The 117,515-nt window shown below is 42.2% G+C and overlaps 9 protein-coding genes across 11 annotated transcripts; 4 read left to right on the forward strand and 5 right to left on the reverse strand.

Annotated features, from left to right (window-relative positions):
- Positions 1–4,169: 4,169 nt before the first annotated feature.
- LOC121300708 (protein-lysine 6-oxidase-like) lies at positions 4,170–10,015 on the forward strand. 2 transcript variants are annotated; one of them, XM_041229421.1, is made up of 7 exons: positions 4,170–5,456; positions 6,035–6,143; positions 7,006–7,143; positions 7,407–7,563; positions 7,672–7,767; positions 8,910–9,025; positions 9,301–10,015. In XM_041229421.1, exons 1-7 carry the CDS (start codon positions 4,430–4,432, stop codon positions 9,305–9,307), a joined length of 1,650 nt encoding a protein of 549 aa, XP_041085355.1. In that variant the 5' UTR covers positions 4,170–4,429; the 3' UTR covers positions 9,308–10,015. The 2 variants fall into 2 exon arrangements, with proteins under 2 accessions (XP_041085355.1, XP_041085357.1); XM_041229423.1 differs by having other exon boundaries at positions 4,178–4,940.
- Positions 10,016–17,073: 7,058 nt separating this feature from the next.
- Positions 17,074–22,439, forward strand: LOC121300673 (myeloid-derived growth factor-like). The gene is made up of 6 exons (XM_041229331.1): positions 17,074–17,264; positions 19,423–19,473; positions 20,223–20,284; positions 20,386–20,467; positions 21,188–21,260; positions 22,083–22,439. Exons 1-6 carry the CDS (start codon positions 17,094–17,096, stop codon positions 22,160–22,162), a joined length of 519 nt encoding a protein of 172 aa, XP_041085265.1. The 5' UTR covers positions 17,074–17,093; the 3' UTR covers positions 22,163–22,439.
- An 858-nt stretch (positions 22,440–23,297) lies between these two features.
- On the reverse strand, positions 23,298–29,042 carry LOC121300669. The gene is made up of 2 exons (XM_041229328.1): positions 26,045–29,042; positions 23,298–25,285 (listed from the first exon to the last, which is right to left on the reverse strand). Exons 1-2 carry the CDS (start codon positions 26,420–26,422, stop codon positions 24,695–24,697), a joined length of 969 nt encoding a protein of 322 aa, XP_041085262.1. The 5' UTR covers positions 26,423–29,042; the 3' UTR covers positions 23,298–24,694.
- A 99-nt stretch (positions 29,043–29,141) lies between these two features.
- LOC121300672 (tumor necrosis factor alpha-induced protein 8-like protein 1) lies at positions 29,142–38,008 on the reverse strand. Its single transcript, XM_041229330.1, has 2 exons — positions 37,698–38,008; positions 29,142–31,357 (listed from the first exon to the last, which is right to left on the reverse strand). Exon 2 carries the CDS (start codon positions 31,350–31,352, stop codon positions 30,792–30,794), a length of 561 nt encoding a protein of 186 aa, XP_041085264.1. The 5' UTR covers positions 31,353–31,357; positions 37,698–38,008; the 3' UTR covers positions 29,142–30,791.
- Positions 38,009–39,082: 1,074 nt separating this feature from the next.
- LOC121300670 (coatomer subunit epsilon-like) lies at positions 39,083–43,984 on the forward strand. Its single transcript, XM_041229329.1, has 10 exons — positions 39,083–39,238; positions 39,799–39,861; positions 40,204–40,304; positions 40,604–40,756; positions 41,046–41,099; positions 41,442–41,523; positions 42,074–42,229; positions 42,514–42,582; positions 42,783–42,857; positions 43,561–43,984. The coding sequence occupies exons 1-10, from the start codon at positions 39,134–39,136 to the stop codon at positions 43,606–43,608; spliced, it is 906 nt and encodes a 301-aa protein (XP_041085263.1). The 5' UTR covers positions 39,083–39,133; the 3' UTR covers positions 43,609–43,984.
- A 600-nt stretch (positions 43,985–44,584) lies between these two features.
- On the forward strand, positions 44,585–55,545 carry LOC121300765 (ceramide synthase 1-like). The gene is made up of 7 exons (XM_041229598.1): positions 44,585–45,413; positions 47,782–47,941; positions 48,531–48,712; positions 50,189–50,358; positions 50,927–51,074; positions 51,756–51,901; positions 52,170–55,545. Exons 1-7 carry the CDS (start codon positions 45,156–45,158, stop codon positions 52,300–52,302), a joined length of 1,197 nt encoding a protein of 398 aa, XP_041085532.1. The 5' UTR covers positions 44,585–45,155; the 3' UTR covers positions 52,303–55,545.
- Positions 55,546–55,631: 86 nt separating this feature from the next.
- On the reverse strand, positions 55,632–66,929 carry LOC121300764 (nicalin-1). Of its 2 annotated transcripts, none has more exons than XM_041229596.1 (15): positions 66,545–66,929; positions 65,282–65,472; positions 64,206–64,350; positions 62,960–63,054; positions 62,019–62,099; positions 61,567–61,670; positions 60,355–60,443; positions 59,554–59,693; positions 58,947–59,125; positions 58,634–58,721; positions 58,342–58,380; positions 57,733–57,896; positions 57,571–57,624; positions 57,359–57,437; positions 55,632–57,224 (listed from the first exon to the last, which is right to left on the reverse strand). In XM_041229596.1, the coding sequence occupies exons 1-15, from the start codon at positions 66,717–66,719 to the stop codon at positions 57,162–57,164; spliced, it is 1,686 nt and encodes a 561-aa protein (XP_041085530.1). In that variant the 5' UTR covers positions 66,720–66,929; the 3' UTR covers positions 55,632–57,161. The 2 variants fall into 2 exon arrangements, with proteins under 2 accessions (XP_041085530.1, XP_041085531.1); XM_041229597.1 differs by lacking the exon at positions 66,545–66,929 and adding an exon at positions 66,348–66,419.
- A 25,515-nt stretch (positions 66,930–92,444) lies between these two features.
- Positions 92,445–95,287, reverse strand: LOC121300857 (sphingosine 1-phosphate receptor 4-like). Its single transcript, XM_041229799.1, has 2 exons — positions 95,182–95,287; positions 92,445–94,101 (listed from the first exon to the last, which is right to left on the reverse strand). The coding sequence occupies exon 2, from the start codon at positions 94,015–94,017 to the stop codon at positions 92,854–92,856; it is 1,164 nt and encodes a 387-aa protein (XP_041085733.1). The 5' UTR covers positions 94,018–94,101; positions 95,182–95,287; the 3' UTR covers positions 92,445–92,853.
- A 12,499-nt stretch (positions 95,288–107,786) lies between these two features.
- Positions 107,787–115,921, reverse strand: LOC121300556 (hippocampus abundant transcript 1 protein-like). Its single transcript, XM_041229127.1, has 11 exons — positions 115,832–115,921; positions 114,798–114,860; positions 113,807–113,934; positions 113,260–113,374; positions 112,736–112,954; positions 112,280–112,393; positions 110,694–110,765; positions 110,166–110,278; positions 109,699–109,796; positions 108,976–109,142; positions 107,787–108,576 (listed from the first exon to the last, which is right to left on the reverse strand). Exons 1-11 carry the CDS (start codon positions 115,838–115,840, stop codon positions 108,364–108,366), a joined length of 1,311 nt encoding a protein of 436 aa, XP_041085061.1. The 5' UTR covers positions 115,841–115,921; the 3' UTR covers positions 107,787–108,363.
- Positions 115,922–117,515: the final 1,594 nt, after the last annotated feature.

Raw genomic sequence — 117,515 nt, forward strand, 5'->3', positions numbered from 1 at the left:
CACACATGAAGCAAAGGCCAGAGCGAAGCACAGAACCTGGATTTGCGAAATGAAATATATATTGTTTTTAAAAACATCACAGTACAGGAGACTTTGTACAACATCTTTGGATTGTTTATTTTCTAATTATAACAAGCACACGCCGCTTAAGTCGTTTTATTGTTTGGGTTTTGTTTGTTTTTGTTTGTTTGTTTTGGGTTTTTGTCAATGTGAATCCAAACACATTTTCTTGTGTTATTAAATAGTTTTTATTAAAACAACAAAACACAATCACTAATACTGTACCAAATGCAACAGGCGTCATTGGGAAGTTTCGCTTTGTCAATATTATAAAGAAAGCATTTCCCTGATAGCAGGCTATATTAGGAATACTTACTATTTTGGGGTATTTTTTGTATTAATCGTTCAGGTTGACGCAGAAAGTCTTGTGCCGGGCAGCAGTCGCAGCCTCTACCCCAGTTATAGACTTGATGACGGGGGGGTGGGGAGGGTAGAGCTCCAGTCACGAGTGTCCGTGTTATTAATAGCGCCCCGCAGCCTCGACATGTGTACCTATTTGGCCATGGAATAAGCTTAGTGTCCCACTTGAAACGTCGGGAGAACACGAGTTATCCAATTCAGCCACGCTGCAATTCCGCCTATATACTAATACCAGGGAAGGTCACACTCCCCGGGGGGGTTTCTGCGCAATTCATTTAAATGTTACCTTAATCGCTGGGTTGCTGCCAGTAATGCCCAGACAGTTTAACATGTTCAAAATCGACCTAACAGGGAATTGATACAGCGGCGCCTACAGTACACGAGGCGTACTCTACACTGCACAGTGCTGTGGAATACAATAAACACATCGATAAATACTGCAAAGCCTGCGGGTTTAAATAGGCAAACCATGCTAAAGCATAGGAAAGCTTTGTAAAGATTAGCGAGGTGAAGCATATTAATACACATGGCAAACCAGGGTATGGCAAATGCATAATATAACCATGGGAAAAGCGTATTCAAACTGCAAAAACACCGTGCTAGACTTTCAGAAGCGATATAAACCCTAAAGGACAATATTGTTGCAGCAAAAAAAGTAGCCGGCAATGGCAGGTAAACACTATAACTGGCTAAACAAAACACAGCCACACCTGAAAGAACTGTTATTATAGAAGAACCCATTACATATGTGGGTTGTCTCTAAACAATTATGTTTGCACAAAAACACAGCAAGACGTGAGCGGGGAGGGTCTTGTGTGTGAGAACACGAGGTTTTCATTGTGTTTGCATTCGTGTATCGGGGCCATGCATCGAGCACAGCTGCTGCATGTGCCGTCCTGCACGTACTCAACCCGGCTGGTGAGAGTAAAGGCCGGTATACGTCACACTTGCAATCACGGTGCTCTTCAGTTCTGTACGCCGGATTCTAGACAGCCCGAGGCGAGCGCGCTGCAAGTTCTTGAAGCATCACAGGTTTTGCAGTTTCGTGTCAGCTGACCTGGTTTGGAGTTGCAGCGGCTGGCACGTAGCCTCCCACCGCCCTCGCAGAACGGGTACCTACTTTGCCCTCACGCATCGGAACACAGTCACGGGACTAACTGTACCTGGCGACGACACTACCATGCGTGGAAAATTACTCGTCGCTGTGGGACCCCCCCCTTATCTGACGCTGTAGTTTACGCTATAACATTGATAGCGTGCTGTAAGCAATACTAATTCATTTACAATGTGCAAAACAGATTTTGTAACATACAAAAACAAAACAAAAAATTTTGATGGCCCTCACATACTCCTATCCTTTTTCTGCATAATATTTGTATATTTAATAATTATAACAAGAACGATAATAGCCGTAACTATAATAATAATAATAATAATAATAATAATAATAATAATAATAATAATAATAATAATAACGTACATCAAAGTCACATTAAGAACATAACACATGTTGACAGGACTCAGATGGCACTCCATCTACTAATAACAACTATACACATATTATGAGGCTTCACAGTATTTGTTCTTATGCGCAATTGACGATATCATGGTTCTTTCTATAGCGATGCTTTATTTTTAAGCATAGAGCCAGTTTAGCGATAGCGACACACTGCCCCCGTGTGGCCATTAATTATAATAGCTTTGTTCGATCTTGACCCAAGCCAGAAATCTAGATCTCATGAATCAGTGAAGTTCCTGGCTGCTGAGATTTTAAAAGCAAGTTGGTGGATTCAAGGAGAAATTGTACAGTACATTCCTAAGCACGGACACTTTTGTGTTACATTTGGGCTTAGGAAACGTTTAGATAGAGAACAAAAAGAAAACTGAACTCCCCCCCTCCCTCCTTCCCCCTTCCTCTTACCTCCCTTTCACCCACTACCCCCTTCCCCCTTCCCTTCCTCCCTTCCCTCCCCCTGTTTTATAACCGACATCGCTGCACTTTCGTAACTTCCCGATGTGAGCGAAGCTCTTTCAAAGCTGACAGCAGCCTCAACACTGCCCCAGTGTGTTGCTTTCCTGCAAGGTATTTGCCATTAAGGTAAACCACACCTCGGCTCTTTTCAAAGCAGCGGCCCATTTTTAGAACATTCTTCAGCAGAAAATGTGCATCTAATGGGCGTATTTCATACCGAGAAGCTTCTGTTTATAGGAGATAGCGACTTATATATTAAAAAAAAAAAAAAATTCAAAACCGGTAAGGAACAGATGAGAGTGTTCTAAAGAACTATTAGAATCCTATTTAGGGGTTCCAAATATAAAGGATCTATTCTGGAGCCTTATGGTTCAATTTGGAAACTAGCCAGCAATAGTCTCATGGGTCAGTGTGGCCTGCAACCCCAATACAATGTATCTTTTCCTACAGAAATATGATATATTTAAAATATTTTAAAAAGTAAGACAAGTTCAATGAAATATGATCTGTACTGTTTTATATTTATACCTGCCTCCTCATTGCTCTCTCCAGAAGAGGGCGCTGTGGGGGTAGCAGGGAGGAAAGTGTGGGAGTTGAGGTTGAAGCAGCCTGCACACAATATAAACATAACAATGTTCTCCGAGCTCTCCATCTAAAACAAACACAGCAAAGCGACCCACTCCGCAAATTACAAAGTTCTCAGAGTCACTTGAGACGAACAAAACAAAGCTACAAGTCCTTTTAAAACAACGCTCTTCGGAAATACGAAAGCCCTGCTTTGCCCCTGGTCGGAGTGGCTGTTCTGCCAGTATTAATAGAAGTGTATTCCAAGCTAAATAAACAGGATCTCTTTCCCAGCACAGACAGCTCAGAAATAGCTGTCCTGAATCCAGTTCTCTGACACAATGCTGTCACAGGTTCTTCAGGGGTGATGCGCTCCAGAGGAATTATCTCAAAATGGTTTAGCTTAGCACTAGGCCTGAAAAACAGGGCTGAATAAAATAGTTAAGTGTCTTATATTGAAATTTAAATACAGATTGGGCATAGCATATTGGTATATTAGCTGAGTTTAGCGGCCTGCAGTTTTGGGTGGAGTTACATTTCCTGTAGTACTCTTCTGCAGTTTTGAATGGAGAGTTGATTAGCCCAGAGCTTTGCTTCTACCAGGGCCTGAATCAACTGAAACCGCCCAACCCGTTTGACGTTTGGACGCAGGCTCAGATGTCCAATTGAATACTAGACTGTAAAGGGTGTTTGATGAAGTAGTTCTGGTCTGGGCTGGAACCAGGTGAAAAAGCCAGCATTATTTTATTTGTCACTTATTAGCATGACTTGAATATACATTCTTAAACATAAAATTGCATACTAATTTTCAATTCATGATCTGTCTATGCCCTCCAATGTTTGGTTTTCATACATGATAAAGTCGATTTTCCAGACGCAATTGGCTTTACTTCATGCGGAGAGCAATCCACACCAAGGCTATGTGTGTGTATGTGAATTTCACTCTATAAATGACACCATGAAGCCCTACGGGTATCTGAATCACATCTTAAAGACATTATTCATCTGCATTTTTTACAGGTTAAATATTTGAAATACATTCAAATTAAACAATTTATCCTTAAGTCAAAATAAAACCGGAGTTATCGTTTGTTACATGGAACGGTGTAGTGTAGCAGTTTCCTCAAATAACACCTGTGTTTCTATGGTAATTACTGCGTCTCTTCCATTATACAAACACAGTTGTGTAACACGTCTCCACGGCAGCTACAGCGTTAAACACTTAAAAGCACCGTGCCTCTGTGCATGCGTAGGCAAACTCAGCCAGTTTAAGAAAGTTACACTTTTCCACCTCCTCCCTCCTCCTTCTTTCCTCCTCAAAGCGAGACCGTGCTGCAGAGCTGCGGATCTGGTACAGCTTAGACTTCTAATCACTTCGGACTAACGCCATATAACCTAACCGGCCGCCGCCTCAAACAGCTTCCAAAAAGGGGAGAAGCAGCATTTCTGTGTATTTTACAAACTTGATTTATCATGGTGAAGCTCACGGTTTTATTCTTTTACCTGTTGCACGGCGGGTTCAATTTCATAGCAGGACAGCAGCAGCCACAACGGGGTCGCTTACGGACCGGGATGCCGTGGAGACAGAAGATCCAGTGGGAAAATAACGGGCAGATGTACAGCTTGCTAAGTACCGGGTCCGAGTACCACCCGCCGGCAGTATCTCCAGACAGAAGGACTGGGTCCCACAGCGTCTTACTGAGCACCAACCGGGAGGGGAGCAGCCGCCGAGCAGCGGGCGCATCTTTTGATGTGGATAATGGACCCAGGGCGCCAGTACTGAGCCTCTCGGACCCGGGACCGTCCCAGCAGCAGACGCTCAGCTCCGGGTCGACCATGTTAGACGCTGATTCTAGAGCTTATATGACGGTCAACCGTGGGTCGGGTGCCAGGCGTTCACCGCAGTCTGGCGCGTCACGCTCGTCCTCGGCTAGATCCGCGGGCAGCCCAGGCGCACGCAGATATCAATCGGGGTCCAGTTCAGGTGGGAATAACGTCACGGCTGCGGGGGTTCTTCCAGAATTCTCAGGCAGCGGGGCTCCCAGAGGCGGGAGGAATCCCCCTCGCGGTGACGTCAGTGTGGCTGGTGCTGGGGTTGGGAGTTCTAACACAAACGCTGGCCGTTATGTGCAATCACCGCACCAGCAGGGAAGCAGGGTGCAACAAGAGAGAACTAGTGCCGGGAGTGACAGCAGGTGGGGTCAGTCGGTCGACACGGTGACCATTACCGGCGACGACGCTGTGCCTAATCTATCCCCCACAACGTCAATCGCTGGCTCCAATGCGGACCGGCGAGACGTGGCGGTGTCAGAGTCTGACGACGAGCCCCAGGCTGTGGGGGGCATGGCGGGGGACGACCCCCAGAACCCGTACAAGAACAGCAGGAACACGGTGTTCTATAATGTCTACCCCTCGCCCTCGGGGGCCGGGCGGACTCGCATGACGGCTCGCACTCGGAGGCCCCCGGGGACGGGTTACGGTACCAGGTACTTTCAGAACGGTAGGTCAATTACTGCGCGCTGACCACTGGCCAGCTCTGCTAGCGTGCACTATTGCAAACGCTAACGTGCCCATGGATTTTCAAATATGCGTGAGCCGTTGCGTAGTTAATAATAATGATAAACCGGCTAAAAATAACTAAACTCATATAAACGCAACAGCAGAGGAGATGCAATAAGCTGATAACAGAGGCTGTTAGACTGCAGGTCTTTTTAAACGGGATATCATATTATTAGTATTGCCATAGCGGCGCATTCGAGCTGCTCTGCAGAGAGGTAACCCCTACACTGATTCAGGTTGAGTCTGCTTCGTTAAAAAGTTCCTCTGCCTTATATAACCCATATATCAAGTGGTTGCATTCATTTCATAATAAAATGATTATTCTTCCAGGGTAGGATAAAAATGTTTGGCTTTGAAAGTCAACAACTGCTGTCAATGATCGCACGTGTCAGACGGAGCGATCTTGCTTTGCGTCAAAGCCACAGGACGCTGTACCCATCGCTGCCGTGCCCTGCATGTCCTTAGCAATGGCGACCTGCTTTCGGTAACTGTGGTTTACGGTCTGTGTTTCCCATGCAGGTCTCCCCGATCTTATCCCTGACGCCTACTTCATCCAGGCAGGTACCTACATCCAAAGAGTGCAGATGTATGCTCTCAGGTGTGCTGCCGAGGAGAACTGCTTAGCCAGGTACGTGCAGCACAAAGGTGCAGGTGGAAAGGGTCGTCTCCAGGTTACTGGTGTACTGTAGCTAAGCTGCTTTAAGAGCAGCACAATAGCAGTCTAACTGTTCAGTGATGCATCACTGGGAAGTGGTCACAGGACAGCACAAATTCCTGGATCTGGATAGCCAGGGAAAATAATCTTTAAACAGTACATTCTGTTTGCAGAATGGATGCCGTTAGCATTCCACAGATTGACGTGTGTTTGAGGACTGCTTGTTTATCTCATGTGAAATTGTTGGACTGTTCAGAGTTCAGAACGCAATGGAGCGTTCCCTGCGGCGAGGTTTAGTTTGGCTTGTGTTTTGCTGGAGAATTGTACACAGAGGGAGGATGCCAACCCCTGTGCCAGTCCCAGATCATTCATCATCACTGTGTGGATCGGTGTGTGTGGGGGTGCCAACCCTGCCTGGCAGTGACACAGTCAGCCATGAAGAGAATGCATTTTGTGTTAACCCTTTGGAGGCGGTTCTTTTTCTTCACCTATCCAGGACTGTCAAAAAGAATATGGCCGGAACTTTTGCAATTAACTTTCTTAAGGTCCTAAATAGAATTTATCCAGTAAGAAATTGGGAGTTTAGTTATAACTCTGTGTTCTATACAGGCATGGAAATAAGACTCCCATTGCATAGCAGTTTGAGCCATCTTTGGTTTTACTTGGAGTCTAATAATACACATCTGAGGTTGTCGCCAATACACCGTGGCTAATCAAGCTCATAGCAAAACCTGGAATGGATGAATCTTCTATGAGTCTATTTCCATTCTGAACTATGACTGACCATTCCAGTAAATTAATGAGTCTAGATCTTGTGTTTGTTTGTACGTTTCAGGTCAGCTTATAGGCCTGGTGTGTCTGACATCCAGTACAGGGTGCTGCTACGGTTCCCCCAGAGGGTCAAAAACCAAGGAACAGGAGATTTCCTACCCGTCAAGCCAAGGCACCAATGGGAGTGGCACAGCTGCCATCAGTAAGACTTCAAATCATTATGTTCAATATATTAACATTAGTACCCCGGTTTATTTCTGTCCAAGTTACCAGCATGCAGTTAACCATACATGTGGGGTTCCCATATTTTTGGGATTTGAATAACATGCAACACAATAACACTGTTTAGAATTTAACAAGAACCATCCCCTCGCCCCTGTCCACAGTTGCCCCCAGTCCTTGCCCGCTGCCCATCTCTTTCACACACTAACCCCCTCCTCCCCTCCCCTTCTCTCTCATTCCCAGGCACTATCACAGTATGGACGCCTTCAGTAACTATGACCTGCTTGAAGTGTCTTCTGGCCGTAGAATGGCCGAGGGTCACAAGGCCAGCTTCTGCCTGGAAGACACGTCCTGTGACCCGGGATTCAGGCGTCGCTACGCCTGTACAGCGCACACGCAGGTGGGAGGGCGAACTGCAGCCAAGCCCTGGCCGTCGAATTCTTCAGGAAACTTCAGTTCAATTTGAAACTCCACATGCTTCTCTAACTGCTGGTTCGTCTCTCAACAGGGTTTGGGTCCTGGTTGCTACGACACCTACAACGCTAACATTGACTGTCAGTGGATTGACATCACAGACGTGCAGCCAGGAAATTACATCCTCAAGGTAACGCCCCCCCCCCCCCCTTTCCTGTGCTCTGATTGGTTCAGGAGTTGAACCATTTTTGTTTTGCGATTAAGAATTCTCTTTCAGTAACTAATCAAAGATGTGGTGTGAACTAGTGCTCAGGATAACTAGGAACATCCATTAATAGCCACTATCATACTTAAGTATTCACGTTTTCTCAGTTTAGCTTTTATAAGGACAGGGCTGGTGCTGCTACAATATTATTTTTTCATGTGGTGTGTTAGCAGCGACCATAACCTGGGTCCTATTTACAAACTTGGAGAATTAGTTGGGCAAACTTTTTTTTTTAATGAATAAAAACAGTTTTCTATTGATGAAACTGTGCCAGACTGCTGTCTAGGAAAGTTTTATAAATATCAAGCTCGTCATTTCAAAACACACAAATCGAGCGTGTTTATTTATAGTAAAAGGAGAAACAAGAAACAGGTTTCATTGGATAAAGAAAAACAGAGACTCGCACCGGGACCAATCCAAGTGTTTATCACCCTCACAGGGACAGGAGCAGAGCAAAGAGCTCTCTTTAGAAAGCGCTTTTATTAGTGTGGTCTGGTCATCTTATTTCCTTTAACAGCTATAAACGAGAGGAGGAGAGAGCGCCCCTTTCACACAGTGTCCCAGACAGACAGTGCAGCAGTGCTGGAGGAAGTCTCTATAGAGCAGAGAAAGAAGAGTAAATATTGACAAGCTGTTCTATAAAGTCTGGAGCTACATGGGAGCTAGCGGTGGTCTATATAGCTGTGTGTAAGGATATGGGTCGGGGGGGGGGGGGGGGGGGGGGGGCAGGGCTGTCTGCACTAGCCTCCCACCTCAGGAGGCCTGGCTTCGAATCGGGCTGTGATCGCATTACTACTTTTGTAGTAATCCATGCCTAACAACAGAAAGCGAATTACGCTACCTGGCACTGTGTTAGACAGGCTGGGGATGGGATGCTTGTCGCAGTGCTTGGAGAAGATGCTGGAATGCAATAGCAGTGCGCTGGGGAGACGACAGTGTTTTTTTGGGTTTTTTTTTTTTTCTCGCTAGTGATTAAGGCGCTGGTTCCAGGCAGCACTGGAAAGCTGAGAAAGGAGGGTGTTGGAAGTGTTTTATTGACCCGTCCTGTCTCTCTGCTTTTCTCCCAGGTGACTGTGAACCCCAATTTCCAGGTGCAGGAGTCAGACTTCTCCAACAACATAGTGAGGTGTGACATCTCATACAGTGGCAGCTATGTGTCGACACGCAACTGCAGGGTCTCCAGGTGAGTGTGTTATAGAGTGGGGGGGGGGGGGGGGGGTGAAAGGGATCCAAGTTTGAAGCTATCCAAGTGGATTCAGCCCCGTAATAAAGCATAGGTAAGCATGGTAAAGCATTTTAAACCGTATGGCAAACCAGGGTAAACTATGGTAAATGCATAGTATAACCATGGGAAAAGTGCCGGAATACTGTGGCAAACTTGTAGAGGGAATTGGATGGCAGTTCTGTCACACTGTGTTAATATCGCTCTCCTCTCTTCTTCTCCCCGTCTCTCAACAGCTACTGAACTGAAACAAGAACAAAAATTGAAGAGACTTCAGTACTGTCTTATTTTTTTTAACCGCAATTTCTAAAGTGCGTGCAAGTCCTCTTTTGTGTCTTAGTAGGACTAACTGGATGCGTTTTCTCACGTTTAATTACTTTCCTCAAACACTCGTGGAAAACACTTGCATGGAGGCATGTGTAGCTTCGGTTTTATTTTGTTCTTCCTATTAAAGTTTTTTTTTTTTAATTGATCTTTGCAACATTGCATTAGTGTTGAAGAACACTGTGCTCATTTTATAGTATGACTTATTTTCACTTTATCTTGATAACTGCCCATCTAGCTGTGATTAAACTTGGTATGAACATTCCACAGCTCTAGTTATTGAGGGTATTGATCTGTGTTTTATATCACTGACAGAGGGGGGTATGTATTCCACTTTCCATGCATCCTCCGCCTCACTTATTGATCAGATTATTATTATTTTTTTTTATAATCAGTGCAGTATTGAGCAGCTGAGAGCAGCAATAATTAATCACGACCAAGTCAGGTTTGTTTCAGACTGGTGATAGGTGAAAAGCTGTGGAGTACTTGATTTGGAACCCTGTCTGTCCTTCAAGAAGTAAGCAAACCCCTGTAGGCAGGGTCCTTGGAATAACCCAGCTCAGAAACACTGGTTTACTGGTGCATCTGTCCCTGTTGTGTGCTCAGTGAAGCCTTTGCACAAAGCCATAGTATTGCTAGATATGTCCATGGTCCACAATGCAAGGGGTACCCCTGCTCTATATTGAAGCTGAAGGCTTTCTCTGCTCATGTCTTGTGTAAATGTCACTGATGCCCGTGTCTGTTGTCATGTTTAAAAGGGTATTTAATCAACGGTGCTGTGTAAACCATTGTGTTTCTTTAGATCTGTGTTTTTAATAATGTATTTACAATAAACTTTGTCTATTGGGAAAAATATATAAACTTGTCATTATGTACACAGACATGCACACACACACGCACACACCACCGTCTGTAAGGTTGTGGTTCAATTTCTTACAATTACAACATTAGCTGTTATTGTCATTATCAATGATTATCAGTAAAGTGTAATTAAGACTCAAATGACCCATAATTTAAACTTAACCTGCTTAAATTTGATTCCAAAGCACAAACTTGCACGTCTTAAAAAAATGCCTGTGTTTTCATCTCCAGCAACAATATGCATAGGAATGTACAACTAACTCTGTCCAGCCAGGGAATATTTCATTAAAAACACAACCATATCCTGTAGAAAATTAAATAAACACGAAAGTAGACTTCACAGCACTCTGCTTTATAAAATAAATATTCAAGGCTGTTTTTTTTTTTTCTTCTTCACATTCTTCCTAAAATGACGACCCACTGGATCCAGGAACCAGCCTGCAATGCAAAAGACACAACGTCAAATAAAAGGCTGCAGCTATCATGACAATCCTATAAGTGTCACCCCTTGTGTATTTCCATTAGCTGAATAGGTCATTACTCATAACTGGTCAAATCTGGGCTGAAGAAAATGCTTTACTTTCTCGGTCCCCTTCAGTTCTTTCCAACTGCTTCTGAAGTTCTAGACTAGACTCTAGACTTCCCACTAGACTCCCCAATTCACAACCAATGATACTGTGACCCCGAAGACAGTACTGGTGACCTAGGAAGCGGAACGGTTTCAGACAACCTGAAAATGAATGAAGGAATGCAAACTGACAGTTTCCTTCAACCCAGTAGGTCCCCCCAAACGTTTTTTGTTTGTTTGTTTGTTTGGTTTTGTTTTAATGATAAATCTGTGTTCGCTGTGACACGTGATTCTTCCAGCTGTGCACAAGAGCTGACCAGGAAATCGAAGTGCTAACACATTATTTAAATAACTCCAGAGCGCAGAGCGCAGAGCGCACAGCCCACTCTCCTCTCCCCAAGCGTCCACCACAGCTGGACCGCTAAGCTGTGCCTCGAACTCCACCGCGGCTTTTCAGACCGGCGTGTTTACTGACGAGGCGGTGAGAGCGCAGAGTTTTAAGGATATAAAGCTGTCATGTTATATTTATCTAGTCGCTAGCCACGCAAAGGGAATGAATGATTCATTTTCTTTCTGTCGTAAACGAGAGTACGTAGGCTCATCCTTGACCTCACTGCAGCTCTCCCCTCTGCGCTGTAAAAAACCCAATAATCTTAACCTGAGGGAACACGAAGACACTGTGGCTTGGAACTGGGTTTCAGGAAACTATGTCTCAGGCCACTGCACAGCACACCAGGAGAGACTTGGGGTTTGATACAGCAAAGCTGCCTCAAACTAGGTCTGCCAGTCTCTTGTAAACAGATTTCTGACAGAAAAATAGCGACCTCGTTCTTGAAAACAAGCCCAAAGAAGAGCGACCCGTGTTAGAGTATGGGCGTTTATGCAAATTCCAACCCGCGTCTCTCAAAAAAACAAGCCCACTCCCGTTTATTACAAGCTGATTTGGCAACTCTGATAGTAACTGAGAACATTGTTTAAACATCACAGCAGCATCAGCACTGTACAAAATGGTAACCTAGAAGTACCATATGTCATGCACAATGCTCAATATAACCCTTTTAAGTTCTCACTCAGTCAATCTTGGACACAGGTTGCTGTTTGCCAGCTTTGCAGAGTGTGTTTATGGATCGTCTGACAGGGTACTCCAGACTTCATTCCGACCCGTCTCGGAATTCCAGACCCGCAATGACCCGCAATGACACTCTGCACGTAGTCTCGGCAGGGCTGAGTTCAGTTTAAATTTAGTCTGGTGAGGTTGCCTGCTTGAGTCAACCTGAAGAATGATTGATAAAAAGGGACCAGACATTTAAAGACGCAGGGCTCTTTTGTTCCCCCTAAGGATGTGTTTTACCTTTGCTTGGAGTTATGGATGAATAATTCGTTTTTAGCATTAAAGGAATGCCAACCCTGTGTTTACAATCCATCTGTGTACCTCTTATTAACACTGGCAGCGATCTTCTCTTGCTTGTATTTTACACGCTATAAATTTGCGGCTTCCTGGTGCTGTGGCTCAGTTTTACTCCAATCGTCGAGCTTAAATCAGGCCATGTGATCTATCACAATTTGTGAGATAGTGCACCATACAGAAGAATAGCGCAAAATACATGGCTAGACAGATTCAATACTGTGACCCCAGAGGGTTTAAATAGAAAGGAATAGCAGATCGTTACAACTATGAAGTAAATGACAGAACAAGCACATCAACACATTTAAACAGAAATAAGTGAGTGTAGTTACCAGGGCATCAAAAGACTAGATGTACCTGCTCTGTTCAAACACACTTTCCCTTGACAAAGGCATGTTCAACAGGCCGAAATATTGGCAAGCTGGCTCTTCTGACCAAACACACACACACACACACACACACACACACACACACACACACATTATATTATAATCTATATGATATATATTATAATATATTATATATTATATATATATATATATATATATATATATATATATATATACAGTGCTCACCCTTTATAACCCTGTAATGGGGAGCCATAGTTACAAGACCGTGCTATTTGTGTTCCGCCTTATAACGAGTATGGAAGGGCTACTGCAATGACATTATGGAGCAAATGGTAGCCACAACCCTACCGTGTTATCATCGATTCTGCACTGTAACGAGGTGCGTTATAACGGGTGAGCACTGTGTATATGTCTATCTAGCTATCTATCTATATGTATATTTTCACTTATAACACATTTGAATGCACGACTGGGGAGTCTTTTATAACCCTGAATTTGAGGCAGCTCTGCATTCAAGGAAGGATTGCAGTGTCAGCTGGGTGGAGCCTGACAGTTTAATGTGCCGGCAAGCGGCTGCAGGATGTAGAAGACGGGCTGTCTGGCTGTATAACCCTAATGGCACGGAGTAGAGAAATTCCACATGCCCTGTGTCATTGCAATGAATGAGCAGAGACCTGCTGAGCTCAGCAGTGTTCTCCCACCAGCCACGACACAAGTGCACCGCTGTAGATCTGCAGGGTGCCGTGTCCAGTGCTCCTGTAATGCATTTATATCTATCAGATTAATACAATTATATCCTGCTTACCCATGAGTTCTATAATACCTACAAGCTCCTAGGATCTATCGTGTGTGCGTGTGTGCTGTAGCATGCTTTCACTGTGCTTTACTACACTAGGCTAATGCTTTCACTGCAGTACATATTTCTAAGGGACAGCACAGCCATCATACTAGACTCAGCAGTCATCTGTGCAGAAACAGTTTTTTGCAGTGGGGGAGTTATTGCTGGTAATAAATGATATACAGTGTATTTGAAGTAGAAGATTATGACAAGTCAAGCAGACACATCTTTTGGCTCTTGAAGAACGCACTTGCTGAAACATGGCTCTACTTGACTTAGTTCCCAATAGTTTAACCTTTGAATTTTGATTGAGAGTTTTGAAGCTGCATCAGAATATGATTCTTCGTTCTGATCATTGCGAGGGACCCGATCCCTATCCAGAATCATGCTTAAATCTGTAATCAGGTGTCTCTCGATGCCTGTGGTCTCTGCTGTTTGAATTCCCTGAGATATTCTGACAGGACGGTGAAGATTAAACACTCCCGCTGGGGAGGAGAAGACATTGGGGGCCCTTTCACACCTCCCTGTTTGCACTGGCGAACATTTAAATGGTGAGGACAGAGCCTATTCCTTTGCTTTGCAGTCAATGGAATTCCCAGGCAAAGAAAAATGACTGGGCTCTTTCACAGCTTCCCCCCATCTGCCCATCTATCTATCTGAGCAAACATTTACCCTTCCAGCATTGAGCATTCTTCCCCAAGCTTTCACCATGCTTCTCTAGCCTTCCACCATAGCATACTGCCCTGCACAATAATGTGTGTCTCTGTGCATCATATTTAAGACTACATTCCACCTTTATTTTCAGCCTCCTTAAATTTTTATAACAGTTGCATTTATAAGCCAAATAATTATCAGTGCAATATAAGAGCGTTAGCTAGAAAGACGCTCATCAGAGGAAAGCAAAGGCAGTAAGTCTGTTACGCCATTTAGAGAAAAGCACAGCCTCCCCAGCCCCTGCTAGTTTGTTGGCAAGCTGTCTGAAGAGTTAGAACGCGCTCCTGAAGTTTTTGCAGTTCTATCGAGAACAGATTCTGAAAACTGAGCTGCCAGCAGAACAGCTGCATCTCACATTCCTGTTTCTTCGGGACACAGAGCCCAGAGACTGGATCCTGTTATTTTATTGTTTTATTATTTTTGGTACAAACACCGGACCAAATACCGACGCTGTTTCAGGGTTTCTGTGTGTGAGGGAAAGCTACCCAAGTCTGTTCTGAGCACTGCCTTACACACTGTGCTGAATATCAGATGGGTAGACTTGTCAGTGAGCAACACTGAAATATTCCCTCAGAGCCAGCATGGGCTGGTAGTGGCTATTCTCACAGTGTACTGCCCTGTATCACTTAAAATATATGCCTAAGAAGGTTGGTACCTAGTGCTGAAACTCAAGTACAACTACTTGGAATTGCCTTTAAGAAGTATTTCTCAGCAGGTGTTCAGTAAATCCATTCGTCCCCGTGTTGATTTCCAAGCGAGAGGAGCTGTCCTTCCCTCAAGTTTACAACCAAGTACCAATGAATGGCAACGAACTTCTGCACTGTTTTAAAAGCCAATGGGCAGATTATTGTCCTGCCATCTGGGGCGCATACTTTGACTTCATTATATTTTGCATGATTGCACTATTAAGATACTGTGCATGATCCGGTGCAGGAGAGACTCTGTGCTGGTTAGCAGAATGCCAAGCACGTTAGTGAACGTTAGCACGTGACTTGACCAATGACCCCGAGGGTTCGCTGGTGATTAATAGACCTCACCTAGGGAGAACATTCCTTCACACACACACACACACACACACACACACATATCTGTCAACATTGCTGTTGGAAATCGCAGCTCAAAGGGAGGGGACAGAAAGTCTTCCAACACGTGTGTTGCTCAAGTATGTTCCAAACGCATTGTTATGAGTTTTGGGGTTTCTGCTGGAGCCACAGGGGTAACCACTTGCTGTGAAAGTGCCTGACCTGGTCTGAATATCTTTTTCTTATCCGATTATTAATTTGTAATGTTCCTGCCTTGTCAACTTCAACAAGTAATGAATTGAAAAGGGAGAGGGGGATAAAGATATACAGGGAGTGCAGACAGAACAGGGGAGAGGAGGGCAAACACTTCAGAAGAAATGGTTTGTTGAAAGATGAATTTGCCTGCACTTAATTTCTCATAGCATAGCTACAGATAGACAGACAGAGAGAGAGAGAGAGAGAGAGAGAGAGAGAGAGAGAGAGAGAGAGAGGCACATGATGAAGTGCTCAGACAAGCAAACAGGAAAGTAGACACTGCAGTCTAACTGCTGCTGCTGTGAAACTACACTGAAAATAAAAGCAGATGTTTGGAGAGTGATCTGCAAACACAACCAAGCAGTGTGATGTTTGCAATCCTTTTTATTGTGCTTACCCATACCATGCCATACCAATATCACTTATATAGCGTCCTTCGTGTGCAAGCATGCCAGGGCACTTTACAAAAACCAACAGCAAGCCAGAAGAGCTGCAAACTCCTCGCTAGTGAAAGACCGAATCAAAGAGAAATATAGGCTCAGCATTCCGGATGCAGTCTGGAAGCACGCTCCCGAGCGAGGGAGCTCGAACACTAAAAACCCTACTTTGGGTTTGGGCTCGAGTTCTTGGAATTACCAAGAGGTCATGATCTCAAAGCAGGAGCCGGCTTACAGGGAATAAGGAGCACACGTGAACAGGCAGATCCCTGAATATCCTTGTAAAGAGAGGAGCGGCGTTTTGAAATCAATGTGCTGCTTCACGGGGGAAATATGGCAAGTGTGCGTAAGTATTCTTGCTTCAGCATTTTGTAAGCTGCAACTTATACAAAGAGGCACCAGAAAATACTCAGTGATTACTGAAATATTCTTGGTTTTTAATTTGTATTTACTTTGATAATTCCGAGTTAATGTGCTTTGACAAGTGGTTCTTGAGTTCCAGTTGCCTGCCAAAGACAACAGCGCCGTCTAGTGCTGCCAGAAACACTTCAGGTAAATATCTATAGCCCTCAATTTGTACTGCAAAGCTCCCCCTGGTGGCCATGTGGAAAGTAGTTTGTCATACCACAAGATACTTATTATATACATAAGGTGCAAGGCAAAACAAAGGAAAATAAATATTTGTAACTTCTTTATATATATATATATTTATATTATATATATATATAATATATATATATCTATATATATATACCGCCCTTCTCCCATCCCAAATGTAAGCTCAGTAGAATTTTATAATCAGTACAGTACTTGTCTGCCAATAACCCTGCATGCAGTGTTCTGGTAGAGATTGGGCGCCATCTAGTGGTTAAGGCTAAAATTACAACTTCCAAACAGAAGACATGAATGCTGCTGCATTCACATTCTTAAAGCAGCCTACAGTATGGATATAAAGATAAACAGACGGCTAGTTGTATTACATCTTCAGCTATTTTAAATATACATTTTCACATTGACATGCCTTTGTCAAGTGAACACGTATTTGAAAAATGTATATAGATTCATACATTTACAACGCAAAACTTTCATTTTACGAAAGTTCTAATGATGACACAACAAACAAACATCTGTCCTGAACAATCACAGTGTTTAATATTTGCTCTGTCATTCAAACGCAAAGTACCTTTGGTATAGTACCGAGTTTTTAACCAGAGAAGTTTGTACCCCATGGGTCGCTGTACTTCCGGACTATAAAATGGCTTCTGCAAGCGGGTGCAAGTTCTGTGCCCCTCCGGTTCTGTTTGTGTTAAATTTAATATTATTGTTAATAACTGCAAAATCCGCATCGGCTTCCCAGGAGAGAACTAAGACCGAGGAGTTTAATGTCAGACCCGGGGGAGTGGTGCATTCATTCTCCCAGAAAATGGTAAGATACACCGAACCGTCCCGGAGCCAGAGCGCAGAAGATACATGAATTGAGGCTTGACCTCAATCATACAATAATAATAATAATAATAATAATAATAATAATAATAATAATAATAATACTAAAAATCAATAAACAATGTTAAAATGTGTATTATTAAATGGTACCATGTGAAAACTGTCAAGTTATAATATATATAGATATATATAATATAATATATATATCTATATATAATATATATATATATTATATATACTAGATATATATTATATGAAGTCATCGTACAATACAGAGTGTAATGAGGACCAACGTTTTAAGTTTTTTGTTTTAAGATCAGGACAAAATAATTGTACTTCACAGTAATTTTATCAAGTGGCAGCTTTGCTTGTTGTAAATCGAGTTTAGCTAAGCGCTGTTTTCGGTGGATTGGTTTGCACTTCATATAACGAACTCAAACATGTAGTAGCGCTTTCCTGAGTGACACGTCAGTGTTGAAGACACGCAATGGCCCCATTGATCGGACTGGTGCGCTGCTTAAGATACAGCGCCACTTCAGAATACAATAAGTAACGTTTTCTTTTTTTAAATCAGTTTAGATTTAATAATGTAATAATCGCATCAGCGAAAACACCTCATTTGATTAGCAAAATATTGTCTTATATAGGCTAGCTTTAAACACCGAACAAAAATATAAACGCAACATGTAAAGTGTTGCTCCCATGTTTCATGAGCTGAAATGAAAGATCCCAGAAATTTTCCATATGCACAAAAAGCTTATTTCGCTCAAATTTTGTGCACAAATTTGTTTACATCCCTGTTAGTGAGCATTTCTCCTTTGCCAAGATAATCCATCCACCTGACAGGTGGGCATATCAAGAAGCTGATTAAACAGCATGATCATTACACAGGTGCACCTTGTGCTGGGGACAATAAAAAGGCCACTCTAAAATGTGCAGTTTTGTCACACAACACAATGCCACAGATGTCTCAAGTTTTGAGGGAGCGTGCAACTGGCATGCTGATTGCAGGAATGTCCACCAGAGCTGTTGCCAGAGAATTGAATGTTCATTTCTCTACCATAAGCCGCCTCCAACATCGTTTTAGTGAATTTGGCAGTACGTCCAACCAGCCTCACAACCGCAGACCACGTGTGACCACGCCAGCCCAGGACCTCCACATCCGGCTTCCTCACCTGCGGGATCGTCTGAGACCAGCCACCCGGACAGCTGATGAAACTGTGGGTTTGCACAACTGAAGAATTTCTGCACAAACTGTCAGAAACCGTCTCAGGGAAGCTCATCTGCGTGCTCGTTGTCAGCTGAAAATGTCCCAGTTCTTCCATGGCCTGCATACTCACCAGACATGTCACCCAGTGAGCATGTTTGGGATGCTCTGGATCGACGTGTACGAAGCGTGTTCCAGTTCCCGCCAATATCCAGCAAGTTCGCACAGCCATTGAAGAGGAGTGGGACAAAATTCCACAAGCCACAATCAACAGTCTGATCAACTGTATGCAAAGGAGATGCGTCGCACTGCATGAGGCAAATGGTGGTCACACCAGATACCGACTGGTTATCTGGTCCACGCCCCTACCTTTTTTTTTAAGGTAGCTGTGACCAACAAATGCATATCTGTATTCCCAGTCATGTGAAATCCATAGATTAGGGGATAATGAATTTATTTCAATTGACTGATTTTCTTATATGAACTGTAACTCAGTAAAATCTTTGAAATTGTTGCATGATGCATTTATATTTTTGTTCAGTGTAGTTGTGACTGAGCCCTGGAACTGAAGTGCTGTACTCTGCACCAGTCCTGCAGCTTCTACCACTAGTTTGTGACAACGTTGCTGTATCGAACCCTGAGTCTCCCCTGGTGTGCTGTGCAGTGGCCTGAAACCAAGTTTCAAGCCAGAAAGTGTGTTCCCTCGACAAAAGACTCCCCCCGGATAGCTAATTGAATAGATTCAGTGCCTTGGCACCATCTCTAGTTCACGGCCCTGTGCTGCAGCAAAACAAAACTCTTGATCCAAAGTGTCAGATCACTAGATAGGGCTGGCTTTTAAACACACCTGCTTTGTGATGTTTTGGCTGTTGGAGTGCATGGTGTTGTTCAGATGAAGCAGCCCTGCCTAACTCTGCTGTGTTGTTTTGCTCAGGGGGAATACAGCTGTAGCTTCACCTATGCTTCCCAGGGTGGCACTAACGAGGTGAGTACCCCAACGTCTCTGTATCCAAGCAATCACTAATATAACAAAACCTAAAAAAAAAAAAAACCCAAACAAAACCTCCCTGCGTACAGCTATGGCCAAAAGTCACCCTATAGAATGAACTCATTTTGTTTCAGAAAGTCAAGTGAAACCTGCTGAATAATGTTAACACATTTCATGACAAAAATGGAAAAATGTGACATTAAGAAATCTAACATGAAATACTGTACTACTATTATGACTTTTGCGATATCATTTTGTAGTTTCTGTGATTACATGATGTTAAATAAAAGCACAATCGGATATTATAGCTATAGATAGATAGATCAATATATATAATATTATATATCGCGCCTATATATAATATATATATTTATATATTCTATAAATATATATACTTATAAAGTTAGGATTTCCCAAGTCAGGATAAAATTCTAGGCGATGCAGAACTTTTGGCCAGAGCTGTACATTGTAATCCTGTTCCTGTGTGTTTTTTATAAACAGGTTTGTCAGCTGGAACTCATGCGTGCTGCAGTGCTTATAACTGTATTGGAATTCCTTTGCCGTGAAAAGAAATACAGCCTTACTAATCAGTCATACCTGAGCCTGTGTCCTCCGGGATATAGCAAGTTAATCTAGGGTGAGATTGATTTCACAGAAACCCCTGAAGCGTTCCCAGACTGCACTGCGATGGGAGTCTGCTCTGTTGCAGTGAGAAGCTATACTAACTCCTGCACTGTTCTCTCCAGCAATGGCAGATGAGTGTGGGTGTGAGTGAGGACGACAGGCTCTTCTCCTGCTCCGTGTGGAGGTGAGAGGCTGGAACTCGGCTCATTATTGTAATTGACCTCATCGCCCTCTCCGAGGCTGCGCTCTCACCCCCCCCCCCCTCTCCCCCCCTCTCATTGTCAGACCCCAGGGGAAGTCCTACCTGTTCTTCACTCAGTTCAAAGCCGAGGTGACTGGTGCTAAGATTGAATACGGCAGTGCGTTCGTAAGTACACCAATAACGAAGCATAGCCTGTTTTTTATTTTGTGTGGCATGTGTTTTTTAATGAAATATTCCCCTGTTGCAACAGACTATCCCTCAGACCTAGAAAACACCAGCTACAGCATGTGAAGCATGAAGGTAAAGTTTTAAAGACGATAGGTCAAGCAGACGAATGTTATGTAAAGGAATCGCTGCTATATAGAAAGCTGTAGGTAGTTTATCATGCAAAATGCACACTGTAAAAACGAGTATCCAGGGAGAATAAACTGTACTGTTTGCTATAGAACAGAATTATAAATGCACTCAATTGCCCACAAAAATACATCTTTAGTGCAGTCATCACATTGCCAGGAAGGCTGAAAACAATGCTGGTACTGTGAAATATGAAGATTCGTTAGTTATGGATTCATTTAGAATATCAAAATACTTTTAAGGGAAGCCTTGCTTTACAAAAAAAGATATTGAAAGTACATTGTGTTTTGCATGGCTTGTTTTAAACTCTAAATGCATTCATTCAGGCTGGTTTTCGTGTTCTGCAGCCCTGGCATGGGTGAGGCATTCAGTTTGAATGCAAGCAGTCTTGGCAGAGCATGCGTTGTGACTCTTGAACAGGGAGCCCTGGGAGCAGTGCGCCTCTGTTGGTTTGGATCCGCTCCTCTAGGTGTCCCGCTGTCTCTCTCTCTCTTTCTCACAACTCCTCTCTCGTTCCTTCTCTCTCTGCAGTCCCAGGCTGCAGTCGGAGGACACAAAGACGTGGCACTGAAAGCAGAGGAGTACACAGTGGGAGAAAGCACAGGTGAGCCAGACTCCATCTTCCCAATCTGTATGAAAGTATGAAAACCTCTCTCCTAGTCTTTTATAGGGGGCATATTGAAGACGCCAATGTGTGATCGCCTCATATCACCCTTCAGTCACTGTGTGTATAACTGTACCATGTTCAGTTCCCTATCTATATCTATTTTATAATGCAAATATCTTTAATAGCAGGGCAGCTTCATAGAGTCTGCACAAACTGTTTTAAAATGTCTAACAATTTATTTAAAGTTTTGTGACCAAAGGGTTTCTAAATATTCTTTATTTGAGGTGAGTAGTGGCCTGGCGCCTAGTTAAAGGTTTCATAACTACGTCGTTTCAGAGCTTCTTATTAAAAAAAGAAAAAAATTTAAAGCAAGGGTGCAAATTGCAAGTTGGGGCAGTCGGGCGCGTGTAAAATCATCTCAGAGCTGGGAGTGTAAATGATAATTCCTCTACAGCTGCCCGAACAATTCTTACTGACTGTGAATCATTTGATCAGTCCTTGAATTTCCATTGAAGTGACGTTCCTATAAGGGTAGTTCTCAAAGCCAGGGCTGGGCGCTGGGCTACTGCTAGTTTCTATATCATGAAACACTGTGATAAAAATCACTGATCTGGTAAGGGTTGTGGGTGTAGATTTCTACATGTGTGAATGTTTGTTACACATTGAAGAATATGCTTGTGTTATAAGATTGCATGTATGTTGTTTAAAAACATAACGCAATGATTTCTATCAAATAAATAAAGCCGTGCCAGGCTGCTTAGCCCAGTGCTTCCACTTGGCTTGTTCCTAGTGTTCATGGTTCCCTCTTCATGTTTTCAGTGACACACAATGAAGGCAAGTTTCATGCTGAGCTGTCAAAGCTCACCATCATTGCGAGAACACGCCACGACGAGTTCTGATTGGCCTAAAACTGCAGGGAGGGCGGGATCAGCTCGGATTTGCTTGGGACCGTGTGACGGATTCAATGAATCACCGTGTGAATAATCTCCACTTCTAGAGAAACCCTGGGAGTGAGACAAGGATCCCCCAACCCCGTCTAACGATTCTGTATATATATATTTTTACAGTCGAGCAAAGGAAGCGAAGGCCCGTTCTCTGTGCACACCCTGTATATTGTAGACTCGCAGATATTCTAAACAGTCAAATAGTTTCAGTACAAATGAAACTTACAGTACGAGCATTCCCCGCCCCTCAGCCAATCAGTGCCTGGCATCTGCAGAGGTTGCTGCCTCAGACATCAGTACTGTGCAGTGGCTGCATTCTAGCTCCGCAGGCAGTCACTGTAGAGAGAAAAGTAAAGTATAACACACAATTGAGGACAGGGCTACTGAATAATGGATTTTTTTTTTATTTTACATGATCACCAGTTATTGTTTTTTGGTGAGAATTTCTGATTTACTATAAGCAGCTGATAAAAAATTAAAAAACAATAAAATGAGCTTGGTGTATAATATGATCTCTAATGAGCTTGGTGTATAATACGAGCTCTAATGATCTTGGTGTATAACATGATCTCTCATGATTTTGGTGTATAATATGGTATCTCATGTCTTGTTTCATGACCTGGGGGGAGAGGGCAGAAGATAGTTAGGGCAGGGGAATTTAACCAGGCCATCTCTTGGAATGCGGCTGGGACCTGCTCTTCTAAAATAGTCTCAATGGGTCTTTAATGTCCTCAGCTTGTCCATCCCAAAGACTGCACCGTACCCCAATATACTGACCTTCCATGCAGCCAGAGCGCTTCTTCAAGCTGCGTTCGCCCCCTGGTGGCTGTTGGTGGAAGGTCTCCTTACTGCTGACTGCTGCTGCTGTACACTGACCCTATACCCGTCACAGGTTTAACATGTAAGAGCTAAATGATTATGGCTGTAATTGGAGGACAGTCTTTTCATTCCAATGTTTTAACATGCCTTTGCCAAGGGAAAGTGTAGAGTAATTGCCATGGCATCAAAAGCCTGCACTTCTATTTAAATCTATTGATGCGTTTGCGATGTCATTTACTTCATAATCAGAACGATCTGCTGTTCCTTTCTACTTAAACCTTCAGGCATCGTGGTTTGCCTTTATTCTTCTGTACATTATCAGATTTTAAAAATACACATTGTTATGTTGATTAGTTGTACTTTACCAGCTGCAGCAGCCTGTCTACTAATTCAGAACCAATTATATTTTTGTAAGTTGCTCTGCACAGTTCACTCAGTTCCACTCTGCCTTTTATGGTGCCAGACACTAAGTGGTTTAAGTGGAGACGGGAAAACAACAGCATAACTTTCCCTGTGTTAAAAGCCCTAGTACTTCAGCTACCTATAAAATTACTTTTCATCTTTTATTTCATTCTTCAATAGCAGTCTTCTGTTCTGAGCTTTAGCTAATCTTGCCCAGTCCATTTATAGACTCATTTAAAAGGCTGCTACAACACTACAGACGAAATGACTTATTAACTTTGGGTTGGGGGTCGGTTTTTCCAATTTGTCTGCGTTCATTCAAACCCATCTCCGGAATGAGAGCGGATTCCAGCTTTTCAAATTACAGCTTGGGTTTAAACGTGCTTTTCTATACAATGCGCTCCCGCTGCACAAACAGAACACTCCATTGACTAGCTTTGTTTATTTCACTCGAGGATGGCTGTAAAAAACACCGTTCTACCAAGCTGATTGTCCTCTTGAGTATCCTCTATATATTCATCGCTAATATTTATAGCAGCAAAAAAAACCCACTTGGTTTTCATGGTATCTGTAATCACACATTATAGTAAAATAATTACCTGAATAAATTCAATCTTGAGAACCTGTATTTCTAAATAGGGAAAGCTAATTCATGCACTGTGCATTTCTTTGCTCAGTTCTGTGTGGCGAGTGGGTGTCTAGATTGTCTCACTCAGCCTGTCTCCCAGAATATTTATAGAAACCAGCTGGGGGTCAAATGCAGCAGATGAGCGATGCTCCACTTCATGAAAAGCAACAAGCAACACAAAATGAATAGTCCTGATGATAATAACAACAGCAGCGAGCCAATGGTTAACCCTATTGCATCTAGAGAATCAAATTGTGTACAATTGTAATACTTTTTTTACCCCACACAATCTGTTGGATGCATTCCCCTCCCATCACAGTAGATGGCAGCAACGAGCTTCTCTGCTTAGTGCTGCACAGGTAAATGGAATCCCCATAGCAGAGAGCAGGTTTTACAGAGCTTGTGGTTTCTTTACAGTAGATAATTAATAAAGCTTGTGGTGAAATCGAGAACGGGCTATCCACTCCTATCCCTGACTCACCCCTTTACCTGTTCACTTCAGCTGACGTCAGCGTCTATCTCCTGAGGTGACTGCAGCTGTCCTTCCTCGCCTGGGTGTTAGTCGACAGTCTCTTATCTCGTTTCCACTAGAGCGGAGCCAAGCGCGGCTGGCTTAGTTTCCACTGTGGTTCACCCCCTCACACTGCAGTTGAGGTGATCCTGCGTGGGGTGGGGCAGTGTTGATTTGTGAGAGAGCTGGGAGGCTGGTAGCGGCTGGCTGGGGCACTGGTTAGCCTGACAAGTTCTCTGCTTGGAGGACAGAATGGTGGCTTTTGCCTCCCAGAGCAGCCCTCAGGATAGACAGTAACACTGGACCTGAAGCCTGGCCGCTCCTGCAAGGGAGGATGGGAGCCCCTCGCCTTCCCCTGTCGCCTCGGCAGCCAGACTGGTTCTTCCAGCTGCGTTCGCCCCCTGGTGGCTGTTGGCGGAAGGTTGATCCCGACCACTGGCCCCATCTCGGGTACGGGGGGCCTGTCTGCTCTACAGTTGTTTGACATTCTGACTACTGGAAAGGGTGCAGGTGGAGGCTTTGCTTGATGTCGTTTTATTGTCGAAAAGGCAGCTGCCACCTTTGGCTTTGGATGCTGCTGATGACCGCCGGCCTTATTGAACACTACGACCCCACTTGAGCTGCTGGTGCTGGTCACAGTGTCGCTACGGTAACCGTTGCCGGACTCAACCCCTGTCAGGTCAAGCTTGGAGGTCAGCTGGTCTATTTGCTGGACGAGCTGTATGACGGCAGAAAGAAACAGGATCTAGATTCAACATCGTTAACATCGTTTCATTGTGTGGATGTGAAAATAAAATGACAATTAACTCATGGTCTCGCTGGAAATATGTCCCTTGTTTAGTACAGCTCCTGTGATACAGCTGTACCCCTATACCAAGGCTCGCCCATCCTGGTCCTGGGGACCCCCTGTGTCTTCCGGTTTCCATTCCAACTGAGCTCTCAATCGCTGAACCCTTAATTGAACCAATCATTTGCTTAATTAGACCTTTTTTAATTATTCTCAGCTCCGAAAAAGATGCAGATTTTAAATGTTACAGCTAACTTGAAATCAGCCACCGTTTAGTAACTAGTAAAAAGGTCTAATTAACAAATTATTAGTTAAATTAATGGTTCAGTTAATTGATTGAGATCTCAGTTGGAATGAAAACCAGAAGACACAGAGGTCCTCACAACCAGGATTGTGAACCTGTCCTATACAGCTCCAGCTGCTGGTATAGACAGTACAGTGTCAGGACACCAGCACTAAGGACGATTGTGTAGTCATGTGCAAATCCAGATGCAATGCCAAAAGGGACTCCACTAAGAGCCTTGGCGCTGTCCAAAGAATAAGGTGCTGAAGTTACAACAGCAGCAAACCTGTGTGTGTGTGTGTGTGTGTGTGTGTGTGTGTGTGTGTGTGTGTGTGTCCGTTACAATGCATGTCCGTCCACACATCGTCCCTACATGTGAGAATTCAACTCCAGCCGGAAGCTCTTACCTCCTTCATCTCCTGATGGACCTGCTTCAGCCCCCCCAGAACTGTCTCCAAATCCAAAACCACCCGGCTGATCTGATCCCGGACTGAATAATTCTGGCACTTCGGCCCAGTGAAGCCCGGTTCTGTCTGAACGCTCTGTCCATTAAAGTTCAGGTGTGTCTGACCCTTCCGTCTTGGAAATCCTTGCTCTTTGTGACGGTGTGGTCCAATAAATCCTGGTTCTGTCTGATGCCTCTGTCCGGTAACGCCTGCTTCTCTAGGCCTATTCGGCCCAATAAAGGGTTGGTCTCTATGAAGGCTCTGCCCCATAAGGTCCAGTTGTTTCTGGTGGCTCTGTTCTAAAAAGCCCGGTTCTGATTGTCTGGGCTGAGAAGACATGGTCCAGATAGCAAAACTGCTAGACTGGAATCAACTGTATCTTTTCTCCTCCCTCCATCTCATTCTCTCTTTTTCTTTCTCCCTCTCTCACCTTTCACTGTGCGCCCCTTTTCTCTCTCCCCTTCTTTTGCACCCTTATTTCATTCAATTGCCCCGCTCTCTCACCCTCCTTACCTGTCTCTACTAAATTCAGTTTATCACCATGACTCACCTAGCATTTACAAAGCTGCAGGATGCAGCACTAGGTTTTTTTTAAAAAAAAATGAGAAATTACATTTTCAACAAAGGATCTAAATGAATATTTCCTTTTTCATTCATTTTCTCAGTCTCCTCTTGCTCTGTGCCCCTCTCCTATCTCTTTCTCATTCAGTTTCTCCAGTTTCCTTCCGTCCTCTCCCTGTGTCCACTCTTCTCTCACTCATGTACCTCACTGTTTTCCGTTCTCTCCCTCCCACACTTTGCCTGTGCTGTCTCTCTCGCTCGCTCGCTCTCCCTGCGTGCACCTTCAATCAAGTCCCTGCTTTAATTCAGCATCGACGCTGTGTCCTCCACGTGATTGAGCTGAAGCACTGATCTGATTACTGCTGTGCTGGATGAGAGCTCCCCAGTGTATCTGAGCTCAGGGGTCCAGCTTGTGGTCTCAACAAGGTTCACCAGCCCTTCATTAGAGATTGTCACTGCTCCCCACATTGTTCTGTCAAACAAGTATCTTTTTTTTTTGTCTTTTGCATTGCTATTTTTCTCAGATTTGTTTTTGTGACCGATTGTTTTTTAATGCCTGGGCAACACTTGAGGTTAGAACACAAAAATAAAACCCCGCCGGCAATAGGGCTCTTGCTCGAAAGCTGAAGGACTAGTTTTTTGCAAAAACAACTTGATGCTTGGTGAGGGTTTATACATGCAACCTGTTTCACGAGCACACGAATGCTGAAGCTGTGCGTCGTGAGGTTTAACAGTCTTGTAAGAATTCCTGGGCCACCTTGTCGTGGCCCTTTTAGCCACAACGGTTGCTCGGCTCAAGAGTTCAGACACTGAATCTGCACCTTCCAGGTACCTCGTCACGTCCTGTGCACGAGTTCTGGCTGCCCATTGGTTGGGCTCAAATCCGATAACAAGAGGTTAATACAAAAACGCATCAGATGTTTACTAAAGATTTTCAGAGAGCGACAGTCCTATCCTTTTAGAGCCCATCGTTGAAAGAGTGGCACCTGATTCCTATACCCAGTGAGCGGCAACGTGTGCAATGAAATAAACCCGCACACTCCACCTCGCCTTGTACAAACACAGATGCCATATAATGGAGCAATTATCTTAAACGTTTTAAAATTCCACAGCGACACCCTGTTAGCAGTGCTGTAAAAAGTGCATTCCTCCACCAAGGGCTGATCTAACTGCTTGAGTTGTTTATTTGCCAATGATTCCATTAAGGCTTGTGGGATTCCAAATTGGCCACACAGCTGCTTGGTCATCTGCTTTAATGTGGCCATTTACAGCAGGCAGGATAAATCTATGTACCTCACGTTGCAGGTGTTCAGTGGAACAGTCAGTGTTGTGTGATGCACTGCCGTTATGGATTCTAATCCTCGTCAGCTGAGACGAGACTCTATAACCACCCCTGCACATGAGCCTGGCTTTGCATAGCGGTTAAGGCAATGCAGTGTGGGCGGTGCCCAAATCCCAACCAGCCTCTGCCCTGTGACATCAGCATTCTAAAAGCAGGTCACTATGCCCTAGATCCAGAGCATCTGGGAAATAATCGGATAGAAAAAACATGTATGGGCAGGGTCATCAAAACTGGACAAACTGGTTCAGGAAGAACTCAAGAGATCAGGTGTCGATAACGCTGAAAAGTTTGATAGAAGCATCTATATCTAGTTTCCAATGTGTGCTGCATAAAATGTGAGGCTAAGAGGTGGTCCTATTAGTGAACTTATAATAGCTTGGATAATTAGGTGTTAATAATGAGAGCAGTGATTCTGCTGGCTGATATGCGTGCCCCTTATTTCCTGTCCTGTACGCAGTTCGTTATTCCTCTGTAATTCCAGTCTCAATTAAATATCCCCTCCACACACACACCTGATTGACACAAGCAATTACACAAATCCCACTGCTTACAAGGGCTTGGAAAGCTAATCATGTTTCTATGACAACCAGTTCTTTAAAAGACTATAAAATGGAACACAATAGCTTGATTTTAATCAGGTGTGCTGAAGTATTTTTCATTCTTTTATGCCACATGGTTTCTTGCTTGCTTCGCCAGCTCGGTCGGCACGCTCGGACTGAAACACTGACGGTGGCGCCTTGCCCCCTTTGGAAACCTTCCTGTCTCTTGAGGTTCAGAGTGACCCAGGCAGTAGGTCTGCAGTTTGCTGTTGTAGAGAAATAAAGAACAAATGTGTTTCTTTCAAAATTGCACACTGGAGACCGATGTAGCGGATGGAAAAGCACGACAGGTTTGATTAAATTATTGTGCTAGCGACAATCACTTGACGTGCTTTACTTTTATATAACATAGCACCCAGCCGGGATAAGCCGCAGCTGGATTTATTTCTAGCGCATCGTATGCTGCCGTGGCGATGGTGCATGTGGGTTATTTACTTCAGAATACAGACAGACAATCAAGAGCACGCAATCAAAGAACAAAGACCTGGACTGAAGTTTTTGAGCAATAAAAAGAACATACAAAAACACGTTTTTAAAAAAAAAGAGGAGCACTTATATATATATAATTATATATTTTAAAGTAAGCACACAACAAATTATATTAACATCATTGTTGCCTTCATCATAAACATTTTAAAACAACGATAACAAATATAACAGCAATGAGAATAATTCAAACCTGGTGCAAACGTACTTCTGAAAGACAAGACGGCATCAGTACAGCTGAACCTCATTAATATTTACAAACACAAAACAATAACCCCATAACCAGACTGTCACTTTTCTTTATGTGTGGAGCATAAAGGCGTCTAAAACCGTTATGCAGCAGACAGTTTGTTTTACCTCTGCCCTACCCCGAATATTTCCAGAGATGCACATGCATGTTAATCAGGGCGAGGCAAAAGGTCTAAGCTTTCTAACCCCCCCCCCCTCCTTCAGGTGGGATGAATTACTCACACCAAATGGAATTCTTAAATTTAAGAAGGAATATATCATATTACGTAGGCACCAAACCCCCATTGTACAAGGAAACGGGTTTCTTTATGCCTGAATTTTGTAAAAAGATAACACCTTAAAGGGGAGTAGAAAAATCCTGCCCAACTCAGCCTCCCCTTTTTCTACCCTATATAAAGGTTTGATTATGAAGGGCCATCGCGTGGTGCGATGTGCGCAAACAGCGTATTGTTTAGGTGGTGTGGATTGGGGGGTACAATAGTGGGGAGGTGACACGGATCCCCAGCAGCTTCCCCTTTTTATTGTGAGAATGCCGATAGATCAATGCGTCCGAGTGATACTGTCTTCTCTTTTTCACACTGGTTGAAAGGCTTGGCTTGGAGGTTGTTCTTTGCCCAGAGGTTCTGCCGTACGCCTTGAAGTGGAGGCAAAGGAGAACTGATTTGAACACAGAAGAGAGACAGCAATGATCGGCAGCATTAAGCAGCACAAGTCCTTGTTTCCCTGGGGTGCCTGTTTGGGGAAGCACAAGCCCTGTACACATCACCATGTTCAGGTGTCGCCACACAGCTGTGTATACCTGTACAAGGTGCCTCGACTTGTTAACGTCAGGCTATAAACAGCCTTGGTAATCCTCAATGAATCCAGGTGCTGGGCAGAGCACTGCCACTCAGTCCTATATATATATATATCTTATATTGCCACAACAGCCTTCCCCTGCCTCCTGCATTAACTGCATTCACAAGTTAGTTTTCCTGAATGGCAGATCTGTAATTTTCAAAGCATAAATATAAATGAACATGACTTATTTCGATCCAGTCCCGTTTCTTTGGTCGAGAGAATGTTACAATTGTCGGGGGTTGCTCTGTTCTGTTCAGTTTAATGCAAATGACTTTGTTTGGTAGGTCAGTCTTTGGGACTTACAATAAAAACCAGCCCTCCCCAAAGTGGAAAACAAATATCACATCTTCATTTAATTTCTTCTTTGAATGACATTCTGCAATAAGTCTTAATTTATCACTTGCACAAAAAACTCAGTATCAGCCCCTATGTCAGGGATGGAAATAAGACTCTCATTGCACAGCAGTTTGATCCATTCCCCGACTTTCATAAGACACACCTGTTACCTCCACGCTGTGGCTAATCAAGCTCATCGTCGAACCTGGAATGGGTGAAACTGCTACGCAATAGGAGTCTCACTTCCACCCTGTCCTGATCAGGGAGCGGGTTGAGATAACGGACATTGAGAAGGTCAGAGGTTACCATCGTCCAGCATTTTGTTGATGCCCTCGCAGATCTTCTGCAGGTGCGGCCGGTAGACCTCAGAGGGCCCGTAGAGGGCAGCCAGGAAGTCGCAGTCCGCGAAGAGGTTGAAGACGTGGTTGATCCTGGCGTGGGACTTGCCCGTCAGGTGGCGGTTGACAGCTTGGTGCAGGAGCTCCCTGCAGTCGTTGAGCATGGTGGAGAGGACGCGCCGGTCAAAGGTGAACTCAATCTGGTGGAAGCTAACCACTGTCATGGCCAGGGTGTGGACCTTCCTGCGGAAGCGCTCCACCAGGGCCAGCTCCTCCCCGTTGAACTGGTTGTTGCGGTAGAGCACGCCCAGCTTCACCACCGTCTTGATGAGGTTCTTGATGACCTTCTGCGCTTCCTTGCGGTTCCGCGTGTACTCCTTGGCCACGCGGTACAGCTCGTCCAGGACCTCGCTGCTGGTGTCGTCGATGAACATGCTGGCCATCGACTTGGTTGCCATCTTGCTCATCAGCTTCTTCTGCGCCTGCAGAGCCAGGTTCTTTGTGCTGAAGGTATCCATGCTGTCTATAGGGGAAGGCAGAGATGAAGGAAGATGGTGAGACTGGGACAGAGTAGAGAGATACAGCAACACTGTGATATGAGAACACCAAATCATACTGTTGAGAGATCTATCACTTTTTTAACCCTAACCCTGGAGGGCCAGGTTCCTAGTGCTGAAGGAAGATGGCAAGCTTGGGAGAGCTCCGGCATAGAATAAATTTTTCATCTTGGTTACCATGCGGAGTGTTTTTGGTCTTATGCTAGATCACGTCAAGTACCCTGATTCATGGAACCACAGTGATTCATTACACCCCTAGCTTCCACTTGCAGCAAAGCACAACTAATGATCCAGTTATGCATATTTAAAACCAGCAGTCAGTTGCATTCAACACAGCGAGTTAAATTCCCTGACCTAGGTACCAGAGGTGAAGACTGCCAGCTCCATATTTTATTCTAGTATGAAAATGGCATTCCTGCTGTGTTGGCTGGGTTTAACTAGTTACTGGGCATGAAGGAGATCCATCAAGGCTTTTTTGGGCATGATTTACCTATACAAACATGCAAAACTGTGGCCGTTGTTTGTTTCACAAACCCACAAACTGCATTTGTGGCAGATGGGTACGTAAAGCCATCATTGTGACCAGCGGGGTGTGTGTGCGCGAGTGTGTGGACCTCATATCACTGTGAGGAACACAATGACCACTATACAGAGCAGGATCCGGTCTCTCTCTTATCTAAGAGCAGAAGTACAATGCCTCTCTGTCACTGCTAGCAATTCTCTGAACTGGACTGGGCTATTTTTCCATTTCCTCTTGTGCAGATCCTGGTCTCCGATTGGCCGTTAAGTTCCCAGCTCTAGAAGGGGAGGTGGGGGTTGAGGAGACGGCTGCGGACCTGCAGAGAAGGGGTCCTCTGTTCGAAGTCCCCTGGCGGGTTTAACCCTGCGTGTGCTGAGTCTGCAGGTCATTAGGCTGGTCACACTTTAGCTGAGCAGTTGCCTTTATAAAAAATTTCAAAATCTAACATGAAATACTGCACTACTATTATGGCTTCCGGTAGACTTTTGCAAAATCATTTTGTAGCGATGGAAAACGTTTGTCCATAACTGTACACAGACACACACAAACAGCCCAGTTTTCTGTCTGAATTCTCCCCATCAGATGCATATTGAAGATAGAGACTGCTGCAGTGGACCAGGTTTCTTCAGTTCTGACGTCACAGTTTTAAAACAGCTCAGCAAAGTAACAGTTTGCATTTTATAGCAGCGAGTTTGGGGTGATGAATATTCAAAATTCTAATGAAAGGGCACTTTATGCTCCTAGGATTTAAACAAACATCTTCTCCTCTTACATTGCATCTCTAAAGTGGCTGCAGTTTCAACAGCTTTTTCTTCATCTCCGCTCTTCCAGAGCTTCCTGTGCTCTGCCTGTACTTGAGGGGCTGGCTCCCTGCTTTCCCAGGAAAAGTCGAGGCTGGAATCTCCGGAATGCAATCCAGCACGCAGTGGCGAATGGGAGCCAGGGGCCAGTCCGAATTGTCAATATGTCTCTCAATCAAAACCTCTCAAATGTTTGCACCAGGTTGCCGGAGATTATTTCCTTGTAGACGTCTGCCATGGTGAATGTGCATGCTTTTCCCCCATGCAGTATTTGTTTTTTTAACAATGCATTACTACTTATTTGCTATGCTGTCCCATAACATGCTTTACTTATCTCTGCAAAGCTTTTGCTACAGTGCAAAAACTTTAATATAATAAAAAATCAGCACATATTTAATTTAATTTGAAAGGTACATTACTTAAAATCTTTTTAGCCAGTGCTGTACCCAGGATATGCCACACAGCTGTGCAACTGACTTCTATCTTGTTATAAAAAAAAAAAATACAAATTATAAAAAGACTCTGAAGACTGCAGAGAATGCATATTCAGAGATTTTCATTACAGCTTCCAAGCACGCGTTGCCGCTTGAGCCAGAGAGCTGCAGGCAAGCTCGCAGGCTTTATAACATGAAGGCTTAGAAGCTGCTGCCCTGCAGTCAAACAGAGACATCAAACTGCTCAGGACTAGCAGCTGCTACCTTTCAAAGCTAGACTCCTATTGAAACAGTGACCTTTTTAAATAGGGGCTGTCAAAGAACCAACAGAGAAAAGATGAACCTACCACCCACTCCCCCTCCCCCAGCGACCTTGTCGATCAGGAGCTCATTTGTTTTGTTTGGGATCCAGTGCAACCGGATTGCACTGGATCCCAAATTCCATACCTTTTTTTGTCTGACAGACAAGAATTAAACAAGACGAGAATTAAACCTGTAACGATATATTTTAGGAGGAGACATCTATGGAAATGTTTTACACCCCAAACAGCAAAACGCTCCGAGGTGGTCAGTCTGTCATTGTCCTACCCCACCCCACCTCAACTCAGCCAGACCTACACTACATATTCACAATGCTATACAAAGACAACCAGCAATTAGTCTCATAATCAAAATACTGCACTCTTCACAAAAACCTTCCAGTAGCAAATTATTACACACAGTATGCGTCAGTGTTCAGTGGCAACCGCTAATGAAATCGAGATTGAACTTCTTGTGGATTCATTGCTGTGACAGGCCTGCCATACAAAGCATGCAAGAGAAAGTACACTCAATGTGATTAGAGGAACACTTACAAATATAATCTAAATTCAGTACTTGGTCCTAATAATCTGGAACCGAAGTGAAGCATATTTACATACACGCTCACCCACACACATGCCTACACATGCCTACAGATGTGACAAGGGCATTTCTGAAACGTGTTTCCAATGGGTGTGCTGTACGCAAATAAGACAACTGCACATAAAGCAATTCTTGTAGATGTTTTAAGCACCTCCTGTTATTGCAACACAAGCACAGCTGTCTGTTTAATTATACTCTTTCACTGCTGAATTTGGCCATGCTGCTGTTGTCTTGTGCAATTATTTTTCACCTCCAGGAAGATTCATTATTAATGCAAAAGTACTGCACACTTTCTTTGAATACTAATAATTTATTATACTGTAACAATGAGAAACAAAACTTAGGCAGAATAATAAACAGACTTCACTCACAACTATAAACCTTGCGGATTGTCCCAGCCAATCTGTTTATAGTGCTCACTAGGCAAATCTGCAATTCAGAAACGTCAAATAAATTCAAAAGCATTAACTTAAAATATCTTGTAACAAGTAAACTACAGGTTCCCAAACTTCCTTGGCTTGAGGCCCCGCATCACCTTATGCATCCTGATTGAAGTTTGAGAAAGCGCTCCATAATTACTGTGCTCAGCTGTACACTGTGTCTGACTGCAAATGCAGCATTAACCTGCCTGTAAAGGAAGGCAGGAGCAGTATGGTTTATATTATTTATGCAAGGAAGAGAAGACATATCAAGAACTTCTACATGCATTGACAGAAATCCTGCTTTTATTTGTGCATTTTTTTTTTTTTTAAAGTTAAGCGCATTACTACATTGCAATTGTCTAATTTGTTCTCCTGACAGTCACACCCTTTTGTTGCATAATGGTACATACTGTTAGCGCAGGCACCAGCCAACGTCAATGTTACATTCAAAACAACCCCAGGCACCCACACTAACAGCAGCAAACTAACTGATCCCCAGGTCTGGGGAGCATCTCTTTGTCACGATCAATTAGGATAACGAGCATTTCTGTAGATGTTGCACCCCCTTGAAAACATCTCAAGGATCCCCAGGGGGGGTCCCCCAAAAATAAACCAAAATGGTTCTGATAAGGAGGCATGGTAAAACTCCAGGATCTGGCAAGAATGTAGCCTATAACTGCATTCAAAAGGTTGGGTTAGTGATACAGTATGATCCATAATCTATTGCTTTCAACTGCCCGGCACCACTGATCTGTCTGGTGCTACCTTGAATCTTCACTGGGAATGCACGCCACAATGCAAAATGATCTCCAGTGTGTTGTACTTCCTTACAATAAAAAGTATGTTTTAAGCATTGAATTGAAATCACTTAATTACTGGATGCAGTGTTTGAGCTTGGCCAACTTGAATTTGTTTCCTAAATAAATCTCCAGTCTGACTGATGCGTTAATCTCACAGTAAAATGCAGACTCACGTTGCCATGCAACTGTCAGCTGTGCACTATCAACAGAAGACACTGACAGGATAGCTACAGCCTGCCTGAGGGCAGCTCCCAGCCATAAAATAATGCTGGTGTCTCCAGCTGACACAGTGAAACATTCCAGGTCAATGTAACTGCTTATCTTACCGAGATAAGATGGTTGCTAATGAGACATTACAGAAACATTCGCTAAAAACAGCAGTATGTAGTCTGATCTTAGCTTCAGTTTGGATATCCTGTCTCAGAACTTATTATGGTATGTTTTTTTTTTGTTTTGTTTTTTTTAAGGCAGCAAGATTGTATCTCCCGAATAAAAGGGCTGCCAGGATACAGTAAACACTGAGTCACAGTTAAATATAGCGACTGCGGTTTTTTTTACCCTCCTCCAAAGGATTGGTTTTCAGGCTTCGACATTTATCACGGTGAATTAACTTCTGTCCGTTTAATCTGCTAACTAAAACAAATTAGAAAGGAGCATCGTCCCCAAACACTTTGCTCAAAAAAAAAAAAAGTTCTAACAAACAGCAATATTAATCGTGTCGATTTCTCACCAGTTTTAGTTATTTGTACGTTTATTTATTGTATTGATTTTATACAACCATTCTCGAACTCGACAAAAGTTTCACAACGCGTCTCACTTTTGTTAGCCGTTGCCAAGGCGACAGCCAGGCCAGCCCTACCCCGCCCATGTGAATTGTGCTGACTGGATCGTCAATCTGTCACTCACCGCACCTGTCAGGTAACAGCACACATTCACGTGTAAAATGCGTTCTTACCGGTATGATATGATTAGGGTCTGTTTATACAATTCTGGCTCATAATGTACAGTTGACCCGAAACCAACCTCAATTAAAACCATAATACTGTAAATAAACATATATAAATAGCCTATATAATAATTGGATGGAAATATGCTTAGTGAATTGTTTACGCATTCTTTGCGGTTTCAGTTATTTAAAAGATGTATTAACATGTACAATAAACACACTGTCTCATATATATCTCTCTCACACACACACACACAGTACCTATTCAGCCGATGTTATTTCTCAAAGACCTTGTTATCAGATGCTGTTGTAGTCACAGTCACGACTTTAAAACGTCGTTTGTCTGACTTTTCATCTGTTTTACGAGTTGGTTTGGACAACGCCTCTAGTTCCTGAATCAGGATGCTGGCAACTACATGTGTGTAATATAATGTATTGCACTACAGGTAAGGTATTAGTAAGCAACACCAGCCAAAGACATGGGCTTTTCAACTAAATGTCGAAAATGAATTATATACAAACATACATACATAACAAACACCATATACCAATGCGACTTTTCTCTTAAAAACAGCAATAGTAGACAGTGGTTCTTTGTAAAGCAGTACGCTGGGTGAATAACAAGACTGACACACACTAATACTACGCACCTGTACCAAATATTAAATGTAGCAAGATATTTAGAAAAAAATATTGCAGTTGATATCGTCATAAAAGGTGACTGATTTATATTTTATCACACAAAACAGGGATGGAAATAAGACTCCTATTGCATAGCAGTTTCAGCCATTCCAGATGTTAGTACTAGCTTCATTAGCCAGAGTCTATAAGTAACAAGCTCAGGTGTGTCTTATTAAACTCACAGCAAAACAAGAAATGGATCAAAACCTCTATGCAATTCGCCACGCGTAGGTGACTGTGATGGAATGACAGCTGTCATGTTAAAAACCCCGACTCCATCTATTAATACAGCCACGTATTTATTTATTTAGATGTGTTATTCATTGCTGTTTGATCAGAAATACATTTTTTTTTTTTTTTAAATGGAAAACAAGAAATATTTACCAGAATTTTTAGCCTAACCTTTTTATCACAAGCTTTCAGACCGCGAAAGGTTTCTTCGGGTGAAAGTAAGAAAGACCTTTGAGATCTTGAAAGCGTGTGATTGATTAGGGTTAGTTAGCGCAATAAAAAGGTATCACATCTCCTTCTCTTTGTCCATCATCGCTGGACTGATACGGCTACCATTTCATCTACGTTGTAAGACTAAACTTTGACTTTTTTTAATCTCTGGGAGCGGCTACGTCGCCTCCTGACGGGGCAAATATTATATTACTATTTTGTACAAGAACTAGTATTTGCTTATAATTCTTCAGACGTTTAAATCAGACGCTGCCATTTTCTTTCTTTTTTTCTGTTTTAAATTAACTTATACCAGTCCTAAATATTTCACTGTTTGTTTTAAGTGACTCATTTCTTACCTTTGTGTGTGTGCTTCCCTCTCAACCGGACACTGGCGTCTGCAAACAAAAAAAAAACACGCGTTTGTGAAACTTTTTCTTTTTTTTTTTCAAACTTTCTTCGATGCAAACTCCCGAATCCACATCGTGATCGGACGGGGGCAAGTATTCCAAATGAATCCCTCTTTGTCCCAAACAATTCCCTCTGTTAAAATGAAGCCGTGTCGTGCCCACTCTGCAGCTGCGTCAGGTAAACATCAGCGTAAATAATTGATGAAGGTTTTTCTTCACGGATCGGTTACAAGCGCTTGAAACTTGACTCCCAGAAAAAAAGTTTCAAATTTGAGGAGGGACTGGAAAGCGGGAAAGCTTGATTGACATCGAAGCTAGCCAATAAAAAACATCGGGTCAGCCTTGAAACCGGCCAATTGGTTGATCGGAACAAAGGTCAAGTGACACCTCCTTTTCCTTTACCTCGTCTCTCAATTTCCAGCAATTATCCTTCAAAACTCCCGAGTCTATTGTTTCCCAAAGGAAATGCACACTAGCAGAACAATGAGGGGCTGCGCACATGTAAAATAGAAATGAAAGGAATGTCAATTTGGCACCTGGAGCATTTCTAGAATCTCAGTAGGTCTTGTCAACGGGTTGCTTAGCAATAATCTTGGATCAGGTTTTAAATATTGAGAAGTAAGATACTTAGTTATTTGGAGACGCTTATAAGATACCTTTTTTTTTTTTTTTGGTCTATGCGTGTGAAGCGCTTTTGGGACCCTTCTGATGAAAGGCGCTATAGAAATGTGACTTGTCATTTTTCGATAATGACATAATAGGTGTTCCATCCGTTCAAGGAATACAAAGACCTTCGGGGAAGTGTTGCATTTCCTAGCAACGCCTTTCCAGACTGAATGTCGGTAGCAAGGTCTCTAAATGTGATAAGTTTTTCCACTGCGCCATTAAAACGACTTTAGCGGTGATAAATGTGTATTGACACAATTAGAGCTAATTCAGCGCAGATTTTCAGCAATACGTCGATAATCTGTAACTGTTAAACAGCTGAAAACAAGTATAAAGGTCTAATTAAGCAGAATATTAGTTCAATTAAGGGTATAGTTACGTAATTGACAGCTCGGTTGGAATGAAAACCAGCAGCCACAGGGGGGTCCCCAGGACCTTGGTTGAGAACCTCGGCATTTGGACATATATGCAAATGTAATGCTCTAATAGTCCAGCAGGTGGGAGTGATGTGCTTAATACCCCACAGGGAGCGCTTGACACTTGCCATGTGTGTCATTTATTATAAACAACCTAAACAAAAAAAATGACTCTTACAAGGACTTAAAAACTACATTGCCCAGAAGTCACAGCGCTCCGATAATCGAGTACCACGTGGCTTTGAGTATGGAGATGACGTGGATGTTTGCTACGTGTTCAGGAAGTTAGTGCATCCAGTCAACATGGCGTCCCAGCAACAGAGTGAAATTGATGAGCTGTTTGATGTGAAAAATTCCTTTTATATCGGCAGCTACCAACAATGCATCAACGAGGCACAGAAAATCAAGGTAAAACACCAACGGAAACAGCTAATATTTAGCGACCGGTGTTTCTTAGAGACTTGATTAAAAGCTACAGTCCCGTCCCTCATTACTCGGGAGCGATTGATTGTCTGTTAATGAAAAACACACGAAAATAAATAAATAAATAAATAAATTTCCTTCATTCCGTCGGGTGACTGATAATCTGGTATAACGTCAGTTTATTGAAGTGCGTGGTTAACGACGAAACATTGTGATGGATTCGCTTATTTTTTTTTTAATGAGTTGGGACTGCTGTATGTTTTTTGAGAACTACCGGTATCACTGTAGTATTAATATTAGTGTTATTATCACAGGGGTGGGAATTAAGACTTTGCACAGCAGTTTCGCCCGTTACAGGTTTTACTTGGAGCTTGATTAGCCTTATTGCTGCCCTTGTTATATCACTATCAGAACGACTAAGTGGATTGCAACTTCAAGCTATACTTCTAGATCAGAGGAAACAACGACCCCAGGTGAAGAAGCGTGCAGCTGTAGTGTTTCCACGATTGCTTCTGTTCTTACTGTAATAGTTTTGTTTTTTTCAGCCATCAAGCCCAGAGAAAGAAGTCGAGAGAGATGTGTTTTTGTACAGAGCTTACATTGCCCAGGTAGGTACTGTACAGCCTCTTCCACTACACTTCTGTATGGTAAACTACCAGATAGGGTTTTAAAAGTTGCACCTTCCCATATTGTTCAATGGCTTCTGGACCAGATATTATGTCTTTTAGAAATACTTACTTGGACAGAATAAACTAGAACCATGTATTATGTGATTGAGGGTAGTATTACATTTACTATTCTAGTGAACCTTTACTTAAAGAAAACGCTGTGGACATGCCAGGATAGACCAGTCAACTATTAAGGTTACTTGAAGTATTATTTCTCATTTAATGTGACAAGGAGTAAGTTGAGTGGCTTTATTAACTATGTTGGGTGTGAATTTTATGCAGAGAAAGTATGGTGTGGTGTTGGATGATATCAAACCCAGCTCTTCAGCAGAACTTCAGGCTGTCAGAATGTTTGCAGAATATCTTTCTAATGAGGCCAAAAGGTGAGACTTCTGTTCAGTGGTTTGTGTGCACGTACATTATAACTAATAAGAAACCAGTACAGGGTTGGAAATAAGACTCCCTTTGCACAGCAGTGTGATCCATTCCTGGTTTTACTATGCGTTTAAAGACACACCTGAGCTTGTTACCCCTACACTGTGACCAATCAAGCTCCTGTTAAAACCTGGACTGGGTGAAACTGCTGTGCGACAGGAGTCTTTATTTCCATCCATGGATTAACTGCACAGTAGTCAGCTTTATAACTTTCTGAAGAAATCTGCTGTAATTGTAATAATTCCAGAGACGCCATTGTGGCCGAGCTGGATAAGAGGATGGGGAAGAGCGTTGATGTTTCCAACACCTCTTTCTTGCTGATGGCGGCTTCCATTTACTTCCACGACTCCAACACCGACGCAGCCCTGCGCACGCTGCACCAGGGAGAGAGCATGGAATGGTAAGTGGCTGTGCTGGAAGTATATTGAACTCCTGTGCTCAGTAGAGGCTTCTGACAAGGGCAGCAAGCGTGTGTAGACGTTTTCATGAAATTATCTTGCTGTCCGTTGCACTCAAGCTGTGATCTGCAAAAGCCTGTGCAAGGATTGTCCCCCTGACGTTACTCTACTGCTCTATTCTTGCATCTACCTGCAGGTGTCGCTAGACAGTCACTGACGGGGAGGGCTGGGGGACAATGGGTCATGACTATTAAAGCTGTAAATTCTTTTGTTGTTCTTTTCTGCTTTCAGCATGGCGATGACGATACAGGTATTGCTGAAGCTCGACAGGCTTGATTTGGCACGGTAAGTTCGTTCTGGGTAAAGTTGGATGGTAGTTTGCCTGAACTGAAGTACAGAAAGTGCATTTAATAAAAGATATCTCCCAAAGAAATCTCAGTTTTCCGTTGAAGTGAAAGCATAACTGTAACACATCTTAAATAACTTTTTAAATGCATGCTTGCAGCGCTTGTTCATTTGCACAGTACGTTATGCAGCATTGTTACCAGACTTGTCGAAGTTTATAATTTCTGTTTGAAGAACAACCCTTCTACATGATCAAATGAATAAACTGAATTTGTGTTTTTAACTTGTAAATGGAAGTATGTAATATGATCTTTGTCATGGGATGTTTTTTTTTTTTTGCAGCAAGGAGCTGAAGAAGATGCAGGAGCAGGATGAAGATGCTACCCTCACTCAGCTTGCCACAGCCTGGGTGAACCTGGGGATGGTAAGGGTCTTTGCTAACTGTTACAGGTGACCCTTGGCACGTTACTTCAGAATTTGCATTGTCCAGTCAGGTGCTTGAAAGCTAAGGACTACAACGTGTTACTGAGATGACCGTTTGATTCAGCACTGACCGGACGTGAGCTTTCCCCCGTGTTAGTACTAATGCTAGGGTACATACCAGAGCTTGATCGCTCGTCTTGCACTGTGTAAGGTCTCTTGTGCTGATGGAAGTGGTGATTATTTCAGGGATGGGAAATAACTCCTGTTGCATAGCGGTTTGATCCATTCGTGGTTTTACTGTGAGTTGAAGGCACACATGAGCTTGTTACCTGTACACTGTGACTAATCAGCCTGGAGTGGGTAAAACTGCTCTGCAATAAGTCTAATTTCCATCCCTGATATTTATTAGTAAAGAACAAAAAACAGTGCATTCCAGAAGAATCCCTCTAATACGACTGTATTAGCTTCTGGGTACTTGCAGTAGAGGTGGTCTTAATGTAGGGCTGGTCTTCATATCAAGCAGGGCCCTTCAATAAGTCTTTGTTTGCCAGGGAGGTGAGAAGCTGCAGGATGCCTACTACATCTTCCAGGAGATGTCTGATAAGTACTCCCCGACTCTGCTGCTGCTGAACGGGCAGGCGGTCTGCCACATGGCACAGAACAAGTGGGAGGACGCAGAAGGGGTGCTGCAGGAGGCACTGGACAAGGTAGGGGTGCGTGGGTCTGTCCCGAACGCTGCTGTCGCAGCACCCAGCCGACACCCTGCACTGCATATATTATATACTTTTGCTGTATGTAAGGAACCACTTCTCTGATTTGTATTGAATCTGCACGTGGGCGTTGGTTGGGAGGTTGTGTTTCATGTACAGTGGATTCAGGGCAGGATGCAGGGCTCTTTCATTGTGCCTCTAATGTGTTTCTTTTACCCTAGCAGTGGGTTCCCTGTTTGCATATTGCAATGCAGTTGTATAATACCTTCTCTCTCTTGCAGGACAGCAGTCACCCTGAGACTCTCATAAACCTCGTTGTACTGACACAGCACCTCGGGAAGGCTACAGAGGTAAGACCTTACAAGCCGTGATAACCACAGTGATCTGAGACTGTATGGGGGTTTCCAAATTATTTATGGATGCCTCTTTCTGATGAACTTAGAGACACTTGTTCTGATTTCATCATAAACGTGCGCAGTACAAGTCTGCACGTCCTGTCTGCTGCCTTTATACCGCCGTCTCTCAATAACTTCTTCAATTTGCTGTCTAGGTAACAAACCGCTACCTTTCTCAGCTGAAAGATGGACACAAGGGGCACCCTTTTGTTAAAGAATACCTGGCAAAGGTAAGAAGATCGCTTTCATGTGCTGAGTGCTGCTGACGCTGCAGCAGTGGTAACAGTCTGCTCCATGTGGTTGTGGTTTTGGCCGAACGCTGCCTGGTTGCTTGGGGGGGGGGTCCTTGGCTCGTCGCGCAGCAGCGACCCCTGTAGGCTGGCTGGTTGTCCTCTGACGTGAGTCTGCAGTGTGAAAAGAAGTGGTCGGAGGTCAGCGTCTGTTCGTCTTCGCTGTCCTGAATCAGCGCGGGGGTGGTAGCGGTGAGCTGAGCCTAAAAATAATTGGATATTCTAAATTGGGAGAAAATAATTGCAGATTAGCAAATAAATAAAAAATAAAAAAAATACAAAAAAAACCCATTGTTTAGATGCACTTTGTATAATATGTTTTGTTTCCATCCTCAAATCCTGGGGACTTTTAATCAATTGGACGTTCAAAGCACCCCTGCTGCCTCTCAGAATCACATGTACTTAAATCCAGTACAGCAGAGTGTCACCAGTAGCCCCCTGTGGATTAAAGACAGACCGCATGTGTGTAATGCTGTATATTGTTACTGGTGTTCTTGTATCTGTTGCAGAGGTGTATTGCTCTTTAATACAGACAGCACAGTATAGATGAGGTGGAAATATTTGCTGACTGCAGTAAGAGTATGTATGCATACATATACCTAGCTCTTGTATGACAATCCTCTTGTTGTTTTGTGCCTAACAGGAGAACGAGTTTGACCGGCTGGCAATGCAGTACGCTCCCAGTGCGTGAGAATTCAGGGGTTACCCATCCTGAAGCTTGCAGCATTGGACCTTCCCAAATTCAACAGCAGGAAGTGTGCAAAACCCAGAGCTCTACGAAGGATTTCTTTTTCTTTTTTTTTTTATTCTTAACTCAAGAGCTGATTTTTGATTTGAGTAATAAAAATAAAAAAATACAGTGTTTGTCACATTTTAATATATTGGCTATTTCTACCTAAACACATACACCAGGAGAGAGCCTATACAGGGCACGGGCTGTGAGTATATATTGCTGGCCAATTGCACTGAGCGATATCATCATTACAGAGGACTGTATACTGTCTGAATACCTTAACGTAAGCATTCCATGTCTATTCTAATTACTAACAATAAAAACTCAACTTGGATTTGATGTTTTTGTGTTTTTTACCAGATTATGAAAAAAAAAAAAAAAAATTGCTATTGAAATGTTTATTAGTGAATGTCCACACCCTGGCCCTTTCAAACTCTGAGATATCTGCCTGCAGCACTGTGCTGTGGGGATGCTTCAGTTCTACCCAACAACATTGGGCCGTTCCATTCAACATTGGATACACTAATAAGTCATTAGGTTTGGTCTAATGTCAAACCCGAGATTCCTGTGGGGGTGGGGTGATGCGTATACACAGTTTGATCATCAAGTCTATGGAATGGTTCATTATCACTCAATTCAACTGAGTAATCCCACTCTATAGCCGTTTACCTTGCTCCTGTATTTGTATACAGTGATGCATTCTCTGATATTTTATTCAGACTATGTTTAGCAGTAGGTGCTCACCTGGCTGCCAGCCTGACTGCTATGTAGAAAAAAGCCATCAAGCACTGCCTACAGGTCTAAACGATCAATGCATGTTTGAAGGATGCAAAATGTTGACTAAGGCCCTTGGGATAAGACCAAACAAGCTGGCGTGGCTGCGGTTACATCAATCTGGTGCATTGCTTAACACGGGCTGGAGGCGGGGACCGGAGGCGGTGTGCCCTGCCACCCCCCTCCCACAAGTATTTTTCAGTCCTTTTGTCTCCAGCCAAAAAAAAAAAGTGACCAAATTGGTAATCTGGAGGTTTCATTGATTGTAATTTCATTTCATTGAATATTACAGATTGCTGCACCTTTTTTTTTTTAAATTGATTTATTTATCCCACACTCCTCGCATTATTTATCGGAAGAACCGCCGCACTGAAACGGATACAGTAAGCAATTGAAAAAAAAAAAAAAAAAAACACTGCATATTTATTTATAGCCTGAACGTAGCGCGTTAAGTGCACCTCAGAACAAAACGCTTTTTTTTTTTTTTTAAACGATTCAGCTACCTGCTGTCTTGAATCACACCAGTGCAGAACTGCATTAGGTGGGGAAGCCATACGGCTTGACTTGAGAAATGAGGCTGGGATACTGTGTCTCGCATTAGAAAACGGCTTAATAAGCAAAACCGACAACCTTGTTATGTCCTGAGAGACACGGAGCTGGATAGCTAATAGCGGCTAAAACGGACCGTCGCCTCTTGTTCGTCCTTTTCTTTTAATAACAGAGTTTCTAAAATGGGAAGACCACCTCAAGCGGACGGGAATATCAGCGTCATGGCTGTGGAGCCCATGCCCGGCTATGCGGATCTTATAACGCGGAGCTGTTCCGCTTTGCTCCGTGCCTTCAACGAGTGCAGGGGCTGCGGGTTTGAGCTGTCTAAAAGGACGCTGTTGGAAAACGCCATCTTAACGTGGAGCGACGTCCTGCTGTTTGTGGTTTGTGCCCTGGGGTGGACGGTCCTGCGACTGGCACTTTCTGCGTATATATTCCGGGTAAGCGAGTGCATACAGCAACGCTGCAAACAGTCGCGCAATTAACACACAGCAACGCAAGGAATGCACAGTCTGTGTTTAAAGTACAGTTTGTCTATTCAGTACTCCATCAGTGCCTTGAGTTATGCCAGTACTCAAAGGAAGACGGTGCATGTGATCTGCAGTGTTCTGAATTATGAAGACTACAGGTACACCTTAACCCTGTAATGCTGTGTCACATCTGATACAAGCCTTAGCCACTATACTGTCGTGTTTTTAAAACATTGGGCATTGCAAGGTTAGGTTAATTTGGCTATTTGTATCTTAGCATGTTTGTCATCATCTACCCCCAAACGGGAATGTTGCACTGCAGTTGTGTGTGGCAGAAGCCCTGCTGGTATAAATAGGGAAGGAGACATCCCTTGTTTGGTTGAGGGAGTTTGGATCTGTATTTTTTGGAGTCTGGAGCGAAGGTGAATGCCCAGCCTATAGGCACTTTTATTTTTATTTATTTGACCCCGTTTTTCTACCAATTTGAAATTAGATTTTAGGCTCAGCTCACCGCTACCACCCCTGCGCTGATTCGGGAGCGGCAAAGACGAACACACGCTGTCCTCCGAAGCGTGTACCGTCAGCCGCCCGCTTCTTTTCACACTGCAGGCCCGCCATGCAGCCAACCCAGAGCTACAGCGTTGGAGGACAATGCAGCTCTGGGCAGCTTACAGGCAAGCCCGCAGGCGCCCAGCAAGACTACAGGGGTCGCCGGTGAGCGGTGAGCCGAGGACACCCTGGCCGACCTAACCCGCATGTGCGTCGCTCGCCAAATTGTGCGCTGCACCCTGGTAGCTCCCGTCCAGGCTATAGGGCGCATCCTGCACCCCACGCAAATCAAAACCAAGTTGGAGATTATTGTTGTGTTCCCTGTTGCAGTGCACTAAACAGACTCTCCAGGGAGAGACAAGCATGTGGTTAGGTGGTTTTTAATCTTACCCAGGTGTCATCAGACAATACAGGATCCGACCTGCATTTGTTGTGGAATTAATGCCCAGTTCATGGCATATTTAGGATCAGTATTTCCTGACAGTTAAGAGCCTGATCACAGCTGACCCTAGCTGGGTACATTAATAGAGTGTTAATGATTGTGAGCAGCAGTGGGTAGATTCTCGTACCCAAGGTTGTTTGTCTGATCAAAACTGACAGAGGGGGAGGGGTCCCAGCCAGAGTCCTGTGGCTGAACAAAGCTGGTCTCGCCCATCCGTGCCTATCAGTCTGGCAGGAATTAGTTGAATGATTGGCAGCGGGCTGTGGAGACTCCAGACAGGGGAGTTTATTGAATGGATGGATCTCCCCATGAATATCCTATCCCGAGCTGTATTTATCTTGGTTACATAACCTGATGGGAACATTTCACTCTGGGGAGAGGGAGAGGGAGAGGGAGAACATTTCTTCTGCTGCATTGCAACAGTGACTGGCATTGTTCTACAGTTGCTGTGGAAACTGAGAGTTACTAGATGATCGCCCTGGTTACTTAAAAAAAAAAAAAAAAAAAAAAGCTAGCAGCCCTCCTGTCCTAAAACACCCCAGATTCTTTAAAATTCGCAGCAGGTCGAGCTGCTCAAGTTAGCATGAGGAAGGGGCACTTATGCAACCCATGCAGTCACATAGATAAACTCTGCAGTCTCTTTATGTCAAAGGACAGCGTACGGAGCACAAGCTATCCCCAGTATAACTCAGGCTGCCTGGAAGACCCCCGGAGTGGAGACTCAGTTCCACACTGATTGGCATTAAGAGGCTATAGCAGCTTCTGAAAGATGCAGATCAGCTGAGCCCTTTTCTTTCACCACTGGACCACCAGACCTGACGTTTCTATTGCTACCATGCTATCTGAAGAAGGCGGAAGCCAAAACATTGCAGCTAATTATTAAAATAGCGAGTCTTCATTAAGAATTTCTAGTGATTTGTGAGAATCCTGTTGGACCCTGATTCTCCTTGGATGGAGAGCTGTATATATATATAATGCCATACTTAATCTGCTGAATATATGTCCATTAGGTATGTAAGATAGTGCCCAAGCCAAGGAGGTCCTGCAACTCTCATTAAAGGATGCTGACAGCATTTATTTTATAGTGCTGTTTCCGTTCGCTAATGCATTATTGACAGCACTTGATGCTAAACCCTGGCAAGGTGGGTTTAGCACTGCCTTCTTAAAAGTTTACAATGTGTGGTAACCCACGGTAAAAGCCTGGCAAGTATATTAGTATCTGACCGAGCAAGATGCATGGTGAAGCACAGGTGAGCACAGGAGATGACAAATCCTGTTGCAGTCTGTAAAGTTCTGCCAGGAATCTGGAATGAAGCCGTCGGCTCTGTGTTTGAATTGTCGTTCCAGCCGCTGGGACACTGGTGCGCTCTGCAGCCCAAGGATGCGTCTAAAATGCCGGAGAGCGTGTGGAAACTGCTCTTCTACACGGCATCCTGGTCCTACAGCGTCTACCTGCTCTTCTTCACGCAGTACACCTTCTTCCATGACCCGCCCTCCGCCTTTTATGGTATGGTAAGCGCTAGGCTGAGCCTAGAACCGCGTGTTAGCCTTTAACCCTGTCATGCAAGACCAAAAAAGTCACGGCCTTATAGGATATGGGGATTCATTTTCGGAAGTGCATAGTGGAGTGGATCTATGTTTAAACTTCCTTTGGAACAAGAAGCGGAATGGATATTGAATTAGTGCTACATTACAGTTTAACATTCAAGTAACCTCTGCCTTGCCCTTGCAGTCACTGCTGACAAGCCTGGATCTATAATCACATTTTATGCTACTTGAAGAAATGCAGCAAAAAAAAAACCAAAACAGAACACCAAAGTTATAGAAAGACCCTTGTAAACATTCCCCTGAGCATCAGCATAGCAAAGTGTAATAAGGCATAGGTAAGTATTGTAAAGAACAGGAAGGTATAGTCAAGCATATTAGTCAAGATGGTAAACCATGGGAAAAGTGCACTATCACCGTGGTAAACTTTTATAAGGGGAGAGCCTTCCCGTGCTGCCAATCTATATTTTACAAGAACTGAAGTAATAACACCAAAATTAAAAAACACCAATAAAAGCAATTGCCTCGCCCCTGCGGCTCTCCTGTCCCAGGCTGGAAGCAGGGGATGGCGGTGCCCACTGACATCGCGGTGGCCTACCTGATCCAGGGCAGCTTCTACGGGCACGCGATCTATGCCACGCTGCACATGGACACCTGGAGGAAGGACTCGGCCGTCATGCTGCTCCACCACGTCATCACCCTGGCACTCATCGCCTTCTCCTACGCATTCAGGTGAGATTCACGAGACAGATACCACCCTGGTTCATCCTTAACCTACATGCCCTGTACTGTGTATATACAGGTGTGTGTGCATAGCTGTTTATACAGGTGTGTGTGTGTATAGCTGTTTATACAGGTGTGTGTATAGCTGTTTATACAGGTGTGTGTGCATAGCTGTTTATACAGGTGTGTGTGTGTATAGCTGTTTATACAGGTGTGTGTGTTTGTGTGTATAGCTGTTTATACAGGTGTGTGTGTGTATAGCTGTTTATACAGGTGTGTGTGTGTGTGTTTATAGCTGTTTATACAGGTGTGTGTGTGTATATCTGTTTATACAGGTGTGTGTGTATAGCTGTTTATACAGGTGTGTGTGTGTTTATAGCTGTTTATACAGGTGTATGTGTGTATAGCTGTTTATACAGGTGTGTGTGTGTATAGCTGTTTATACAGGTGTGTGTGTGTGTGTGTATAGCTGTTTATACAGGTGTGTGTGTGTTTATAGCTGTTTATACAGGTGTGTGTGTGTATAGCTGTTTATACAGGTGTGTGTGTGTATAGCTGTTTATACAGGTGTGTGTGTGTGTGTAGCTGTTTATACAGGTGTGTGTGTGTGTGTAGCTGTTTATACAGTGTGTGTGTGTGTATAGCTGTTTATACAGTGTGTGTGTGTGTAGCTGTTTATACAGGTGTGTGTGTGTGTGTGTGTGTGTTAGTGTTTATACAGGTGTGTGTGTGTGTGTGTGTGTGTGTGTATAGCTGTTTATACAGGTGTGTGTGTGTACAACTGTTTATACAGGTGTGTGTGTATAGCTGTTTATACAGGTGTGTGTGTGTTTATAGCTGTTTATACAGGTGTGTGTGTGTATAGCTGTTTATACAGGTGTGTGTGTGTGTATAACTGTTTATACAGGTGTGTGTGTGTGTGTGTGTGTGTGTGTATACTGTTTATACAGGTGTGTGTGTGTATAGCTGTTTATACAGGTGTGTGTGTACATGAAGATCTCACAGATGTTTTTTTTTTTCAATGTAGTTTTCATGGCAACATCGAATATGTCAGCTGATCTAGCCTGGGCTCTGTGTGTCTATTGCGGGCAACTAGACCTGAAGAGCTCATAGAACATAAACAGAAAATATCAATAAGTTTTAAAAAAAAAACATAAGGCAATTGAGTTAATTCAATTGCAAAAATCCTTTGTATCGTTCTCATTCTGGGCCACTTCCGAGGGTGTGTGCCGAGTTCCGAGTTCCGAGTTCCGAGTTCCGAGGACGGGGGTGATGATGGTGTGTGTGTGTGTGTGTGTGTGTGTGTGTGTGTGTGTGTGTGTGTGTGTGTGTGGTATCACAACGTGTGGTTCTCTTCCTGTGTGTGTGTTGGGTTGTCAGCTCCATCCTCCTTCGCTCAGGTATCAAACGAGGGAATCATGACGTAAACGACATCCAGCTGGAGTTCACCAAGCTCAACGTGTACTTGAAGAACCGGGCCGGAGTCTACCACCTCTTCACAAACGTGGGAATCCTGGTTCTCTTCCTGCATGACGTAAACGACATCCAGCTGGAGTTCACCAAGCTCAACGTGTACTTGAAGAACCGGGCCGGAGTCTACCACCTCTTCAACGACCTGGTCTCCAACCTGGGCTGTGTGAGCTTCGGCACCACCTGGTGAGTCTCCAACCTGGGCTGTGTGAGCTTCGGCACCACCTGGTGAGTCTCCAACCTGGGCTGTGTGAGCTTCGGCACCACCTGGTGAGTCTCCAACCTGGGCTGTGTGAGCTTCGGCACCACCTGGTGAGTCTCCAACCTGGGCTGTGTGAGCTTCGGCACCACCTGGTGAGTCTCCAACCTGGGCTGTGTGAGCTTCGGCACCACCTGGTGAGTCTCCAACCTGGGCTGTGTGAGCTTCGGCACCACCTGGTGAGTCTCCAACCTGGGCTGTGTGAGCTTCGGCACCACCTGGTGCAGGGTCCTCGGTTTACTCAGCAGTGCAACTTACCTTAGATAACCAGTAGGAGTCACTGTATTGCTATGATGGGTAAATGGAGCCTGGACAACTATAGAAATAATCACCAGAGACTTGAAAGAAAGCTGCTTCGTGTAACCGTTACATTAGAAAATTGACTTCATCTTTTCAGATTTAGACTTCTACACAGGGTTTGCTGGCCATTAAGGGTCTATGAGGGCCTCTCTCTCTCTCTCTGTCTGTATGACTCTGTCTGTGTTCCTGTCGTAGGTTCTGGTGTCGACTTTACTGGTTCCCTCTTAAAGTCCTCTATGCTACCTGTGTCTCCAGCCTGCAGTCTGTTCCCAATATCCCTTTCTACTTTTTCTTCAACACTCTGCTGTTTGCGCTCACCCTGATGAACATCTATTGGTTTCTGGTGAGTAGACCCGCTGGATTGCCCGCAGCCTCGCTCCCGACCCACTCAAACGAGCTGGAACGAGACACATTCATGCAGCTTTACCGCTTTACGCCTCTATTTTTTTCAACAAACTTTTTCTCTTTTCTTTTTCATCCTTTCTGTTTTACAAGCATTCATCTCTGAAACTAAGAATTGACAATTAATAAAGAATTTTTTTTTTTTTTTTTACTGTGGAGATAACTATAAGCTATAGTATACTGCGGTACACACTATTAGAATTCAAATCTATTTATTTAACCAGGATGTACTCCTTGAGATAGACATTTCCTTTGCAAGGGGGTCCTGGCAAGAAATAACCTTTTAAAATAATGGCAATAAGAAGAGAGAAATCGTTCAAACAGGACAAAAAACAAAAAACAAAACCTTAAAACAATCAAAAACAGTACAAAAAAAACTAAAGCATACCCATTAGAATCATTCTGGTTTTTTATGATCCTGTTCAGAGTCAGTATTTACAGGGTTTGCTTTCTGGTCAGGTTTGAAATACATATTTATCAGCAGTTTAAAAAGGAATTGTCAAGTTTTTATGTTTGAAGGAAATTAATTCCAAAGACGAGATGCCTGGTAGACAATGGCACGTTGGCCCGTATTCAAACCCTAGTGCCTCCCCTGTTTACTCTTGCTCCCCCCTCTCTCCAGTACATTGTGCTGTTCGTGGTAAAGGTGCTGACAGGGCAGATGACGGAAGTGAACGATGTCCGGGAGTACGATATTGAGGACAGCAAGGAGACAGCTCTGCACAAGAAGCAACCCGACCGACCGCATCACAACTCCTGGAAAGAACGGTAAAGGCCTTACGTTCCTTTAATCCGACGCACGCACTGTCGATTCCGCTCCCTGTTCCCCCACATGGGAATGAATACCTCCCTCACAAGGGAGTGACTCTAACAGGGTGGGGGCTGATAAAGGGGTAACAATGGCAAAGAGACTAAAGAGTCTTGGAAATGTTTTTTTTTTTTTTTTTTTTTTTTTTGGTAATAGCATTAGTAGTATTAGGAATAGTAATGTTCAGCAGTTGTTTGAATGTGTCGGTATGATTTTGTTTTATTTTAGGACGTGCTTGAAGAACGGCACTGCGAAGGACAAGCGCTTGAAGAACGGCATTGTGAAGGACAAGCGCTTGAAGAACGGCATTGTGAAGGACAAGCGCTTGAAGAACGGCATTATGAAGGACAAGTGCTTGTAACGGCCCCTGTAGCACCACCTTGTGGCAGGGAGCTGCACTGCAAGCCCAGAAGATCACCCTGCTCTGTATCCAAGTCAATGTAAATATGCTTTGCAGAAATTTTTTTTTCAAATTGCACTGTAAAAAGTCTTAGTTTGTTTGATTTGATTTTCTCATTTTCTCCTTCAAACCCGAGTGAAATTGAGTGCGGGATCAATCGGGGAAAAAAAAAACAAAAACATTTGGAAGCAGTAATGTCAATTCACCAGCCCTTTGTGCATGAATCGGGCTCAGGTCACAAGTGAATTGAGTTTGCTGGTCTCAGCCAAGCCCTGCGCTGGATGTTACAAAGCCACAGGCACAGTTCGGCACAGCTGGCAGCCTTTTCTAGTACTGAGAGACCCGGGACTTGACGTTAGGCAGGGTAGAGGCGCGCTAACTGGCAGAGCCGCGAGGAGACAGCCCTATAGCGCCTGCCTGCCGGCTCCATATACCTGGCTGAATCTAGTGCCACTGTCTCTGTCTTAATCCTACAAAAAGAATAAAGAAAACAGGGCTTACACTGCTTCTGTGTGTAAGTGAAGTGGGTGACACGTCTTAAGGTAACCCTGTTTAAGGAAGGGAGAGGGGTAATATGACGCTCTTCAGTGACATCACTTTCCCTCCACTGTACATGAAATCAAATATAGAATTCACAAAATCACATTAAAAAACACTTCTTAAATACTGTGTATCTTACTTGCAAACTCCAGATACCTTTTAGTAAAGCTACAGAGAGTACTGTACCTGTTTGAGATGGATCAGCTCTGCATAGATAGGAGTGGTAGGCATTCTGTATACTTTTTAATGGAACTGATCTTTGGAGCTTTCTGGTACCCAAAATTGGTGTGCGGAAGCCTCCTCTTTATTGGATTCAGAAGAGCCTGGGATCAGGTCTGGAGACGAGTGTGGAGACACAGCTCTTATTGTGAAGCTCAAGCAAGGCTTTAGCAAGCCCTGCTGTCTGTACTGGACATCCTGCAGGTGGAATTACAGCAAGCTGAACAACTGAGCTCAGCTGATGCCACAACCAGTAGGCTGTCTGGTCAAACAGCATCTTGGGAATCCACGCTTGACTGAACATTCCTCGATTCTTTTAAGAAAGACTTTTGCTCTCCGGCTTCTTCACAATGAATCCTCTTGAGATTTGAACTGAGCTGAACGTCGTGAAGTTAATGCAGATTTCTCCAGAGGCAGGACAGCTCTGAATGATCTCGCTGTTTTTAACCAACTACACAGTATTGCACGCAGCTGTTCATATCTTGCTGTTCGCTTGTCAGAGGATTCTATTCTTTTGCACGGTGAACATGTTTTTGAGCAAATGCCCGCAGCAATCCGACACCCGTGTTGAGCGTTTCTTGAGAGTGTTTTTGTGCCTCTTCAAAACCTTTCTCTGTTAATGTTAAAGTCCCCTCATTCCACAAACTGGGTTCAAATGCATTTTCTTGTTGCAATTAGTAAAGCGCTTAATTTATTTTAACTGTAGAGTTTCTGCAAATGTAAAACTCAAAGCTCTTTATTGATTTAGTTTTTTTTATGGTTAAATATAACTTATGATGGAAGTGATAAATTCTGCAGAAGTTAGAATACACACCAAGTTTCGCTGTACATTTCATAGCATGGGTTGCAGTGATGTAGGAATTATCTCCGAAATTGAACTTTGTTCTGGTGATCTAAGAAGTTTTGCTGTTAATCAGAAGTCCCTTCATAATGTATTAACTGGTCCATTACAATCAGTAACTGCCCACACACCATCTTGGTATTTAAAAAAAAGTGATACAATATTAGAGAGACACACTGCAATGCCCAAGGATGAATTAACATATATGTAACACCTTACAGTGCATGTGAATTATGTTAATTCTTTTATTTCACACTGATCAGAGTTGGGTTTGGAATATACGCGTAAAGTCTCTTTAGTATGTGTGGTTGTAGATTTTATGTAATCCTTTTTTGTCTTTTTGTTCTCTAACCTTTTATAAATATAGTATTTACTGTAGAGCTGGTTTTAAAACACAGATGAGAGCTGATCTGAGATTACGTAAAGTAACAGCTAGCTCAAGATTCGTGCCGATCGGGGTCAGAGAGCATACGGTTTAAGATCCTGTTGAAGTTCTTTTTTTTTAGCTTGAAAAATTAGCATTTTGGGGAAAATAGCAATAGCAAACGAGTAAATGATGGGTTGTTTTTTATGGTAGAATCTTTTATTCATGAGATTTGTATCCCACTCAGCACTGAATGTTTTTTTTTTTTTTTTTTTTTTGTTTGTTTGTCTGTGGAAAGCATGCACAATGGCTACAGTAACAGAGACCCGTCATTAGTAAATATACAGCTGTTTTCTTGTGACAAGCCTGCCAATGCAGTTTGAGCTAAAACTGTTAGCTTATGACAGCAAAAAAAGGACTAGGCAAATACACCTTGAGACCCCAAGAGGGCGCCGTAATGCTCGAGGCCATAATGGACATGTTTATTAATTAGTGTTCAGGGTGAAAAAAAAAACACAAATTTAATCTCAATGAATATTACTCCACATTTGCATCACCGACCAAAAGTATCAATATTTTCAACAAACATTTTTTTTTTTTTTTTTTTTTTCATTTCTTAGATTTTGTATTTAAAGTTTGTGGTTGGTGTCTGGACAGTGTTATCCCAGATCTAGTTTACATGCGAAACGTTTTGCAGCTATGTAGTTCTTAAGCTACCTGGGTACAATACTGTAACTGAGTTCCTGCAAGTCGTTGCGTGTGCCTGTCTGGTATACCAGGATCCTGTTTCTTGCTGGCATCGTCGTTTTCTTTCAGTGCTGTTGAACTGGTGGGGAACTCAACATTCGTGAGCCTGAAACAGTAGGGGTCTGATGCAGTGCGAGCGACTGACTTCAGCAGTGTCTATGCAGCCTAGATTGCATAAAAATATATATTTTTTAATCTGTTCTGTTTCCTAGTAGTATCAAATTTAATTGCAGAAAATGAATCTGCACATTTGCTGATTTTTTTTCTGGTACTTTTTGATCTGTAGTTTCCATTGGACCCCAAATCAAGTGTTTGCATATATCCAAACATAGATTTGAACCCATCACCCCTCTCCTCGTACCAGACGAGAAACGTTGAACCCCAATTCTTCTAATTCCGCATGCATGTTCAGTGGCTGTAAAAAACATGTCTAAGAAATGTGTATTTCTTTTGTAATAAAATGTAAATATTTAAACCACAGAAGTGTTATCTGTTCACAAGAATAAAAGCTTCTTTTTTAAAAATGTATTCTCACTGTTTACAGTATGTTGCATCAACTCAAGATCCAGGGCTACAGCGTTTCAACAAATAAATTTATTTCTTGTTCTCCCAACTTTCAAGGTTTTTTTTTTCTTCTGATCACCTATAACACAATGATTCAGAGTAGGGCGAGAGAGAGAGCGAGCCATGGAAAACCAAAATAATAATAAAAATAATAATTACAAGCTTCAATAAATAAAAGCAGCAAAGTACCAGCTCTTATTTCCCTGTAAGAGAATTCATTTCCTTTTCAAATGTCACGTTTTACTTAATTTCTAATTGAATCTCCTATTGGAAGTGGCACATCTTTTTAGTTTTGAGCACAGATGCACGTAGTGACCCAGGCTTCGCTTGTGTTGCATTACAGCTCATTTAACCCCCAATTAGCATTAAGCGCTCTAATTAGGCAAGACAGGCCTGGTCAGGGTCTGTGAAACTAAAAACAAGAATCCCAGTGAAAAACAGTGAGTTTGGAAAAATAATTATCAAGATATTAAAAACTATTAATAGAGTCTGGCATAACGCGTACGAAACACTTTCCTGACAAGTGCATGTAGTCTAAGTCTATTACTGGAACCATGTTTTATAGTGTGACTAGCACTATAATACCGTTGTGTTGTGACAATGCAAGGCATGTGAGCATTACAGCACCTCGCAAAGTAAAACAAACCCTCTGAGTGCTGGAACGGAGAGGCTTGCCATGTAACAGCACCATCAAGACGTTAGAAGCGTCTGTGGTTTTAGTTTCAGCACCATGCCAGCTCCTTGCTTTGACTTCCAGTACTGAAAGTGGTGTCCGGATGAGTTTAGCAATGTGTCCCTCCTGAAACACTGTTCTGGCTTTTGCAGACATCTCTGAACCATCAAAAACACACCAATATCGTTTCCTACACTTTTTATTGGCAGTTGTCATAAACCGTGTCATTTACCTGCCCATGAGTAAGTATACACAGAGATTCCAGTGCTTACTTACTGGTAGGGGTGTGGGAGTATTTGTTTTAATGTATGCTTGTATTTATAATTGTTTTCCTCCACTATCCTAAATCTCATTGGGACCATCGCCCATTCTCCCATTTTATCCAGATAAACTTTTCCAAAGCTCTGTGCTGAAAGAGGTGCAGCAGAATGCGTTGGGATGAGTGAATATTAACCCCACCAAACACAGAGCTTTGGTACGATCCTGTACCCGACGTACTGTTTTAACTGAAATCGGGATAGCTCATATAGCTAAACGGAAGGGGAAACCAGTAGGGCAAACAATGGCAAACAAACTTGGGGCACACCTGAGGTAATTGATTTACATGTATACCTTGAAAAATGAAACTCACACACACACTGTAGCTTCCATGCAGGGTGTGGATAACCTTGATAAAGGTATATTGACTTTGCAGAGAGAAAGACAGGGCTTGGTCTTTCAACCTACTGATCCTGCAAAGGGGTAGCGGCTTTAGGCTCAGTTGAAATTTTGTAGGGAGAATTCCAATATATATATTTTAGGGTTTGTTTTCTTTTTTGGTTGCTCATGATTTTTCCCAAAACACACAAGGAGTAAAAAGTCTTATAAAAAGTTTAATGCTGCTTAGTCTTGGGCTGAGTCACCTTCCGTACCAGACTGTAGAGAAGCCCAAAGTTCTGAAAAAGAATGCAGAGACGGGGAAATTAGAAAGGGACAGCCGTAACAAACAGAACATTTTCATTCCAACCCCAGGCCTGCCGTAACTCAACGTCACAATGACAAGCCCTCTCCCTCACGTTAAAAAACTTACCTGGATTGCTAAATACATCACCCCCAGATAGACTGCTATGCAAAGTGCAAGTAGCAGATCAAAGATAGCAGGCTTCACTCTAGAAAAATACAATAAAAACGTTTGTCAATGCAAGGCCGATCTGATGTTCGGGAAGTCTATTCTCTAAAAGCAGCTAGAGGTTCGTTTCAAGCGTATATAAAAGCATTCTTTTTAAATAGAAACCGATTTACCTGTATGCATTCATGGCCTGCTTCAGCTGATCATAGAAGACAAATTCTGGATCTCTGGAAGAAAGACGAAATAAACACTTAAAATCAGTTACACAACCACACCAGCATCAGCCTGCATGTAAATCCAGCAGCACAGACGCTGCGTAGAGTCCTGCGCGTTACCTCTTGTCCGCCTTGACGTAGTGGCGCTTGACATCCTTGAGGTATCGGTTCAGGTAGTACTCCAGCGTGCTGACCACAGGGCTCTCCTTGTCAACGAGCTGCGCTGCCCGGGGCTGACAGGTCAACCAGTCAAGCACAGAAGACAGCTGTTCTTCCTGCACTTGCTGAGGGGGACAGGGGACAGGGACGGGACAGCCTGTCAACACCATTACCACTACAGACCTGGCTTAAACATCACCCGGTCACGTGATTTTTATGGTATGAGGAAGGCAGTTCAGTCCTGGCAATTCGAATTCTATTGATTCTAAATTTTTTTAAAAAGAAAAAAGTTCAAAGCCAAGCAAAGCCGTTGTCTTGCTCTCATCTCTGGGACCCCTCTTCTCTTGATCAGATCTCCACCATCTCTTGGTCATTAAACTCCTGGAGGGAGTCTGCACTAGTTGTGTGTGTGTGCGTTTCCTCCTTTACCACAGGAAGGATGATAACTAATCTAATCAATAAACAGGAACGGGATGATAACTAATCTAATCAATAAACAGGAACGGGATGATAACTAATCTAATCAATAAACAGGAACGGGATGAGGTGAGCGTTACTGCAGATGCTTACCATTTGTTCGGTAAAGATCTGCAGGTCCCCTGGGGCACCCTGGGAAGAGAAGAACACAAGGCGGGGTTTTAAGGGATCCTGAACCTTTCAGGTTTGTGAATTAAAGTCTGTTCTACTTTGTTATACTTTAATTACCATTTTGCCACCCATTATACGCTGAAGCGCATTTTAACCGACTAAATTGCTAATTGCAATTTTAATCAATGATGTGCTGGAATGGATTAAAAGGGAATGGCATTTGGGGCCGGGGGAGGGGGGAGTTTAAAATGGAAATAGCATAAACAGGACAGACCTTTTCTGTGAGGCTATAGATGACTCTAGCCAGTGCCTCTGCTATGATTTTAGTATTACGGCTGAGAGTTTGCAGATCCACCTGGGTCCTGAATAAGAAAAAAAAAAGAGACACCTTTATTCGAATCAGTTAATAACAATAAAAATAAAGGAACAGTGGACGATAACAGGACGGAAATATCACCCCCCCCCCCCCCCCCCCCCCCCCCCCCCCTCCCCCCCCCCCCCCCCTCTCCCCCCCCCCCTCTCCCCCTCCACCCACGCCTTCCCAAAATATCCAAGTAAGAGACACATGCCCTCCGCCGGGCACTGACCGCACGTCCATGATGCTGCTGCGGAGTGCGCTGCGGTGGCTCTCCAGGTGGGACAGGGTGAAGGCGGGGAGCCGGCGAATGCCAAAGCGCTCGTGCTCCCAGGCCAGGGTGTCGTCCGCCAGGTTGATCTTCTTGTGCACCATGGAGAACTTCACCTCCGGGTGCTGGCTGGAAGACACCTGGGGAGGAAGGGAGAGAGAGCAGTGCTCAAATGTGACGCAGGCTTACTGGAGACAGAGTATCAAACCCTTATAGACTGCGTGCTTGGAACCTCACGCAGGTAGCTATAGTGAACATGGGCTTTCCTTGCAAGCTGCAAGACTGAAGCTCTTCCGTGAAGATTTTGCGATGAGAAATGTCAGGATCTAATGATAGAATCAAGACACAAATGGGGAAACTTCATACAAATACAGGCTGGATTTGTACAGATCCCTTTCAGCGACTGCATGCATAAATTTCCTATCTACAGTATATATATATATATTTTTTATAATGCATACATGTGCTTCTCAAACTCCACAGCGTTCATATGAACGGTTTCAAAATAAGAACTTGTGACCAAAGGGCCCCTTTGACGCGGCGCTGGCATTTCAGAGCTCAAACTCACAGTCTCCAGCTCTCTGAGGAGCGTGTGCTGGGGGCTCCCCTCTTTCGGGGGCTTGGAAACGTGCAGGTGCAGGCTGTCGCTGCTCCCCAACGTATCGAGGCACAAGACGAAGGCCACGTTATCCTGCAGCAGGCTGGAGTCTACAAGGGGATACAGAACTCAATGTGAAGCCACAGCTGGTTAGGCAGGAACCCAGCTTCCGATTCACCCAAAACACTGCCACCATTTACACAAAATAAAGTACTGTCAGAACATCATCCAAGGGCATAGAATTATTCTCTAATAGCAGGTATTATTAGACAATAACTGTATTTATTCTTGTACAGAAGTACTCTTCAGCTTCAGGTAATCATTTCATAGCTTTTACAAGAGAATAAAATTGGTTTGCAAGTACCGGTAATGCACTTTGAAACCAAAAGTGACATTTACTTGATTGAAAGCAAAAGGCAGCAGACTTACAAAAGTAAGCTAGAAACCCTAAAAGACCTCCCTATGTATAGAAAGCTTTAGTGACCAAACCATCAAAATGCAAGTAAGTGTTTACATGACTTTTATTTATTTACAGATAATGATAATTAGAGTGACTCCCTCTTGTATGAATACAGGACAGGGAGTTGGTATTAGTAATGGTTAAGTACTGTGTTTTTGTAGCAGTTTTTACAGTGCTGTACGGTTTATCGATTTCAGTCTTAGTGAAATGACTGCATCGGATTCTAGTCCTACCAAAAAAAGATTCAATGCAACATAACATAAGTTTAACATGCATTTAAAATAACACGGCTTGGGTAAGGTCTGCTGTACCTGTGTGATCCAGACTGTCTTCTAACCAGCGTTTAGTTCCTTGATAATTAAACTTCCCACCTCCCGAAACGAAAAACAGTAAGTTGTATCTGGGGACAAAACAAAAGGCATTCTCAATCAATCACACACACAGAGGTCTGATTAAACCTTCACCCAAAAGGTTAACTCAGGCCCTACTGAGATGTATAATATATAGACCACTTTAATGATGTCAGTCTAGTCAAATTTGGTTTCTCAGTGGTTTAGATCCATCTGTTACATTTTTCCTCTTGATCAAAATAGTATATAGGGCACAAATCCTAATCAGACACATCACAATTTACCTAATATAATACCATGCCAATTCCCAAAACCAGGGATAGAAATAAGACACCCACTGCATAGTAATCTGATCCATTCCTGGTTTTACCAGCGTCTGTTTTCACAGATCCTGGATTACCTTGATTAGTGCTAATCTAGGTCTGTGAAACCATCTGTTTAATAAGACACACCTGGGCTTGTTACCTATACACTCTGGCTAATCAAGCTGGAATGGGTGAAACTGCTATGCAATAGGAGTCTTATTTCCTTCCCTACATACCAATTTCATTCATAACCCCTTCAGTTACTGTGTGCACAATTGTACCATGTTAAGCTTCTTTCCTATAATGCATAAATGTTTCCAAAGTAACGGCAGGACAACTTCTAAGTCCATAGAGTTCACACAAACAGTTTTACATTTTCTAAATAATTGAATTAGATTTGCGACCCAAGGAGGAGATGCAGCATTTTTCAAGTACAAGGCGTTTTAAAAAAGGTCAACTCTAAAAAGCTCTGCAATGCTAGGGCGAAAAAAAAAAAAAGGTCAATTACAAAAGGGGTTTTAGCCTGGATTTAAAACCTCAACTGGCTAGATCTTGTAGTTCAGTGATGGCCAGCCCTGGTCTTGGAGAGCCGCAGAGTCATCTAGTCTTTGTTCCAGAGTTCTCAATTACTGAATTGAACAGATTATTTTGGTCAACACAAAAAAAAAAAAAAAAAAGAAAACGTCCAGGTCTTCACCATTGATTATTTAAAAAGACACCCAGAAAATCCGCAGGACTGTGGCTCTCCAGGACCAGGGTTGGTCACCCCTGCTGTAGAAGAAATCCACAGTGTGGCGGGGCCAAAGGGGGTGAAGTCCCCAGTGAAGGCACTACCCATGCAAACACCCCACAGAATGAAGCGGCTTACGCAGCATGTGTTCTCTTGTAGGTGTAGAGCCTTGAGAAGAGCCTGGCCAGTTCCAGCAGGACAGACACCCCGCTGCCATTGGAGTCAGCCCCGTACGACAGCCACTAAAACACAATGGAAACAAATCACAAACTGGAGAGACTCTGAGCGCAGAGGCAGCTTTTACTGAGCTGGGTTAGCAAAACCTTGAGGGGCTCCAGTCGCGTTCACAAAGACGTCCTGCACAGAACAAGGCACGTTCACTGACAGTATAACACCACAATGTTACAATAAATGCAACTGTAAACCTCAGTTAATAAAAAGGGGTTCACCTTGAAACCTAAATATTGCATTAAGTCAAGCTGCACAAAACATTATTACTCAATACGATTTGATCACAGTGCAAATGCAGGGTGTGAAAACGACGGGGAGAGAACACAAAGGCGTGTTTGCAGCCTAAAAATGGCACTTACAGGAGCCACACCGAAGGAGTCGTAATGTGCTACGAGGACAATGGTCGGAAGATCTTCTCCACCTACACCAGCTAGCCTTCCCTGCGGGGTGAAGAGATCGAACGACTGGTTAGAACTGGACATGTTACCTTAATCCCACGCCTACCACCAACATGCATTTCAAAACCAAAGATCAATCTGCACGGCTCTTAGTATTTGTACAGACAGAGCGTATGCAGAGTCCAACATTAACTTTAACCAGGACAGTTTTAGCAGTTAAATGCACACAACCCGCTCCACATAAAAAGCTAATATTGTGACTATTTAATGCACTCTGTTGTGTTCTACAGTTCTCTAAATGTGTTCCTATAACGACATTACTCAGTATCTGAAAGCATCCTGAAATCGCTAGCCCATAAAAGTGAATGGAAAACTACCACAGCGAACAAAAACACACATCACGCTCCTTAATTAATGACCCTTGCTATTTGTTTCAGGGATTAAGGCAAGACAACCCACTCAGTCTTAGCTGCACACGTCTTTTTGACTATAAAACACTGAATGCATTGTAGGGATAGAAATACGACTCCCACTGCACAGCAGTTTGATCCATTCCTGGTTTTACTATGCGTTTAATGAGACACACCTGAATTTGCTACATACACACTGTGGCTAATCAAGCTTGTATTATAAACCTGGAATGCGTGAAGCTGCTACTCAACAGGAATCTTATTTTCACCCCTGGCATCGTCTCAACTCACCGTTCGAATTATTCAGAACTGAACTAATGACTCAATCTTAGGTTTGACTTTACTGCAGCAGAGCAGAGCTATGAAGTCAAGCCTGGTGGCATTAGCAGATAACAGGAAAAGGTTACAGCATGGTTGCTTTTACGATATAAACCCACCCCAACCCCGTTACGCGTCAGGTGAGCTGGTTAAGTCAGGTGGTATTGGACTCACCTCCAGGCTTGTAATAGCCCAGTCGCTGACAGCCTTGCTCTGTGCTCCGCTTGTTACCATCTGGAAACCGTTTGCAGTAGCTGTGTGTAGCAGCACTGGAAGAGGGATAGAGGAGGAGGAAAAAATCCATCACTGGAACTCAATGGAAAACGTCTGCAGGAACTGGTTCCGTCCCCCTCCAACAACTAAGCCTTCGAAGAGGGGAAGAGTTTAGGCTTTGCATTGGTTTATCAGGAATCCTTGCAAAAACACTGCTTTGCAGTAACCCCAGGGTAGTAAACAAGTACAAATGGAAGAACAGATCAGGTAACTGGATACAAGGTCCACTAACTACATAATAGCTTTAACTACAAGGGTTATGGTGAAGGCTTAAGGACTCAGATAAGCAGTTGCAAAACCTCATGTGTAAATTAGTCCATAAAACCAAACCATACCACAAGCCCGAATCCGTTTGGGAGAACCAAGAATTAAGAGTTTGTTGTCTGCAACAATCTGCCCTCATATTTCACCTTTCCAGAGCACTAAAATTCACAAGAATGTAACAGCACTGAATCATTAACGATCGTGTGAAAAAAAAAAAAAACTGAGCGTTTATTGGAGAAATCCCTCCAGGTCTCAGGGAGTACCTGATGTGCGACTTCGTAAGCTGCTTAAAGAGCCCTGTACTCCCAGTCAAGAGTTCCCAGCAGGGTACTTAAACGTGGGTACTCAAGGTAACCACAATATTAGGAAGCTTTTATCTAAATCTTAAAAGGATAATGATGCCACCCTTTAATATTTTAATTGATTCATTTTCCAAGTCTGTGGATTTGTCAAACCCAGTCCTCAAATCCAGTGTTCAAACAGCTTGTTTTACTAACTGAAACTCAGTGCAAAGTGCAGGGATGGAAAGAAGACTCCCATTGCATAGCAGTTCGATCCATTCCTGGTTTTACCAAGTTTAATCAGATGCACCTTATCTTGATACACACACACTGGGGCTAATAAAGCTCATAGTAAAACCTGGAATGGGTGAAACTGCTAGGCAACAGGAGTTTCCAACCCTGTATAGCAGGGGTGGCCAAAGTTTTCTCTTCCAATATTGTTCTAAATTGTTTAATTGAACCAATTAAACCACCCAGACCTTGAAGTATCTCATCTGACCTGTTAAGCCTTGAGCAGTATGGCCCTCCAGGACTGGGATTGGACACCCTTGCTGTATAGATTTGAAACCCCAACAAAACAGGAGAACAAGAGCTTCCCCTACCTTCAGCAGCAGAGGCCAAGCCCTGGGAGGAAGAGGAGGTCAGGGTCTGCTCATATATCGAGAGCAGCTCCTCTTCTTCCACAGCGAAATACACAGGAACCATCGTCTCTGTGGCCAGCAGCTCCGGCTCAATCTCCATGAATTGCTGGGGGGGGGGGGGGGGGGGGGGGGGGGTCAAGCAGAAACCAAGATCACAAAACGAGAACCCCATACAAAAAAAGGGGTCTGTTTTAATGATCTGAACCGTGGTGGATCTCAATAACGCCACCTCAAAAGATGTATTTTCTGAGAACCAGATTTCACGGCATTGATACAGCAAGTAGTAGTTTTAGTAAGTGGTCAGTTAACCAACCCTTGAAGAAAACCCCACTTGGATCAATACAGAGTTAAACAGGGGCAAGAGTATTTAGATCACGCCACAATCTTGTAACAAATGCCAGGAATGGAAATAAGACTCCCAATGCACAGCAGTTTGATCCATTCCTGGTTTTACTATGAGTTTAACGAGAGACACCTGAGCTTGTCACCTACACACTGTGGCTAATCAAGCTGGTATTAAAACCTGGAATGGATTCATCTGCTAGGCAATACTTTCCATCTCTGATTGCCCATGCACACTAAACCTCGACATTTTAATTATTAAAACCTCAAATGAGAAAGTCAAGCAAGACTAATATAGTTTCTTGCAAAGCCACCCTGAAGGCAAATACCATAAGAGATTGACATGCCAGCGCTTGCAATAGTAGCAGGTTTCTATAGGTCACATTTAAAATATAATGAGCATCTGATACTGTTAAACTGAATGCAAACACAACCAGCCCTTTTTCCTTTGTGACATTGTGCATACATTAAAACTTAGCTGACTGCTCAACACATTTATCCAAATGTAATGCAAATGACATTCATAATAAAATGCACTTTGAAAAGCCAGAATTGATTGCCTGCTTGATTTAGGGAATATTGCCTCAGAGCTTTGCAGTGCTCCACAACGACACCAAGCGCTGCCCTGAAGCGAAATCTTCGAAAGTCAAAATACCCAAGACCCAGCTCTGGGTCTCATCAATTCCTCCCCTTACCTGCACAATGTCCTGGGGCATTGTGGACATGTTCTGTGGCAAGATGATGACCACAGCCCCCGCGGACTGGCGGAGTGCTTTCTGATACTTCTCGTAGGAGAAGTCAACCAGCCGCATTATCACGCATCGGCGACTGAGCACTTCTGCTTCCACCGTGCGGGCCTCCGTGTTTAACACTGAGCTCCTGGTACCTGGGCAGAGAGAGAGAGAGAGAGACAGAACAAAACAGCGAAGCATTACGCACTGGGACAGAACAGCTCTTCAATGCAGACCTCCAAGCACACCGAATGCCGACAGACTCCATTAAAAATATCAAGATACCCAAAACATTCAGAAGCTTTAACGCAAGACTTTTGAAAGTGGCCATTGAACAGCAAGCTATCTGGAAAGTGCTTGAGAGAACAAGAGGACTCGATGGCTCATACTCATACTCATTATTACTATGCACACATCACTGGCGAGAGACTCTGATAGCACTGGTCCTAGATGCTTCCAGCAGGCTTTCAGTAGAAGCATTGGGAATGGGTCAGGGCTGCAAAAAGCTATTCGTTCATCAAAAATAAAAATCCAATAAAATCACACAAGCAATAAAGACAGATGCACGCAATATCTAAAGACACAGCCCAACATTGAAATCACTGCAGTTCTTTGGACAATCACCAGACCTCAATCAATCAGTTGCCTGGTTTTGCAGTGTGAAGGAGGGTGCCAAGACACGCTCATTCCCGTTTCCATCTGCAGTGAGGCTGCGCTTCATGTTGACACTATCAGTAGCCACAGTAATGTGTATTTCCGCCTACACTATAGGCAGAAGACAACCCATTCAGTACCAAATGCACACGCCGTATTTACGTAGTTCGTTACATTACATTTAGACTTTTGCAGGTTAACAAAATCGGAGTAAGTTATCATAACAAAACAGTTCGATAACCTTTAAACAGGTAGATGACACCAGTTAAATGCGTCACAAAAACTACAAAGTACCTTGTCAAACGAGGGCTTAATAGGTTAAATCGACCTGACCCCCTCCGAATACTGATTTAATCACTGTATGAAAATCACTCACTTTTATTCAGGTGCTAGTTGACAGTTTTGAACGATCTTCCTACAATGGATTTGGACATTGCCCACCGGAATGCTGCGGCTGGTCCTGTGGCTCTTACTACACACACAAATGTGACGAGTCTTTCGCAATGCTCGCCAAGCACTTCGTTACAAACGTGTTATATACATTATTTTCACCCAGTCACTCAGGATGCTTACCATAAGCTTGCCCCTGTAGATCATACTGCTGCATGCGATAGACCGTGAATTCGTGAGCGGCCTCGGAAGGCAGCGGAGACACCAGAAACAGAACCGCCGGTAACAGCACGATAAAAGTCAATGGGAAAGAAGCTTTGAACATGTTCTCGAACACCTCGCTGGCTTCCTCGAACATGATGACGGGAGGGTGGAGATGGGACCGTATGCTGAGAATTTAAAATAAAATCAATTTAAAACAACAACAAAAAGAGCCACCTCGATCGATGCAATGAGTTGGCAGCTATCGCTCGCATGCAACAAGAAAGGTCATTCTGGCATTCGTGAAAGCCGTTTAGGAAAACTGAACGGCAGGGCGAGGGAGTCCTTCAGGCAAGGAAAGGCCACCTTTATATTTAAAAAAAAAAAAAAAAAAAAACTCCGAGGAAGAAGGATTTGTTGTTGTCAAAAAGCGAATAGAATACGAGAGACTAAAAATAAATATAATTTCAGTGAATATGATAAATCCTGCAACTAGACACCTAGTTCAGGGTGAGAGGTCTTTCAGGAGCTCACAGGCGTCTCTCTGCGGTCCTACTTGATTGCAGCAAAGGATTCTGGGTGTTGTAGTTGTCCAAATGGTACATGTACATTGAATTATTATTATTATTATTATTATTATTATTATTATTATTATTATTATTATTTTGGATTGGAAACTTTCCGATATATAAATTATTTAAGATGCTTCAAGCCACTGAACAATGCATTATTACTGTGCAGCGCATACAGGTTGACTTGTCGGTTAGCCAAATGTGCAATGAAGTTCAAAACAATATAATGCAAGAGCTGAATAAGTTACCGCAACACGAGCGGTGCGTGTCCTCGAACACTCTGGTACCTTCTGTTCCTCTTTCTACTGAATGCTAATTAAATACACGCTGTGCCTTGCACTTGTTGTGAGATACTTACACACCGTGCATTGTTAATGAACCATTACACTACTTGTTTAGTTGGGGGGTTTCTATACTGGGCAAAGGGATTTGTATTGATTTATTTCACAGACAATGGGGTGTCTGTTATATCAACTGAACACCAGGGGGCGCTGCAGCCCCGCTATTCAAAACCAGCAACCGCACGGTCTGGGTGTTTGCATAACCCGTCATTTATTTATTAGCTAAGACCTTCTGCTTCGTTTATTGCAGCGTGTAAAGCATAAAAAAGCTCACCACGATGCACCCCTCCTGCACTCGGCATTACATATAGTTTATATTACCACTCTGATAGTAATTCTTAAACGTATACCTGCATTGTATTACACTGAAACGCAAAGGCGTTTGTGCAATTTTCAATGAGAAATATCAATAGACATGCGGTATACTGTAAACTTGCAGAAGGGTGGCTGACGAATATGTAAAATTCAAATGAAATAGCACCGCGTTGTATTACTAGAGTACTGCCACAGGATTGACATTGACAGATTAATTAATTTTCTATTCCCACGTTCAAACAGAAGGTAAAGAACCATACCAATGAATCTATTTGCCTTTATAAAATATACATATATTCTGTATGTTCCCATATAACCCCATGTGTATTGTTTTTATTATATTACAGATTTAGTTAGAATATAATTTTGATAGATCGCTGAGTTGTCAGTGTAGATTAGATTTGCCACCTGGCCCCATAATTCCGGAACACTTTGGGACGGGACATGGTTTTTAAATTGCCCTTAAACTGAAAGCAATAAACAGGTGAATTGAGCGCTAAGCACTTGCTTAATCTATACTGCTTCTTAATTATCCGAATCATTGTGATAATACAAATCTTACAAAATAAAAAAAGCATCTTGAATAAACGTGTGTGTAGGTTTATTCAAGATATTTATTTTTATTTTGTACAAAATGATATTTCAGTTCTCAATATTTAAAATATGCTATTTATATCCTATTAATTAGTAATATATAGCCCTAATTTACATTGACTCTCCCAATTAAATAACAACACTGATACAGTGTTCACGCTGTCTGGGGTCAGGAATAGAGAACAGCTGCTCAGTATTAATGAGTTCAGTGGGAGAAGGTGAAATACTATTAGAAACTATAAAGAAACTTTAAAATATATATTAAAAAATATTTAAAACTATTAATAAAATAAATAAATATTGATGATGATGATTTCATTTGTTAAAAGCTATTATTGCATTGTCATGCTGCCTCAAGATAATTAATCACCAGAATCAATTTAGCAAAGGTTTAGAGCTCAATTCATGCTGTTTCCCTTCAGTTTAAATGCAACTTCAAAATCCTGTTCTGTCTCACAGTGTCCCGGAATTATGGGGACAGGTGGCGACCCTAGTCTACATACAGTTCAATTTTCCACTTGGCAACAACGCCCAGAAGGCTTTTTGATATAATGTCAATAGAAATTACATTTAGTGACTGTGAAAAGCGCCCAATCAATAGAAATGGAGTCTAGCAGTCTGTTTAGTCCAGCACTGGCGGCAGCAGCATCTCGCCCATACAGTGAGCTTCCTTTACCCAGAATCCATTTCATTGCATTCAGCAAACCTGGGATGCAAATCCCTGTCGTTCCAGTCCAGGTATTGGCTTCAACCATGTCTCAAATTAGCATCGGTTTAATGAACTGATCTGCTTGAAATGAAGCCTGATTGTGCTGTTACACTTTGAGTGTGTTGGTATGGTATGGTATGGTAGTGTGGTGCCATAGTGTATACCAGCCATGCTCTGGCAATTACACTAAAAGACAGTCAAATTCAATGACAACCATTTAGACTAAAAGTCTTTTCAATGTCCAAATAACTCTGAGACTTTGAAACGCTTGTTACTGAATTTTTGTTTATTTTAGTGTTTCTTAATTCAACACCTTTGAGTGTATATAGTAATGGATGAATGCTCGGGCAATGGTGAGCTAGGATGAAGGAGGACCTTATCCATATTTTATGGCTGAATGATACAAAACTAACACAATGTATCGTGGAACAGTTTGATTCACTAATATCTGATCTGTTCGTTCCTCTCCGGGGCAGAGTATTCAGAATTAAAGCATTCAGGGGGAGGAATCTAACAGTATAACCAGCTGAACTTGCTCTTTTTGGGCTTCCCACCAGGGTTTTTCCCGATGCTTTCAAGAGCCCCGATAAAACATAATCTCTGTTCCATAAGGCCCAAGAAAACAGGTCCCTGGCCATCACAAGGTTTTATCAGTCTGTGCTTGACAAGAGCAGATAGGAGACACATGACCGGACGCATTTCACAAGAAACAAACAAGAAAAAAAAACAAAAAACAGCACAGTGTTTTTATACTGAACTGAACTGGAGCTCTCAGGGCTTCAGCAACTAGGGGCGAAAAAGAAAAACGAATCTTCGAGAATCTGCCATGTTGGGAGTGATGCGATGATTTCTGCTAAATGATTAATCAATGCTTCCAGCCTCGCCGAAGCTTCCAGCAGGGAGCGGAGAGGACCAGACACCCCGCCCCTGCAGCAGATCAGCAGTGAAATGCGATGATGTCATTTGATTTGTTGGCAAGCCTCTCCAGTAAGTGGAAGATTAATGGCAAAACGATGCCCTCTAATCGCACGTAATGGACCCTTTGGCTTCATTATTTCCGTTGCCACAAGTACAAACAAAACCACCAAAAACAATCAGGTTAGCTAGGCACCAGCAAGGTTTTTCATTCATGACTTTACATGTACCTCAGCAATTAACCTTTAGGTGCAGGGCTTAGAAATCCAATTTTTGATCCTCTCCTGGGGCAAAATCTTGACAGGGAGTCAAAAAGACAGAAATGCATTATACATCCATATATATTGTATATATACTGATGTAAACAGTAATATATACAGTCATTTAGTCAGTCTATATATATATATGATTAGAGACTCTCCTATTTCTGCACCCAGGGGGTGACCGCCTGCAGGCAGAAAGGAACGCTCAAGATCATGCTGTGTGTATTATTGTCTTAAAGCTGTGGTGAATTTTAGTGTTCACCTGTATGTTAAATACTCATTCCTGGTGTCTGTTTACTACAGTAGCTCATTGCAGTTCTTTATGCCTTATCTTTATTTTATCTCTGGCTATGTTAACCTGACACCCACCACACTGTAGATCCACTTCCTGTGCAGCAGGTAAAAGGTTCCCCCCAGACCCTTATAAAAGTTTACCCTGGTAAAAGCACAGCAAAGTGTAATAAAGCACAGTGAAAACACGGTAAAGCATAGGTAAGCCTTGCACAGAATAGTGAGGTATGGTAAAGCATATTAATAAACATGGCAAACCAGGCTGAACTATGGAAAATGCACAGTATAGCCATGGGGAACACATGCGGTAAACCTTTATAAGGGGAAACTGCTGCGTATGACCTTTAAAGAAGCTTCTGAATTTGGGTAATTAATGTGTTTGTAATCATCATTTATTACTGTTGGATTTAGGTGTGCTTAATAAAGTCACCAGCATGTTGACCTCTGGGGCTGTCTCTGGGCAAGCCTGAGCAATTTCTGTAATGTGGCCATTCTAAAAGTAACCACTAGGTGTGACCGATAATTTCTCCCCCCCCTAAAACATTGCGTCTGTTAAAGATCTGCAATGAAAATTATCCACCTGGATGCAGAAACAGTAATATAAGATAAGACCACATATCATGGGATAAAAAACAGAACTAAATATTCCTTTAAATGTGTGCAGGTGGGATTCTAATGCACGTTGCACAGGGAGCCCACAGATCGGCAGGTTCCTAATAAATGAGCTTTGCTTCAATTCTTAAAACGTAAACAATTTGCAAGAATATTATTTTTGTCTGAACGAGAAGCCTTTGCTGTTACCCCTTTAAATACCTTCAAATAAATAAACAAGATTTTAAAAAAAGAAACGAGTGTGCAGTTTCAAAAAGGAACCAGGTTCGATGAATAACTTATCAAGGCCGGTGAAGCAGTTATCTGGCAGAGTAACATCACAAGGGCTTCTTAATAAAAGTCATCTTAATGAGAAGGGACAGCTTTCCTGTAACGCTAAGCCTGCTATAATGGATGTTAGGGTTTTTGGAGCCAGATATTCCATTAGGTTGCATTAAGTGTGCTCAAGATTCAAGAGATCAGTCATTCCTGCAGATCCTGTTTCAAAGCTGTTTACTCTGAGGTGTGCACTCATTCCAGATGACTACTGCTGCTATTTTTTGGTCACTGCTAGTAATATTTAAGAGTGGATGAAGATGGACACATGCTGTCCTCTGAAACGTGTGCTGTCAGCTGTCTGCTTCTTTTCACTCTGCAGGCCTGCCATGCAGCCACCTCAGAGATAGAGCGTTGGAGGACTACACCGCTCTGGGCTGCTGCAGGTCTGCAGGAGTAGCTGGGCAGTGCTCGGCCAATTGTGCGGCACCTCCTGAGAACTCCCATCCACGGTTGGTAGTGGAATGGTCTGGACTTGAACTGGTGACCTCCAGGCTTTAGGGCGCATCCTTTGCACTCCACGCGGAGTGCCTTTACCAGATGCGCAACTCGGGAGACCCCCCTACTCCTGGTCTTTGTTCCAAATTTTTTAGTTGAACCAATTAAAAATCCAGACCCTGAAGGATTTCACTGTAGCATTTTATCAGTTAAACCTGGAGTGGAATGGCCCTCCTGGACCGGGATTGGACACCCCTGCTTTACTGGCATTTTCCCATCTTGGTTGTTCTACAAAAAAAACCCAGCATATTTTTACAACATTTAGCTCTGTAGAGATGTATTCAGATATAACACTTAGTTCTAAATTACATAGCACATAGCGCCACTTTATGGACAGATATTGTAATTGCGCTTGTACTTCAAACCAAGATTTTCAATGATTGTTTACAGACATAGTCCCATCCATAACACTTCATCTCATATTTATGATATTTCGCTGGTGCTTGCAGAGGCTGGCAATCAAAGGAGCATGCCTTTTAAATGTCAAAGGAATCCATTTATAATGCAGTTTGTTTTTGTCACCTGATTCTTGCTTTGGCTGGTCAATGAGAATGAAGGGTTATTATTCTTGATAACAAAGCAGGAGACCTCATTTCCCCGGGAGAAAGCAGCTCCTTCTCTCAAGAGGTGTCCAGTTTCACGAGCGTCACTGCTTCCCCTGAGGAATGAAATCCAGAGACAGTTCACTCAGTAAAGCTCTTTAAACACAAGGCAATATGACATAGCAAAACTACCCATGGAAAATGAAACACAAATGGATACAGAATCTATTTTTCCAAAGGCTGAGTGCAAACCAGTTACCTTACTTCCCTCACCACTCTGCTGAAGGATCAGCTTGCATAGGTAGTTAATAGCGCTCACCAGTAGGGGTCAGCATTATCAGTACCTTTATCAGTGCATCACTAAACATGTCACATCAAAAGTCTCTCTGAGACTTAATGAGAATTCATATTTAAAAAGCAGTTGATACTATAATTTTTTTTCGTTACTGTCTTTTTATCTAAAAATATTTGCAAGAATTCTGAGTGGTTCTTATTGCAATTATTTAAATGTTGTGTTTTTTTTTTTTCAATACTTTTGATAAGTCTGTGTCAAGGTGCTAACCTGAGTTCCGGAATTCTCTTCAGTTCTAGTCGCCTGCAATTGATGTCTTTAGAAAATTAAGAGCCAGAGCCATCTAGTGACCTGCCACTTTGGATCACGTTTTCTTTAGATTTTCTGGCAATGCTCTAGCATATATTGCAGATGTCTGTGGTAGTCAAAGCAACACAGACAGGGGTTAAAAAACCCACATCGTTTGAGTACCAGCAATAAGAGGCATAAGAGAATTATTGCAAACATAATGACGCTGCTTACTCACGCGCACACAGTATTCAACAAGCGTATCAGTTGTTTTGTCAAGAGAGAAAAAAAAAAAAAAAGATATCCTGTTACAATTTCTAAACAACAGCACCTTCGAGAGGAAGTGTTATATTTTTTTTAACGATTGTTTTTGCAAATATCTGAGGCAGTTTGCGTCTGTAAAAGTGTCTGCGTCAACTCCTTCAACACACGCCGTTAACCACTTCCTTGGGTATGTTAACCACCCTGACACCACCAGTGAGCCCTACCCTGCACCACTCCTTTCTCCAAACCGCTGCGGCGCCTCTCCGTGAAACCGGTCTTGCACCTATAATAAAAAAAAAACAAAAAAAAACAAGCTGCATTTGAAACAGAACCACAGCCTGGACATGACTGGACATGATGCTATGAAACATGATATAATGACAGCAGACTGCATGAAATTTTTTGGGGGGCGCATTAGAATATACCACGATATAACAAAAACCCCTATATGTGATGAGTTGTTTTTAACTGCGTTAGTTGTCCTAAGTTTGTCAAAATTCCAGTACAGATGTCACCCCCCTGCACAGGACAGTAGAGAACAACTTGAAAATACATCCATGATATAATGGTACACACTGGTAACGAGGCAACACGCTGCCATATCACAACACAATATGCGTTCCAAATTCATTGTGCTGCTCAGTGACAGTGATGCTGTGCTCTGCTGATGGGTCTGCCAGCTAAGGTTGCTCCATGTTAATATGCTGATGTCGGTACAGTGATAGGATTACTCAGATATTTCTGAAAGAGGTGATGCATTTTCTTCCTGCGCTGCTCAGTAAGTGCTGAGCATCTTTGTTGCCACAGAAAGGCACTGCAAAAAGATTCTGTTGTTATTTGCAGTCTGAGTCTCTTTGAAGCAGCATCTGAAAGGGTCATAAATAAAGCAGCAAATTGCATGAGGTGAAAAGCATCTTCCGTGTGGGCTGAGCTCTTAATGTAATAAACTCAGCAATGGAAACACAGGGCCATTAAACTCCCACAGCACTTCCATCAGAGTGGCAGAGTAAATAGATATATTACGACTGCATGGGTAAGAAGTGTGGGCTGTCTGATCGCACTTCTGCATGAATTAGTAATGGAACTCATATTAGCATTTTTTTTTTTTTTTTCTGGAGAGAAAAGGGAATTATATCAACTATTTGATTATTTATTTTTTCACTTGAGACGTTAAGCCAGCACTACTACTACTACTACTACTACTACTACTACTACTAATAATAATAATAATAATAATAAATAATAATAATAATAATAAATAATAATAATAATAATAGTAAAATGCCCCAGACAGAACAAAACATTTCCTTTCAGCTCTGAGAATTTCCAGCGATCCAAAGTCATTTGTTTCCACTCAATTCATGTTAACGGTGGCGGATCAAAATGATCTCCAACCTTTGAATCATTAGGATAGAGCCCTCCTTGGCGTTTTTGAAAACGTTCACAGCAATAATGCTCCAACAAGACTCTCAACAGCGTCGGTATTTAGATGAATTGAATACACTCCTTAATATCTTTTAGTACAAATAGCAGTGGGCGTTGGCAGCCAGCATCTGTAGTTATTTAATATCCATTAATCAGCCAGAAACGCACAATAACCCTTCTTAACATTGCTACATAATCAGACTACATTTCCGCTGCAATGAAGAAAACAAAATTACGTGTGCTTTAATTATTTATTATATGCATAGGCTCTTTGTTCTCTCTGAATTTAAACCAGGGCGAACAGCAGAGCCTGAAGCAAACTGCGTGGTTATTTAGATTCAAGAACGTTGCTGGCATTTCTTTATGTGTGTGCTATCCAGGGATGGGAATAAGACTCCTGTTGCAGAGCCATGTGCAAGCAAGGCATTCACTTCTGTTGTCTTTTCTAGTTTCTTTCCTGTAGTTCACTTTTATTGCCACCAGTGTTGAAGAACCCTTTAGGGCTATGAAGCAGAAATGAAGCCAGTGAGCCGTGATGTTTTTCTCAAAAGTCATTATTTTTTGGAAGCAATGGAGAACCTTTTTACTTTCTTTCTTGCAGATTACTCACAAAGGGGCTTCAAAATACCACTGCCTATTTTTACAAAGTAAAATAATAAATCGATTGAGAAACCTATAAAATAACCCTATAACCCTATTAATTCTATTATTTAATTGCAGGCAAATGGAGAGCGCGCTACAAGCAAGATGGAGGTTCCGAGTATAGCCATGAATTTGTTTGATCGAGATTTGCAAACCAAAAGCCGTGATTGGTATTGCATCCCCAGTATCCAGTAATAAATCTGCAGTGGGGTTTATTACATTCATAACTAGTCACTAGCACTATAAAAGCTGCTCCAGTTTTCAGCAGGGAAATGTAATAATTGGCACACACTGTTTGCTGGAGCACGAGTTGTTCCTGAGAACATTTTTAAAAAGCAGAACCTTTCAAAACTGCACGGGAAACGTCAGCTGCACACAATCATTATTATATTGTGCGCTGTGTTCCTGCCATTGCCAAACACAGGAGACCCTGGCAGTGAGAGCAGCGTGCTGTGGACAGGCTGCTGAAGCAATACAGGATGTGGAGTGACACATTCTTCAAACCCAGATTACAGTCAGAATCCTAGCCTGCTTCTGACAGCAGTGCATTGTAGAGGCTATAGTTTATGTGTTCAGCTGCTGTCATGTGTTCTAGTGTGCTTTTGACCGACGCTATTGGCTGTGTTGATGTGCATTCTATGCTTCTTTAAGAGTGTTGGCTTTGATATTCACAATAGCAGGGGTGGCAATAAGACTCCCATTGCATAGCAATTTGATCCACTCCTGGTTTTATAAGACACATCTGAGCTTGTTGCCTACACACTGTGGCTAATCAAGCTAGTAGTAAAACCTGGAATAGGTGAAAGTGCTATGGAACAGGAGTCCATCATAAAGGAATACTAACAATGTGCTGTAGCACTCTATAAGAAACTACAGACTCAGAGCTTCTAACATCCACTCAGAAAGAATGCCATGCTTTAATAACTCTCTGTGTCAAAAAAAAAAAAAGTGCTTCTTGCCTTTTAAAATGGGTGTGCTGCTGTACTATCTGGCTGGTGAGCTCCATGCAGACAGTAACGATTGCTTGTTTTGTGAAGCGGCTGCAATTTAATTCTGAAGGCGTCTACCTGTCTGCCACTGCCAGTGATGTGATAATGAGCCGACGAGGTGATCGAGGCTTGAAACGGCTTTCAATTCCATGCAGCTGGCTAATATAAGTTACAAAGACCCAGATTCAACCAAGTGAAGTCTGAACCAGGGGGGCTTGACTCAATGTTCCTATTATTATTATTATTATTATTATTATTATTATTATTATTATGATTATTAATCATTTAGCAGATCCAAAGCGATACAGAGACTAGGGATGAACTATGCTTAGGAGCTGCTGCTGCAGAGTCTTTTACCTTGGTTTTACATCCCAGTGTATGAATTAAGTGACTTGCTCAGGGTCACACACAGTGAGTGAATGACTGAGCTGGGATTGAACCAGGAACCTCCTGGTAACAAGCCCCTTTCCTAGAAAGGTGTTGGAGGTGTACTGGCAGTCCTGTTCACTTCAGTTTGCAGGACACAAACATCTACCTCAGTATTTTCTCAAATAAGAATGAGCTGATATATCCTGTTATCAGTGCTCCCTCATGGTTCACTAATTCCCAGGTTCACGTTTAGACCATGTTGACAGGAGATTGCACATCTGCTACATGTTACTGCATAAGGGCAAAATTCGATTTATTTCGGTATTTCACTATATCTTTAAGGCAGATATTTGGGTAGCACTGTATACATTCACTCGGGTCATGCAGCACAGAGAAAGGTAGTTTGGAGTTCTCTGTAGCTCTTACTTCAGATCTGTGTAAGGATCTATGTCAGCCCACCTCTGTGCACTCACTTCAGAGATCCATAGTGCTGTGCAGCACCTTCGCTGTTGCCCCCCCTCCCGCTTTGTCGTGGCCGATTTCCAAGAAGTTACTGCATACGACGAAACATACAGTACTGAGAAGTGACTGTACAGCGCTAGTGGTTCCCTGCAGCTTACATCATATTTAAGCAATGTATGACCCCATAATGAAGTTTCAAAGCCCTGACACAAGTGGGTTAGAAGCTGACAAAACACAACATTGTAATGTGGTTTAGCTGCTGACTACCTTTTGTACAGGGTGTTGAAATCTTATTAAAACTCGTTCTTGCTCACACAGTGTTCCCATTTCGAGGACTCTCAAATTCCTGACGCAATTAAAGCATATTAATAACATTATCAGTAAATCCACAATGTTTTAACGTTTGCCACATCAACGCACCCTATCACTGATGTCGCCACTGTGGAATTTTGTTTAAAAGACTACTTGTTTGTTTTTTTTATCAACTTCTTAAAGTTCTGGGGGTTTTTTTGTATTCAGCCGATGAAGGACTTATAGTCCAAAACGTCCTGATAATTGATTTGTAATTAATTATTCTACCTTTTTAAGTACCTAAAATATCCTTTTCTTTTTTCTTTATTTATATATATATATATATATATATATATATATATATATATATATATATATATATATATATATATATATATATATATATATATATATATATTTATGACTTACTACAGGGGCTTTTAAAAATGTGTATTATATTGTGTAATAATTATCACTGAAGGTATGGGCTGTGGGTTTAGATTTCTACTGTATATGTGTGAATGTTAAAGTTATATATTTGAGAATATGTTATCAGATTGCATATACGTTATTTACAAATTTAAAAAAAAATCTAGAGATATATTTATAAAGAACAAATGGATTTCAGTAGTAGAGCTTCTAATCCGAGGCAGGCTCTAGCCAGGCAGGCATGTTGGAGACTGTACCTACAGACAGTAGGAGGGATCTGAAAGAGGATTACACAGCCACTTGTCTGCTGCGTGGCTCCTGTTTTTAAGACAGCCTGTCCTGAGAGATAGCGCTTCAATCCATCGCTGGCTGTGTATGTGCGTGTGTGCGTGTGTGTGCGTTGTGATGCAGAGTGCAAATGTGCATTGCAGCCTCTTCTCTACATCTGCAGCAAGCATCTCCTGGAGCGACACATAATTCCGAAACTGTTTAGTTTTGTAGGATCTAGCGTTAAGGGCTATTCTCGTCTGCTCCTGTTTCCACAATCACCAGCATCCTTAGACCAAGCAATCCAGTCACGGATACAGGAATGCGGCTGATGCCAGAGAGGTTTAGTTAACACTTTTGCACAGTTATTCTCTCGACCACAAATACCTCTCAGCTCTGGTCTTTAATTCACGCTTTCAGCCTTTCTCAACTGATGTGGAATTGATAGGAGTTCATGAAGAAGCAAAAGGGCTTTGAAAATCTAACAGCCCTCTCGTTTTGCAGTCGGCTCCCACGACCCCCGAGTCCTGTGTTTCACCTCCTGAGTCGGCAGTTTAAAAGGCTGTGTGCGAAATAGCCTTTGAGCGCTGCTTGCACACCTTTTCAAATAGCTTATCAGCAGCCTTTTTCTCGTTTTATCAGCGTGTGTCTCCGTATCTCTCTCAACAGTGTGTGTGTGTATATATAAAAGCAAACAAGCTTTTCATTCCAAAGACTTACCCTGTAACCAGTATCTGGAACAAACATCCCCCTGTCCTTTCACACAGTCTGTATTGAAGTGTTTATATTTCTACTGTCGGTAATGTGCGCCACTGTTGTTTTTTGTATTTTTTCGTTCATTTAAAAAGATCAGCGGCTTTCCTTACCCAGCTGGATCCCAGAACATTTTCTTTATGCTGTGTGCTTGTGCCTGGGGCAATAGTTCGAATGGCAATAGCCCCGATTTCAATTCAATTCAAACCAATCAGGAGCTCCCCCTCTTTTCGGGACCAGCTCCAGTCTTGAAGGAGGAACATGGTTTTAGGACATGCAGCTGAACGAACGCCTGGTCTTGTTGATCACTTCTCACATCCACCGTCTGTGGAAACCTGAAACTGGTAATCATTAAATTAGGGGAGGATGAAAGGGATGCATCAGTGCTTGCCTCAGTGATGGTAGCCAGCTGACTGTGTTCCTCTCTGCAAGGGAGATCTTTAGCTTATTTTCAAGCTGTACTCCAAAAGCAGCATAATTACGTTATTCCAGTTTTAATAACTCATTTGAGAAGAAAATAACATAATCTGACAAAATGAGACTTTAAATGGCCCGTACTGTTGCAATTCCTCACTCTATTGTGTCCCCTGCATTCATTACAAACCTTAAAGAAGGTTTCCCGTGTCACTATAGAGTATTGAACAACCCCGCCAGTGGCAAAGGTAAACAAACACACCTTAAAGGGGAAAGCCTTGTTTTCTTTATTTTTCAGGTCAGTTATACTGATATACCACCCCCCTCCCTCCCCCTAAACACACACACCAGCACAATTCACACCCTCACAAATATGAATCAAATCCACTGGTAACTGGAGACAAGGTCAGCAAGCACGAGATCCAAGCTCCCAACCAGTAAACCAGCTGGTGTTGGAATTTTTCTTGGGGGGGAAAAATAAGATGGTGGCCCTTTAAGCAGTAAATTATATAAAGGAGCAAAAACAAAAAGAGAGAGAGGGAGAGAGAGAGAGAGAGAGAGAATCCTTGCTGAGCGTTCATTAGAGACCGGGGGAGTCTTCCGGCTTAAGGCTACTGCAGTTGAAAGAATCAAGAAGTCTGGGTGGAGCTCAGCAAATGGGAAGAAAGGAAAAGAGAAAAGTGGAGCGAGGGAGAGGAGCGATGCTGACCTCCGAGAAAATCGGTGCTTGTTTTGGATAGGAGCCTCGCTGCTCCCTCTCTCTCTCTCTCTCTCTCTCTCTCTCTCTCTCTCTCTCTCTCTCTCTCTCTCTCTCTCTCTCTCTCTCCCTCTCTCCCTCTCTTCCTGCATTCTGTATTTGTTGCTGATGTATTAACAGCAGTGACTCATCATTGGTAATTCCTGATTCCTCTGGAGCTGTGTGTGTGTGTGTGTGTGTAAATATGCAGCTCAGAAGTAGTGCTGTGGATTGGGATCTATCTTGAAGGGAAGATAAGTGTGGCTGGCTGGAGTCTACAGTCTGAAGAAAACCAAACTGCAACCAACCAGGCCCTTGCAATCTTTTTTTCCTTTTTTTTTCTTTTAAACTTTCTATTTTTCCCCTGCTCGGAGCTCCACGTCTGGCATGTGATCAGTTTTCGGATCAGGTAGGTTCTCTACTGTGCTTTTGTGTCTGATCTCCACTTTATAGTCCACATTACTGTAAAATGCTGTGTTTTCTATACAGCAGATGTACAGTTCCTGTAAAGTTTTTTTCCTGGCCGTATTGCCAAACTTTGTTTCAAGTTTTAAGTAACAACCTGTGTCTAATTCTTCTGTACTGTATCAGTTTCTATGTAATTTTAATATGATACTGTATGTAAATGTCCCACTTTAAATCAAAAATGAGGGTGTCGGAAAATGTTATAATGGAAAAGTCTGTTCTACTTAGTTTAAAACCAATGATTTTTGGTTTCACTACAGCATGCCTCTAAAGGTAACTTTACAGTATGCTAGACAAAGTACTTTTATTCCAAAAGTTTTTTTTTTCTTTTAAACACACAAGCACAAAATTTAGAACAGTGTCTATATATACAATACGAGAAATGAAGACAGACCTGCGTACATAGGAGTCTTTATAAGCGGGCACATTGAGGAAATATACAGACTGATCGGATAATACAGGCAGACATTTCAAAACTGTTCACAAGTAGTTCAAACGAAGCAGGGGGGAAGGTTCAAACACCACACCTTGCAGGGAACAATTCTAGGGGGGATGTGGGGCGCTACCCGACTGCTTCATAAACGGTGATCATAATGTGCCTTTCTTTTTTTTTTTTTGTAAGACAAATACCTTCTGATTGGCACTGAGTTTCAAGATTCATTTGTTTATTCTCTAAAAAGGCCGACCCCTGGCTTAGCGCTTGCGGAGAGAATCCACGTTGTTAAATTGGCCTTTGATTACGCCTCCTGATACCAGACAAATCGCGTGACAGGTTGACCTTTCAACTTAGCTGGGCCTAGCTGCATTCCGGAATTGTATCGAGGCAGCAGGAGTCAACAGAATGGAAAGATCACAGTCTTGCAGGAAGCACAGACTAAACAGAGAGTCAACTAGGACTCAGGTGACCTAGAGGCCTGATACACATGGCTATCTGGTTGGGGAAGGGGGGGGGGGGTAACATCAAAGACCTTGCAATAAAGCTAATTGCACACAATATTGTTAAGGTTCATCCGAATGGTAATTTTTTTTCATGCATACGTGTCTCAGTGAGAGAATGAGACGTCCATGCCACAGGGGTGAAATGAACTCAGAAGGCATAATTATCGATTATCTCATGTGAACGGCAGGGCACGGCATATTTTAGGGCTGTCCCTAAAAAGCCAATCTTTGCAGAAGAAACAAGATTCCCTTGCTTCAGCACAGAGCAGGTGTCACTGGTGTGGGGTTGCAGTTGCAAGTCCCAGGGCCTGCGCGGAGTGAATTTATTGGGGAGCGCTGTTTGCATCCATTATCGAAGAACAAGGGAACAAAATAAATCCCAATTAACCTCCAGACCCCTAAAGCAATATTTGTTTTGCTGCTAAATCCTAGAGAGGGAAACAGGTTGCTAGGCGCCTGAAAATTGCATGAGCCAGTCTCTAATATTTTTTTCTCATTCCAAGGCTTAATAGAAAAAACACAAGTTGCTGTGCCAGTCAAAATACCACCCTCAGGTCTTGGTGGCGCAGTAGGCCCCATGCCTTAGCATTTCATTCTTCTGGTCAGGGTTCCAAACGTGTTTTGTATTGGATATTAAAATTTAGCGCTCCCATCCCTCAAGGCAACTTGACGTTTTCATATTCTGTTGTAAACCACGCTGTAGTGGAGTCTATTTTAATTAACTAAACAGAGACTGTTCTAAATACCACCGCAACCTTATATCAATCATGCTTGTGTTTACCTTTATTGACCCACTTAATAACAATTAAATTAAAATACAGAACATTGAGGGGAGAGATTTAAAATAGTTAAGACATCATTACTTCTGCTACTTATGCTGCTACTATTAATAATAGTTAATAATAATTAACGAATAAGAATAAGACAAAATAGTAATTAATAACAGTTGGCACTTGTTGTCCATCTTGCAAGACGTCATTTTTTCCATCTGTTTAATAGACACTGAGATCATTTGAAGGTAACCTGTGTTGCTCTTTGAACTGGCAAATTCAACCAGTTTCTTCCAGCAGAACTGCTGATCACACTGGGCGGAGAAGCCCTCACTGTTAATGTGGCTATCAGGCTCTGCAATGTGATTATTGGGTTTGCTTTTATGTCTGGTGTTTTTCTTTCAGACGGAAATGGAGTGTAATTTTCAGCCGGGAAGACCGGATTTCAATGCCTTTATTTATTTATTTATTTATTTATTTTTGTTTGCAATTTGCTGGTGTCAAGTAACGGCGCTCTTGTAAGCAAGATTTTATCTGACCGCTCAGTAAGCTGACGTTTGTTCTACTGGCCGAAATGAAACAGCAACCCTTTCAGATGCCTGTCTGATCATAGACAGGCGCTGTCTTACTCTGTCAGTCTCTTAATCAGCAGAGGTACAACTGAAATATGACCCTCCATAGCTATTAAACACTCCACATGTAAGATTTCTAAACACAATTTACACTGGCAGCAAACACAATGTAAAAGTAATGTAAAGTGCTATAATAAAAAATATACTTCATGCATGGTAAACTTCTGATAGATTGCATGGATTTACCATTATGTTCTTGAACGGGCCAGTAAAGACCCACTCGTAAGAGCACATCTATAGGTCCCTATTAGGGTTGATACATAATTTATAAAATATATATATATATATATATATATATATATATATATATATATATATATATATATATATATATAGTTTAGATGTTTTATTTAACATAGTGTAATCAATGAAACTACAAAATGATGTACTGAAAGTCTATCGGAACAGAAGTATTTCATGTTAGATTTCAAAATGGCACATTTTTCAATTTTTGTCAGTTTTTCTTTCAGTGTATGGAAAACTACAAAGCGGGGTGTAATTCAGCATGTTAACGTCACATTATTCAACAGGCTTCATTTGTCTTTATGAAGCAAAGTGTGTTCATTCTGTAGGGTGAGGCAAAACTTTTGGCCAGAGCTGTAGATATAGTACAACTAATGCCCACTTAATGTAAGGGAAGAAATGGGTTTGTTTGTTATTAATAGTCCCTCATTAAAGCTCCCCATATTAAAATCATAGCAAAGTGTAATAAAGCCTGGTAAAACATAGGTACGGTAAGCACTGTAAAGCCCAGATATGTATAGTAATATTAATATTATATTAAAAACATGGCAAACTATGGTGAACTATGGGAAATGCATAGTATAAGAGACACTTAGTTATATTAAAGCAGTCTGCTACAGTACTACAATCATCTGTGAGCCTCTGTCAGTGCAGTATTTGTTCCATACTTGCCAGCATTTGGAAACTGTTCAGGGGACGCTTGTACAAAAAACACTCCATCATATAATAATAGACGTATCCCCTCAACTGAACACCACACGACCTGCCTGATAGTAAACACAGACACAACGAAGCATTCTCACCTTTGTATACCGGTAAGTTAGTGATCAAAAGATGTGTCAGCCACAGAGGAGAACAGCTAACTCTGCTGTGCAGAATAAATGTTGTTTTGTTTGTTTTTCTATTTGTAAATATTCTTCCGATGCATCGGGACGCGGGACATTTGAAACGAAATCGGGACTGTCCCGCCCATATAGGGACTGTTGGCATGTATGTTGTGCAGGTTTCTCTAAAAATGACATCATGTTATTGGAAGGCATTAACGTGTATGTGACTCAGTCTTTACAAGTTCATTCTGTGTGAGAACGTTTTTTTCTCCAGGAACTCTTGTGATGTAATGTGATTTCTTTCCACCAGTAGACCCTTGGTTTACTCTGAAAAACAGATCTATAAATAACTTATGGAGCATGCACAGATGATATGATTAGAAGCTTGTATTATAACTTTGTGCTAGGTGGGGGAAAAAAAAAAACAGCTGTTGGATAATTTAGCCCACAGTGAGAAAAACTATAGCCAACCTGTCATATAGTTAAATTACACACTGAACTTAAATGAGGTAAAATAATTAATTAAATAAATAAATAAACTAATTTAATATTATTAAAGTGGTCAACATTTTTTTTTTTTCCTGCTTCCTCATTTCCTAAGAAGGTGCTTCCTGTGAAAGTTTTGTAGCATTCTAGCAGGCAGAGCAAGGAAGCTGGCAGTGCCACTGCTTGAGCTATCTCTCTGTAAATATGATGCCAACTGAGTCTTTCCCAGCCTCTAAAGAAATGTAAAGACTTAGGGGAATAAGGGCACACTAGTCAAAAAGTTTGTCTCCTTGACTTATTCGTATCTTATATTTTGAGCGTTTTTAAGTTATGAGCCTCGAGGGGAATGCTGGTGTCTCAAAGCACAAACCACGACTGCTTTATTTATTTATTTTTCTCTTAACGTGTTAACCTTGGTGTCCTGTACTCTTTCTATCAATAAACAAAACTGGGTTAAAAAAGGTTGTCTGCATACCATTTAGGTATTTCATTGTCTGACCCCCAGACAAGTGCCTTCATTCAGCTCGGGTTTTCATGAGGTCACAGAGGAACCAGAGCCAAGACAGCAGGCGCCTGGGAATAATTACCCGGGATTCATCGAGTGGATAGTGATGTCAACACAGAAACATTTCCTGCTGCACACACCTGTCAAACAGCAGTGCCGAGGAGCATGGAGGAAAACAGCTCCCCCGTCCAAACCTCTCTGTCTTCAACCTGTCAGGAAAACAGAAAGATTGTTAACACTGCAGCCCACCAAGCTACCAATCAGTACGAATCTTAAACAGTCCCCCTTGCAGGGGCGGGACAGCACAGTGAGCGAAGCAGGACAGGTACGCACACAAAACAGAGCAGGGCTGTTTCACACATACTGCAGATGCTGTACCTAGAGAGGCTTGGTTAGTTTGAGTACTGGTGTTTAAACGACGGCAGAAGAAAGAGCTCTAAATTAAAATAATATTTACCTTCGGGCATTCCCATAGCGATTTTACCTCTTCTAAGATTGTCTTGCAAAATTGCTGTATCGGCAGGAGAATGGGATACGCTACCAGGAGAGCAAGGATGCAGGTTTTCAAAGCAGGTCTCTTCCCTATGTAGCGTTAGAATACCTTGATTGTATTGTAAGGTTGTTTTGTTGTAAAGGCATTGATACGCCTGGGCTCTTATGGGGTCGTAATTAGGGTTACAGTGGGGTTGTGGGGTTGTGGGGTTCACCCCCCCCCCCCGTAAGAATAGCAGCATCTCTTAAAACGCTCCTTCCAGAATGCTGTTCACACATTGTGTTGCCTTGTTATTCTGTGAAATGGATACCTGTTCTTATCTAAGAGGCTCTAAGCTGCAATTCTTTACAAGAATGCAAAACTAGGGGTGTGGGGGGGGGGGGGGGGGGGGGGGTGAGGGTAGGTACTCGGGAACACTATCCCAGCGACTGGGCTGAAGGATACCGATTTAAAAAAGCTCCTTTGTTCCCCAGCTCTAGCATCTGCAACACAAACTGTTAAATAAGACACGGGCTATTGTGGGATCTTAAAGTTACATTCTCCCCGAATATATCAGTTACCAACAGGCTGTATATCATCTTGGTCTAGCACAGGTGTTATAAATGAAAACGACATGAACTGTTAGAGCTGCTGGCTCCGTGGAAAGCACATTTAAGAATCAGATGCAGGATATCCATCACCACCATGCCTTAGTTTGAACCCACTTGTATCAATGCTCTACAACAACAGGGCCACAAAACTATAGTTAACTGAAAAAGTCAGGGGAGCTCCAAGTTGCCTGCCTTCCTGGTTTGCCATGATTGTTAATCTGCTTTACCATACCTTGCTGTTCTTTGCAATGCTTACGTGTGTTTTGACATGCTTTCACTGAGCTTTATTACACTTTGCTGTGCTTCTGCTATGGGAAGCTTTTATAAGGGTCCCCATCGCTGAATTCTGTGTTTCTGTTGTCTTCGACAGGGTCTGCAGCCGCGCAGGAGCAGGTCTGGATCGGAGGCAGTCCCCCCGACCGCTGCGGCAGTGTGGGTTCCTGGCATCGTGATTTGATGCAAAAACAGAATCAAAAATCACATTGCCAGGGATTTCCGCACAGCCACAGTCCTCAGCGACCTGTCATTGGAGATGCGACTCCAGCTGTCACTGTTTATGGAACGTGTTGCAATAGCAGACGAAACCGACAAAATCCTAAAACATCAGTAAATCCATGTTACTTTTCTCAAGGTCTTTTCTGCATCACCCAGCAGCGCACTCTCTTTCTGAAGGCACAGAGCTTAGCTAATTGGCGAGCATTGTTTCTCCCGGTATGTTGTTCACAGTGGCTAAGTTCAGTGCCCTAGGAGAAAAAGTGGATTGGATGCAGAGCAGGGGTCCGTGATCCGAGCTTGCCTTTCAAGGAAGGGGAATCTAAAGCAACAGCCCGGAAGGGAGGCTGGCAGATTGCTCTAAAAACACTCAGGAATGTTGCATACAAGTCGAGCCAGTGTAAGCCTGTTCCACTTCACTCAACCGAAAGTGCATGTGCCTTTGACAATTAACAGGAGGTTTACAGCAGAACAGACAGAGCTTATGAACTTTTAGGTGAGTCAGAATCAAAGGCACGGTGCGCAGTGCCGTAAGCGGCTGGGAACTTTTCAATTACTGTAAGTTTGCTACACCTGGTTATTATTATCCCATACTATACTATACAGCTATGGCCAAAAGTGTTGCAATATAATTTTGTAGTTTCTTTGATTACATGATGTTAAATAAAAGATCTAAACATGTTCATATAGTTTATTTTTATTTTTTATTATGTCTCAATCCTAGAAAAACATAGCTGTGGACCCAGTATAAACTGTTAGGAAATCTACAGAAGCAGCAGATTCAGCTGATGCTAATAATAATAATAATAATAATAATAATAATAATAATAATAATAATAATAATAATAATAATACACTTATGGAGCAACAAAACATGTGTTATTTACTCTTTCGCTGGAGGTCACTGCATTGGCTGTGAAGTCTCTTTTTTTTATTCCACTTGCATTGGCCAGGAAGATTCAACCCAGAGCAATATTCCCTCGGAGCTGACTTGCAGCACCAATGGTGTTTGGACCTCCAGTGCCTACTGAGCTGATATCAGTGTGTCTACAGAATACTGGCTCAGTTCAGCAGGAACAGGAGTGAAACCCAATTCACACCATCCTCTCAACACCGTCCAATCAGAGTGCAGAAAACCTGCAGGTTATTCAGTCACAAAGCACAGCCAATAATGTGCCTTTAAGCATCCAACCACGTGCCCCTCCTCCCGAGCCCTACATGAACCAGCAGACTGTGTGGCATTGTGATTGGTAGTTACGTGTTTAAAAAGCCTTGTTTCTGATTTCTGACACTTGCTGGCTTTGATCTGGTCAGTGACGGGTGCTGTAAAAAGGGAGGGGAGAGAGAACCACCAAGGTAATGTTTGGAGCTTCTACCAGAGGGGCTGGTGGAGCTGCTTCTGTGGCCCACCTGGTAGAACAGGGGAGCCGGGGGTGCTGCAGCATGGTTTCCATCATATACAGGGGTTACAGTTTTGTTCAATGGCTTTCAGCACCCCCAAATTGTTCTAGTGTCACTGGCTGCCACCACCTGTAACATTGCCTCTTTAACAAAATCTGAGAGAGTTATCATAACGATTGCAAATGAAGACCATGGCACTTAATTGGCGAAAGAACTACTAAAAATCAAAAGCACACAGATACTGGTGTGTCGTTGACCTGAACAGGGCACAGAAGGAGTAACGCAGGACAGAGATTAATATTAAGGGAGTGGAACAGGCCCTCTTCCTAATAAAAAGACCCACACCCTGTGGCACGCAATACTTAAGGGCAGGACAAGCCCAATCAGGCAAGGAGGTGCACTGCTAGGCTTGGGCACTGTTTCATGCTGGCTGCCTGCTCCCTTGCACCACACCTGAATGCATTCCCTTCAGCAAAGAGAAAGCTACCGAGTCTGCACGCAAGAGCCGTGGATGAACTCACAGTGTAACATTTCAATCAGGGCAGGTGCAGAGAGACAGAGGAGGAACTGCCGTGAGAGATGGAATCAAGGGGATTAGTTTGTGACACGCTGGATAATTTATGGCAGGTAACTTATCAGTTCATAAACAAAGGAATTCAGAAGGAAGACTAATGTTTCAGAGTCTGGCAGGGTGCCATGTGCTGTCGGGCTGCCACGAAACTCTTTTACAGAAATGTATTTTTTTCAAGACAAGACACCAGCTTGCTGTTTCATAAAAAACAAACAAAAAGGCAAACTAAACCCAACTGTAAATGCAGGCAGTTTCCACGTTATAAAGGACTGCAGTTTCTGAAACATTGCTGTACCCGGTGGGTTAGTGGAGTTCTTCCTCAGCTCACCTTACCTGCTTTACCTGGTCTGCACCATCCTTTTATTGTGCTTATGCACTGTCCTATGCTTTCTCAAGGTATATTGCAATTTTTTTTTTTTTTTTGTGATACCAAAAGCAGGAAACGTCCATCGAGATCCAAACTCTTGTTCAGGGTTATTGTGTCCACTGCAAATACAGTAAGCCTGCAGGGTTTGATCCTGGTATAACTTGTAGACAAGCATTGTAAAGCCCAGAGAGGTATAGTAAAGTATATTAAACTATGATCAATTCACAGTATAGCCATGGGGAAAGCATGGGAAAACTGACTCCTGTAATCTCAGCTAAGAGCAGCCAGATCTCACGTGTGTGCTAAGAGCAGCAAGATCTCACGTGTGTGCTTAAGAGCAGCAAGATCTCATGTGTGTGCCAAGAGCAGCAAGATCTCACGTGTGCACCAAGAGCAGCAAGATCTCACTTGTGCAATAGAAAATGACAAAGTTTCAATAACTTTCTGAATCGGTTTTAAAAAGAGTTGGACTCATGGGCCAAAACCCCTAAGCCACACCACCCATTCTGCACATGCACATTATCAGTGATCAGCTTTCCTGTTTTGAACTTGTAACCACACAGTCGTCCCCCCCCCCCCTTTTGATTCCCTCTAAGCTCTGTCTCAACAGTTTCTAGTAAACTGTGGTTCTTTTAAACCATCAGAGCTTTGGGACTGGCAGGTGAATGAGAAATTAATCTAATGCAAATCCTGGATGTGTTTTTTTTTTTGTGAAGAACTCTCTTTTCTTTTCATTTGGCACAGACATTGCTTTTACAAAATGCCTTTCAAATTACCTCCTGAGTAACTAATTATTAGGTGAAGATTACAAGACAGGCCAAGTGCTGGGGTATGCACAGTGCCCAGGTGCTGTGGAAATGTTTCCTTTCATGCTTAATTATCGCTGGATTGTACTATTGAAAGGATTCTGGGTTTTTTTATGGTGAGGCGTTGGTCGGAAGATTTTTACTGTAATTATTATTAGAACTATCCCAAAAGGAAAAATATAAAAAGCATTTAAAAAAAATAATTATAGGAAATTAAGTATTATAATATAACAGCAATAATACTTTCAAATAACCCTTTACTGCCAAAAAAACCCCACCAGCCTTCTCATTGGGTATGAGTGACCTTCACTTTACAGTGTTATTGTTTACCTTTAATTTTAAACACATGCCTCTAAAGCTTTGTGTCTACCTATCAGAATCCTTATACCCTGCACACTTGATCATGTGACGCACCACATGGTTCAACTCCTTTATCTCTGTTTAAATTTTTAGAACAGTTCCTTATAGGCAGGGTTGGTGAGCCAGTGGTTAGAGATAGGCGCTTGTTATCAGGAGGTTCCTAGTTCAATTGACTCACTGTGGGTGACCCTGAGCAAGTCACTTAACCTCCTTGTGCTCCGTCCTTCGGATGAGAACTTGGGTGATAAGCCTCACACAAGCAGCTCAACCTCAGCTGAACTTAGGTAATACGTCTCAAACAAACAGGCATCATTTTTTTTACACAAAATAATAAACCCGCTCAACAAGGCCACCTGCGTTCCAGCTGTGAGAAATGAAAACAAACGTCGAAGTAATGAGAAAAGTTTGGAGCTGGAGGGAATTGTCCTTGTGTTCCCCCAGTCTCTAGATCTGTTTGTTTCCCATGCTGAGATGTAACTGTAGACAGCACTCACTAAAACACTTTCATGCATAGCATTAATGGATTAAAAAAAAAAAACCTCTCTTTATGTGGGAACACATGGAAGATGCAAATGCCTGACAGCCTCATATGATGATGCCATTTTCCCCCATATAAAGTAATGGAAAATATATTCATTATGTGCCAATATTTCATGCATGGAAGTGTTAGTAACACCTTTTTGATACCCGCGGTATATACCTTGTTGTTGCAATGAACTATAATCTAGAACACAAAACACTACAACTAATGCAAGCTATAATTACAATGAACTGGAGCAGGCAGGAGCAAATCATTTTTATACAGCAAGCCATCTCAATGCGCTTCACAATCAAGGCAAATAAAATGATCATGTTGACTGTTTTTTACAGATTTTCCATATTATATCACTACAGTTTATGATATTGTACTTAAAATATTGTACTGTATACCAATTCTTTCATGCAACACTGCCCCCTTCTTGAACAATGTGGAAATGTTGCAAAAGTGCAAACCCAGCACATTAAAAAATGTTGATCTTCCTTTGTTTTAGTTTTTTTTCTTCTTTTTTTCTCTGTAGTCAACAGAATCTGACAGTTTGATCACAAGTAGAAGAAATCTGAAAGGAATGGAAGACTGACTCTGTCAAAAATAAGCAGGTCACATCTGATAATAATGATCTTTATTGGTATTGACTCAAAAGCTACCTTTAATGCAGTTACAGCGTTACAGTATTGTACCACTAGAGGGCGCTCACAGCTTGCAGCAATCTGTTCACACTCTCCTATTTATATATATATATATATATATATATATATATATATATATATATATATATATATTAAAAATTAATAAGCTAACAGAAGAGCATCTACTTTTAAAATGATACTTTAAAAATCTTTTATAATACACAACAGGCTGAGCGCTTAATTAAAATGTGCAGCCAAAGCCAAACCAGGGTATAAGATCACCTCTCTGTGCAGCCCCTAATAATAGAGACACAAGTGGCCTTTAAATCCTGTATGGTGTCAATTGGTGGTCTTTAAATACAGGGTAGACTTACATCCCTCATAATCCATAGCAGAGGTGGGCAGGATCTCTGTATTTACATACATTAAGTGACTAAACAACACAGTTTGGATTTCAGGTCTGAGTAAATCTGTTCAATTGCTATAGTAACACTGACATATAGTGCAATGCTCTGCCATGCACTGAAGCGTTTTAAAGCACTTAGCAATCACCACCTATGGATCCAACAACTGCAGCCTCTGTGCAATCCATCAGACACACATGGTGCATATGTTGTGCTGATGATGTGGCAACATACTGTATCACTATTAAAGTTGGTGAATGGACATAAGTAAAAAACGTCATAGCTATGCATCTACAGCATTGGTTAACAGGGCTTTGACAGCAGATCGTTTCTCTAGTTCTTTTCTACTCATGATTATCATTGACAGTCAGGGGCAGTGACAGTGTTAGGGTCTGGCCTGTTCTGACTTCACTCCCCACAGATCTTGTTCAGGGAGATCTTCGTTGGATGTAGAGCAGAGAAACAGCAATGCTTGAGTTTTCCTGTTTCAGGATCTAGATTAGGGACATGAGATACAGTCCACTGCTTGATATTTCATGAGTGGAGGAGTTATAGCATCAGCCAGCTGAGGATGGGAATGCAATCGTTAGGGTGCTATGCTTATCTGATTCCTGGGATTTTAAAAGTCTTTTGTACATTGCTGAATCTGAAATGAACCCCCCCCCCACACACATTGTTTTGCCTGTAGTAACTCTTTGCATTACAGCTATGGCTAAAAGTTTTGCTGTGGTCAAAAGTTTTGCAACACCTAGAAATTTAGGATTGAGACATACTGTAATTAAAAAAAAACAAAAAAATCTGAACATAATTTAGATCTTTTACTTATCATATAACCAAAGAAACCACAAAATGATTTCGCAATAGTATAGCGGAACCCGTAATAGTGGTACAGTTTTTCAAGTTAGATTTTGAAATGTCACATTTTTCAATTTTTGTCTGTATTTTGTTAAGTATACGGAAAACTACAAAGCAGTGTGCAATTCAATTTGTTAACGTAACATTCATCAGCAGGTTCCATTCAACTTTAGAAGCAAAATGTGTTAATTCTGTAGGGTGATGCAAAACTTTTGGCCAAAGCTGTGCAATGCAATTACAAAATTCCACTGCATTGTAACTACACAACCGTTTGTGCAACGACAGTGTCGCTTCTTGTTTGTTGCACATCCCTAACCCCTTAAAGCCCCCCTACCCACTAGATATGGACATGGACATGGACAAGCAGGAGTTGGTGGAGTTGAGCCGACTCTTCTTCGCTTTCCCTGCCTCTGCATGGTTGCCCTGTTGCATTCTCCGGAAACTGTTCCTGAAACTCTCCCGCAGTTTCTGAGAGCTCTCCGAGGAGACCACTGTCTCCATGGATAGCAAAGAGGACGGATCAACCAGGCCGGTCTTGAAGCAGAAGCAGCACAGAACGCTGATGATGGCTTTGCGCACCTCCATGCTGCCCAAGGAGTAGATGATCGGGTTGATGGCTGAGTTGAGGACGGCCAAGGCGATGGGCCAGTCCATGCTATAGAGCTTGGCACTCTTGGGCTTGCAAAAGAAATCCAGGAGCAGCAGGACGAAAAGGGGACTCCAGCAGATTATGAAGGCACCCACAATCAAGATGACGGTTTTCAGCAGCCTCAGAGACTTGTTCCTGCTGCGAGAAGAACTGACCACTCTCACCGTGCTGTGTCGGACATGGCGGTAGATGGAGATGTACAGGAACCAGATCCCGGCCAGGATGAGACTGAACATGATGACGTTGAACAGGATATAGTTCTTGGAGTACAAGGGGAGAAGGGTGGAGCAGTCCTGCATGTTGCAGAGGCAGTTCCAGCCCAGCAGAGGCATGAGACCAATGCCGAAGGCCATCACCCAGCTCAGGGCGATCAGGACGTAGACGCGGTACCTCTTGCCGGCAGACTTGTAGGACACTGGAGTCATCATGGTGGTGTAGCGCTCCATGGCGGTGAGTAACAGGCTGAAGATGGACGCAGCCAGGGCCACGAAGAGGATGCCTTCCCGGAAGAGCCACGAGCCGGGCGTCAGCTGGAAAGTCCGCTTCCCGGACAAGCACAGGTTGACAATGTAGGCAATACCAGCCAGGAGGTCGCTCAGGGCCATGTTGACGATACAGATGTAGATCCAGTTCCTGAAGCGGATGTGGGTCACAATGGCCACCAGCAGCAGCAGGTTCTCCATGATGATGAAGCAGCTGATGAGGATGAAGCCCAGCTTGACCCCATCCACTCCGTCTGTCTGGGGCCTCCGCTTTGCCAGACGCCCAGTGTGGTTGTAATGCTCCAGGATGATGTTGGAGTTCCAGCTGCCGAGCAGGGCAGAGCACGAGCTGATGTTTTCCATGGTGAGCAAAAAGCTGAAGCTCCTTGAATTCTGGGACTCTGCTTCTGTCCTACTGAAGACTTTTTAGACTGTCAGGGAGCTGGGCTATGCAAAGAAAGCAGAATAATCGTAATTAACAGGTTGCAGGACGCTGATGCGTTCATTTAGTAAATGTAGGGTGACAGCCCTGCACTTGTCCCGTACTCTCATGCCCTCTTGGTTATGTTAAAACCACACGTAAAAAAAAGTGAATTTATTATCGTAAGAAATATTTTCCAGCATATATTGCATAGTAAAGCGCTCACTATAAATTAACTCTCAAGACGTGCCTGTTCCCTTTTGCTCTCCATGCTCTTTAAGCCTGATATCTGCTATTAGCTGCTGTCTTGTTGCTACTATTTCATGTATTACACACTTTTAATGCATTATACTTTTTTTAACTGTATATCACGTATTATGCCTTTCTCTGTATTTAAAGTATTATGGATTTTCTTCTTGTTACTGCATCTTGTAAAGAGCTTTGTGATGGTGGTCCACTATGAAAGGCGCTATATAAAATAAAGGTTGACTGATTGATTGATAAGGTAAGAATGTATTTTTTGTTGTGTATGCAGTGCTAACACTTTAAGATGTATCATACTGTAGTCAAAATGTAGTTACACAGGGAATATACAAATATATTTACAATACAAAACACTTCTATACACATACAAATGTTCAGATAGTTTAATTACATGTAGTTTAGTTATTACACATTTACTACATTGTAACATCACATATCCATGCGTAATTACTGTATAATTACAAACAGTACTCCACTACCCTGTCTATGAGGTTTGACTGAAAAACACATAAATATACAGACACATATATATATATATATATATATATATATATATATATATATATATATATATATATATATAATATATATATCAATTGTAAATATATCTACTGTACAATGTAACTCTAGTGCACAGGACAGACTGTAGTGTAAATGCACACAGTGTTTCAGCCTGCACAGGTAGTTCATATATAATCTATATAGACATTTGCAATCTCTCTGTTAGTGCAGTCTATGTGATATCAGTTATAGGATTACCCTGCAGATATTTTTTCATGTATAAAACAATAGTAGTACACCTCCACTATATTCATTACAATAGTTCCCAGTGAGTCACTTACTCGTTTGTATCCTCTCTGATGCAAGCCCTCCTCACTGCTGCTCCGCTCTGTCTCCACACACTGCATTTTTCTGCAGATGCTTTCTGGTTATATATAGAATAAGGGAAGTGAACTTTCTCTAGCTTCTTCACAGGTCGGTCCCACCCATAGCAGCATTGTAAGCTAGGATGTGAAGTAATATACCATCTTCAGAGACTCTAATCGTCAAAGGCAGGTTACTGTGTGACAGTGCTGTTCAGCATGGTACATCTGTACTGCACCTAGAGCTGCACAAACCCATTATTCGATTGTCCGGATCGAGCTCTCAACCTGGTGAAGGGTGCTGATCGTTATGAAGCACTGCCTGCACCCTGTGCCTTGGTGCGTCTCAAAGGCATGGTTTTATGAAGGATCTCATAAACTGACATTTCTTGCTAACATTTTAGTTTAGTGATCTGTTATACGTACATGTATATATTTTATAAATGAACCATGTAATTATTTCCGATGATTGTCAAAGTAACTGTAACTAGCATGATTACTAACATTTTATGGAATAGTTTATAACCATTTATAACATAGCTATCCATTTAAAGAACTTTTTTTTTTTTTTACAAAAAATCATTTCCACTACCTACCTTATATATGTAGCCTCATACTGGAGAAACATATTCAACACTTGTGACAGTGAGCCAACATGGCTAATAAATAGGCAATACTTTGTAAGTGTCAACTTATTTGAGGGCAAAAATATGATTTATTTTTTTTATTACAGGTATAGTTAAATCGTAACTATATTGTAACTTTAGAAATGCTTTTTTATAATTTTTCTTAGTTTACACCTGAGATCTTGGTGCAACATTTGAAGGTTCTTACAGTGCCACACACTCGAAAACAGCAACACTTCACATGTTTACAATGTAGACTTCTCAGAAATGATAAGCTAACTTGAGGCAAACAGGAACTATCGAAATCTGCTTTATCAAATGAAGCAACAAGACCCATCCTTCATTAACATTGCTGACATGCAGCCCAGAAACCGAGCAACAGCTGTATCTAACCCTCCCCGACATAACAGATATATATATTATATATATATATATATATATATATATATATATATATATATATATATATATATATATCATATAAGGTACACATATCACATGGTACTTTACCAAAGTCACATGCTAAGGTTTATAATGAATAGATGCTTTCTTCAAAGTTATGACAGGGGTTAAACTCCGTAGAGCATTGCACAGTATTGTTCAAATGCAGTTTTTAATACTGTCATTTTATTTCATTGTTATTAAAGTCTAAAAATGTTTGCTTGTATACATTAAAAAAAAGCCAATTACTATTAAATTGTGACCGGATTTATCATTTGTCGAGGAAATACATTCTTCAAAAGTTCTGACACGCTGGAAGAATAAGAGGAGGAGATGATACAGTAATTAATATCACATTCATAATTTTAGCAGTCCAGTATCTAGAAATGCAAGACCACCATCATCTTACACTGAACAAAAATATAAACGCAACATGCAACAATTTCAAAGATTTTACTGAGTTACAGTTCATATAATGAAATCAGTCAATTCAAATAAATCCATTAGGCCCTAATCTATGGATTTCACATGACTGGGAATACAGATATGCATTTGTTGTTCTCAGATACATTAAAAAAAAAGGTAGGGGCGTGGATCAGATAACCCGTCAGTATCTGGTGTGACCACCATTTGCCTCATGCAGTACGACACATCTCCTTCACATAGAGTTGATCAGGCTGTTGATTGTGGCCTGTGGAATGTTGTCCCACTCCTCTTCAATGGCTGTGCAAAGTTGCTGGATACTGGCGGGAACTGGAACACGCTTCGTACTCGTCGATCCAGAGCATCCCAAACATGCTCAATGGGTGACATGTCTGGTGAGTATGCAGGCCATGGAAGAACTGGGACATTTTCAGCTTCCAGGAATTGTGTACAGATCCTTGCGACATGGGGCCGTGCATTATCATGCTGAAACATGAGGTGATGGGAGCGGATGAATGGCATGACAATGGGCCACAAGATCTCGTCACGGTATCTCCATTCAAATTACCATCGATAAAAAGCAATTGTGTTTATGGTCTGTAGCTTATGCCTGCCCATACCATAACCCCACTGCCACCATGGGGCACTCTGTTCACAACATTGACATCAGCAAACCGCTCGCCCGCACGACGCCATACACGCTGTCTGCCATCTGCCCGGTACAGTTGAAACTGGGATTTATCCGTGAAGAGCACACTTCTCCAGCGTGCCAGTTGCCATCGAAGGGGAGCATTTGCCCACTGAAGTCGGTTACGACACCGAACTGCAGTCAGGTCAAGACCCTGGTGAGGACGATGAGCATGCAGATGAACTTCCCTGAGACGATTTCTGACAGTTTGTGCAGAAATTCTTCGGTTGTGCAAACCCACAGTTTCATCAGCTGTTCGGGTGGCTGGTCTCAGAGGATCCCGCAGGTGAAGAAGCTGGATGTGGAGGTCCTGGGCTGGCGTGGTTACACGTGGTCTGCGGTTGTGAGGCCGGTTGGACGTACTGCCAAATTCTCTAAAACGACGTTGGAGGAGGCTTATGGTAGAGAAATGAACATTCAATTCTCTGGCAACAGCTCTGGTGGACATTCCTGCAATCAGCATGCCAATTGCATGCTCCCTCAAAACTTGAGACATCTGTGGCATTGTGTTGTGTGACAAAACTGCACGTTTTAGAGTGGCCTTTTATTGTCCCCAGCACAAGGTGCACCTGTGTAATGATCATGCTGTTTAATCAGCTTCTTGATATGCCACACCTGTCAGGTGGATGGATTATCTTGGCAAAAGAGAAATGCTCACTAACAGGGATGTAAACAAATTTGTGCACAAAATTTGAGAGACATAAGCTTTTTGTGCATATGGAAAATTTCTGGGATCTTTTACTTCAGCTCATGAAACATGGAAGCAACACTTTACATGTTTATATTTTTGTTCCGTGTAAATTAACATTCTGCTGGGTGGAGTCGAATGGCTTCTTGCCAGAACTGTGTTTTTTTTTAAAGGGCCCGCATAAATCAAAATGCGGCTTTCCTTTCCCATGTGAAACTGCACACGCCTTACAGTCAGTTCTGGTTAAATGGTTACTCGCTGAAGCTTATAGAAACCTTGCTGTGTGCAACTCAAGGGACTTCATCGTAATGTTTTACTATAGTACCCCTTTGGTCTCAGTACTTTTAAGATACAGGTGCAGTGTCCCATATAGTTTAAAATAGCCGAGAGGGTTATTATCATGTGTGCAGCTCTGGGGTCTAGAGGTGTCGTGTGATTTACATCCAGAAGCCTTGGTTCAAATATATTATAGGGAAAAAAAGAAACAGCAATTGATCTGTGGGGCTGTGATCCTTTTAAAGGACTGTGTGGAACTGCAGGCTTTAGCTACTGCCTAAAATATTCATGGTGTAATTGCACTGTGATGACACAAACTTGTGTGCAAATACAGTGTCATGTATTGCAATAAACCCTGCGTCGCTGGTGTTTCCAGTATATGCATGTACCATGCTTTTTCATGCTTTGCCATTCTTGTCTATGCTCCCAAATTGAGTTGTGTGTCATCTTTCTATGGTTTTACTACAGGGTGTCACAGTAAAACTTTGTAGTTGATCTAATACAAAACAAAAACTTGTGACTCAGGTGCCCTGCCTACAGAAACCGGTACTGAAACTAATCTCTGTGACACAAATGCAGCCCGGGACAGCCGCTATGAGCCACTTTTATTATTATTATTATTATCATTTTTGCTGCAGCGCTATTAAGAAACCAGATAACTAGGCACTGTCATGCAGTTCCAGGGCAGTATCTCTCACAGCGAACATCTCTTTGCAGGAAAAAATAAGTCCTGTTTGTCTTCTAAACTCACGTCTGAGAAAAGCAAAAAGGAAAAAACACTCTTCAACACCACATCCTGAGATGTGAGCTGACCGGTTAGGGAGTGGCACAGCACCTCATCAAAACAGAGCTTGCGGGCAGCTTTCAAACTATCACACAACCCCAGAAGCTAGATGCCTTTCAGTTGTTGGTGTAGAAGGTGAGATTATTCGAATAAGTCTACTACTGTACCAAAATCTGTTTATTCTCATATAGCTATTGATGCTCTCATGAAGGTGTGAGGCCCCATTCAGTATTCAAAATAGGGTTCATGAAATCAGACTGCTGCCTATAAATTGGCAACCAGACTCTTTCCTGAGCATACAATGCTTGCAACCACACCTCACCTCACCCACCGTGCTCACAATAGCAGTATACTATACTGTATAGTACACATATGCAACATAAATGTTATCAGAATAACAGATACGTCATGTGTGCCTGCAGCTTGAGCTATTCAAACAAACTGGAAAGCCAACCAGGCCTGCTTTGTGATCGCAGACTGGACAACAGCCATCCAGGAATTCGGTTTAAAATTGAAGACTAAATAACAGGCACGAGAGTTGTCTTTGCTGTCAATGCAATGTTAGTTGGTGATCATACAGCAAAGTTAAACAGCAATAATCAGTATAGCATTTCTTATATAAAAAAGTCACAACAAATGCACACACACACACAAGCAAAAAAAAAAAAAAAAAAACACAGTAATGATTACAGTTGTGCTGTCCATTCCCAGTCCCTTTTGGTAAAATAGAAATTGCAAGACTAGGGTTATCATCTGGCAACGGTCAAATTGGCAATTTGACACATGCAACATCTTACATCGTATTACATGACACTAGACCAGAAATTTAAATAGAAAAGGCTTTGCTTATAAATAGAGTTTTCTACTGAACCCATTCAGTACTGAACTATGTCATATATAGCCATGGCCAACTATACAAATGTGTGTTGCATCATTGCAACGCGATAAAATTGCAGTCAATGCGATAAGCAGTTTAGTTAACCATCTTCTGTAATCTAAAGGGCATTATCTAACTAGAAACTGGTTTCACTAGCAGGTGTCACGCGCTAAAGATTCTTCTAAAACGAAATACTAACCCGCTATAATCTGAGCATGCTGAAATTAAACTAAATCCATAGACATACATTCACTGGCAATAAACACTTCACCAAACATCGTATCCCAACGGCACTGGCGCTTCTCAAAAAAAAAAACACTTTAGAAATGATGCTATCTCACTTTTAACGATTGTAATAACAGGATGTCGATTTTAAAGGAGGTGCTCACACTTCACCAGCCTTGTCTGATGTTTGCTGCATGTGTTCTATTACCACACCCTGGAGTTTCAATTCCTGGCACTCTTAGCTGCTGATAAATGTGGAATCCAAATAAGGCTCTTTCAGCAGATTTCTCTCAATGATCAGGGTGCCCTGATTCAGTCCAGTACCATTGACCAATATATTGATTTATTGATCAGCGCTAGTGACTGATCGGTCAATTTTAATGATGCACAAGGACATCATCATGTTGGGTTATATGGTCGGACTAAACCGCAAAAACACCTCCGACCAAAAAAAATGTAATCGGTCTATAACCAATAAACACCGGAAAAAATGTGGAAATCGTTACTCAATTCACGCTGATGATCCCTTTCCCATTAAAAAACTACTACTAAAAAAAAAAAAAACCCAAAACTACATTTTGACTTCTATCTATCATTGATTTGCTCTGAATACTTTAAACCCGCCCCAGCTCCTGACTGGCACCACATTAGCACTTTTCTGCTGGAGACTCTGCTTGCAAGATTTAAAACTAGATTACAATCAGGAATGGAAGCTTGTTCGCGGGATTTAAAACTGTATTACAGTTAAGACACGGAGGATTTAAAACAGAATAGCAAATTGTGGCGAAATGTAAAAAAATAAAAATAAAAACAAAAAATGCCTACACACAAAAACCCCAGAAGAATGTGACCAGAGGGATTTCCTTGTGGAAGACGGCGAAGGAAAGAAGAGACCACTGAAGCCTACAAGTACTGTCCAGTTACAACTATACATATTTTGACAGAAACGCATCCCAGTTTTGGAAAGTAACCGAAAACAAGTATGTCATACAGTATATAAAAAGCGAAAGCCCTGAAAAAAGACCGATTCACATCAAAAACAGCTAAAAATAAACACTGGAAAAATGTCATTAATAAAAACCGAAAAACAGAAGCCCTAGGGATATGTTATAGTGCAATACTGTATGTTTTAATACCCTGTACAGTTATAATCAGTATTAAGGCTGGTCGTTTTTACCATCCCATAGATGCATTAATTGCAGTGTTTTGCTGAATGTTCGATAAGGCTTTGTTATTGACTTGATAAGCATCCCCTGAATTGCCACCCATTCCCCGAACCACTTTACATTGCTATATATTGCTTAACATGGCTAAGTTCTCAAAGCTATTGGCACAATATTACCAGAAAGGAGAGGAAAGAGCAATAGATTTGAGCTTTGGGCCAAGCAGTTTTGATATTTTGGATTAGGTGCTTTAAAAAAAAAAAAAAAAGTAAATTATATGAGAATACATATTTAATATAGCAGTTGTGAAATAACTAAGGCACAGACGGTAACACACACCAGCTTGTTCTGCAAGAACATTATTCCTTCACAGCAGTATGTACAGCAACAAGCAGAGGCATACAATTCAAATACTTACACACCTTTTTAAATAGAGAATGTTAAAGAAAGACAAAGTTTTACGCTGAGATTAACTGTTATCAGTTCGATGGCCCAGTCTCCCTCGCCACAGTGGGTTGAATCAGATCAAAGTCAGGGCTGATTATAGGGTGAAAGTCTTAATGCCTGCATTCTGAGATGTATGGAGGGCAGGCAGGAGGACTAGCGGGTTCATATACGGCAGTGCACCTCTGCTTTTCAAAATATGGCTCAGATAATGAAACACACCCCCTCATCACAAAGTCACTGCCCAGCTGCCCACCCAGGTGAACGACAGACAGGAATGGGGTGGAGGGGGGTTGTGGGGGTCAAGGCACGGTGTCTTACTGTAGCCAGCACCATTGTCCCTCTACACTTACAACATCAAAAGCCACACCGAAACAAGGTCGCATTCTTGCAGATTTCCCCCATTATGTTTCTGATCAGACAGGTGTAAAACCCGAGATCATTGATTCTCAGCTGGGATTTCTTCCCGGATTCAGATGTCTCCCAGTGATCCCGTTTCTCCAAGCCCAGTTTGAGCCACTGGGTATCAGGCTTGGGATTTGCATCCCAGGTGCAGTTGATTTTCAGAGGCTGGCCTTCATTCCCTGTGATGATTCCAGAGTCGGCTCCGATATTCCTGGGACTGTCTGGAAAACAAAGCCAGCGGCATCAGCATCACCCTCAATAAGGTTTACAATAGTAAAAGGTCAGTTAACTGTAATAAATCAAAGTGAAAGCATGGAAAACATTGCAAACATGTCTTCAGATACTTTAAAAAAAAGTTTTTAATTGTGTTAATAATTTAATATATCAGTTACAACATTTACAATCCTTTTTATAATCCATCACAATACTAATAACACATTTAACTTCCTACTGCTGCAGCACATAATGCAAGAATAATGTACTCTTATTTACGGTCAGATCCTTGATCAACAGCAGAAATCTTACCCGTGTGTCTGCAGTCAAACCCCACCCAGACCGCAGGACTATCAAAAACAGCCTTGAAACTACAAGTCATTACTGTTAAAGTAACGTTGACCTTTACCAAGAAGTGGTATTAGAGCAGTAAAACAAACAGGAACAGTATTATATAAATATATTTATACAGGTATATACTTGCTCCAATGGGAGCAATATTAAGATTACTAACCGTTCAGAATGCCTATTCTTCATTCAGGTAATGTAATATTAGTCACTTTAAGGCAATTTATTTTAATTTTATTTACCCCCCCCCCCCCCCAAAAAAAAAAAAGATGGGACAACTGCATACAGTGTGAGTGAAGAGATGTTTAATTTCAACAAAAAAACAAAAGCAGATGAGTCCGGAGACAATCTTGCCTTGCTTTTCTCATGCCTATAATATGCCTTTGCCAGAGTTTAACAGTGCGTTACCTTGCTGCCCAGTGCTTTAATACACACAGAGATTCTGTTAAAATATTTAAAGCCCACTCATTCTGTTTTTCTCTCCTCTCAGAGCCCCTCTCCCCCTCCCCACGACATTCTCTTGAATCTTCTTATCACTGAAGTTAAGCGGTCTCATGCTGACGAGCTGACATTCTCGAAATCTGATGAGGAAAAATTGCAACATTCTGATACTTTCCTGTTTATTCTCAGTGAGGTTTGGACTGCGTTCAACTTGGCACAGCTGTATGGCATACAACTGTGTGCAACACGTCAACCAGTGCATCATATTAGGTTGTAAAGCATTGCCAACGATTGCTGATTTTTGTAACAAACAGCAACTCTGATCAAACAAGCACATCTCTAATTGCGGCTCTTACTGAATTACCAATATTATTATTTTTGTACACGTTTTATATGTTCTGGGCTCTCGTCTAGATGGTGCTTGTGGTTCCAAATAACAATCAATCTCTTTCTTTTTTAAACAAGATGGCTTTGGCTTGTGTCTTCAAAGTTCAACAAAAACATCCCAGCGTTCCGAGCTAACTTACACAGCACGTGGAGCATTGTCGTCAGGGCCTCCCTGCCAGTGCTGTTGCTCATTTCACACTGGTAGGTGCCGCTGTGCTCGGGGACGAGGGAGAGGGCTGTCAGTGTGGGCTGCCCCTTGCCTGTACAGCGGCTCCAGCTGTTGGTAATGTGGAGTTCAGTTTAGTCCAGAGGATCTGAGGCTCTGGGCTGGCATCCCCCCTGCAGGTCAGTGCAGGGGGTCTCCTTCCTTGGCCGAGGGCTCAGAGCGGGTCAGTGAGGTATTCTTAGGAGGCATCTGTAAGAATTCAGAAATATGACACCTGGAGGTTTCACATCCAGTTATTGATTTTATAAGCCTTGCCCACTTTGTGAGGTCTGAGACATTTATAGCTTTGATTTATCACATATATCTTGATCAATGACCCCTGTCCTGTAGGAGATTTTAAACTGGATTGTAGCTTAAACACACAACCCCATGAGTTGTAACTCACTCACAGTCTGAAGTCTTGTATGACTATCGTAATAAACAATTTTCTCTAAGCACACATATTGTACAGTGTCCCCTATCACTAGTTCCACCTAGTGGCCATATCAAATTATACAACAATACCACAGCTGCCCCTTTCAGCAAATTGCATCGTAATTGCAAATCCAGTTACATCTCAGCATAGATTGGTTAATTCTAGTATGGGAAATATTTCATAATCTTAGGAGCATTTGTATGAAGAGTACATAGGATGTTGTAAGCAGGTTCAGAGCCTGTGTGTTAATGTGCTGTAGTGTTACATCACGTGTAGTGCAGCCTGTTGATTGGCTGTGTGGAAATGGGGCGGTGCATTTCAGAAACGTCACCTGCAGGTTTCATATCCAGTTATTGATCTTACAAGCCTCGCCCACTTTGAGAGATCTGAGACATTTATAGCTTTGACTTTTCACATATGTCTTGACCAATGACCCCTCTCCTGTTAGATTTTAAACTGGATTGTAGCTTAAACACACAAAACCAGTGTACAGACACACAACCTGCACATGTTACAGCTTCACAAGATGGAGGATCTATATAGCTGACTGATTACAAATCATTATTGATACAGATACATACACCTTATATATATATATTAATTAAACTCATTTATTCCTCAACAGGTTAATGATACAAAATGATTAAGAAACTATTTCATGGTCAGTCCATTTAATGAAGTTGCTGAATTGGCTCTCTCTATTAATGTTACCTGGCACATGTGTGTTTTAGAAGAAAGGGAGGTTTTAAAGGAAGCAAGCCCTCGGGAACTTCCAAATGAGTTCACTGGACTAAGTGTTGACGAGGACAATGGCAGGTGATAACACTGTCTGGCATTTCCTTTATAAAGAGACAACTTTTACTTTAAAGCCTTAATGTGCAATTTACAGTTTCCACCGGCAAGCAGAAGGAGGGGCAGACCAGTAGGAGTGCTGACTGGAAAGTAAGTCACGCAATACAAAAGCTAGGAGATCACAGGAGGCAACAAAAGCATTGTTTTGCACGCCTTTAAAGTGCATAGTGTGGGTATTTTAGCAGTGTTTACTTTTTATTTTGTAATCAACATGTTTCTCATAAAAAAAGAAACGTATTCTTTTAAAACATGAAGCCAGTATCTCAAAAGGAAACAGGTTTTACACCTTATTAAATTTACCCTTCCCCAGCTTTTCCGAGTTCTGTCTTTCCCATGATTAGATTTCTCATCATGTTGTTGACATACCAATAGGGTTAAAAGATAACCATATCACACAAGAGCCAGGAATCAAAAACACAGACCTGCAAGCAAACTGACATTCAGTTAGACAAAATAGGGAAAAACCATATAAACAAAATCGATAAATCCCAATTTAGCAGAAACTAAACTTGCAAACACACAGCACGATGGCAAACACCTTGCACGCATTTTCTTTTTTTTTTCTTTAAGTGGATGTCCTCTGAAGGGAAAATGGCAGCTTGAACTCAATTTAAGGAAAAACAGACGGGACAGTGGGTTTCATTTTGTTGAAGCAGGCTGAACAGCTTTGGGAAACAGAAGAGAGAGACAGGGGGCAGAGTGTCACCAATCCAAAAACACCACAAGGACAGACTTTCCCAGAACGGGAGACAATACATTTCCTCAACAGTAATAAGATAAAATAGTCAGAAACATAGAAAGATTTAATAATTGAATCAGCGAGGTTGCTATAGGAAACGTGAAAGAAAAACAAATAGCAGATTTCAGGTCAAACGAAATTATTTGTCCCTTGGGTGCAACACTTCACTGTACTGATTTCAGTTTTAGGCTCCACAAGAAAGCTCTGTCTAACCCAGCAGAGCGAGCTGATGCAAAATGTCGATGATGATTCTATTCTCTGAGGATAAAATGAGCAACAGCTGCCAAGAACATATTGTTAAATTATTGCAGTTCCTATACAACTTGAAAAACATGTTATGTTCTGTGCAAATTCTCATTAAATCTGTCTGCGCTGTTGATGCAGGTATTAAGAATTTAATTGCTGACTGCAGCAAAGCAAAAAATAAAAAATAAAATCTCAAACCGACAATCCATTTTCTTGACACTTTTATCTGCAATGTCGGTGCCCAATGGAGCGCTATCTTCCAGGAACGGCACAGGAGCACTCAAAAGCCTTAAGGTGTGGTTTATTGTAAGCTCATTGCTCCCTTACGTCATCCTTTATGGCACAGCAAAGATTTCCTTTACTTCAAGGTGACTTGACTTGTATGCATCCAACACAGAAGTCTATTTAAACAATGATCCAAGAGACGAGGGTGTGAAGTAGCAGTCCCAACATGATCCGAGAATTGAAACAATAGCACATCGCTGTCCAGCACTGTTGGCTTACTCAGGGAAACCACACAAGAAAAAAAAAAAAAACCAACAAGAATTATTAGACATGAAGGACTGCTAAACCAGACAAGTCACTGTTTCGGTACTGCTGTGCTCCTCAAACAGGTCGCACGTTTAAAGTAATCTGTTTTTACCATAAACATAGACTAAAAAAGCTATACTATATTTATTTGTAATTTAACAGTATCACTGTAAATGAAATAAAAACTAGATTAATAAAATAAGTGGTTACTATTATTTGGAGTCATAGTTATAGTTACAGCACAAAATCCTACTTTGCAACATTATTTAAAGCTAATTGCAAAGCTCTTCCTTGGACAATCTGTTAATTCAAACTCTGAAGCCATGACTGGGAGGCAGGATCAATACGTTTCTTTTTTTGTTTTAAAATCTCTCCATTTTCATTAAGCCACATGCAAACAATATTCCGCTGAAGTCAGGAAAAACAAACATGTCTTCAGATACTTTAAAAAAAAGTTTTTAATTGTGTTAATAATTTAATATATCAGTTACAACATTTACAATCCTTTTTATAATCCATCACAATACTAATAACACATTTAACTTCCTACTGCTGCAGCACATAATGCAAGAATAATGTACTCTTATTTACGGTCAGATCCTTGATCAACAGCAGAAATCTTACCCGTGTGTCTGCAGTCAAACCACACCCAGACCGCAGGACTTTCCAAAACAGCCTTGAAACTACAAAAAACTATCACCAAGTCATTACTGTTAAAGTAACGTTGACCTTTACCAAGAAGTGGTATTAGAGCAGTAAAACAAACAGGAACAGTATTATATAAATATATTTTTACAGGTATATACTTGCTCCAATGGGAGCAATATTAAGATTACTAACCGTTCAGAATGCCTATTCTTCATTCAGGTAATGTAATTAGTCACTTTAAGGCAATTTATTTTAATTCCCCCCCCTCCCCCCTTCCCCCCAAGAGATTTTTTGTAGCTTCTGCTCAATCACCCATGCAGAGAAGGAACCAGTCAACACAAATTTTACTGGTGGCACTTACCCAAAATGTACCAAGCGAACCAAATGGCTGGCAGAACAATGAACATTATACAAAAAAAAATAAAATAAAATAACCACAAAATACAAAGTGGGAAGAAAAAAAACAAACATTTTTATATAAAATATTTTAAAATCTGATCTTCACAACATTTTTGGCATCTCGTGGACAACGAATGCACTATTGAAATGCCCAGTAAATTAATTACAAGCTTGTACTCTGCTGTAAATTGCATAGTGATTTCCATCTAGTGATTTCCTTTGAATCCTGAGTGGCTGAACCCATCCACTTGTCTCGCCTCAGTCTATAAAAGCAAGCCGTGGCATTTGAGAACTTCAAGATTTCAACGACGAGGTTGGCTATTGTTAGTTCTTACCCAGTCTAGTCTGCAGTTTAACCTACACGAGATCAGTTGTCTTTGGACTGGGTGTATTAGTGATTCTGTCTAGGCTGGGTCAGAAAAAAGATCATCGTATTTTTATAAGCAGGAAAAAAAAGAAACACAACATTCTGACAGAAGCACCCTTCTACTCCTCCCCTGCCCTTAATTCTAAAGCAAGCTTCGAAGTCCATGCCTGCCCTTCTTCCTGTCCTCAGCACCGAATGCAGACCCGATCCGTGCTGGTCCTCACCGCTGGGTGCTTCGATGGCCTTCTCTTCAAGCATTCTTGATCTCTGAACCGGGTGGAGAAGCTCCTGCTTCCTCCGCGGCCCTGGCTACACGTTGCTGTCCTCCAGCAGGGGCTCCTTGCCGTCCAGGATGCCCATCTGGGGGCTGTGGGAATGGCTCTGGGCTCCGTTGCTGTGTTTCTTGTAGCTGCCTGGCCTCATGTTGGTGCCACTGTGCTCGGGAATAAATAAGGCAACCAGGATCGAGAGGAGGACGGAGCACGCTCCGAAGAGAAAAGGTGGCCCGGGAATAATGGAACGCTAAAAGAAGATGAAGTAATGCAAAAAAAATTTAAAAAGAGAGCGAGAGAGGAACAGGCAACACAAAAATAATCAACGAGTGAGGAAAGACTTAAACACAGAAGGCCAAAGTCCTGAGTTGCTTTTGTCTATCATTTTTGAGTTACCATCATGTTTGCTGCCCCTCGCGCAATTAACCATGTACTAACCAAATCATTTATCTCTGTTTTATGGACACGGCCATTGCTGTCGGCCGTTCGTGATGTCACAGCTACAAGCTAGCCACTGAAATATTAAATAAAAACGCATTGGAACACACAGGTGCATTCAAAACGTGCACACACAGATCTCAAGCAAAGTGAAGTTATTTATCTACTGCAAAACTGAAAACTGTTCCTCTTCACAACAGGAACCTCTTACCTCGTCAGTGGGGTTGACCATGTTGGTTTTGGCAGCTTTGTCCAGGGTTTCCCTGTCATCTATTTCATTGAGCTCCACGTGGAACAGGTAGAAGACGAAGCCATAGAGAGCCGGCCCCAGACCGTTACACAGACCTCGGATCCCCGTGACCATTCCCTGCACCACTCCTGGAGGAAGGAAGCATGGGTCAGGGGAACACAGACTCAAGCCTCCAGATTGCACACAATCTGCACACACAGATCGCAACTCAATTATAACACATGAACAAAATTTTTTTAAAGTTTTTTTTTCAGCATGTGCAAAGTGGAACTTTAAATCTTAATTTCCTTTCAGTGTTACATTTTACTTAAAAGGGTATGGGATAGTTTTTTTTTTTTCCCCTGAATTTCTTGTAAATAACTGTAATATTATCATTGAAAATTAAATAAAAAAAGGCTAAACACCTTTCTATAAAAAAAAAAAAAAAAGTTAAGAGGCTTGTAATCTATCCAGGATCTGCATGTCCAGACAGCGCTTCCTTGCTATGCTGCTATCAGACAACACATGGAAATGCAGTGAATCAGTTAAAGGGTCCTTGCACAGCAACATTTTCCAGAAGCACAATTTCCAGCCACCCCTGTATTGCCGGGATTCTAAAGCAGCGAGGGCACGCTGACGCCAAGTCAAGCTGCACCACTTAACCTGCGCCACGAGGAAGCCGTCGTGCAGGACAATGGTTCTTACCCTGCTGATCAGGGTCGGCGTTCCTGGACACTATAGCACTGATGGCTGGGAAGGTGATGCTGGACATGGCAGCCAGGGCTCCTGCTGCCCACATCATCCTGCATGGGAAAGAACGGAACACGGCATCATTCAGTACACATTGGCAATTTCAGTATTATATATTATATTATTCCTCCCTGCAGTCACATCTCTCTTTAAAAAAATAAAAAAAATATATATATATATATATATATATATATATATATATATATATATATATATATATATATATATATATATATATATATATATATATATATATATATATATAAAAAATCATCCCTTGACTACCCCCTTGTGGGCAATCTAAAGAATGCAGTCCAATACAACAGGATGGCAGAACTCTCTACTAGTGCAGTACTGTTTTAACCTGTGATTCACACAGTTTACGGCAGGGAAGGCCTGTTAATACAGGAGGTGCTCCTCACCAAGGCTGTGATCCGAAGCCATACCAGGCTAGCTGCAGGATCTGGAACCCCAGGCCCAGAAGAATGGTGTTTTTGTTCCCTATGGATCTCATCAAGACACCCAAAACCACCGTCTAAAAAAACAAAACAAAAAAATATTTTTCAGCTCTGCAGAACACGTGTGCATTCTGATTGGTCTGTGTTATGCCACAAAAACCTTTGATTGGCTGGACAAACATTCAAAAACGGAGAATTCTCAACAGGTACTAAATGACCTGTCAAAGCCAATGGACATGCACACGAACAGATAACAAGTCCGATCCAAGACATTATTTGACTGCCCAGACAAACAGATTAACAGACAGACAAAGTGCATCAGAGCCTAATGTAAAATAAACAAAGACATTTCTGTTGCTCATGCAACCTTCTTCAGTGCAATACATGATACTGGCTTGACTTTTTAAAACTACCTGCTGTGCACTTTTATCGCGAACAAGAGAGGATTGCAGGCAGATTAGCAGCAGGCTTGTCAAACATGGCAGCGCTCACCTGGGCCAATATAGAGAGGATTCCAACCACCGCTATGAATGCAGCCACCGTCTCAGAAGTGAACCCAATTACCTGGAGATGAAGACCAGCAAGAGGACATGAAGCACACAACACACTGCCACACTGCTCAAGCAAGACAAAAGAGCATTTCAGAACACAGTGACGGGTCTTTGCACTGCATGCAAACAGACCACTGGAGGAGATTAAGACCTGGTGAGCTGGCAATGTGTAGCGAAAGAAAATATATTATATATATTCAGAGTTATGCAACATTGTCCGACTGTTGTTCAAACTGCACATCACTATACAGCAAACAGTGTGGGTAAAGGGCCAATACTGGGGCTGGAGGCCAGCACAGGCAGCTAGCACAGTAGCTGGGAGGGCATAAAACAGAGACATCATTAAAAGATGGCACCTGGACAAAGAGTTGAATCTGCTTGCACGGTAAACAGCAAGGAAATACAAGTTTGAGAGGATATCACAAACAGGAACCCGATGCCCAGCTTGGAAGGATTAAAGAGCTTTGCTTCTTGCTCAACGAGCAAGTTTCTATTGTACTTTTACTCATTAAGTGCCACTGTCTCTATTACTCTCTTTAGCTATATTGTTTTGAGAAATTACTCAGATTTTGTTAACCGCAAACATTTGGCAATTAATGTGTTAAACAGTGTGAGTGCAGCTTGCAAGTTTAGTACTAATCTTGAGACTTTATCAGGGTCTGTGAAACAAACCATAAATTGGTCCAGTTAACTTTTTTTTTATATATATTTTTTTTGTAAATAACCAAACGTCTATGTAAAAAGGACAGATACACACATTTATATCTACACATATACATATACACAATCAATGTATTTAAAGGAGTGAATTTTCAATGCATAAACGTGTGTACCACAGGTCTGTTCACACCAAGTGTTCACTGTTTTTTCTAGTGCCAGTGACGCCGTCTGTTTGTACAGCAGATGCTTTTTCTAACCGTCTACAGATTGCACCCGCCCTCCCTCTGATCATCACTCAAGCCTCCCTTTCGAAGTCTAGGCTGAACTGCTGTAAACACACTGCAAAGGGATCAATGTGCTCATTACACAGCGGCAGCTGTTGCTGGAAGCCCCACCTCCAATTCCCTCAGTAGGATTGCTTTGTTATTTATACAAACAGGTGGGGAGCCCTATTGTTTTCTCCCTGCTCCCTGTAGAACCTGAAGTGAATTGGATCTCAGGGAATACTACAGTTTTAAACCTTGAAAAAATGAGCATAACAGGTAATGATAGCAGCACAGGACACTGGCAGACAGGCAGGCAGAACTGGAGCCTGGAAGAGTTGCATCACTGTAAAGGGATGTCTGCCTCTCTCTAAAACCAGACAGGTGGTTCCCAAGCCGCTCAAGTCATGCTTGTACGACTGTCTGAGCTACTGAAAGTAATAAGTGTGTGCGGGTTTGCCCTCTAAATCCCAGTGGTGTTGACAGGCATATTCAGAGGTAATTGCCAGCTTTTTTTCATGTATTCAAACCATAATTGTGCTGTTATTTTGGACACTCCCCCAGTGAGTGTAGCAATCAAGTAGCTAGTTAAATATTAGATTACCTGTCTCAAGTAAAGGAAGAAACTTGAATACTGTCCAGCTTCAGGAAGGTAGGAAAGAAACACGGTGATACATATGAGGAGAACCGTCGAGTCTTGACCCACCTTACGAAGAGACTGGTGAGGGAAAGGAATTTTACATTAACATTGCAGATTGCAACCCTAACCTGGAGATAAGTCATATGAAAGAGATTTCCTATCCTGTAACTCTGGTTCTTGCATACAACTAAATGAAATCTTCTCCACATGATTACAATGTGAAAGGGTTAAATTAAATATCAGATTTTGCCCCAGAGCAACTCGGGTGCTTTTTTTGATCAAATTTGATCAAGTTTCGAAGCAGTTTTGTAACATGTACAGCACCTCCACCATTTTATGAAGCACAATTTGTTAATTCTATAGAGGATGCAAAACTTTTGGCCAGAGCTGTCTGTAAGGTGATGTTAGAAGAGCTCTCACAGCGAAGGGGTCTGCCTGTTCCCAGGAGATGGGCGCTCCCCAGGAGGCCGGGCGCATCTTCTCAGGCAGGGACTCTGGCACTGACAGCAGGATGAAGCAGATGTCCAGCAGGGCGATGGCCGTAGCCAGGATCACGACGACAGTATCACCGTACTCGCGAGACAGGTAGGCGCCGATCGCCGGGCTGGTTACCAGGCTTGCGGCAAACGTGGCCGACACCTGGAAGAAAACCGGAACGTTACAAAGCGCCACGGGAGGGCATCAAGCCTCACGTGGAACTGTAGAGAAAATAGAAATGCAAACTCAAAAGGCACTGTTGCTGTATGATGCATATGGGGGGGGAGTCAACTTGTCACATGCTTTATATGGTCCTTTAAGGAAGTCCCTATAACCAAGAACAGACCTCTAGAATGGATTTCACAAAGGCTTCCCTCACTGGAACCAAATTATTTAAAAAAAATTAAAAAACAACCCTCTTATTTAATTTAATGCAAACAAAATGTACATGCAAGAGCAGTTCTTACCAGGCCGTAGGCAGTGCTCCTCTCGTGCTCCTGGGTGATGTCAGCGACATAGGCAAATATCACTGAGAACGTGACAGCGAAGACTCCAGACACTGAGATTACTGCAAAGTACCACCTGGAGGGAAGCAAACACACATGAGAACATGAGGCTTTTAATCCACGTACAAGGGGTGGCAGGGTTTTGTTAACACTGTATATTATAATAATATCTATTTTTGTATATTAATAAAATTCAAATGAAGAAATAAGATTTTAATAAGGTTTAAAAGTGTTTTTCATTTTTCTTAAGAAGTGCTAACAGTGGGCCACAGCGCCTAACGCAGCTGAACAGGTGGGCCTCGGGTAAGCTTGAGAACCCCTGGCCTACTGCATACCGAAAACTGCATTAGTTTATGTGAAAATAGAAGTTACATTTTAGAGCAAACTCTCTACATGTACTTGCTCATTTCAAATGTAGTGTTCACACACACGCAGCGTGCTCTGTTGAAGCTATCAGTTCAGTACAGTCCTAGGGGCGATAAAGTGAAAGCGTGACTGCGAGGCTCACCAAGGGCTGATCTGCATGAGAGGTATCGGGGCGCAGGTGAAGAACACAGTCAGCAACAGGAAGGACTTCCGACCCCATACGTCCGAGAGAGCCCCAATCAGAGGGGCGCTCAGGAACGACAACAGCCCCTTCACAGAGAGAGAAGTGAACATTAGGGGTGCAACGATTCATTCCGTATCCAGGAATCACAATATATAATTTATATTGCATCTCAACATAGGCATGCATCGTTTCTATTGTGCTACAAGGCCCACAGCACAGCAGAGTTCGTTCCAGTTCGCCAAATGATTCTTCAAATGAAGAATACGTGATTTATTGATCATATGAATATAAACCACCTTCCCTATCTCATTACACTTTTTGTCTTTTAACAAAAGTAGCCCATCGTTAACGATCTTGTATTATACATCATACAGGTATCCTATCAGGACCTTGGCGCACGATGAACAGCACATAGTGATGCTTACTGGATCATGACATGAGAGAACATCTCAAACACTGCTAGTAATCTCTGATCTCCTCTCAACGATTAGCGCTATGACTCAGCTGGAAACTGGACTCGACAAATGGAGACACAGAAATTAATTCTAGAGCGGTCAGCTTTCCTAGCCTTTCTAAAGTCGTTTGAAAAGGGATAAAGAAACCTTTCAGTTCCAACAGGAAATTCTATACGTTTGGTTGCTGCGTGCTATTTTCCTGATTCAACAGGTCTGCTTGTTTACCGCTTACCAATTACAATGCTGTCATGAAAACCATTTTGAAATGTTCTCCAAGACTAGAAAGTGTTTTGAAAATATCAATTATTCAAATTTTTTTTTTTTTTTGTATAACTGTATAGTCTGTATATTTACACAATCATAAGCTTAAGATAAATGATAAAGTCTACATATGCTACTGATACACTCCTTCAAATTGCCTTTGATAGGTGCCAGACAGACATGGAAAATTACCATTCCTTTGTGTGCTTATCTAAACACAGTTCTTATCTTACCTTGACACCATGAATAAGCCCGTTCATTAGAAACGTGTGCTGTGGGAAAGTTTGATGTAACACCTGTGAAAAGGGCAACAGAGGGAAAAAAATACAGGATTATAATCACTGATATTTCTCCCGGAGAACCTGGAATATCAAAGACTAACAAAAGCATAATAGATAACTGTGCTCCTTAGATAATTCCCGATTCCAGAATTCAGTCTGTCCATGCTGATAGTAAACTGTATCTCTACTGTACTGTACAGCTGTTGCCAAAAGTTTTGCACCACCTAGAATTTTTGAATTGAGACAGAATACAATTAAACAATAAAACTACATGAACATCATTTAGATCTTTTACTTAACATCATGTAATAAAAGAAACTACCAAATGATATCGCAAAAGTTTACCGGCAGTTTAAATATTTGTGTCACAGCGTTTCTTCGTTTTCTTAGCTTGAGATGTGATTTGCCTGGCTCTGTTTGGCGAGGAAGTGTTATATTATCAAGCTTGCTTTTGTTTTGTTTTCTTATCTCTGCCCCGACTGCAGGAAATAATGAATCCGTAGGGCAAGTTTACTGGTTGTCTTGACAACCCAATGACAGCCACATGCACAAAAAAAAAAAAAAAAAAAATCCTGGAACGCCTTTCCGTTATTAATCTGCACCTCCTTATAATTCATACTCAAAACAAACTTACATTTCTTACAGATGACTTACCAACGTCTACTAATCACTAGACCCAGATGCTGCACATCAATATCCCTTCAACCGCAATGAGGGCTCAAACCGGACAGGGATTGAAATAAGACTCCCATTGCATAGCTGTCTGATCCATTCCTGGTTTTACTACAGGTTTAATAAGACACACCTGAGCTTGTATTGAAATCTGAAATGGCCGAAACTGCCATGCAATAGAAGTCTTGTTTCCACCTCTGAATCTTGATATTATTTTAAATGTCTTCTGTCATCGAAGAGCAAACGTTTAGTGCACTAATGCATGCAAGGTGTATTGTGTGAAGCAGCCGTGCACACAGGACTACAGGACTTACAGTAAGCATAGGGGTCGTGAGCAATCCCCAGGCAAAGAACTCAAGGAAAATGACGACCACTGCATGGTAGACACTGGGCTCTCCTATCCCTTGTGGCTGCAAAGACAGAAAAAATAAAAACAGGACAGCATTAATTCTTTAAATCAGCTACACAGTGGTATCAACATTTTAAAGATAGCACAGACTGTGAGATTGTCTGTCTGATAGGAGGTGAACTGTGTACTTGGGTTAGTATTTCTTATACTGGTAATACACCTCAATAGGGTGTTTTTAGCAGGGTAGTATACAAGATGTGTGTGTGTGTGTTTGTGTGTGTGAGAGTGAGTGAGTGAGTGAGTTAGTGTGTGTGTGCGTGCGTGCGTGCGTTATATAAAGCATGTAACCCAGCTTGGTTGTTGCTGATTTGGCGACACACACCAAACTGAATGCAAACCAGACGATAACTGACATGTGCCCAGGGATATGGTTTTCTCGTTGTGATTTAATAAGCACTTGCAAGTCAATCTGTTCAGCCCCAAGAACCAATTGTATATTACAAAGGTGAAGAACTACAGCACAGGTATACAGAAGTGTACAGTAAGAGCTCAGCTACAGCCAACACCACTCAACAAAATTCCTACTGTTGTCTACAACTGCAGCAACAGCACTAACTAATGAAAATGAAACCCAGAAATAGCAGAAATGTTTGTTGAAATTCCAATGCTATTTTCTTCAATTCCAGTTACACGTATGCTGCAGCAATTACAATTACACCACAAAACTGCACACAGTAACACGTTTACTCTATTTATTCTAAATAACTCAGCAATAAAATCAGAGGTACAAATCCAGAAACATACTATATCTATATCTCTCTCTCCCTCTCCCTCTCCCTCTATATATATATATATATTTTTTTTTTTTAAACAAATGGGGGTAACCAAAGAGGTTGAAAATACAAGATTAAATGATCGAATGACAATACATGCGCAATTGTCATCGATCAACGATATGGCAGAATTACAATTACGAATTACGCAGATGTGCCAAGGATCAGTAACAATTCCAACTGCATTGCAATTGCCCAGATATTACGAATGACACTTGAAACGACCCTAGGTCTTGTTATCAGGATCAAGCACCCAGACCACGCATGATTATTCTTTCAGAGGAATGTTTCAAATATTAATTTTTTTTTAGACAGCTGAAAACATGCAATTCCAATTGGGTCGAGTTTTGTGTGGTATAGAAACAAGGGCAGGGAAGCTATGGCAATAAAACTGCTGATTACAGTTGATGTTGATGCAGCTACAGGGATACTTGGCACTTGGGTGGTAAACAGCAGCTGTAAATAGCATGTCCTCATTCAGAACTGGACCAGCGGACCTGCTGTGCTGTAGACTGAAGTCGGGCACAGCACTAGTACATTCACGGCTGTTTTGTACCCCGTGGGCCAGAACAGAGTGTGATCTGAACCACAAACTCTTCTAAATCTCAAGTCTTCAGGGGCCGTCCACAAATGATCAACATTTTCTGAAAGCGTACAAAAATGTCCTTGGTGTGTTTTACATGTTTGAAGCTTTTCTTGGGCCTACCAGATTCCTTTCAGATTTAATATGTTTGTTAATAAATATTTTGGGCTTGAAAGAACACACTGCGTACGCTTGCAATATCTGATGGTAATGCTGGACGACCCCTTAGTTAT

Source organism: Polyodon spathula, chromosome 26, assembly GCF_017654505.1.
Source record: "Polyodon spathula isolate WHYD16114869_AA chromosome 26, ASM1765450v1, whole genome shotgun sequence".
NCBI classification, from domain to species: domain Eukaryota; kingdom Metazoa; phylum Chordata; class Actinopteri; order Acipenseriformes; family Polyodontidae; genus Polyodon; species Polyodon spathula.

Coding starts and splice junctions, on each gene's coding strand:
- LOC121300708 (XM_041229421.1), top strand. CDS start 4,430: ATGGTGAAGCTCACGGTTTTATTCTTTTACCTGTTGCACGGCGGGTTC. Junction 7,144..7,406: donor GAGTGGCACAGCTGCCATCA/GTAAGACTTCAA, acceptor TCTCATTCCCAG/GCACTATCACAGTATGGACG. Junction 7,768..8,909: donor CAGGAAATTACATCCTCAAG/GTAACGCCCCCC, acceptor CTTTTCTCCCAG/GTGACTGTGAACCCCAATTT.
- LOC121300673 (XM_041229331.1), top strand. CDS start 17,094: ATGGCTTCTGCAAGCGGGTGCAAGTTCTGTGCCCCTCCGGTTCTGTTT. Junction 17,265..19,422: donor ATTCATTCTCCCAGAAAATG/GTAAGATACACC, acceptor TGTTTTGCTCAG/GGGGAATACAGCTGTAGCTT. Junction 19,474..20,222: donor CCCAGGGTGGCACTAACGAG/GTGAGTACCCCA, acceptor TGTTCTCTCCAG/CAATGGCAGATGAGTGTGGG.
- LOC121300669 (XM_041229328.1), bottom strand. CDS start 26,422: ATGTCTTCTCAGCCCAGACAATCAGAACCGGGCTTTTTAGAACAGAGC. Junction 25,286..26,044: donor TCCATCAGGAGATGAAGGAG/GTAAGAGCTTCC, acceptor GCCGTCATACAG/CTCGTCCAGCAAATAGACCA.
- LOC121300672 (XM_041229330.1), bottom strand. CDS start 31,352: ATGGATACCTTCAGCACAAAGAACCTGGCTCTGCAGGCGCAGAAGAAG.
- LOC121300670 (XM_041229329.1), top strand. CDS start 39,134: ATGGCGTCCCAGCAACAGAGTGAAATTGATGAGCTGTTTGATGTGAAA. Junction 40,305..40,603: donor CTTTCTAATGAGGCCAAAAG/GTGAGACTTCTG, acceptor TAATAATTCCAG/AGACGCCATTGTGGCCGAGC. Junction 40,757..41,045: donor CAGGGAGAGAGCATGGAATG/GTAAGTGGCTGT, acceptor TTCTGCTTTCAG/CATGGCGATGACGATACAGG.
- LOC121300765 (XM_041229598.1), top strand. CDS start 45,156: ATGGGAAGACCACCTCAAGCGGACGGGAATATCAGCGTCATGGCTGTG. Junction 47,942..48,530: donor CCCGCCCTCCGCCTTTTATG/GTATGGTAAGCG, acceptor CTCCTGTCCCAG/GCTGGAAGCAGGGGATGGCG. Junction 50,359..50,926: donor GTGAGCTTCGGCACCACCTG/GTGAGTCTCCAA, acceptor TTCCTGTCGTAG/GTTCTGGTGTCGACTTTACT.
- LOC121300764 (XM_041229596.1), bottom strand. CDS start 66,719: ATGTTCGAGGAAGCCAGCGAGGTGTTCGAGAACATGTTCAAAGCTTCT. Junction 64,351..65,281: donor TGCCCCAGGACATTGTGCAG/GTAAGGGGAGGA, acceptor CCCCCCCCCCAG/CAATTCATGGAGATTGAGCC. Junction 61,671..62,018: donor ACTCCTTCGGTGTGGCTCCT/GTAAGTGCCATT, acceptor ATTGTGTTTTAG/TGGCTGTCGTACGGGGCTGA.
- LOC121300857 (XM_041229799.1), bottom strand. CDS start 94,017: ATGGAAAACATCAGCTCGTGCTCTGCCCTGCTCGGCAGCTGGAACTCC.
- LOC121300556 (XM_041229127.1), bottom strand. Junction 113,375..113,806: donor CTCATGCAGATCAGCCCTTG/GTGAGCCTCGCA, acceptor GCTTCCCTCCAG/GTGGTACTTTGCAGTAATCT. Junction 109,797..110,165: donor GGCTTCGGATCACAGCCTTG/GTGAGGAGCACC, acceptor TTTCCCATGCAG/GATGATGTGGGCAGCAGGAG.